Source organism: Archocentrus centrarchus, chromosome 7 (assembly GCF_007364275.1).
Source record: "Archocentrus centrarchus isolate MPI-CPG fArcCen1 chromosome 7, fArcCen1, whole genome shotgun sequence".
Taxonomy (NCBI): domain Eukaryota; kingdom Metazoa; phylum Chordata; class Actinopteri; order Cichliformes; family Cichlidae; genus Archocentrus; species Archocentrus centrarchus.
In genome coordinates, this window is record NC_044352.1 from 21,471,400 (window position 1) to 21,597,475 (window position 126,076).

Below are 126,076 nucleotides of genomic sequence, written 5' to 3' on the forward strand. Positions count from 1 at the left end.
ACGGAGAGAGTTGAAGATGGAGGCAGCCAAGCAGTAATTAGTGTTGTCTGTCATCCCAAATCTCCATGGAGACGTGTTCTGTAAGTCATCTACACCTTTGGTACATAATCATAGAGGCTCAGGGAAGCAGGAAGCACAGCTGTGTCTGCCGTTACACCACTTTGAACAAGCACAGTCTCAACCTGTATAGTCTGGTGAGTGTTCTATAAATAACTGTACAGTAGAGGTGCTGTGATGACACAAACTTTGCACTGTGTAGTGGGAAAAAATGTGCATGCATTGCAAGCTGTGAATGAAAACACTCCTTTATCTTCAACAACTGGGAAGAAATGGATTTTATTCATACTTCTGCATATAAACACGTGCCTACATGGTTAAAGATCACACACACGCTCAAACACGCACGCACACATACGCACATTACATCTTACTGGGTTAAAATCTGTTACAGTCACCTTTACAGTGCATACTGAGGAAATATTAAACCGATCTACTGTTCTCGTCTGTCACATATTAAGGACAGGAGGGAAAAAGAAAAAAAAAACAGGAAATGAGGCTTAAAAGGTGAATTATCAAAATAAGCTTTCATTGGTCAACAGCTATTTCATGGTGCATCCACATGAATAGAAGAGAAGAGTTTAATGATGATGCACTATGCTACATACATACAGCTGTGCTTCTATATTATAAACATCTGCATCAGCATTGAATATTCTAATGAAGATAAAATGAGCTTCCACGTTGCTTATTTAACATAAGGCCACTATGGTAGACCATGAGGACTATATTATAAGTCCTTGAGAAAAAATAAAGACTCCTGCCTCTCTTTCCAAACGTGTAACAAGGTTTTTACAACACAAGTAGAAGTGTTGAACAAATTGAATTACACTACTGCACACATTTAAACTCCATTACTCAACATGAGGCACAAGTGGAGCTGATGGTATTGTACTGTATGTATCTTTACTAACGTGTACTGAAAGTCTTTTACCATCTAATCTAATAGAGTCTACATTTGGTCCTCACTCAACCAGTAATGATGCATCAACTGTGTATAGCTAATGTAACAGATAGACAATACTGTTCCATTGATTTTTTTTTTTTCCTTTTGTTAATCTCTTATTGTACAAGGATTTACAAACAACGTGCTGCCCGGGCAGGATTTGTATCACACCGTGTCCTGACAAAATATCTGCATGTTTCGCTGTGGTCTGTTCTAAAAAAGCAGCACAACGGACACCGGATGATCAAAAAAAAAAAGAAACAATGTGGGTCTGACTTGTTGAGCTCAATCAATGATTTCAAGTTTTCATCTTGACCTTTTTCACAGTAATTTTGCTGTACAAACCCATATCCAGGAGTCCTCACTCCTCACATTATTTACGATGTATGAGTTATGAGTCCCAAAGCAGATACATGATAAAAGAAAAAAAAAGAAGACACTAACAAATGGAGTAACACATGAACAAAAAGGATGTTTGCAACAGACACACTAAAGCCCCTGAAAACTTTGCTTCAAATTTCATGTCTCTCTATATATATAAAATAAAATATTCACAATTTAAATAAGTTTACACAATCAAAGTTGACTAATAATATCTTTATTGAAAGTTTAAGACCTGAAAACTCAGCTTATCAGGACTGTGTGGCTTGATTATATTCAACTGATGGTGACCGAATGACCATCAGCTTCCACCAGACCGGCACTCAGAAGAATGTGATATCACATTTTTCAAATTGAGCCGTGCCCACTTCAAATCAGGCAAAGACGTGACCAAAACTTCACTTTGGAACAAAAATGTGTATTCACATAGCGCCCCACTAAAAATAAAAATATGCCAATTGTTTTCAGGACCTTGGAGTCAAGCTATGACATATGCACTAAATGAAATACATATGAATGGTAGCCAGTTTTTGTAGTATCATACAATGCTTGAGCATGCAGTACATGCAAAATGCTGCCTAACATGTAAATAAGTGTTCATATGATAAATGTGCTATGCAACTCAAAAAAAAAAAGGAGCTCTTATCCTGAATTAAAGAAATCTCTTCTGCAGTTCATTCAGGAAGGAAAACGGACACCACTGAGGAACTCGTGCTCTTTCTCCTTTTCATAGCCAATCAGCATCAGGTCAGAGTGGTGACCTCCGGCTGAGCATAGTTTCCAGTGGCAGCAAGGATGTCTTTACGGCTCTCTGTTAGGAAACGCAAAAGACAGAATCACAATGAAAAACAGTGACTTACTGTATGAGCACGATTTCTTTTGAACTAGTATGATAAAACACAGAAATCGTGACCCAAACTAGTGAACTATAACCTAAGAACAACTGTGGTTTTCAGCTTAATCTATTAATCCTAGAGAAGCAGAAGCCCTACATGTTTATAATATAATATAATTTGATAAAAACTAAAATTAATGCTTGATTATGAAACTCTTTATATTCAATAACTAATCAACTAATATTTCAACTCTACTTCAGATACAAAAAAAATTTAAAAACAATACTTTGATTTGAACTTTAGATGTCGGCCGGATGTTTCACTTTGACCATCCATATTGTTAATGGAAACCTATTAGTGGAAATCATCCTGAGGAATCACTTGGGAATATGGAGGCTCACTCGGGCTTGGAAAACCTTCCTCTTTTCATCTGTATAGCTTCCTGCTGCTTCCTCTTGCAGCACTTGAACTGTTTGCTACACCATTATGCACAAAACAATGGACTGGTGGTTATCCCGTCACAAACACAACGTGCTTCTGACTCCCTGTGACAACCTTAATCACTTCAACAGCATTTTCGTTCCGCGGGGTGGGTGACAATATCCATTCCCTGATAACCATCTGAAGATCCGAGCATCTTCAGGCCTGCATCCATCTGTCTTTTCTCTACTTCCAGCCATACTGCCCTGCTGAAATATTATGCGTACCTTATATCCTGTAGCCCAGTATTTCACCAACACCACCCCCCATGATTATATAGCTCTAAAGAGCAAAGTCATGATTTATTTCTATCTTTCCAAATGTCTGCACAGAGACAGACTTTTAAATGCTGGCTAAAAGCTAGAAAAAAAATTCTATATTTTTAATTCTGCCACAACAGGTTTGAAATTTGTCCACAAACACTGAGCACTTCTTGCAGATAATGTGCACTAAAATGTGTTGTTGTACATGTGATATAATCCACTGTAATAGACTGGGATATCATTATGTACATACTCACCAGATCCAGGGCTCAGAATTGAATTACCCCCTCCTCTTTCTCCCAGAGATTCGTTTTAAGGTGTTCTGGCTTTTCTCAGCTTTCTATTGTTTTTGTCTGTGTGACCAGAATAGCGCTTACACGGTGATCCCATGAGCAAACCCAATCATTTTCCATATTATTAGAAAGCTGTGACAGATTATTTCCTCCCCTGAGTAAAACTGTCCATAAACATCTCTTCTTCTCGTTTAGGGCATATTTAATTGAGCATGTTTTTTCTATTTCTTTTGTTTATGTGACATGCTATTAACTTAGCACCAATTTTCATTAAAATATTCAGGGATTGGCAAGGCTTTTGGGAAAATGTCCTTATAATGGGCTGTTAAAGAAGAAAAGAGAAGAAAACATGAGGGTATATACACTCCTAGGAGAAGAGCTAACATAAATGCCCCATTTATGATTTGTTTGTTTTTTTCCTTAACGTGCAATTTATCACCAAAGCACCTTCAGTAATGTTGGGCTGTTTGAACACGATTGTCAGGATGTTGACTGGATGGGATTAGTGCTCAGGATGTCAGGAATCAATCCACAGCTGCCAAATATAGAGCCTCTTCTCACAAGGGGCTTTTGGGTACTTTTGAAAGCTCAGATGTGAGATGCAGCGGTCATTCAAGCAGAGAACGATGGCAGGGTGACAGCGGAAGCCAAGTGAGAGAATTACAGGAACTTTGCCCTCCTTCCCAATCTTCTGTTTCAGACAGAAAGATAATGTTGCACGGCACAAATGTGCAGCCTAAATAGTTATTCTTTCTGCATACTGATGCAATCTAGATGTCAAAAAATAATAATAATAATAATAATCCATTCAACTTATGAACTTCATCTTATATTTTAACTGTATCAATTTTTTCTCACATGCTACTTTTGGTGCCTTGTGTTACTGCTGACCCTAACCTGAGTACTGAGCACGCACAGACAGATTGATGATGCAATTAGAGCTACAGACCTCTTCAATTGATTTTCTATTGATCTGAGTGGTAAATAATGGTTGAAACAGGCTGTAGTCAGTTGGAGGTGGAAAGACAGGTGATTGAAGGGTCCCAACAAACACTGGTTGGGCTGTATTGTTGCATCTCTGTTCTCTCTGTTACATTATCTATAAGCAGTCTTTGTGATGACTGCACTTTTTGGTTTTGCTACAACAAAGTACTAACTCTTGCATTTCTTCTTCTCCTTGTTCTTCTTCTTCTTCAAACAAGGTTTGCATTTATTTGTTTGTTTTTTTTAGGGTTTTTTTGTTTCGTTTTTATTTTATAAGTAGCCATATCTAGCTACACAATACAATACACACTGTATGTATGACGTTTAAAATAGCTTCAAAATACCACTGAACGTGTCTTAGCACTCTACATAAATAAAATCACCAACTGAATTGGATAAAAAAACAAGACACCATGTTCCTCTTACACTTAAAAGCAGCATGAAACTGTGCTGGCATTATCTGTCAATCACTCTGTCAATCAAACTGACACTTTAGGTAAGGCTAAAATATTCATCCCACAACTATCCAACAGCTTTCCAGAAAATTTGGTAAGGATATTCATGTTCCCCTCAGGGTCATATGAAGAAAAAAAGAAAACATTGCTCATTTTCTGATTTTTCCTCTTTAATTTGTAAAATATTCTAGTTTATGACCAAAAAAACATGAAATTCCTTAGGTTTCTTAGGTTTAGTTTTACTACCTTTTCCAGTATAGTTTCTGTTTGTGGTTATAGTTATATTTAAATTTTATTCCCTGAGTTTCAGTTTATCCTTCCTCTCCTGTGTCCCCTTGCATCTTGTTTTAAAGTCTTTTTAAGTCTTGTTTTTTGTGTCTATATTAGGCATTTCCCTGTTATGTTACTTCCTGTTTTATTTTGGTAGCTGTTGTCTTCTGTGTCTTGTTCCTGGTTTGGATTTCCATGTCTCCTTTTCCGTGATTAGTTTTAGCTGTGTTTAGTTCCCCACCTGTTTCCTCTTCCCTCTCTTGTGTATTTAAACCCTCAGGTCTTTAGTAATTATGCTAACCCTGACACATGCTAACATGCTAATTTATAAGGTATAATATTATTATAAGATTATCATACTTCTCTTTTGATTTATCATCTCAGTTTTTCCAATAAGTTTACTTTCTCAGTTGCTAATTTGACACATCTTAAATATAGCGTTATGTAAAGTCATTACTGTATGAGCACGCAGTGTCCCTCAGCTTTTCAGTCAGATCCATCCTTTCTTCATGGTTTCAAATCACATAGAAGGTGACAGCAAAAATGCTAAACTTGAAACTTCAAAGCCACCTTGTATATGAAATCTATAATGGTTCAAATGCAGCATGTATGTACTGATTTGCATTTTATTTACCAGTATGAATGCTGGGGTTCTCAGAGGTTAGGAGGAAGCAGGTGCCCTCTTTCTTATTCTTGTCCCGGCCTCGGGAACACCGCAGTGTCCACTTTTCACTGGGGGACAGCGGCTGGGTCAGGCTGCAGCCTTCCTCATCTGAAAGGGCGACATTTGCATCCCCGTTCTGTTTGGAGTCTGACAAGAAGACAGAAATACATGGCAACATAAATGCCAAAGCTTTTACCGACCCCTGAGGGCCCATGCAAAGGCAGACAAAGTTATCGCATAAATCTGGTATTTTTCTGTGATGAAATCCAATTTGACTGAGATGCTAGGAGAGGTAATTTAATCCTGGTATGTTACCATCATTATGACTAAGTGCAGTTCATCTGTCAGGCAAACTCTGAAAAGCCTCAAAACTACAAGACTTGAAACACAACAGCTCCTTGTACTACTACTACTACTACTACTATTACTACTATGTTGCCACATTCATACTGGTACTTAAAAAGGTCAGTTCTTACAATTTACAAAAAGAAAGAAGGTATATATATGCTGCAGATACACAGGTTTTGAGAATATCCTCCAACCCACTGCGAGTGAATGGGTATTTTCTTTTTGGTGCTGCCAAGAATGTTTTCAAGTAATAAAATAATATTTCTAGATCGAAACACTTCTTTCAGAGAGGAAACAAAAAGAACATCTGTCAGGAAGCATTTCCAATAAAGCCATGTTACTGCTTTAGGTTAAATGGTGTGTGCATCAAAAACAAAACAGCAGCAGAAAACCTGAGCAAAGGGAATACAGCCACCTGCATGGGGCCACAACAAACAGTAAGTGAGAAAATATGGTTCTGAAATTTTGGAGTGTTCAAAATTGCACTATGGCCTCACCTGAGCGGTTCCTACTGATGCTCTCCTCAGCAGCCAGTGGACACGTGTCACTCTGAGTACTGTCTCTATGTGAGTTTGTTTCTGACTTCCCAAATGAGGCTGAGTCAGTTGGAGCATCTGGGTTCCGGTTGTGCTTCTTCTTCTTTTTCGGCAGCTTCTGTTTTGCCATAGCCAGCGAGTAGTACATCCCAAAGTTATTGACGATGACAGGAACCGGCATGGCGATGGTCAGTACCCCGGCCAGTGCACACAGCGCCCCCACCATCATGCCGAGCCACGTCTGTGGATACATGTCTCCATAGCCCAGTGTGGTCATAGTGACCACTGCCCACCAAAAGCTGATGGGGATATTCTTGAAGTGTGTGTGATTGGTGCCTGTGGGGTCATCAGGCTTGATTCCAATCCGCTCAGCGTAGTAAATCATGGTGGCAAAGATGAGCACACCCAGCGCCAAGAAGATAATAAGCAAGAGGAATTCATTGACACTGGCCCTCAACGTGTGACCAAGGACACGCAGGCCTACAAAGTGACGTGTCAGCTTGAAGATCCGGAGGATTCGGACAAACCGTACCACGCGGAGGAAGCTTAGCACGTCATTGGCAGCTTTGGATGACAGACCTCTCAGGCCCATCTCCAGGTAGAATGGTAGAATGGCCACGAAGTCAATGATGTTGAGCATGTTTTTGATGAAGACTACTTTGTCTGGGCAGGAGATGATGCGCACCAGGAATTCAAATGTGAACCAAACTACACAAATACCCTCCACCAGGGTGAGAACTGGCTTGGTCACCATCTCACTCCTTAGGACTTCATCTGTGATGTTGCCCTTGACAACCAGCTCCGTTCGGTTTTGCAGTTCATTGAAGGCTTCGTGGGTCTCCAGGCAGAAAGTGGTGATTGACACCAGGATGAAGAAGAGAGAGGCGAGTGCAACTCCCTGGACGAGACAGATAATGATTGTTAATCAATACAGTGCTATGTCTACCCACAATTAGTAAACAGCCAATATAGGGTTTCTAAAGTGTGGTGGAAAATCTCTCATTAAAACTGCCGCCTGCTGCAAACCAATTTTCAATTAACAGTATATAATAAGATTTCTATTATCCTCAAACTTTAAAGTTAAAAAAAAAAAAACATGGACATGCCAATCAGCTCTCATCTGATGAGGGATTTTTTTTCTGGGGGAGGTAATGAGTGTCAGTTGATTGACAATAAGTAAACACTGTATTTATGTTTACACTGACACTGGAAAGCTTAACTCAGGCACCACAAAATATGATAAGACATGAAAGTAAATCAGTTTGTTGTGATTGATCATTCTCTGTGAAGTGAGTTTGAAATGCAGAATGAAAATGAGGCGAGTATCCCTTACTATGCTGACTGCATGCATAAAAAAAAGCAGGAAAAAAAAAAAGAAAGACCAATGTGACAAAAAAAAAGAACACAAAGATTTGTGCAATAACTTGACTAACATTAGATAAATACAGCAGCAAGAAAGCTGGGAATTAATAAATCACTGAAAAGATTTCTTACGTTAATATGTACACAACTATAATTTTGAATGCATCATCATTTTGTCACCATCATGTCTTCATGTGACACTTTGCCACACAAACTAAACCCAAATGCATGGCAATTGCAATCATTCACTGCAGCACAATTGCAGAGAGATCTGTCAGAGTGGAGGTCCTAATAAGTTCACATAAGTATTGCTGCCAAATGCTTTGATAATTGCTTATTAAATGACTGTGTTCTTTCAACCACATGCAAACAAATGTGATGAATAGCTGAGTTCACAAAATAAAAGTTATTTCCACAGTTAGTCATGCAGCCTAAGTGAAAACCCCCAAAACATCAAACACATTATTCTACCACTTTGTCTCCTCGGGGCATGCTATTTACCTGTCAGGAAATAATGGTTCAGGTTGTCTTCTACAGCTCTACTTTGAAAATTAGTGGGTGGAGTTTTCTTTTTTCTTATTTGAAAATGCACTCTGTCCACGGGAGAGTGAGGACAATGTTGTCAGAGAAAACAGACCAATTTAACACCAATTACTCCCCATGAACAGACTGAACCATGCTGCGAGAAGACGTGATTCCATTAACACCGGCTGAGACGGGCACAGGCAGCAGGGGGCGCTAATACTATGCCAACAACATTACAACAACCGTTTTTAAACGAATGTCTTACAGCCTTCACGTATGTGGTCAAGTAAAATATGGTCAAGTAGCTTTTACAATTAATGACAGGCAAACTGAACTAACCCTCCACAGCATTCACCTGGTCCAGCACAATGGCTGTGCCTGTCTGTGTTTGTGTTAACACTGTGTGCTTACTCATACATATGTCTTCATTGTTTACTGATACCTGGTCAATTTGTAGTGCCTCTCCAGCCTTTCTAAGCTTCCAGCTGGATAAATATGTAACTGGAACGTGCATGCTGTTTTCTCCCTTGAGGGACTCTCACGTATGATTCAGCTATAAAGTGTTTGGATCTGTGGTTAAAAAAACAAATATGGCACTGTAAGGGGGACATTAATTCACAGTGGAATTAGACTAAAACAATAAGAAGTGGACATCTGATGCAGCTGGAGTAATAGTTAATTCATGTTTGCGATTTAAAACAACCAAAGCAGATACTGAAGACTTAAAAAAAATAAAAAACATCAACATGTCTGTTCATATGCATACCCCAAAACGTGTAGCTTTCAGCCATAACAACCTTTTTCAGATTTGCCTCTGCAGAGCACTGAGGTTGCTCTGATTGCGCTGATCCCGTGAGAAGATGACAACTAAGATGCAGGACCAGAGGGAAGGAGGTGAAAGCAAAACCGTGCCCCAGGAGGAGCTCAGCTCAGAGTTCCCCCTGTTGCATGGGCACGGTTTCCCAGAACATCACCAACACCAACAAAGCGCAGTGTGTGAGTGTCACATGGCATATCACAACAAGACAATAAGGAAACTAAACAGGTGCAAAACTTAAGGACATGTTTGGCTTAGCAATTCATTTTTTTTTAGTGACGAAAGCTAAGGATTGTCACCATGTCAAAGTATCCTGTAATAATAAAAGCCCTTATTATTATTATTTCCCAGAGGACATTAATTAGTGCTAATTCATCTGAGTTCACTGCATCTAGCACACACCCATGCATGCACATATAAAACATCTATTGTCTCTTATGTGTTTTCCTATTGGAAATTTTTTCAGACAAAGGGCCAGATATACAGCCAGCACCAAATAATTAAGGTTCTCTCAAGGCCCGGCCATTCTTGCAGCACCTCAATTTCTAAGCTCAATTAATAAAACATAGTGCCAGCATTTCATCAACCTCCTCTAGACTTCAAAGTCCCATTGTCTCTGTCCCCTCTTCACTTGTTGTATGATGGTCTCAAATATCAGCCTGAAAAGTGGAGCTCTATGTAAACATCAGAGGGAAACTGTTGTAGAATGACCATGCAGGAACTGATCACTGGTATATGTATACCAATACAATACTTGTGTGGTAATGTCCAAAGAATATCCCAATTTCTACACATTTAGTGGAGCTAAAACTAGCTTGGCAAATGTTGCTACTTTGTTTGAGTGTAGATATGAGCTATCTCTGTGATAAAAGGCTTCCTAGTGCTCTCTCTTCATCTGCCAGTGGGCAATTATGTGAAGAGGATGTGGTAGTTGTGTTGTTTGTGGTAGCTCAACCTGCAGCCAACCAGATTTAATCCCCGGCTTCCCACCAAAGTCAGCTGTGTTTCATGGAAAGAAAAGAGAGTGGGTAATGTAGTAGAGAACTTACTCCTGCACAGCCTGCATGCTTTGTAATAATGCATTTACACAAACTGCTGTATAATAACTCTGCCTAAATACAGCACAATACTAAACTGGATAATGTCCAATCAATCAAACATTAAGTAAACAAGAGTAACAGGGCTTAAGTTAAGTAAACAAGAGTAACAGGGCTTCTGAACCATAGGGGCAAGTTGGATATTATTATTTTAACTATTCGTTTTAGGCGTAGCAGCAGAGCTACACATTAGCCACACATCCGTTTAATGACCTGTCAAGTCTACTTATGCTCTGTAGACCCATTCAGTCCAGTCCGTTTCCCATCCATCCATTCATTCATTCATCTGATCTCCTCTTATTTAATCATGTGCATGCGTCCCTTCTCTCTCTTTTTCCAGGTACTCTCTGGGGCCCATAATCAGCTCAGGTGACACAACACCTGCCACCATATTGAGCCTCCTCCTGCCATTAAATCCAACAACTTCCTCCTCCTATGTTAGTTCTCTTCCTCGCATCCATCCATCCATCCTCAACATTCAATACTTTCTCATTTCACAAAAACCTTTAATCACACATTGTTAGTATAATTGAGTGAGGAGTAGAAGGCCATTATTTGTAATGGGGAAAGAGGCTGCACTCTCCCAAGCAGCTGCAGAAGCCATAATGGAACATACTACACAGATTTTCCACCAGGTTGTGCACAAAAAGTTTAACTGAACTAAATACTGACCTCTAAAACATAATGGGGTTTTGGTACCGATTAAAGGCAGACGTTGTGACAGGGAAAATTTAAAGATCCCTTCCAAATGTGTTGGAAGGATCTGCTTTGAATAATAGTTGCTGTCTGACGGTTTCATAAAAGTTCAATTACCTGGTCATAAATTCTTAAAACTACATCTACGCCTCCTCCTTCACTGAAAAACCCAGAATATATAATTTGCGAGGCTCTCATCCTAATAAGGAGCAGACAGTAAAAGAAGAGCAACTACTTGTTCATTACTGATTACTTCAATGCTAGTTTATCTCTTATGCTACTGGAGTACTAGTACTACTATAGTACTGTACAGGAGAGGACAGCACAAAGTACAGACTTTCAGCTTTAATTCAAGGGGTTTAATAAAAGTATTGCATTAACTGTTTAGGAATTACAGCCATACACAGTCCTCCATTTTCAGAGGTTAAAAAGTAATTGGGTAGTTGACTGACAAGAAGATTCATGGCCAGGTGAGACTGGTTCCATTATTATTTCATGATAAGTTAAGCAAATAAAAGATCTGAAGCTGATTCCAACTTTGAGGCACAAAGAGATGTCGATCCAAGTGAGGGAGGCAATCATTTAGGCTGAAAAAAACAAAGTAAAGCTATAAGAGAGACAGCCAACACTTCACAAGTGGCCAACTCAACCATTTTGTCAAAGTCAACAATCAAGAGTCACCTTAATGGCTGGAAATAAAGAGGGTTTACAACAATGTGCAAACCACTGGCTACACTCAAGATCAGGAAGGTCAGATTAGAATTAGCCAGAAAATGTCTACAAGAGCCTGCACAGTTCTGAAAAAACAAAAGCACAAAACTAATGAAACCAAGATTAAGTTGCACCAGAATGATGGGAAGGAGAGAAACAGCTCATGATCTGAAGTCTACCACATCTGCCAAACATGGTGGGGACAGTGTTATGGGCATGTATGGCTGCTAGTGTGTATTGATGATGTGACTGCTGATAGAAGTAGCAGGATGAATTGTGAAGTGTACAGGGCTATCCTCTCTGCTCAGATTCAGACAAATGCTACATTACTGATCAGACGGCACTTCAATGGGCAAATGGATAATAACTCAAAGCACACCCAAAAGCAAATAAATGGGATATTCTTCAATGGCCAAGTCAGTCACCTGATCTCAACCCAACAGAGCATGTTTTTTAGGTACTGAAGACAAAACTGAATGCAGAGAGATCCACAAACAAGCAGCAACTGAAGGTGGCTGCAGTAAAGGCCTGGCAGAGCATCTCAAAGGAAGGAAACAGCATGAGGTCCATGGGTTCCAGTCATTGACTGCAAATAATTTCCATCCAAGTATTAAAAAAAAAGTCCTTAAATTTAAGCATTATATCTAAGATTTTATTTAATACACAGTATATTTAGTGTATGTAGTTTGTTCAGTTAATGCTGAGTCTTTGAAAATTGAGAAATATGTATAAATGGCTATGAATCCTAAACAGTTAATCTAATACTTTTGTTAAACCCATCACATCTTGAGTGTTTGATTTGAAATCTCAGAAATATTATAACACTTATGGACCTAACTGTAGCCACAATAACCACATTAATGGGGAAAATGCCACATTTAAATAAACCAGGCATATCTTTCAAGAGCTAATGATTAGCAAATGACTCCCTAATGTACCTCCAAGTTGATCTCTCATTGCCATTCTTTATATAATCAGAAGATAGGAAAGTAAAACAAATCAAATATCAAGTCATTCCTGACTCCTGTCACTAGATTTTATTTCCACAATTGTGTACCCTACTGTTACCAAAGACCACTGTGAATTCTGAGCACAGGTTCACGCTCAGCAGAAAAATGGAAAATCAGTCTTCAAGTGTCAAACTCTAAATACAAATTCATCAATGAAATTAACACCAATCAACACATTTTTTAAGCAAATCTTCATTTTGTGTGATTCTAAATCTATATAAGTTTGTGGATCCATTCTGTGAACAAATTACATTTAGATGACCCAAAAGTCTTTATAAATCTTTCCTGAAACTGCTGAAGAGAAAAAAAATTTTTTTTTCCTTACTTATCCTCACTTGCTACAGTGGTTTATAATGAATTCAATAATGTTTCATCATCAGTCAGATCCAAATGTTGGCCACACACACCTACTTATAATTTATTTATCCCAAGTGGCATTAATTATTTTGGTGAGTAAACGTTTTCTGACTGCTGAGGAAATGATTGCACTTTTGGCTGTGAAAAAACGAATCAAACAGAAAAGGCTCCTGTGCTGAGTTCTGGTATAACAACAGATCACCAAATAAAAGCTATAAGTCCTGTGACTGTTCAGAAGCTTAAGATGAGCTTAAAGGGTCTGACAGCGTTCAGTTTACTCAAATGCCAAACAGTTAGTCCCAGAACTAAACAGAGCTGGGCACTGCAGCCAGGAGCGGCTCTACAGGGAAGATACTATGGGGGCCTGGCACACACAAAGACATTTGCTCTACTCATAAAATACTCAATGCAACAGTAACATGACCCAGCCTGACTCTGCAGCTCTGTGCATGTGGCTAGAGCTGCAATGGTGGCCACTTCACTTGGGGTTAAACTGAAGTACTTATATTTCAGGTATTGCTACACATCCATGTCTGGGAGTATTTGTCTCAGTCAGTAAATCTTGCAGTATTTAAGTGTACATGTATAGTTTCTTTAATACCTGACACAACATCATGTTTGCAGCTCAGTAACAGGCACACTAAACACAGTCACCTTGTTGGAATGATTGGCATAAAGTCCTTTAACTGTCAGAGTGTGTTTCCATATTGGTGTGTTGAGCCTGCAGGTGTCATACAAATGAGAATCACTGTGAGGCCAAGTGAGCTGCATCCCAGAACTTTTTATTTTTCAGCTTCTACAATCTTGCTGGGATTTAAAGCTGAGACAGAAACAATATTTAAGATCATTTAAGTACACTTAATAGTTATTTGTAAATTCTGAATCTTTCCAAGTTATGTCTGTCCTTTCTCAAATACATCTACTGTCTGCTTCTTATGTTGCTGTAATGGGGATAAATTACATCCATTTGTGGTACTTTTGCTCAGTTTTAAAGTTATTTGTACTTAAGTATTTCTGCATCATGCTGTTTGTTTCTTGCATGACAGCTACAATTCCTGATGATCTTAGCTATCATTTCACTTCCATTGTTGTGTTTATATCGTTGTAACTGGTAATGACTGCAATCTGATGACAGCTGAGCCACTGTTATCCCCTAATCAAGATCATACAATCTGACTGAAAGCTCCAAGAAAAGTGGCTGCAAGAGCAAACAGCTACTTTTATATTAATGTAGTGATTTTTTTGAATTTGTAATGAAAAAGATTAGTGGAAGAGAATGGATGGATGGATGGATGGATGGATGGATGGATGGATGGATGGATAATTAGGTATATTCAAATTATTGAAAGTAAAATTTTGATGCTTAAGTTTTGTATTTTTACACATGCAATTTTTACTTTAGGGTCAAAAATTGGTGGCAAAAGAAAAAGAATCTAAAAGTGTGACTTACTGGGACTACAATAGTTCAGATTGGGGGGATTTTTTTTTTTTTTATCTACATCGCTATCCTCACCTATGGTCACAAGCTCTGGGTAACAACCGAAAGAATAAGATTGCAGATTTAAGTGTCAGAAATGAACTTTCTCCAAAGGCTGGCTGGGCTCAGCTGTACAGATAGGGTGAGAAGTTAAGGCCCCGTTTACACGATGCCGTTTCCACTGGAAATGGTGTCGTTTTGATGCGTTTCAGCTTTCCGTTTACACAATAGCATTTCAGAAACGATCTGCCCAGCTGACAAGGCAGTAAGATGTAGGGTACACCCTTTACAGGTCACCAGCCTGTTGCAGGGCTGACACAGACAACCATTCACACCTGTGGGCAATTTAGAGAGACCAATTAACCTAACCAGTGAGAGGCCTGGGCCAAGCCAGAATTGAACCCAGACCTTCTAGATGGTTTCAAGTGTTTACACGAGAATGCAAGCCGGTGCGTTTCTGAAACGCTCCACTCTGGACTCCGTTTCCGAAACACATCATTTTCACTCCGTTGTCGTGGAAACTGAAGGCCGAAACACATCAAAACGACGCTGTTTTCATTTTGAAACAGTGTCGTGTAAACGGGGCCTAAGTCATTCAGGAGGGGCTCAGAGCAGAGCCGCTACTCCTCCACATCAAAAGAAGCCAGCTGAGGTGGTTCAGACATCTGATTAGGGTGCCTCCTGGATACCTCCTGGGAAAGGTGTTCCAGGCATGTCCTACTGGGAGGAGGCCCAGCATACACAGGAGAGATTATGTCTCTCAGTTGGCCTGGGTGTTCAGTGTTCCCCAGATGAGTTAATGGATAAGCGGTAGAACATGGATGGATGGATGAATGGACGGACGGGACTTTTTTTTAACTTGTAGTCTTCATCTCAAGCTGAGATCACTTGAGGCAATTTTTTATTAGATTTTGGAGTGCCTAAAGACTTTTATGTTTAAAAATAGCGAGGTGCTTTTTTAAACCTGCATTAACTGGTTTTTGGTCACTTGAGGCCAGCTAAACAAGCCTAAACACTGAATACTGTATCATTACTTTGTGTAGCAGATGCAGAAAACTGGTTGTTAAAGACACATGCAGCAGACACATAGAACATCACATCCATATGGAGACATGTTTGGCATTGTAATATGTAGACCTTCTGTCTTAGGCTTATGTTTTGGGTTGCCACTTGATCACCAGTTTGTTTCTAATTGCGTCTGTTTGGGGCTACATTGTTATCTATTACCTATATTCTAGATATTTTTACAACAAAGCACAATAGAACTGAAAACTATGCTCAGTGATTTAATTATGTTATATATAGAATTACAACATGCAGAAAGAGTCAAATTAAGTAGACTACAGCACTAGTGTACAGACACATTTGAGGTTAGGTAATACTTAGGTATTACTTAGGTAATACTTTTGTTAAACTATTAACAAACTGTACTGTACTAAATACAGAGAAGCTGTACAGGTTAAAGGTCTGAGATTGATCATATACTTTGGGTGAATGTAATTTTCCCAACTTCTTATTCATTTTCTGCTGCAGATCATTGTAGAGATGCCTAGACCTCCTTCCAGGTGGGTTGGATTGGGTGGAGTTGAAGTTCAAATTAAAGTTAATTTGTTTTCATATGTGGTAGTCTTTGTATACCTGGGTATTACACAAATAATGCAATGACTGTTAAAACTGTTATTTCAGCTGCTGTTCTGTCTCCTGATCATCTTTAGATTTCAGCACTGATCCATCCATAGATGCATGCAAATCTACTGTGAGACTCACATTTGTTGGCTTTTGTAAACTTGAGCCAATCAAAATGTCAATATTTGGAACAGGGGACAAAGGGATAAAAATGCTGTGCAGTCCAATATAAATTGGGAGATCTGGTCACCCTCTCAATACTACTGGTGCCAAAAAGACATCAACCCAAGGTCAGTGTGTGTGAGTCTCCCGACTGAGTGGAGTTCCCCAGAAGGGACAGCAGTCTAGTCCCAGCTGGGAAAATCTGAACAAGAAGGAGCAAAACATGACACACAACAAGCAGCAGGCTGTGCATCAGTTCACAGCAGCTGGAGAGTCCCATCATAGCCGTCACCTCCAGCTGTTGAACATCACACTCTGTTACTAATATGGACAGGCTATATGCATAAACCAAAACAATGAACCTTCTGAAAAGGGAGTAGCTCCAAAGGCAATGACAGCAGACACCGCTGATGTTTTCTTAGAATTCATGTCACACTCATTCATGTCTAAAAGCCGGGACATGGATGATGGAGAATTAACCTCCACTTCTCATCCTACCAGCTGTGCTTCTCCAGGGTATCTGGAGAGAAGTGTTGCATTACCAGATATTGATATTTTATAGATTCACAGAAGCAGAAATATTTGGCAAAATGGTGGTGATTAAATATATCATGATATGCATAAAATGAAACAAACTATTCAAGGAGATGTAAGAGAGAGTTGTAACATCTATTCCCATGCCACTGATGGTTGTCATATCACTTTCAGTTTTAACTACCATTCGCCTCTGATCAGTTTGTGGCACAAATCATCTGTGACCACCGGAGACATCCCAGAGAGTGTTGTGACATCTACCAAAAACAGGATAATAATAATAATAATAATAACTTAGATTTGTATAGCCCCTTTCAAGAAACCCAAGGATTCTTTACAAAAGAGAGTAAATAAACAAAAGTATACAAATAAACAAAAAGGCTTGAGGCTGAAGAGGCTGTTGAAGAAGGTGAGTTTTGAGAAGTTCCCTAAAAGAGTCCAGTGATGGGGGACTGTGAAGCTCAGATGTGAGAGAGTACCAGAGGGTGGGGGCTGCCATACTGAAGGCTCTGTCCCTGAAGTTACGGAGGTTGGTGTGAGGGACAGAAAGCAGACCCATGGCTGAGGACCATAGTGTCCGAAACTGTCTGTATGGGTGAAGGAGATTGGACAGGCACTGAGGGGCCTGGGCATTGAGGGATTTGTAAGTAATGTGCAATTTATAAGTGTGGGGCTGATATGTTGCAAAAACTGCATGTGCATGTCGGAATCCTTGCAGTTGAGTTCTGGACATACTGCTTTCAAACAGCCTGTGAAACAAGTGTCTTTGACAGATGTATGAAATGTGCAGATGCATTAAGTTAAAAGTATTACAAAAAATTTTAAAAAAGGAATCCACATCACTAATAACAGCTCTTTAGTTTACTCTGAAGAAAGATGATATTTTCAGTAATGCGTTTTTATTGATTGATTGATTTTGTCTCCAAAACAAAGTCTGCAACTGTGTGCAGTCTTCCCGACGCTGAACTATTTTCAGCAAACAGCTTAGAACTGAGCAGAATAAACAGCCAGAATAATCACGCAGGATTATAGCCCTCTCCTCTTTCACTGAGACAGTCGACTGTTAGAAAGTCTCCTTAACAAGGCTGTGCTGCTTTGATGATGTGTGAAAGAAATCAAATCCTGTGTTCAATTCACAGAGCAGCCAGGAGAGGTGTCGGCACTGTGAAAGCTGGTCCCAGAAGGGTAAGAATTTCACTCAGAGCACACCTTCGTTATTTGTCAGCTGTGTATCACACACACACACACACTGTATGTATTTCATGATCAGTAATGTGCAAAGCTTCTTACGGTTTTAATTTGTTCAATGTAATACCAGCTATGCAAGCAGAAGTCAGGGTTTTATAAAGATGTGATAGACACTTAGCTCAATATTAATATTTAACAGAAGTGTTTATTGGTAAAGGCTCATAAGACAAGAATTACATCTGTAGAATAAAAAAATTGAAGAAAACAGCTTCTCTGAGAAACAAAGGACTTGTGGTATATAATCTAGGTATGAGATGTAAAGTCAGTCATTAAAAATATATATCAAAGATAGAAAGAAAAACTAAAAGAATTTTACACTGTCAAACAGATCAGTTCCTGGAAATCCAAAATGCATCAGACTTCAAGAGTCCCACATCCGTCTATCACATGGTTTATTGATATTAATTGATTTCTGCCTCTCTGTGAGAGAAAATGCAATGCTCTGTTCTGTGGGAAAGAGTTTAAATTGTTCACCACAGAATAAAACTTGAAGCCCATTAACACAGCGGTAATTAATTATAGGCAACAAGCCTGGGGAACTAATGAAATATCACATTAGAGAAGGAAGCACTGGTGTAAACTTAATGTTGATGTCAAGACAAATTGTCATGTGTCACAAAAGTGAGATTACAAAGCAGTGTTTCCCCATAAGGGATATAAAGTCCTATCGTGAAGCCTCAAGCTGAACTTTTTCACCACAGTTATCTTAGATTTTTGAAAACAGACGTCATGAGCTACAGACCGACTGACTGTGAAACTGAGGGACATGATGATCTGATGCAAGTTCATAGACGAACTTCTCAGTGATACAGCAATACAAATCCTGTTTCACTGTCCTTCTGGACACTGATGGGGACCATAACTTAGAAAATTTATTCCATGATGTATTCAGTAGATGTATTCACCTTCTAATGGACAGTGCAGAAGATCAGTAATCTTTAATATACATAGAGACGATGATGAAATAATTATCAAGACCTATTATGCTTTTCCCTATTTTCTGTACTTGAATCAAAAATAAAAATGTGGCACTGGAAATGAATTATTCATTAGAGGTGCTCTTTAAAGGTAGTTCAACCTATTCACACACACACAAACACACACACAAACACAGAAAGACCATGAATAAGTTAGGATAAGCCTGTAGCTAAGTGATGGACCAAACATGGACTGTATATAAAAGATGGGCGTAGCCACCATGACATGTTTTTTTTTTTTTTTGTTGTTTTTTTTAAGAGGACATGACCATTTGGAGATTCAAGGGCAAGTCTGATCAGCTAATGCTAGTACCATAGCCTTTATAAAACATGGACATAATGCAAAAGTCCCTTAAGCTACATTCTATATCAGGGCCAAGAGATGGTGATAGCTGTGTGTGCAAAAAGCCTTCTGCTCCTATACAAGTTTATTTTGGATCAATACAACCAACAGATCAACAAAAGTGATTTAGTACTGCTTTAAAAATATCTGCAATTTTTATGTGAATGTGAGGAAGATCTACGTTCCTACCCTCACCTATGGTCACGAGCTTTGGGTAGTGACCGAAAGAATAAGATCGCGAATACAAGCGGCAGAAATGAGTTTCCTTCGAAGGGTGGCTGGCCTCTCCCTTAGAGATAAGGTGAGGAGTGCGGCCATCCGGGAGGGGCTCGGAGTAGAGCCGCTGCTCCTCCACATCGAAAGGAGCCAGTTGAGGTGGCTCGGGCATCTGATTAGGATGCCTCCTGGCCGCCTCCTGGGTGAGGCCTCCCGGCATGTCCCACCGGGAGGAGGCCCCGTGGTAGACCCAGGACACGCTGGAGAGATTGTGTATCTCGGCTGGCCTGGGAACGCCTTGGGGTCCCTCCGGATGGACTGGAGGAGGTGGCTGGGGAGAGGGAAGCTTGGGCTTCTCTGCTTAGGCTTCTGCCCCCGCGACCCGGCCCCGGATAAGCGGAAGAAAATGGATGGATGGATGGATGTGAGGAAGAAGAAGCTACTTTCAGCTGCTCCCTTGTCACAGGGGAGTCACCACAGTGGGTAGCTCTACATGTTTGCATTGGCAGAGTTTTATGCCCAATACCCTTCCTCACAGAACCTCAAAGGGGATTTTTGCCTTCGGCTGGAATAGAATCAGCCACCCTTCGCTTGCCAAGCAAATATGTAATCCTCTACACTATAGAGCCACTTTAATGTGAGTGTAAACACTCTGAAAATTAGGCCTGAGTGTAAACACATTAAGGTTACAGTTGTTTAATTTCAAATCTGATGTGCTGGAATAAAGAGCCATTCCTGTTCTAATACCTTGTGCTTTGCCTGCACTGTGTGTAAGGCTGTTACACTCACTGAAGCAGCACCATAGGATCCCCTGATATCTTTGATTTGGTCGTGCCAGTATAAATAGAGCCAACATACGGAGTGCAGAGGGTCTCAAGGTTTTGATAATTCAGGGTGCCGCACATAAAATTGCATGCATTTAATTGGAGCACTGGCCTGGTGTCTGCACTTTGAAAACTCATGTGCTCACTTTAACAGAGCTGCACCTCCAATCTTGGTTGATCCCAAAGTGGATGTGGCTTAAATGATGGACAGATTAACTTCCCTCCAGCTTTCAGGAATCACATTACCTGAGATGAGCTCAGAGGCTTTCTGAAATAAAAAAGGTCATAAACGTAACATGAGCCCCTCAAAATGCACCCCTGCATCCTTTCAGAAAGCACAGAATAAACATTCATATATGAAGTGGCTGCAAAGGTAATGAACAAAGAGCATTCTGGGCGGTTCAGTATGAATTTGCTTCCCTTCAGAAAGTTTCACATCTAGATCTTTCACAAAACTTCACAAATCCCAATTGATTCATTTACAAACATTCAGTGGTGAGAGACAGACGTGATTAACTGGCAGGCACAGCGCGGGTCATCTTCAGACGACACCGACGCAGTAGCAGCTGTGACTCAGAGATGTGGGCTCTTCTACAGCAACAGCCTGCGAATGCCACCTGGACGAGAAGCTAAAATAAACGCTATTTGTAGTGTCGCTGGCGTGCAGCGGGAACATTATTCTTCGGTGACACTGCGAGAGTGTTTGAACAGACTACTCAACTGCACAAACAGACAAATAGAAATCAGAGTTAGCATGAGCTTCTGTCTTTCTGAGCTAAATGTTTTTGGTTTTTTTTTTTCCCTTTCTGCCTGATGAAAGCTCCTGGCCTTTTGCCGAAAAACTCTTGCAAATGACACTCCGTGCTTGCTTTCATTGTTTACTTCAATAAGCACCCTGCTTTTGTTGCTGAGCCATTAGGTATAACATGCTGTCAAAATGTTTACAGCAGGACGATATCCCCCATGAAAAGATGGGAACAAATTAAAATGTTATTCACAACACAGCACCATTTTTTTTATAAACCAAATGTGATAAATAACTAAGATCACATTATTTTGTGTGGGGTTTTTTTAAAAAACTGATATGATGTAGATCCTTGTATAAAACATTACTCACATTTCACTTCACATCACAAAGTGGGCAAAAGTACAATCAGGTTTCTTAATGTTGTTATAAATGAATAGTGCTAGCGCACATACAGAAGGGCCCCCTCTACTGATTAATACAGTGGGATTTACTGTACACGGATCTATGCTTCTGCAGCCTTTCAAACACTCATCTTTTGAGCACCTTTCGAGTGCAAACCTTGAACAGGATGTGTGGGAACACTTCACCAGCCCTGTATTTCTGTCATGAAACAGCATTTTCTCTATTTTCAGCATTTTGCCACTATTTCATAACATATATTTAAGAGAAACTGGGGGGAAAAAAGGCATTATCCAGATGATTGAAAGAGATGTTCAGTTTCTCAGACTGAATACAGGCCTTGAAATGCATTATAAGAAAAAAAAATTAATTTCCTGTGGAGATAAATAAATAAACATGTTATGTTTCATAGCTATTAACAACATAATAAATGTGCAGTGTGCACAGTAAAAGGTTGGATCCTGGAGAGCTCAGGTCCTTACAGAAATCCACAGTACTTAATCTAGCGTTATCAGAGTAATGCATCATGAAGCTTCCTGTTTAGTAATGTTTTAAAAACACAAATGTTTAACTCATGGATTTTCATATGTTCTGCATCTGTGACAGCTGTAGAGGTCTTAAATTTCACTACTGCACTCTGTTTGAATTAATTTTGTTGTGTTATGCAAGTTTCTTGCAGCCACCAGAAGATGGGTACACTGTGGTCATAAAGGGATGGACATGGTCAGCAGCAATACTCAGATAGGCTCTGGCAATTAAACAATGTTCAGTTGGTACTAAGGGGCCTAAAGTGTGCCAAGAAAATATCCCCTACACCATTACACCAGCAGCAGCTTGAACTGTTGATACAAGGCATGATGGATCCATGCTTTCATGTTCTGATCCTACCATCCAAATGTCGCGGCAGAAATCAAGACTCATTGGACCCATTGGAGTGGCACCTGGTGTGGTCTCCTGCTGCTGTAGCCAACCTGCTTTAAGGTTTGATATGCTGTGATTTCAGAGATGCTCTTCTGCATTCTTTGGTTGTAACAAATGGTTATTTGAGTTACTGTTGCCTTCCTATCAACTTGAAGGAGTCTGGCCACCCCCGGGATCAGCACAGCATATTCACACAGAGAATTGCTGCTCACTAGATATTTGGTCTTTTTTGGACCATTCTCTGTGGGAAAATCCCAGTAGATCAGCAGTTTCTGACATACTCAGACCAGTCTGTCTGGCTCCAGCAACCATGCCAAATTCAATGTCACTTATGCCACCTTTCTTCCCCATTCTGATGCTCAGTTTGAACTTCAGCAGGTCGTCTTGATCATGACTACATGCCTAGGCGTAACGTCAGCTTGACCTATGCAAGGTTGGAAAAACACAAATTTGTCCTTCATAAACTCCTGATTTGTTCTTTGACAGCCCAACATTCAAAACATGTATTCAAGAGTAATAACAATGCTTTCTGTTAGTTTTTATCAGATTTTGCCACTTGCATGTATTGATGTGGAAACTGTGCTTATGTCCTTTACCTACATCATATAAATTCACCATTACAAATAAAAGTCCTGCCTTTAAAATTCTCCTTAAGTTTTAAAAAAACAAAACAATGGATTATCAGCAAAAAAAAAAAAAAAAGTACATTAAACATACTGACATAACAGAAAATCAGCACCCATGACTAATATGATAAATTATATAATTAACACAGATGTAAGCAGCATTTTATTATTGTACCTCCCCGAGGTTTGATGACTTCTTATGTTTCTAGTTTCTTTTAATGGTTTCCAAACTGGGTGCAGGGCCCCTCCAAAAGGTCAGAAACTAAATCTGAGAAGTCAAGCTCATATTAGTGAAGAAAACTGAAGTTCTGATCATATATGTCATATAAATGTCATATAAAAGTATTATATATATATATATATATATATATATATATATATATATATATATATATATATATATATATATATATATATATATATATATATATATATATATATATATATATATCATATAAAGAGTGTTGGAATGGTGGAATAAAAACATTTTCTTTTGTGTATTGTAGCAGATGTATAGAGCAGCATAACAGAGAAGATGTGTACTTAAGAAAGTGCTTGAGCAGAGATGAACAAATTGGCTATCAACTATAATTTGCAATTCAGTTTATGTTTAAACCATTTTAATGCATCATTTGTAGCTTTACAGGCTCTTGATTGACATTTTGCAAACATCCGGCCACAAACTTCCTGCAAATAGATGACTGATAAACGCTCAGATTAGTATTTGCATAATTTATACAGATCTATATATTTTTTAACAGTCAGTGAAACTGATGTGAAGACATAAACTGTGGCCTGGAAGCTGGCATGTCCTAAAAACGTTTCTTGTACAGAGGGAGAGAGAGAATATCGTTTCAGAAGGCGCAGACTGAATATAAATGCAGACACTTCAGCTACGTTAGTCTACAGATCTTTATCAGCGTCAGTAGCTGTTGCAGCCTGATTGGCTGAACCCGACACCTGTTGATTTGGACAACACGTGCGTCTTTTTTCCTCGTTGAAATAGCATTGCGGCTCTGACATATGGCCGTTAAAGGGCCAGAGGAGGAAACACCTGATAAACTCACCCTGGCTGCTCTAGATGAGTAAGGGTCGTCAAACAGGGCCCAGAGCTTTGGCTGCCAAACTTCGCAGCAGCCTCTCGACCTATCGGGGACGTCTTCAATGCCGAACCTCCTCGGCATGTCTCTCTCATCGTCGGTGTCATCTGGGTCCGGCGGTTCAAATATCTCCAGGGCCTCCTCCGCGTCCCGGTGCTGCCGGTAGGTCATCCAGCAGCATGGCTCCACGTCGGTCTCGTCTATACCCCAAAACGCCAGCTCTTCCTCGAAGAGCGGCCCGCAGACGTCACCCGGGCAGTGCAGCTTGCCGGTCCGGTAATAGTTGAGCACATACGCAAAGATGCCAGGGTGTCTGTCGAAGAAGAACTCGGTGGCACTCGGGGACGTAATGTCTGAATCGGAGCTGACCTGCGACTCCGAGTCTGCCAGCCATGCCAGGCGCGTCCCCGGCAGGGTCCTGAGGGTGCTCTTGTAGGTCTCATGTCGAGTTCCCCCCACGTTAATAACAATTTTGTCCGAGTCTTCCCCTCTGGCCATGTCCTCCTTCAGACATGATTTAGACGGAGGTTTGTTGCCTGACTTGCGTCCTCGGTAAGACGAAACACAAACCGAGCTTATCATTTAGAAGCAGACCTACTGGCTGTTCGCCCCCGTTTCAAACTGTACAAAATCAATAAATAATAAAAATCAGAAAATTAAGGCGAAGTGAGCCTTCATTTCACATCCATGTGGCTCGTTTATCAATGATAATGTTTAATAATATTTGTAATAGTTAATGTGCATAGTAATGATTAGACGCGATGAAAACCACCTGTAACAAAACTCAGCCGCAAGAAACGCTGGTGGTGGGTGCTTGTAAATGTTTTTGTCGAATAGATTAGACAAGGTCTCTTGAGTTGCTGCCTCCAGATATACTTAATTCCTGTCCTCAGACGCAAAGATGATGGAGTTACTTCCCGTCCACGAAGACACGTTAATGCCAAAAAAAAAAAAAAAAGAATACTGGCTTTTACGCACGATATTTCCTATAGGAGAAAACGCTGAGTCAGAAAATATGTGATGATTCTTATCCCTTATTAAAAAAATATCATTCAAATTCTGCGGCGCCAAAGTCCAATCCACAACTATTCTTGGCAACTTTTGTCTTCCCTGCTCATGATGAGGCAACCTGAGAAGGATCCACCGGTCCTGTCCATCTAATCATGCAGTGAAAGATTTCTGTTTCTTCCTCCTAAAAGTGCTCAGCCCGCGTGCCAGATGTGGGGTTGTTCTCCAGCTGAGATCTGTTGCTTCTCCACAAGTAGCCTACATCTTCCCCTAGCGACACAGTCCGGTTGGATGGTGCGCTCAACAACAGGCTCGGCAGTTTAACCCTTTGGGTGCTGAAGCTTGGCGCATTATTGAACCACTCCCTCTAATTAGACCGAGACGATGGACTGGTGAGGTGTGTGTGTGTTTGTGCGTGTGCGTGAGAATTAAACTCAGTTTAATTAAGCCTGTTTGCGCGCTGCAGCCTTTAGTGTACAGCTCTGATTTCATCATGAGAACGACTGACCTCTCATTTGGCACCAGCTCCTCTAATTGTGAAGTGTACTGTAACGCAGACTATTTTTATTGCTTTACTGCATGAAACTGCTTTGGGCTTTATATAAGTTTATAATATAGCAACTATAAGATAACTAACTTAAGTGAGGGGAATTAGGGTGGTCAACACAAACCCACAAATATCCGAAAGATCCAGATGTGGGGTTTTTTTAATCATGAGTAGCTCAAATTGATGATTTTATTTTTATTTTTCTGTCGTTACTGTAAAGAAAGTGTACATTGTGATCCAACAGGTAGCCCTTATGTTTTTAGTAAACTAACGTCCTGAGGTTGCCACCTAGTGGATCATTCTGTGAACAACATGTTTAAATGAGCTGCTTAGTAGTCAGCAAGTGCGATTTGGGTGCTGATCTTTTGACTTAAAGCAAAAGCACTAATATTACATGGCGCTAACTACACTTGCATTATACATACAAGTCTGTTAACAGCTGTAAAAGAGTTAGTGCAGCTCTACTTGGAAATCATTCGTTTAAAGCTTTTTATGGCTGCAGATGGAGCTGCAGAAGTCTGGGGATCAAGACTAAAACTGAAAATTTAAGCAAAACTTGCTAGATTTCGGCAGCCTGCCTCTTCAGAATATCAGGAGTTCAGTTTCTATCAGAGCCTGACAAAATTTGCTGTGGTCCAAGTGAACCGTGGTCGGAACTGTTGCATTGTGGGTAATGTAGGCAAGCGAAAGAAGCATGGGTGAAAACAGAAATATCTAGTTCTGCAGAAGTCTTTTATTGCAGCAGTGAAACGGTTTTTCATGCATAGTAAACCCACATTGGCATTTTGACAGAACACACACTGACAGTGTGTGTTATGATTTTTTTTTTTTGTAGGGTGAATTCCCAGCCCAGATTCGCCACTATCAAGCATTAAAATCTTAATTTGTTATCAAAAACTGAGGCTGAAATATTCTGCAGAGTGCGTTACCCTCTGACTGGTACTTGGTTTTAAAATGGAGAACTCACTCCTTATTTAAAATCATGGCCACCTGTGAAATATGCTATCACTCGTTTATTTTTGTTATTTTTTTATGCCCTGTTAAAAAAAAATTGTATCAAAAAAACAAATGAAGAGTTGTATTTTTATTGTTTATTTTTAGAAAATCAAAAAACAGTGGAAACCTTTTTTTTTTATTAACTAAATAACTGATACATTTTCCCATAAACATTAAGTGCTGAGGTCCATGGTTTTAGTCCACTTCCTCAATGGTGGGGCCCTGGGAGGTTCCTCCTGCCTGGCTGCCGCAGCTTCCTGGCGGTGCTGCTCCCTGGTACAACTTTGTCACAATTGGTCTGCACACCTTCTCTAGTTCTTTCTGCTGGTGCTCATACTCATCTTTCTCTGCGAGCTGGTTGTTCTCCAGCCAGGAAATCGTCTGGTTGCATTTGTCAATGACCATCTTTTTATCCTCCTCGCTAATTTTACCTTTCATATTCTCGTCCTCGACGCTGCTCTTCATCTGGTAGGCATAGGACTCCAGCGAGTTCTTTGCTGCAATCTTCTCTCTCTGCAAGTCATCGTCAACTTTGTACTTTTCAGCATCCTGTACCATCCGTTCAATCTCTTCTTTGCTAAGGCGGCCCTTGTCGTTGGTGATGGTGATTTTGTTTTCTTTGCCAGTGCTTTTGTCGACGGCAGATACATTTAGAATGCCGTTGGCATCGATGTCGAAAGTTACTTCTATCTGTGGAACACCCCGGGGAGCAGGAGGGATACCTGTGAGGTCAAACTTGCCCAGAAGGTTGTTGTCTTTGGTCATGGCTCTCTCGCCTTCATATACCTGAATCAGTACACCTGGCTGGTTATCTGAGTATGTGGAGAAGATCTGAGTCTGCTTGGTGGGGATTGTGGTGTTTCGCTTAATCAGAGGTGTCATAACACCGCCTGCGGTTTCAATACCCAGAGACAGGGGAGCCACATCCAGCAGCAGCAAATCTTGGACATTCTCTGAAGTGTCACCCATGAGGATGGCAGCTTGTACTGCTGCACCATAGGCCACAGCTTCATCTGGGTTGATGCTCTTGTTCAGCTCTTTGCCATTAAAAAAGTCCTGTAAGAGCTTCTGGATTTTGGGAATTCTTGTAGAGCCACCAACCAGCACAATTTCATGAATCCTGGATTTATCCAGCTTGGCATCCTGCAAGGCTTTCTCAACTGGATCCAGTGTTCCCCTGAAAAGATCTGAATTGAGCTCCTCAAAACGCGCCCTTGTGATTGAGGTGTAAAAATCAATTCCCTCAAAGAGAGAGTCAATCTCAATGCTTGCCTGAGTGCTGGAGGACAAGGTCCTCTTTGCTCTCTCACAAGCTGTACGCAGTCTCCTCACTGCTCTCTTATTCTGGCTGATGTCCTTCTTGTGTTTTCTTTTAAATTCTTCTACAAAGTGGTTGACCATTCGGTTGTCAAAGTCCTCCCCACCAAGGTGTGTGTCTCCTGAAGTGGATTTTACCTCAAAGATGCCATCCTCAATGGTCAAGATTGACACGTCAAAGGTGCCTCCACCAAGATCAAAGATCAGTATATTGCGTTCTCCTCTTTTACCTTTATCCAGGCCGTAGGCAATGGCTGCTGCTGTGGGCTCATTGATGATCCTCAGAACATTTAGTCCAGAGATCACCCCAGCATCCTTGGTGGCTTGTCTCTGTGAGTCATTGAAATAAGCTGGCACTGTGATGACTGCATTTGACACCCTCTGCCCCAGATAGGCCTCAGCTATCTCCTTCATTTTAACCAGGACCATGGAAGAAATTTCCTCAGGATAGAACGCCTTGGTCTCCCCTTTGTACTCCACCTGGACTTTGGGCTTTCCATTATCACTGATCACCTTGAAAGGCCAGAGTTTCATGTCAGACTGGACAATTGGGTCATTAAACTTTCTTCCAATCAGCCGTTTGGCATCAAAGATTGTGTTGTTGGGGTTCATTGCAACTTGGTTCTTGGCAGCATCTCCAATGAGCCTTTCTGTGTCAGTAAAGGCCACGTAGCTGGGAGTGGTCCTATTGCCCTGATCGTTGGCAATGATCTCTACTTTGCCATGCTGGAAAACCCCAACACATGAATAGGTGGTGCCCAGATCAATGCCAATGGAAATTCCCTTTGGTGCAGACATCTTGTTTCTTTGAAATTCCTAGACAGATTTAGAAGACAGTGCATTTAAATATTTGAAGTACTGCTGCTGAAAGAGTTCAGTATTAATAAAATGTTGATGCCAGTAATATTAATTTATAGTTTGTACACTTGGTCCACCTAAGAGTCAGGGGGTTGCACTTAAAATTAAGAGAACACTAAGTGTTAAAGCTAGTTACAAGGTACTAGTTACATGGTGGTGAGGCTGAAATCCACAAGACCAGTGAATGTAAGTGCCTCACTTAAAAAATAAGTGACCTATTGATCAATATCTTATATATATATATATATCCTATTTTTAATACTGTTAATAGACCTAGAGATAATTTTAACACACCTCTATACTATCCTTCACAAGTAAAGACTTAATATTAAGGTGCACATTTTATCTTTTAGGGAACAAGTAGATTACAGTAAAGCCTGAACATACACCCTCCCACAATCAGGCATCATTACATGAAGTATTCACTATCTCTCTAGCCTAAACTTTATCTGATCAGCATTACTTACTTTCAGTGCTGCGCACTCTGGAGTTCAGAAGTTCAGGATATCCCTGAGAAGCTTCCTTCGTGTCAGCTTTTGCCTCCGTGTGTTTCTTCGGAAACTCACGCCTAGACTGGCTGGGACACCTTGCTTATATAGTTACGACCAAGTTTCCAGAACACTCCCACCCCCTCCTCCTCAGTGACTGAACTGTTAATATTAGAAACTAATGCAGCTGGCCTGGAGCTCGAAAGATGGTGAATATTCCAGAGTGAGACAGCAGTCTGACGCTCAGCCAGCACGGCTGACTCTGAGGGAATACAATGTGCAGAATGTGGCAGCACGACACATTCAGGGAGGTATGTGGAAGTGTGAGCACCCATGAATGTCAGCTTTATCCCCAAAATAATGGAAAGCATTTACCTACTGAGCCACAGACTCACAAAGGCCTCTCCTTCATTCTCTGGTCTCAGTTTTTCAGGGTAAAAAGACTTGCTTTATTGCTGATTTTAATGCAGTCATTTACATACATTGTATACACTTATGTCATTTTAATCACATGGAATATTTAAGTGATCCTATTGGATCAAATTAAGACAGCTACAATCATATGCCTGACATGAAATCTAATATATATATATATATTTTTTGTTTTTTTGCCAACACACAGCTCATACATTATAGTTACAATTACAACCAAAAGCAGTGGAAGGAAGACAATTAATGTACTGCTAATAAGTGCAGTTTTACAAAAAGTAATGATTCCTATAATTAAGGTCAATGCTAATATTCAGTTGTTCTACATCATTTAAAAGGCACATTCATACCACGACCTCAAAGGTATTATCCAGTCAGGAAACTCGGTGAGGCATTTGGAATTCAAGTGAGCAAATGGAAATCTGGTATGAAATGAGGGAAGATGAAGGAGTCAAAAAGTGTTTTCCCGGCTCTCTGTAAGCCTTCTCCAACTTCCTTTTTAGGAAAGCTTCCAGCTCCTCCATACCCAGACATAAAACATCTTAATCTATTACTAGCAAAATTACGTTGCTGTTTATAGTAGATGCTTTATAATCATTTTAATAAGCAAGACTCCATCATATTGTTTATGTAACAAGCACCATTTTATCACAGCACTGTTATAATAAAAAGGATGGCTGGATGTTACCTTTTAGGGCATGTATGCAGATACCATTCAAAGTGATTACATTTATTAAAAAAAAAACATTTTAAAATAATGCAAGCAGTAATACAGAGTTTGTGTTGGCTCAGCCTAAACTCTGGCTCATGGAATGTACTCAGCAAATCTTAATGTCACTGACAGACTAAATGGAAATGGTATCTCGGGTTTCATTCTTGCAGCCATCTTTTGGCACTGTGCGTAAATAGGGTAAACAAATCAACAACTCTGTGATCTTAGTAACATAATAAGAAGCAACTAAATACGTACACACACATCAAAGCATGCAAGCAGGCTTTTCTTTAAACACCTGACAAGACATGTAAAATGTTAGTTGGTTATATGTTCTCTACATGTCTTATTCTCTTATTTTTAGCATTTAACACTACATCTGAGGTGCTTTTAATAAGTTACATTCAGCATAAGTAAAATAATTCCTCCTTGCTATTTAGAAAATAAAATAGATATCTCTGTTTATCGCAGGGTAACTGTGCGTTGAGGATCAGGCATTCTCATTAATACCTGCAAACAAAAAGTACAGTTTAATTAAATGTCTATTTAGAAAGTGGAACTATAGATAGCAGCAGAAATAGGCAGGGGCACCTACCGGTAATAATTAGGTTTGAAAGGGCCATTCTTGTTGAGGCCCATGTATTTGGCCTGCTCGTCAGTCAGCTCTGTCAGGTGGGCATCAAAGTTTGGTAGGTGCAAACTGGCCACATACTCGTCTAGAGGAAAGAGTCCAAATGTGTGTGATGTAATTTTTTAGTAAAGCCACGAGGTGGCAACAACGAGCAACCTTTCAGAGAAGTAGTGAAAAACTAATTAGACTGCACAACTACAGTTATCAACACTTACATATTGTATATCATCATGTCTACACCAAAGTAGAACAGTTTCTGTTTAAACAAGGCTCATTCTTACCCATTTTCTTGGGAAGGAGATACACGTCCTGTTTGTAACGTCCTTCTGGAGCATTGAACAGCTCGATCAGTGCCAGGGCCTGCAAAAAACAAACCACATGACTCACAAACGGTGACACTCGGAAACTACACGTGCCTGCAGACTGCAGGTAGTTCAGTAAGAAGGGATGCTGTCATTTAGTTAGCCTTGAAGTTACTGTCACTGAAGGGGAGGGTGGAAATAACTAACCTGAGTTGTTGCAGTGATAGACAACACAAATGTCGGCACTGTGGAGCAGCTCAGATTTAAGAGGCGACCCTGAAAAATAAAAAATAAAAACATAAATAAGGCACTGATTCTACAAGAAGCTGAGTAAATACTAGATGAGGTCTGACAAAAGATAAATGTCTCGTGTTTTGTGCTAATTAAAATGTTCTGTTGCAAGCCAACTATGGGTGATACAAACAAAGATTTTGAAATAAAGGACAAAGTTTTGTGAAGGCAATTAAGGAAAAATACTTCTGCCAGCAGGACAACCCTCTTTCCATCAGGCCAGATGATGTGGTCAACCTGAGAGCGAACCCTCTCCCAGGTCAGCTCAGGGCTGCGCAGGCTCGCCTGAGGACAAAAGAGGGAAATGCTGGTGTGCTAACATTTCCATGTGGGCATTCCACGTGGGTATGTTGACATGTAAACAAAGAATAGTGGAACATACATGCACTATAAGACTCTCCTTGCATTAGCAGTCTCTTCCAGTGAATTCACAGAAAATGAGAAGTGCAGTCAAGTCCATAAATATTTGTACAATGAGAGTTTTTTTGTAATTGTGCCTCTGTACAACACCACAGAAGATCTTAAAACCAAAAAAGACTCAATATGTGATTAAAGTGAAGAGTTCCAGCTATAAGTCAAGCGGCTTAACAAAAGTACCGCATTAACTGTTTAGGAACTGCAGCCATTTTTATACAGAGTCACTCATTTTTCAGAGGCGGCAAGAGAAAACTATGGAGGAGAGAAACTGCTCATGATCAAAAGCATACCACATTAAATGAATTTTAACACATATTGGCACACTTTCATTTATTTAGGCTTCTTTCCTGTTTATGTAAGTAACTACACTTAAGAAGCCTTTTAAATCCACTGTTTTTTGGGGGTTTTTTTGTTTGTTTTTTATGTTCTCAAAGCTGACATTTACCACATCAATCTCAGTATTGGAATGCCCCATATTGCAGACGATGCAGCCGTTCTTCATTCGGTCGAGCTGTTCTCTGGTAACGACATTCTTGTTGCCTATATTTGAAGAAAAAGAAAAGTGATGTGATGTTAACAGAGTAACTGAAGAGGGAGTAAACCACGACAGCAGAAAATTAAAATGAATTTTAGAGGTGTGTTGCTGTTATAACAGTGGATATACAACTATAGCTATACTGTTATTCACATCACTGTTCCAACACACAAGACCTAAAAGCATTTGAGCATTTTGATAGAAATTTGGTTTCCACTCATACCCCTGAACTGTAATGTTTAAAAGACGCATGCAGGAAATGCTGTGATTATCAAAGCAGAAGTAATGGATGTCACTGCGTGGGGTACAGTACCAGTGCAAGTTATCACCACGTCCATCTGCCGAATGACCTCACTCAGCTTGACCACTCGGAAACCATCCATGCTGGGTGGAAACACATATACATATTTTTTATCAGCTTAACCAAGACCAAGTGGGGGAAAAAAAAACTCAAAACGACTGATAATATTCATTTGCTTATTTGACATGACAGCTAACTCAATGGTGAGTAGTGCTGAATGGTAATGTCAGCGACTCACCATGCTTGCAGAGCACAGATGGGGTCAATTTCTGTGATGCACACAATGGCTCCAAGAGCTTTGAGAGCAGTGCAGCAGCCTTTCCCCACCTAAAGACCACAAGACAGTACATTATAAAGGTCTGCTGGACTCATTAAACTCATTCCATCTAAAGGGAGATTTTATTTTTTTAAATAAAAGAATGATTCACCTCTCCATAACCACACACAACCACTTGTTTGCCTCCAAACATAATATCTGTGGTTCTCTTCAAGCTGGCAGAGACAACCAAAATGACACATGATGACCATCTTGCTCCAAATACAACAAAACTTCACACGTCAAATAAAGAGAAACAGCAGCTTGCTTGATGATTAATTTTCCTCACCCATCGAGGATAGATTCACGGCAGCAGTAAAGGTTGTCGAATTTCTGCTTGGTAACTGAGTCGTTCACGTTCATCGCAGGCACACACAGCTTGCCAGCCTTCGACAACTGGTATAATCTGAGAGGACACATGGGGAAACATGTTCAGGCAGATATGCAAGCCAAACACACATGCATCTTTCCACACTCACCTGGATGCAATTCTGTGTGACTTTACACTTTGCAGAATATCTGGCTAATGAAGTCCACTGAGAGTTTCACATGTACTGAAGAGTTGCTGTGGCCAGCATTTGAGCTCTGCCACGTTTTTCAAACAGGCTTCTGTCAAATCAGGCCAGTGACCTTTCTATCTACAGTGTCAGTAAGAATACTAATATGCAGGGTTTATCGTGATTCAGGTGTGACTACGCAACTACGCAAAAAATGATCAATAAAACTGACAGAAATGTAGTTTCTGCTGACAAAGCATAAGCCATTCATGCGGAAATGCTATAATTGAGAACTTAATTTACTTTTCGCTCCATCTCAAAGAAAAAAAATATGCCTGTGAGGAAAAAAAGAGTTTGAAAGCAGTTGAATCTCAGTTTAAAACAACTGTGCAACCTCAGAGGGCTTGACGAAGGTGGCCAGTGGTACATTATGTTTTAGTCACTCTAAAGTCGACTGGTGTTCAAAACATAAATATCAAATAATCTGCACCAAAAGTCAAATCCATGAGTGAAAAACACTGCTGCAAATTATTTAACAGTATTTGTTGGCAGCTACATACCATACACTACATCCCAGTACATCATGTTCAGGTAATTTGACCTTGTGACTGCCATTGTACTGCTAACGGTAACGCAGTGTGTGTTCAGCATATGATCTGATGATTTTTAAATTGTTGTCCACTATTAATAGAAAATTCTGATTAGAATAAAAAAATGTATTCATTAATGATAATTTAACAGCTGTTCTAACCAGCATACTTGTCTGTGGACACAGATGATTTGACCTTTTGCCTCTTTATTTATTAGTTTGGCTTTTACATTTTGTTGCCTTTAGCTTATCAAGTCAGAGGGACTGCTGTCCAGTTGGCAGTAGTTGGGATTTATTACCCCACATCACAAAACGCCCAGCATATACAGCACAGTATCTGCAAAGGGCTGATGAGTATAAAAAAACAACTCAAAAACACTGCACCACAGTTAATTATTTATAATACATAATAGACCACCATAAATATGCTGTAATCTCTGCGTGGCTTAAAAAGTACACAGCCTCAGTCTTAGTGACAAGGGTCACGGTGTGCCATACTTTATGATGAAAGCAATGCAAAGCAGAAACAGTTACCAGATAGAAATGGCAGCTCAAAAAGGTGCATGCTGCAGTTCAAACTGACTTTGAAACTCCCAAAAGTCCAAATCTAAGACCTCATCTCACCTGTGGACACCAGTGACACTCTCCTCTACGATACCCCTGACTTTTTTGAAGACGCTGGGATACTTCTTGTAAACCCAGTGGGTTAAGTCTCCACCATCATCTAGGATCTAGAGGAAAAACAAATCAACATGAAAGATCTGCACATGGAAAAGAGCAGGAGATTAAGATGGGCGTTAAATTTATCAAACGATTATCCAGGTCATACCATATTGGCCTGCCAGCCTTCAGTGTTGACACAGCGATCAATACACCACCAGAAGTCATCCTCAGATTCACCCTTCCATGCAAACACAGGTACCCCTGCAGGAAACAAAACACAAAATTAAGGCCAAAGGGAGCATGAACCACAGGTGCACTAGTGCACATCAGGTGCAAAATATTAGGTTTTCTTTGGGTTCATCTCAATTTATGGTTAAAGTATTCCTAATGAAAAAACAATACTATTTATTTTATTTTAGATAGAATTATACACATTTTAAATGTGACAACCCTTTGCTGACAGTGCTCTTCTTCCTTTTTTATTATACTTTATTTCACACGTAACACTAGCCTGTGAGAGTAGATTAAATTACCTGTCTCTGCAAGAGCAGCAGCCACCTCATTTTGAGTGGAGTAGATGTTACAAGCAGTCCAGCGACACTGGGCCCCAAGTGCTACCAGGGTTTCAATCAGGACCTGAGAGGGAGCAATAAAATATGAAGAAAAATGAAAAGGTAACAGAGGTAAGAAAAGAAAAAAAAATGTCATATTAAAAGGGATCTGTGGTGAACAGCATGATCGGACGTACTGCTGTCTGAGCAGTGATATGGGTACAGCCTACTATCTTTGCCCCAGCCAGTGGCTTCTCCCCCTGGGCTCTCTTCCTCAAGGAGATCAGGGCAGACATGTCTGTGGAGGAACAGATCAAGCAGCAGTTTATTGTTTCCTGAGAGGACATAAAGGCCAAGTTTTGTTTTGCGAGAGATAAGAATGAGGAACCCTTTTGAATGGAAAAACAAACCATTTCTAGAAGGTAGATGTGCAGTAAATGGCACTAACTAAACACCAATGTTAGCAACAGCTGTTGCAACCCAGGCTTTAAGCCTGAGCAACACTTGCCAGGCACTTACACTTACTTATTACTCACATGGGCAATGTAAATAAGAAGAAAGACAGATGAGAAAACAGAGAGTCTACAAAAAAAGCACACCCTTGTGATGAGAGTTGTGAAGAACAGAACAAAAGAGTTCAGATCATGTTTCCAAGAATAACACTGACACTGTCCCAGCTTTGGGTCATAAACCACAGACACCATGTAATAGTAGTATTAGTAGAATGAATCAAAGACGATCAATAATTAAGGAATATCTAAACATAGATATACTGTTACACAACTGTATTACTATAAAATCACTATGAAGCCAACTTTTAAAATTCAAACTACACTATGTTCCCAAAAGTATTCACTCACTCATCCAAATCATTGAATTCAGGTGTTCAATCACTTCCATGGCCACAGGTGTATAAAATCAAGGCATGCAGACTGCTTCTACAAACATTAATGAAAGAATGGGTCGCTCTCAGGAGCTCAGTATATTCCAGCATGGTACCATGATAGGATGCCACCTGTGCAACAAGTCTGGTTGTGAAAGTTCCTCACTACTAAATATTTCACAGTCAGCTGTTAGTGGTATTATAATAAAGTGGAAGCAATTGGGATTGACAGCAGCTCAGCCATGAAGTGGTAGGCCACGTAAAATCACAGAGCAGGATCAGCAGATGGTGAGGCCCACAGTGAGCAGAGGTCTTCAACTTTTTGCAGAGTCAATCGCTAAAGACCTCCAAACTTCATGTGGCCTTCAGATTAGCTCAAGAACAGTGTGCAGAGAGCTTCATGGAATGGGTTTCCATGGCTGAGCAGCTTGTATACAAGCCTTACATCACCAAGCACAATGCAAACATCAGATGCAGTGGTGTAAAGCATACCACAACTGGACTCTAGAGCAATAGAGAAGTGTTCTCTGTAATGATAAATCACGCTTCGCCAGCTAGCAATCTGATAGATGAGTTTGGGTTTGACTGTTGCCAGGAGAACAGTACTTATCTGACTGCACTGTGCCAAGTGTAAAGTTTGGTAGACGGGGGATTATGGCCCCTTAATTCCATTGAAAGGAACTCTTAATGCATCAGCATACCAAGACATTTTGGACAATTTCATGCTCCCGACTTTGTTGGAACAGTTTGGGGATGGCCACTTCCTGTTCCAAAATCACTGTGTCCCAGTGCACAAAGCAAGGACCATAAAGAGATGGATGAGCAAGTTTGGTGTGGAAGAACTTGACTGGCCTGCACAGAGTCCTGACCTCAACCCGCTAGAACACCTTTGGGATGAATTAGAGCAGAGACTGTGAGCCAGACCTTCTCATCTAACATCAGTGTCTGACCTCACAAATGTGCTTCTGGAAGAATGGTCAAAAATTCCCATAAACAAAAATTCCCTAAACCTTGTGGAAAGCCTTCCCAGAAGAGTTTAAGCTGCTATAGCTGCAAAGGGTGAGCCGCCATCATATTAAACCCTATGGATTAAGAACGGGATGTCACTCAAGTTCATATGTGTGTGAAGGCAGACGAGTGAATACTTTCAGCAATATACTGTACATCTTCCTACTTCAAAAAGGGATTTCAAAAGAAGGTGCTCCAAACTTCAGCTCACTTTGATCAAACTGCAAACAATGATTTATCAAGGAAAAAAAAATCTGTCATCTTTGAAATGTCCACAATGTGCCAGTGAGGTCCAATATAATACCTTGTTCTGCAATTTCAATTTCTCGGCGCCCAAATTCAGCTTGTTTGATGTTCTTCACACAGAAGTCGGCACTGCCATGGGTGTTGACCTGGGCTTTGTCGCGGGGAGAGGTTTCATCATCGGAGCTGTCAGTGTAGGATGCGGCTTACAAATGGAGAGCACAAAAGGTCACTTTTGTGGTAAAGCATACAAAAGAGCCAGTTATGAAATATATACCTCCAACGCAGTGTGTGAAAGTTGGAGCTACTGTGTGCATTTCTGTGCTGTATATGAATTGTATTTTCAGATGGACATGCAAACATAATTCAATCAAAAAGCTAAACGCAGGACCAAAGTGACTGTTCAGTTTGAAGAGTGGATGCGAAAGTACCTGAGCTGTAGCTGTCTGTGGAGGACTGCGAGATGGACCGTGAGAGCGAGCGGCGGCCTGCCTTGGTCGGGTACTTGCTGAATTCCTGTTTGTCCTCTGTATTTGCAAACTGGATCTAGAGAAAACCAAAGCAAAACAGCACACAATGCAAACATTAAAAACAATCCAGATATTTAGCAATTTAGCGTTTGAAAAGTTCTATCTGTATGGACTAATCAGCCGTCAACAATGAAATCGGGATAAGGGGAGGACAAAAAGGTATCATCATCATCACGTTAAAAGTGATGACAATATTATAGGCTTTACACAATACCTTTACACTCCATTTGTTTATATTTGCAGTCATTGTGCTGTTTCTGCTATTATCCTTTCTACTGAGAAATCAGCTTGTTATAGGAAATTACAGGTTGATCAAGACCAAGGGTACTGATGCCTATTTTTAGATGCTCCCTCCTGCTTTGCAATTTATGTTTTGTTCAAATACACAGGCTTCAGTTACTGTTGGTTGTGATTCATCATGTCAATCCAAGCCTTCAAAGGGCCCAAGATCAAAGATCTGGAAACACATAAACTGGATCAGCAAACAGCCAATGTGGCTATTTTCTAGCCCAGCATTTAATAAAAGTCTCAACTGTCCAATCTTTGGGGTTACTGAACCAAAGCACAGAAGAACTGATTTTAACTGACCAGCACAGTAAGTACAGAAGACTGTACGAAACACACTGCTTAGGCCAACATCACAGGGAGCTCAGTTACTCTGCGTTTTACTGAAACTGAAGGTTTGGAGATGATTCTGGTAGCTCTTTGTTTCCTTTCATTTTGGAACCTAATGATGTTAGAAAATACACTACTTCAGGTTTAGCGAGGTGACTAAGTATTATCATCACCTTCCATGAAAGGCCCAACGAAAGCAATGGTACCTAAACATTACTATGTACTCTGTCTGCCTTTCCGATAATTTCTACTGGTATTTTTGGCTTAGTGCAAAGTCTGTAACCTCATCCATCATATTGCGCCACTTGTCTTTCTCACAACACTGTTTAATGTCATAACATTGTATAATGTCATGAAAACATGCTTGGTGTCCACGCATGAAGGCTTGAAGTTTTTTTCTGAATTACTTTTTCTGTACCGTGTTGTGAATGTCTTTCTTCATCACGAATGTTGCGAGAAAATGTTTCCCGTGACCATGCCCAAAGTTCATGACACCTATTCCTGAACCGATGGTCTTTTTAATTGTGGTGTTAAAATGGTGCAGCCAGGGAGTGAGGGTCTCAGCAGGAAGGCTCTTTAAGGTCGAGAATGAAGCTGTGCAAACACTTACTTTGAGTCAGTGATAAATGCATTCATCGTGAATGCACGGAACTCCATTCTTCTCTAATGTTAAATGCCCATATCATATGTTTGGACTACAAACTAAAGTGCAGACTGACAGAGTTGACACAACACACAGATGAAGAATCCGGGAAGACATGTATCCCAGATTAACAAGAGGGAGTCGGTTCGCACTGGGTGTGCGCTGCACATCCATCCCCTGTAGATATGTCCTTCAGGTAAAGCTTAGTATTAATGACTATGATACTAAAGAGTAATGACACAATATTAAAACACATATAATTAAAAGATTTTTATTATATGGGCAAATTTAGTACTGACAGAATATTTCACGGCTGGATGAAAACACATGGCTCACACATTAACAAAATCCCCCATTCAAAAAGCTGAGGCTGATTGAATGGAGTTCACACAGATAACACCAGCACAATCACTAGGGAAAATACCCTACCATAACCATAACTTTAATTCTTTGCTTTTACCTTAATTACAATAATCTTCATTACCTTAAAATGATTGTGGCCAAAATGCCTGAAGCATCACTAACTTTATTCACTCAGTGTTTTAACCCATAATGTCTCTGTCCATGAGCAGTGACACCTGGGCTTCAGCAACCTATGAAGAAACTCAAGAAGCCTGTGAGAGAGGGTAAGCCGAGGAGATCTCTGCATGTCTCTGTTTTCACAACTGAGAGTGTGGTCCATCTAATATGCTTGCAAAATATGTCAACATGAGTATTTTTATGTTTAGTTTGTATCAGTTTGCACTCTTGAGGATTCAGCAGACATTTCGCGCAGTCTCTTGAGTTTTACTGCATTGTTCTCTCTCGATACCCAGACAAAAATCAAGAGGCTAATCTAATTAATGATAAATTACTCAGCGTTAGTGAAGACAGCATTATGTTTCTGATACGCTTACACAGGAGAGCTGTGTGAATAACCTTGGTGATTTCTAGGTCAAACTGCACTTCTCACTGCAAGTAAACTGAAATTTATGTTGCAAGGCAAAGAAAAAAACTCTGATAACTGCACAAAGAAGACAGAAAACCTGACTGCCAAATGTTATTCAGGCTCCTGTGTGTTTGAGCTATCTAATATCTTGAAGAAGTTCCCAGTGATGCATTAGTAGTAACTCACCCTTTCTCTCCCATGCCCATGCTTGTGTGCCATTGTATCTCCAGTTTTCCAGCCTATCTGCCTGTAGCTGTGTGTCCTCTGTGCAGTGGTTCTAGGTGTCCCTGATGCTATTATCCCAGAACACTCCCAGGCAGAGCCAGGGGGAGGTTCCCACCTATTATTGCAAATTCTAATAGCCAACCTGGAGAGAGAATGAGAGTGAGAAAGACCTAGAGAGAAAGGGCAGGTTGATTCCAACTGTGCCTCTCTCTCTTTAGTCTCTGGTTCTGCCCTTGACAACAGGATGCTAAGGTCTGCAGGTTATATGTTGTGGTGACTTTTTAAGTGCTGAGAGCAAATGCAAAAAGAGTCAGATATATATGTAGACTATGCATGAATGAGAACTGTGACAAAATCACGTGTACACAAACAAAGCAGCATTTACTTCCCACCTGTGCTCCTGATTTGGACTACCAAAATAAAAGGAGACTGACAGAAGAAATTAAACCCCATTTCCATCAGCCTTCTACTGCATCAATAAGCTTTTCATGCAGTCCCCATAGCTAAAAATACCCTTTCTCTCCTAGATAGCAGGCCAGGTCAAAGACTTAAGCTGCGGAGTGTGACTTTCAGTCGGTGTTGTAAGGGCTCAATGTGGGCCTGACATAAGGTGACACTAGCTACTTAGACACCACTAGTGCTCTAAATCACTGCCTTACAGAAAAGGCATATAGTCTTATCCACATGACCTGATCTGTGTGTACAGACTGCTCACAGTGGTTTAACAGGTTCAAAGACGGAAGTACAAATGATGCAATGACAGTAAATAACTGCTCAAAGAAGCCAGTTGCAGTTTTAAAATGAGGGTACTTCCTTTGGTCTGCAAAGGCACCTGTTTAGATCAACACGTGTGACAGATTACAGTGTTGTGAAAAAAAACAACACTGTACTAATCCTTTCTCCGGGACTACTTGACCTTTACATAGCAGAGAGTATACTGTAAGCCCTAAAGTCATTCAGAAACTTAATCTTACTGTCAAGCAGTTATTCTCTTTTTTATATTACTGCATTGCTTATTAAGAAATCTAAAATCCTGATAACAAAGACTGTAATTAAACTGGACAGACTGTGAATGCCAAGGGCAAAACTCAGAAATGATTAAACTATTCAGTATGAATATGCTTTATTTTTCATCTTACGATGACTTCTCAGTTCAGTGCAAATGCCTTTAACTGTCCACATGTAACACAGAATGTGCCCGAAACATTTTTATCTAAACACTTTTCAAAACTTTCTCAGAAGATTATTCTGATTCTGTCAGCAGGACAACCCAAATGATCCCTGCTTTCACTGCAGAAGCTTCACTTTTAACTTTACCGCCTGTCTCTGTACTCATTTTTCTTTTTAAGAGTTTGCTGTGCTGTTTTTCCACTGTATGTTTTCACATCTTCACTGACACTTATCTAGATGGGAGAAGCTATATTTGACCTTCATGAATCTCGTCCATAACGTTGGCAGACAAACAAAAGGAGATAGTGAAACTAAGGTATCCTCTACAAAACAGCCCCCCCCCCCCAGGGATCAGATAAATATGAGGACGCATGAACAGATTCACGGTGAGTGAGTCCCATTCCCAGGGGGGCGTATTACATAACTCCTTGATGGATTCAGAGAGAGAGGAGGCAGACTATTGGTGTTCTCTGACTCATCTGCGCTCACACTCACTCACTCATTTTTAATTTGTAGCACCACCTTTCTGCCGATCATGTGACAGTGCAGTAGCAGTAGAGTTCAAAACGACATCCAGCTCTTCTTTTTGACAGGTCTTTTTTTTTCTGGGATTTTAATCAGTTTTATGAATTTTCAAATTGTTTACAGTAGTTGCTTTGATAATTTTTTTTTTCTTTCATGCAAACAGACTGCTCAGTTTGACACTGGGCTCTCACATGTATTCATAACACAGTGCTTTGTTTTCATAAGCGCGGTGCACATTCCTACAATCCAATATGTTCTCATCAGGCACCCTGAGGCGGCTCACCGTCCACACATTATTGCATCCTCCGAGCTAGCATTTTGAAGTCTACGATGTTGGGAAAAGAGGCATTTTATTTATTCGGCTGTTTATCAGTTATAAACAGACTTTGGTTAAACATGCTTAAATCACAAATACAGCCACAAAAACAAGATGTGAGGAATGACAAATTGTACCTACTGCAATTTTTCCCACACAGCATAATGTTACGTTGCTTGTAGCTGATTTATGAGGCAGCAAAATCTACTGTTCAGTCACAGTTAGCAAGGCAAACAAGACATTTTAATGTGGACACCATTTTTGATGAGCCTCACAGATTTCTAATAAGTAAGTCTTTAATGCAACATACAAATAAACTATAAAGTTCCCAGATTACATAAAAAGAGAGGCGGAGAACACTTCTGAATTTGTGTTTTGGAGGTGATATAAAGTATGCTCACTCTTCGGTGCTGAAATATCAGTTGTGTCAGCCACTGATCTGATTTTTTGTGATAAGTTCACAGATTCTGCAGCTGCGTGACTGGCATCAAGACTGTATCACCAGCAAAAAGCACCGTGAGTTTTGTGGAGTCAACCGTACTGGAAATATAAAATATCTACTGCAACTGCAGTACATTTACCAAAACTACAGTAAATTTGTGTTAATGAAATAACAAAATATTACAGGTGTAACATATGAGCTTTTTAATGTCATAAAATCATATTTTTTTAATACAAAAATAAACTTGCATACATTCACTGGTCATTTAATTAGGTACCTCAACTGCTCTTCAACTGCTTGTTAATGCAAAAATCTAATCAGCCAATCACATGGCAGCAACTCAGTACATTTAGGCATGTAGACATGGTCAGGGCAACCAGCTGAAGTTCAAACGGAGCATCAGAATGGCAAAGAAAAAGTGACTTAAGTGACTTTGAATGTGGCATACTGTAGTTGTTGGTACCAGACAGGTTGGTCTGAGTGTTTCAGAAACTGCTGCTCTAACTGTGATTTTCCCACACAACCTATCTAGAGTTTATAGAGAATGAGAGAAAAGAGAGAACATATCCAGTGAGCAGCAGTTCTCTGAGTGAAAATCCTTGTTGATGTCAGAGGCCTGCCAAAAAGTTGACAATAGAATACTGGAAAACATTCCCTGGTCTGATGAATCTCAATTTCTGCTGCAACATTCAGGTGATAGGGTGGCGTGGGGGAATTTCTTGGCACACTTCGAACCCGTTAGTACAAAATGAGTGTCTTTAAATGCCACAGCTCACCTGAGTATTGTTGCTGACCATGTCCTTCCCTTTATGACTACAGTGTACCCATCTTCTGATGGTTTCTTCCTCCAGGATAGAGGTCACAAAGTTCAAATCATCTCAAACTGATTTCTTGAACATGACAATGAGTTCACTGTACTCAAATGGCCTCCACAGTCACCAGCTTTCAGTCCAATTGAGCACCTTTGGGATGCAGTGGAACAGGAGATTCACATCATGGATGTGCAGCTGAAAAATCTGCAGCAACTGTGTGATGCTATCATGTCAAAATGGACCAGAATGTTTCCAGCACCTCATTGAATGTAGAATTAAGACAGTTGTGAAGACAAAAGAGGGTCCAACCCAGTACTAGCAAGGTGTATCTAATGAAGTGGCTGGTGAGTATATATGCCAGTATTTAAAAGTGCAAAGCAGCTAACATCAGCCCATAATACTGATGTACACTGGTGAATGGCTCAAGCTTGATGATCCAAGAAGATGAGTCAAACGCAGGCAAAGTGACCCCCTCAAAGGTCACCTTGAGGGACTGGAATATATCTGATATTACTAACACAGACGCCAGACATTATAACACTAAAAGGTTCCAGAGAGCTTATTCACCACTGTGACACAGCCTCATATGATGGGCTGTACTGTACAGCTTCCCTGACAGTCTACAAAGATTTTAACATCTGGACAGGTTTGGTCTGAGAAACACACAAAAGCCTCTGATCAGAAGTCCCATGATTATCCACTAGCTGTTACCAGATGCTACACACAGGGATGAATCTGTAAGGACATGAAGAGCCACCTCAAGTAGGTGTTACTTTTTTCTGCGATTGTATAACAGCCAAGAAATTCAAAGCTCGCAGGTTCTTCTCACAGGTGCGTCCTGTGCTGCTATTACATGTTCATGATGCTTTTCCTGCAACTAACAGTGGTGATGCCCTCATTGTGTGAACTTATTAAAAACTGAGATCATGAACAAAGGATGAGCTCACGAAAACTTAATCAGATAAAAGTTTACACATTCAGTTCCCATGTTCTTACACATTTACAAATCTCAAGGCTCTGTAACTACAGTTTATGGTGGATTTTTTTTTTTCACAACAAAAGCGTACACCTGATTAAATACCTCCTACTCAGCTTGAGGACCCCACAGGCTCGGCTGTGTTAACCCTCACACTGTATTTCTCCATTTTGCTGAGGCCTTAAATCAGAGGTTTAAAAGCTCAGCTTGGCTTTTAGTTGTTTCCAGCGCGCTGGCATGATGTTGACATTGTGCTTTAAACAGACAGGAAGACAACTTGAAGGCATATTTTAACAATAATCCTGTCTTTAAAATTATATGTTCTTGCCCCAGTAATAACACAGTAGACGCTATTGTTAGAGAACCAGCCACATATGAGACAGTTAAGAAAGCTTTCCTTAACGGTTGGCTTCTAAGATCCTTTGATTGAATATGAGTACTTTAAGTGGTACAGATTATTTTTACAGTTCCCATCTCACCTCGAGATGGAGTGAGCCATCATCCAAGCATGCATTAAAGCTCCAATAAAATTCCTGCTGACAACTTTGGAGCAAACATTCACACTCATTAACAATTAATAAATCCACACAGTACATTGCATTGCCTACAGTTGGACTTCACTGCAGCACAGTGTGCATCAACGTGAAATCCCCCTCCTTTACATGTGCGCACTGTGTCTGTGCCCAATGGCAGTGACTGCTGGGAGCATCACGTTTCTTACCTTCTTGACGGATTTCAGTGTGGGGACTGCGGTGAACGCTGCGGACGGCATTTCTCCAACGTTCATATTCACATCACTGCTGTTTTTGCTGACAGTCAACGCGGAATATTTTTCCGCAACGTTTTCGGTCTCTTTGACATATTTCGTGCCTTGTTTGACCTCCGTTTTGCTGTCCACAACTGCGTCTGTCATCGCATCCAAGTGATATCGATCCTGTTGCTGGAAAGGCGAAAGGCCGAGGAGGAGGAGGAAGAAGCCGGTTCTGGGTTGAGTTAAAACTAACAGCGTTAGCGTCGTCAATTGCCTTCTTGCTCTCTTGGCTAAAGCTTCGCGGCTTAAAAAAAAAATAAAAAAATGACCGAACCGACGACCGAACGAAGCAAAGCAAAGCAAACAAACTTACGAGATATTACGCTTCTTTTCTCGCTTATCTACTTTTTGCTAAGAGTCACACAGCCACTTGCTTGGGTCCTTCAGGTCTGCTGTCATCTACAGACAGCAACATCTCCACGGTGAGGGAGGGAGGGGGCGGTTTGTTGAGGCTGTCAGACGAACCAGTGGGCAGTGTGTAGGCGGTGATAAGCCAGTTAGCTCCGGTGGACAGGAAAGTGACGGCTGGAAGTGTAACGGCTGAGGCCACGTTACCCTTAAGAAAAGGAATCACATCATTTATTCGTCACTTGTGTGACTTAAATGTCAGATATTCAGCATTGCAGTATTTTGTTTTTGTTAGCGCTACACTGACTGTTTGGCTAACCAGTGTAGCACTCTTAATACAAATCCCGCCCCCAGCCCTTGCTATAATTGGCTGATCTCGGAACCAGCTCCAATCTACAGCTCCTGATTGGCAGAGTTTGATAATCGCAATACTTTACCTGGGAGGTCCTGTTCGGAGAAAAGGGGAGCTCAAGTAAACCTTCACATAAATCAAAACTTGATAACCTTATCGTGACTATATTTTGTTTCAGCTGAGTAATTGAATAAGATAATTAACTGAATTATTTCTATTAAGTAAAACTGGAACATTCTCAAATTGCAATCTTTTAAAGGTAATAAGATAAGAAATATTTCAATGCTTTTGTCTCTTTGGGAGAGTTTAGAGCACTCCTACATTTCTGTAACTGAAACGTGTAATTGCTATTCCTAATCTGGACCATGTATTGTATTATTTTGGCTGTTCTTGTTTTATTCTGTTTGTGTGTTTTATTGTTATATTTAATCTTCATTTGTAACATTGTAATGGTGTGCCTTCTTGCTAGGTCTCCCTTGAAAAACAAATGTTATCTCAAGGGGACTTCCTGGTTAAATAAAGGTTAAATGAATAAATACCTGAGACAACCCACCTGCTGTCTCAGGTGGGCTGCTACTAGTCTCTCCAGCACATTCATCACATGTGATGTGAAGGTAGCTGGTCGATAGTCGTTAAGCTCTGATGGTGCAACAGCCAACCAGACAGCATGTTTTCTTCATCTTTGCCTTGTAAATGTGACTCAGGATCACAGACAGCTGGTTAGCTCTTATGTCGCCTAACCTGGCCTGATGTCAGAGTGAGAGCAGAGGGTGTTTATCAGATTTCAGGGGAATCTGATCCACAGTCTTCACTTGAGGAAAAGAAGGGTAAAATCAGCAAGACAGGGCAGGTGTGGACACCAGGATTTGTGGTGGTAGAGGCAGCAATAGTTTAGTGTGAATTAAACCTTTTTTCCACTCCACACATCACTTGTGCTGGTCTGCTAGTTTGGCCTCCAGCTTCCTCCCTTTTCAATATAATCTTTGGACCTCTTTTTGGAGGAATGTTTTTTTTTTTTTTGTTTGTTAAGCCACTTAACAATCCAAATTTAATATGTACGAAGGAGGTCAGGCAAGAGGTGTAACAGCGAGTGTCTACAGCCATCTGTAAAACACAGTGGCGACTCCGTTGTAGTTTAGGGCTGCATTTCAGTCAGCGGTGTTGGTGATCTTGTCAGAATTGATGGAATTATGAAAAGACAGATTTTGATCTATCACACAATACTATCTGGAAAGACTGGCAATAAGTATAAGCATACCTGGATAGAAGAACACAATGGAGCATCATCAGTCATCGACTGACCACCCCTGAGCCCAGACCTCAACATTATTGAAGCAGTGTGGGATCATCTTGACAGAGAAAGGAACAAAAAGCAGCCAACATCCAAAGAAGAGCTTTGAATGTCCTTAAAGAAGCCTGGAGAACTATTCCTAAAGACTACTTAAAGAAATTACAAGAAAGCTGCCTCAGAGAGTTCAGGCTGTGTTGAAGAATAAAGGTGGCCATAGCAAATATTCACTTTCAGGCTCTTTAAAATTGACTGACTTTGTCTTATACTGCACTTCCATGCATGTTCACCCATTTCCCACTTTTCTAGCAAAATATAAAGGCTGGCTCCAGTCTTTCATATAATACTGCTTATCTCACAATAAACACATTACATAGATGGAAGGGTGTGTGTGTGTGTGTGTGTGGGGGGGGGTGAAATAAGTGCCCAAATGCTTCACACACACTTGACAGAATTTTAATAATCTTTATCAAAAATTGAAATGTATGTTACTTTGTTCAAAATATCTGACAATTTGACTCATGCCACAAGAAAAAATGGTTTCTAATGAACATAGTTGTGAGAAAAAAAATTCACCCCATGTATTATAATGGAAACAAAATTACATGGCATCAGCTAAGTCTCAGGGGACACTGTAAATAAATCGAAACTCTACACGAGGGAGTTAAAAAAAAAAAAAAAAAATGCATCCACTTATAACCTTGAGTCACTTAATAAAATTTAATTGACAGAAGTTTCATGAATACAAGGTCAGAGTACTATTTAAAAAAATAACATTGCAGGACTGCATCTGACAGGTAAAAACAATTCTCAATAAAGAAAAAAAAAAAACACCAAGCTGGACTGAACAATGAAGTAACTATGTGGATAGTTTGTGTAAGGTGATGCAACACTGAAGTTTTTTCCAACACACAATAACTACTAACGTGTAAAATGCATCCACAGAACTGGGCAAATCAGTAGGTGTATCCAAACACACTGCAGAAGTAATGACTGTACAAAATCTTCGCATTAGTATTACATTTCAGTTTTTGCTCAGTGAGCACAGGGCATGCTGAGACCACCCCCACGGTACGTGGGTTTAAAAGACAAAATTTCAAAATAAGGGCGATCACAAAGATTATATAAAGGACCGCAGTGTAGCCTAAGTGAATAAGGAACATCTCTTAAAAACAAAAAACAAAACAAAACACAATTGGTACCATTTACAAAAAAATATTTAAACCAAATAGCATTCACTGGTGACAAAATCTCATATTTTTAAACAGACCAGGATCTGACAAGAGTATGGCTTCATGGTTGTCGTTTCCTGTCACAAGCTTCATTATTGTCAAAATAAATGCTTGTGGAAATTAAAAGCTGGTCCTTCACGCTCAACCAAAAAAGGTGAGCATGACAACATCCTTTTTTTTTTTTGGACGAAAATGACCAGAAAAGTCCATAGACTCAGCAGCCACACAGCCAGCTCCCTGGAAGACCAGTGTAGGAGTAGAGAGACAACAGAAAAAGCCCAGTGGCAGTCCTGTGGTTTGGTGTATGGTGGTGAGCAGGAGGGAGTACAGATGAAAGGAAAAGTGGTGGCAGGAGGTCAGCTGCAATGAAGAGTCTCAGGCAGGGCAGAGTTCAGAAAGAAGTGATGATGTCAGTGACAGTGCTATGAAACTCGGATCATCTGAGCCACTGTCTCATCTGCTCCTGTCTGGACTACGTCCTGCGGCTGCAGAATCAGAGGGGCAGAAACCATCTGGGTGGTCACAAAATTTTTGAATAATAATGGGCTCCCGATAAAATCTCACCATTTTAAGTGTTCCACAATTTGTAACACGCACTGCAGGCTTGGTATGATTTTCCTACATGCAGCTTCCTACCTGTGCTAGTCCCAGAGCCACCTCCTTGTCCTTAGGGGAAAAGAAGCGGCCTCCATCGCCCCGCTTACGCTGCATAGCATGACGATGGCGAGACTCGTGTAGATATTTCTGCCAGACAGAAAGAAAGCAAGAATATTGGTCAGTGGCATTAATAGTATTTATTACCTCCGCCAAGGAGGTTATGTTTTTGGTCACGTTGGTTTGTTTGTCTGTTTGTTTGTATGTATGTCAGCAGGATTACTCCAAAAGTTATGAACGGATTTCGATGAAATTTTGTGGAGTGGTTGGAAATGACAAGAGGAAGAAGTGATTAAATTTTGGCGGTGATCCGGATCACGATCTGGATCCAGGAATTTTTTTAAGGATTCTTATAGGGGGTTATTGTTGTCTGGGAAAGATGAAAGATTATTTCACAGTATTTAGATACACGTATTACACCGTCAGTGACCCTATGGCCTTGGCGGAAGTTTTTTTTTTTTTTGGGCAGGCATATTCAAGTTAAAATCCACTTTTAATGTGAAGGGTTGTGCTACTTGTCCCACTCACACCCCAATCTGTAGCTTTAAGCAGCTTTCAGATCATTTTGGTTCACAACAAACCCAAACCCTAAAATTCAAAGGCAGCTAAAAAAATAAACACCATACCCTCCTTTCCTTGGGAATCTTGCCCTCTGCCTCCAGCTTGGCGCGAGCCTGTCTTCTCTTCAGGATGCGATGGTACTGTTTGGCGTTGACATACAGTGGCTCTTCCTCAAGCATTTCAGCCCCCGGCAATGGGATTCGCTGCATTGTGGGAACTCCGCCACCTCCAGGCACCATCTGATTAAAGGAAAAGACACAGACAGGAACACAGTGCTTAGAACGTCTGGGATTTAAAGCAGATAACAGAACCTATCAACAAAAACAAATGGTTAAGCCAGTTCAATCAATTATCAAATCAATCAAAATACTTGTTTGGAAGTACCATAGGTTTAAACAAACCCGGCAGTGTTCATTTTAGGATTTAATAAACTGAGATATTATTAAAACTAATTTCTACAAAAATATTTTTAAGCCTGTGACCTTTACCACACACCCATGTGAGAATCTAGATTTTTTTTTTTTTTTTTTTTTAAGTAATAAGGTGCTGGGTACCTCTGCACAGGGTCTTACCATGACCATTCCACCTGCATTGACCATGTTGCCAGAGACGGGCAGGGTGACGGTCACAGTGCCTTGGCCGCTGTTGGTGGTGTTGGTGTTGGCACCCCCTGCTTGCACTATCTGGGCACCAGCCAAGCTGGCAGCTGGAATTGTGATCATTCCTGCAAACAGACAATCATCACAGAACTTTTGGATATGACAACTCAACCATGCTCCTAATTTAAAGGTCAAGAAAGCAGAAGGCAAACACTAAAAGTATAAGATAGCTTAGCTTACCCTGCTGCAAGACAGTACCATCTGCATTAACAGGCTGGTAGACGATGGTCTGTCCATCAGCTGTCTGTGCCACTTGTTGGCCCTGCACACTGATCTGCTGCCCCTTGATGGGGAGGGAAAAAAAGAAAAAAAAAAACAAAAAAACAATTTACATAACGGTGATTTAATGACTCAATAAACATAGCTTTGCAATATTAGGTGGGGTCTTTTTTTGAAATTTTTCAAAATTTAGTACTTGGTTCTGTCCAGCTGTGATGCCTGTCTGGGGCTGCTGGATGATGATCTGCTGAGGCTGACCCTGCTGGCCCTGCAGCTGCAGAGTCTGACCACCTTGCAATTGGATTTGACCTGGCTGCACCAGCTGGATCTACACACAGGCACAAAAACATCAACAGTGGGTAACTGGATTATTGATCAATACGACAGTGAATTCAATTCAATGACTAAAAACGCCTTCAAAAATTAAAAATTCTTCTTGATTCTGAAAAAAATGTACAATTTGCTACATAGCAATGAAATGATTCTTACATAAATATTAAAAAATGTCAACAGGAAATTATCATGAAAAAAAAAACACAAACTCAGTTACAAAATACTTTTCAAACTTCATTATTGTACTCCCAAATCTGTACTATATTAGTTAGTTTACTATTAACATTATTCCAGATAAAACAGTGTTAAATCAAAATAAATGTGGTAAATTTTTATTAGAAACCTTACCTGCTGTAGGCCCTGAGCTCCTGATACAGGGACCTGCATTATGGTTTGACCCTGACCCCCTGACATGGCCTGCACCATGATTGGTTGCCCCGATGATGTGATGAGCTGTCCACCACTCACCTGAACCATCAGGGGCTGCCCCTGAACCTACAGAGAGATTCACACAGCTATTATAGCAGCACTGACAGTGTTTCTCACAAAATCTCTTAGAAATGACTTGCAGAGCAGCATGCAGGTAATGTCAATTCAGAAACAACCAGGATACTACATTATGGATAAAAGCACCTGTTGATTTTCTCTCATGTTTTCTGCTTCCTAATAAACAAACATAAAAGCATCCCGTTACATAGCAGATTGTTTCTGGAGCCAATGTGTCTCAGATTTGTAGCCATTTTTCTCATGCAATTAGGCTACAGATGCAAAAAATACAAAACCTCTGTATTTAGCATTTAGGTTTTGCATTTACAGGCATACTGCTATGGAAAAAGTGCTTACAAGCACTGAATTTGCTTCAAGCACTTTTGTGGTGAAGATGGCAATAAAATTAATTTGCATTTATGTGTGCAACTTGGCAAGTATTAATGTCCCATTGTACATCTATGAAGTGACCATAGCATACAGGTGGCAGCAACAGTATCACAGAAAAAAAAAATGCCAGGGGAAAAGAACCCACTGAGAAAGGAAAAATATAGGATTATGATGAACAGTAGCAGCCAGTAATGGATGTGGATCCACGCAGACCCCAGAATGTTGTTCTGCTAGCTGCACTATTACTTTCCCCACAGCCATCGCTCGAGAACAAGAACACCTGTCTTTCTAAATTTGCTTTAAATAGCAAGAGACAAACACAACTTCAACAAACAGCAGTCTTTTGACAGCCACGAGAGCGCAAGCAAAAACCATAGGCTGACACACAACACACTGTGCTGAGGAACGTGCAGTTGCAAGACATGCTTGGAAGGGAAATGATGAACCAAACAGCACAGATGGGTCATGAAAACACAGCCCTGGCTATGGCATGCAAACTGGTAGGCAGTGAAACGGTCATGACACTGACACAGGGCGGCGGTGACACCACTACCTGGAGTGTCTGCACCTGCTGGCCTGAGGCCGTCACCACTGGTGCCTCTGTTTGCAGCTGCACAGCCGTCACTGTGCCCTGTGTCTGCAGGCAGGGCAGGGTAATACAGTAATAGTAAAGTCTCAGACAAGAAAGTATCAAGAAAATAGATCGGAACTGGGTTATTCCATCTCAAATCATCAAATTGTTTGGAACATTTTCTACTCGACCATCTCTGATTTGTATAAAAATTTTATGGTCCAAAATTTGGATATAAATAATGATTCCTGAATTATAAGACTCCTCCAGGGCAGTCAGTCTTATTATGGTAGGTAGAGTCTGTCTTGAAAATGAAAAATACGCATATATTTAACAAAATTATTTTCTCAGTTATAATCAGAGTACCATCTGGAAACTTGAGAATTTTGTTCTATTAAAGTTTATTAGTAAATGCTCAAATATGGGACTTTACAGGACAGCTTTATTTTCATGCTGGAAGGGGATCTACGGGCCACTTTTCAAAAAAAAAAAAAAAAAAAATCTCTTATAGGTAACATGAAGCTAAAAATTTCACAGCATTAATGTTATATACAAACTCTAGACCATAAAATGCTTAGGCAAATTGAAGATGGTCGAGCAGAAGGCCCACAATGAGCTGAGATAGAATGACCCAACTGGAATCCCTTCAGCTTTTTGATGTTGGCCCTGTTACTGGTAATCTTACCACATATTGGTTCATATCTGATGGTAGGGCAAACTTTTTAAAAACCATAATTAAATTGTCAACCCTAAGCTCACCTGCTGCTGGATCTGTCCATTGGCAGTCTGCACAACAATCTGCTCTCCAGTAGTAGTGGTGGCAGTGGTGTACTGCTCCATAGCTTTTTACAATGAAAAACCTAATGAGGCAAAGACAGCATACAAATTAGTCAATATTAGATGCTTATGTTTTAAAATGCCCTTTATATGCAAAGAAAACCATAATTTTCAACGAGCAATAAAGGCTATCTTTTTAACTGACATCTACGTGTTGTCACCTCATTAATCTTTAAATAAGACCTTTTAATAGTCCCTCACACCGACTTGTGCCGCACTATGCAAAATGAGATGTCTTCAAATTAGAGCTGAAGCATGAGTCCACACTGGAAAACACAGCGGTCAGCAGCTGGGCTGCTTTAAAAGGGGAATTTTATTTACCGGATATATTAGTGAGGGAGCTAACGCAGATAGCGCCAGTCCGCTAGCTAAAAGCGTGGTAAATTCTAGAAAGCGCAAAAGGATGTTTATTATGTGCTTAACTCTGAACGTCTTTATTTTCCTGTGGGCGGCTTGTTTATTACAGCTCACGGTAATGTACCAGGCAGTGTTTGCTGACGTGCGAACGGTGGTTTTATCCAGTCGCTCTTTGTTTGACAAACCATATTTTAGCTAAGGAGCTAACGCTAGCTTAAGGCTTGCGTAGCAGCGGGGATCACGTTTCCTCGCTGTGGTCAACACTAGAAGCAAGAAGCTATTTGCAAGACTTTGGGACGCAGCGGTCGAAGTCAAACTGCAATTTGAGTTTTTTGCATTAAGCAGGGTTAGTAATTTGGTTGGTCCATGACAAACCAATCCGTGCTGACAACTACCAATGCCTTCAATCGGGACTCCCTTACCGTATCTTCGCTGTCCGGTTTCCCTCTGATTGGCTCCAGTACAGCTTGCTAAAACCCAATCAACAAAGTGAGCGGACAAAATGGCGCAAATGAAACAACGGCGACTGGGAGAGAGGTGCGCAGCTGCGTGACACTTGAACAGGGGGCGAGGCAGCATGCAAAGTCCCTGTCCCCTCGACAGATGTCGCCCTTTAGTTTGATTTTATGCTTTTGCAGGATTCTCCTGGGATGTCTTGTTTTAACTGGTATAGTTATTATATTGCTGAAAATGTAACTATTATTGGTACCCGTGAAACGTGCAACACACGCCATTTAAACAGTGTTATGGTTCAGATAACGACCTTTATTACGTGAAGGGAGACTTAACTTCACCTCCGTCCCGCTAGTTGGCAGTAGAGCGCCGGTTTTATGCTATGAGTCCAGTGTTTGCGGAAGTACTTCTACAAGTGGTGTCCCTGTGTGCGTTATTATGACAGTTGAGTGACTTCTTTAGAGATAAAGACTCGGGGGTTAAAAGGAAGACTCATCGTTTATTGGCATGGCCAGGTCTTTGCAGGTCCTCTCCTTCTTCTCCAGGCTTGGTGCTCCATCCGTGATTTCTTCAGTGAATGCTCGATTTGCAAGCAGAGGTGCCAACAAGGCATGGATGGGACAGAGCCATGTGCAGGCAGACAGAGGCTCAAACAGAACAGGACACAGCGGTGAGACATCTAATGAAGAGCTTGAGCTGGAGGACGTAGAGGACAAACTGCAAGCCTTGATTCAGTAAGATATAATATAGGACTGTTCACAGATTATTTCAATGTAAAACTAGTAATCTGGTGGTATATATAAGATACATATGACTGTCTTTTTTCAGTGAAGGGAGAAAAAGACAGAGGACTGTGAAGTATCACATACTGAGGAGGCAAATGACTCCCTCAGGAGCTCCAGAGAGGAAGTTGACCTGGGGTGCTATTGAGCAGATCAGGTGAGCAAGATAGGTTAAGTTTTTCCCAGACACTAAACTAAGAAGTGCTTAAATTAAGCTTAAAGTGAAATGTCAATTCAATTTCAGATATCTGAAGCAAAATCAACCAGAGGAGTGGACAGTAGAGCGACTGGCTGAAGGCTTCTCTGTCAGCCCTGATGTCATTCTGAGAGTCCTACGAAGCAAGTTTGTCCCCTCTCCTGAAAGAAAAGCCAAGCAGAATGCTAAAGTCATGGCTAGACTGAGTCAACAGGTGCTGCCCTCGGGCACTGGGACACAGCAGGACAGGCTGAAACTGCCTGAGAGGTGCACACCAGCCATACTCCCATCTGGAAGCACAGAAGGTGCTTTGATCCCTGTGGCTAATCAGACTCGGGTGATTCAAGATCATGGCTTACATTCCCTAGCTAAGAGTCCTGCCCCTGTTACTGTTCACCCCACACACTTTACAGCTGGTATTAGTGAAGATGCCACAGTGAGAGGAATAACAGAAGACAGCACTACTGATGCTGATCTTACAGGGGAGGATGAAGAGAGCTGGGATGGACAGGTGTTGACAGAGGAAGAACTTGAAGAGTTTATGGAAATGGAAAAGCCCTCTCCTGCAGCCCAAGTTGGGAATGATTTCTTTGATGCAGAGGGAAACTTTTTATATAGAATCTGAGGACATCTTGTGTTGAACCTTTGGCTGAGCATGTACAATATTAGGGTTGGCTTTATTACAGCCCAGTTTTCACTGTGTCAGCTTTAAATGGGCAAATTACCAAGTAAAGGTTATTTTGTGTCCTTGTGCAATAGATATTTACTTATGTTTTCTTTTTCATCCAAATATTTCATGTCCAAATGTTCATGTCTCCCATATATTGACATCCCTATTCATCCCTATTTCCATTTTTATAAAAGTCAGGATTATGGACATACACACTCAGTGGTCACTTTATTAGGTACACCTTGCTACTACTGGGTTGGACCCCCTTTCCCTTCAGAGTTGCCTGAATTCTTAATGGCATGGATTCAACAAGGTGCTGGAAACATTCCTCAGAGATTTTGTTACATACTGACATGACAGCGTCACACAGCTGTTGCAGATTTGTCAGCTCCACATACATGATGCAAATGTTCTGTTACACCACATCTCAAAGTTGCTCTGTTGGATTAAGATCTGGTGACTGTGAAGGCCATTCGAGCCTCGTCATAAAGGGATGAACATGGTCAGGATGGTGAGTGTGAATGCAAACTAATTACTGTAGTTATACAACCATAATTTTTACATTATCCTTTTACCACCCCAATTCCCAAAAAGCTGATACACCATGTAAAATGTAAGAACTATGCAATAATTCACAGATCTCATGGAACTGTTTTATTCACAGACAGAAAACATTTCACATAATCAGTGTACCATTTTAAGAAAAGTATTGGCTCATTTTGAATTTGATGGCAGAACATAGAAAACAAACTTGTATAAAGTTGATTCAGGGCCATGTTTACCACAGTGTAGCAGTCCCTCTATGAGATTATGAGGTTTATGAGATTTGCAAATCATAGCAAATCCCAACTTTTTTTGGAATTGGGTTCGTATAAACCACGTGAGGGTTCATACTTGTCTCATATTACAACAGTGCTGTTTGTGAGAAATAACCATGCAACAAAAATAGAGGAACATATGAATTTATTGGAAAATCCAAAGAAAATTGCCTCAAATATACAGAAAAAGAAACACAGCAGATAAAAAGGTGTAACATTGTATATTTACAGAACCATCACAATGACTTAATTTATACAGCAGTTTTATATTGTAAGAAAAATGTTACCCTCACCTAAAGCAATAAACTGTCTTTAAATAAGAACTCGCTAGGTCTCTTCCAGTGTAAAGCAGCTACATAACCCTGTGTCTACTCTGTTTTATTCAAGATAACTCTCTTGTCAAAGTAGCTAGTATTAAATCTCATACCAACATAGAAAAAAAAAACAGGTTATTTTCTTTTCAAAGCTGTGGATATAAGTATTACTGAAAGTTTACATGCAGTTCGGTGGGAGCTCATATAAAACAGACATTTACCGCTCAAGAATTAATCTTCGGCAACAAGTGCAACTTAGGGATGTCACTGACATACAAGATGAAAGTAGTTACATGTTCAGTGATATAAATAAAAATCAGCAAATAGATGCTGGCCACACCTTAAGTCCTCACACCAGGCACTTGTATAACCACATCCAATTTACTGCACTCTGAACTCTGAGCTTGTCACAAATAAATTTTAACACAAGCCAGACAAATAATTGTGCAACAAATGTTTGCAAGGAAAAAAAAAAATACATAAGACAGATTTGTTAAGACTGACTAAAAACAAAACAGCAGTTTACTATAACTTCAAATTCAGATAACTGCTCCCCAAACAGCAAAACTCTTGCATGGTATTGCCTCTTATCGAGCCATGTCTAAAGCAGGAATTATGCTATACAACGCACACATATACATATAAATATATATATCATTTTTGTTTTCATATTGCTCCTGTGTTTCCAGACCCAAATGATATTAACTTTGTTATAGGTTTGTGTGGTTTTTAAAAAAAAAAAAAAAAAAAAGAATTTTTACACTCAAACTTTAATAATTTCTGCAGTTTCTGAACATCTTCAAACCACCATCTGTTAGTAGAAAAGCTGCTTAATTGTCTTATCACAATAGGTCACATTTAAGAAAAACCTTAAACTACAAACTCCTAACATTACAAATGGCCTTGTGCTTTAGGCAGTGAAGACTGCAGACAAAGTTTTAAACAAATTCTGTCCGGAAACAGACATACTCAACTACCCTTACCATTAACGCACAATGACATCAGTTCAACAAACAAAACTAAAAACAACATGTTCTAATAGGACTTTTTCATGTGCGTGGACAATGAATGGAATGTATCTAAAAATTATTGCTATAAAATGTTATGAAATGGAAATTTCCACATATGCCTTATTACTTTAAAGACAAAAATGTACCAAAAATTTGGAAGCTTGTGTTCCAAATACAAGATTTCACATTTCAGTGAGCCTTAAGACCCCAAATTTATATCCTCCTGGCCACCGGAGAACAAATAGTTCATTGAAAGTAGGTTGAGAGTCAAGGGGTCTGGAAGAGTTACTAACCAGACACCACCTCTGTGACTTTTTTTTTTTTAAATGTGATTTTATTTACACTTACCAAACTCATACCACATCAAAAAATAAAAGAAAAAAAGAAAAACAGGCTTATGTACAAGTGCATGAGAAAAGGAGTGTGAAGTATTTCCAGGAGCACTCCAAGGTGACAGAAGAGGCAGAACCCATAATGCAGCGGTGGTGGATTTATACAACCGGCTTCTCTTCAAAAGCATTTGCTCTGGTTTTGCTAGCAGTTTAGATTACCACATCAGTTCACCTCCTAAAAATAAATAACTTTGGGATTCAAACTCACTCAACAGAATCAATAACTGAAGCAAAACACTATAAGACCTCCTTTATAATGCACCTCAACTGTGGCATTAGTCTCAGAAAGCCCCCATACATTCATTAGATTTAACCAATGACAGCAGGACACAGATTCTACATCTGTAGCTGAGGCTGAAGTTTATACTAAAAGGTTAAAAGGAAAAGTAACTGGAGACAAGAGTCAGGAACAGCAGTAGGGCACGGGGTCCCTGGGAAACGTGTTGCTCAGCTGCTTGAGAGGTTGTGCCTGCTATTCAAGCAGATCCTGTGCAAAGAGAAGAACATACCAATGAAGTAAGAGGCAACACACGTAAGCAAACAAAGACACATGCAAACATTTACCTTTCCCTTTAACCATAACCAGATATCTATACTGCCCTAGAAAACTTCCTAATAAATAAATTTCAGTTTCTAATGAGCTGAAACATTTAAATGTTGTTTTTTTTAATGTAAACAACATAAAAATAAACAGGCAATGAACACCTCGTGTTTTTATGATCATAAATCTAACCACTAATCCTATTCCTGATGTCCATTTGTTAAATTTCCCAAAAGGGAAGAAAAGTTATCCACTGTACCTCATCGGAGTCATCATGAAACTGTATTTTGCCGTTCTGAGTGTGGTTGGTCTCCAGCGGGTCGTCCATCCCATCGGTGGCATTCTCCTCAACATGCTGCTGTAGCACAGAGTACCTGTGAACCAAGAACCTGCAGGGCACAGTTACACATTGCTCAGGTTAATCAAAGCCATTTTAAAAAATATATCCAAAGCAGACACAATGAGCATTTTTAAAAATGAGAATATAAAGTTTGTTAAGTTGGACATATTTTCCTGTAGACAGGCTTAGGTTATCCACTGGAGTAAAATCACGTGTGACAAAGTACACTAACCTGCCGCCACAGACATATTTCTTGACAAAGACAAGTCCTGCTGCAATACTCAGAAGTATGACTATGATGACTGTTATCACAATGGGTACAGGCTTGGAGATACTGTTCCCCTGTGAACGTAAGAGCAAACAAAAAAGAACATGGCAGTATAGGAAGAGATATTCTTGCATGAACAAAGAAAATTAAAATTAAAGCCGCAAGCGGCGTTTTACGGCCCTCGCTGCCTGCGCGACCGCCAAACCCAGCGCGAGCCGCAAGTGAGCCCCCGCGAACCCCCAGCGAGCCACCTACGAGCTCCGCAAATCTCCAGCCAGCCACCTGCGAGCCCCGCAAACCCCACTGCATGCCGCCCGAGAGCCGCTGCTCCTGCCACCTGCGACCTGCCTTCCCTGCGAACAACGTGCCCTGCAAACAGCCTGCAACCCACCTGCGAGCCACCTGAGATCCCCCTTCAAGCTGTCAGAGAGCCACCTGTTCTGCCAAATGTAATCCCCACTGGCAAAAGATGAAAATCTTGGCAAGGATGGACATGATAACACTGGTGAATCTATCTATTTGACTGTTGCGAAGTGTTCTACCTTTTTTCATGCATTTCAGAAAACCTAAATGTGATTCCCACCATCTAATGCTTTTGTTCCATCTGTAGGGGGCACTAGTGCACTTGTTGCTCTGAATCCACAAATCTAAATTAAGTCTTGTCCAGTACATAAGGGAAAGGAAATGGCAAGCAAAGTGCAGAAAGAGTGCGTGAGTGATTGCGCAATACGTGTGACAAGGTTGTGGTTTGTCCATAGTGACGTCATGTTGACATTGGGGTGGTGGTCACGGCTGCAGCGTGCAAAAAAGGGCATAGGTCTGATTGACTTTTCTGATCAGGAGTATCTGAAGAACATGTAAAAAAATTTTTATGCATTTCAAAGAAAGTAATGCGGTGGACCTCCATACAAAATTTCAGTTTCTTCTGTAGGGGGCGCTATTGCAGCAATCGCCTTTGTTTCTCCACTTATGGATTCAGTGTAGGTGTGTTCATAAATGATTCCATTTTGGGGCAGATCGGGCAAAGCACGTGCGATTGATGGCAGGAAAGAGGACAGAAATTTTTGGTCAAACGAACGCCAAATTCAGGGGCCTCGTGTGACAAGCCCGTTGAATTGAATACGAAGCCTTCGATAACTTTGGATGCCCCATGTCTCTAGATAATGCTGAGCCATTTTGGGTTTAGTGGGTCAAATGCCCTAGGAGAAGTTCGCGCAAATACGAGGTGTCCAACAGTGCAAAATTGGCAAAAACAGAATTTCAAGCCAAGCTAGCGGATTTCCTGTGGGAATGTGGACATGGGTCTCATTGAGTTTTTTGATCGTGCTGGGGTACAGAATGTTTGTCTCGAATTGCATGCATGTCTGAGAAAGTAAATTGTTGGCTCCCCATATAAACGCAATGCACATTTGCGGTGTGGTGGCGCGTGTGGCGTGCAAAATTGGGCATAGGTCTGATAGGCTTTTCTGACCAGGAGGATCTGAAGATTGTGTAAAAAAATTTTCATGCATACCAGAGAAACTAATTTTGTGGACCCCCATACAAATTTTCATTTTGTTCTGTAGGGGGCGCTATGGCATCAATCGACGTGGTTTCTGCACTTATGGATTCAGTGTAGGTGTGTTCATAAATGATTCCATTTTGGGGCAGATTGGGCAAAGGATGTGCGATTGATGGCAGGAAAGAGGACCGGAATTATTGGTCAAACGAAGGCCAACTTCAGGGGCCTAGTGTGACAAGACAATTGAAATGAATACGAAGCCTTCGATAACTTTAGATGCCCTATGTCTCTAAATGATGCTGAGCCATTTTGGTGTTTGTGGGTCAATGCTGTAGGAGAAGTTCGCGCAAATACAAGGTGAGCGAAATTGCTGACTCGGCGAAAGCCAAATTTCAAGTCAACCTGGTGGATTTCCTGTGGGTCATGGAGGGGTGCCTCAAGAGGATTTATTGTTTGTCCAGACATGCTCTATGTGTGACGAGAATTTCATGAATCTAGGGCAAACTTGAATTTGGCCTCTCCCATAGGGGCCCGAAAAATGAAATTTCCAGGGGGCGCAGTGTAGCCGTGTTTTTGAGTTAGTTTGTGGCGACATTAAAATACGTAATTTTTCGCCAGACCTGACCACCATGCAAAAAATGGTGACTTTTCGCGCATGTTCAGGGGGTCAAAATTGGGTTCAAAGAGAGAGAAAGTATAATAATAATTAAAGCCGCAAGCGGCGTTTTACGGCCCTCGCTGCCTGCGCGACCGCCAAACCCAGCGCGAGCCGCAAGTGAGCCCCCGCGAACCCCCAGCAAGCCACGTACGAGCTCCGCAAATCTCCAGCCAGCCACCTGCGAGCCCCGCAAACCCCACTGCATGCCGCCTGAGAGCCGCTGCTCCTGCAACCTGCGACCTGCCTTCCCTGCGAACAACGTGCCCTGCAAACAGCCTGCAACCCACCTGCGAGCCACCTGAGATCCCCCTTCAAGCTGTCAGAGAGCCACCTGTTCTGCCAAATGGAATCCCCACTGGCAAAAGATGAAAATCTTGGCAAGGATGGACATGATAACACTGTTGAATCTATCTATTTGACTGTTGCGAAGTTTTCTACCTTTTTTCATGCATTTCAGAAAACCTAAATGTGATTCCCACCATCTAATGCTTTTGTTCCATCTGTAGGGGGCACTAGTGCACTTGTTGCTCTGAATCTACAAATCTAAATTAAGTCTTGTCCAGTACATAAGGGAAAGGAAATTGCAAGCAAAGTGCAGAAAGAGTGCGTGAGTGATTGCGCAATACGTGTGACAAGGTAGTGGTTTCTCCATAGTGACGTCATCTTGCCATTGGGGTGGTGGTCACGGCTGCAGCGTGCAAAATTGGGCATAGGTCTGATTGCCTTTTCTGACCAGGAGGATCTGAAGATTGTGTAAAAAAATTTTCATGCATACCAGAGAAACTAATTTTGTGGACCCCCATACAAATTTTCATTTTGTTCTGTAGGGGGCGCTATGGCATCAATCGACGTGGTTTCTGCACTTATGGATTCAGTGTAGGTGTGTTCATAAATGATTCCATTTTGGGGCAGATCGGGCAAAGCATGTGCGATTGATGGCAGGAAAGAGGACGGGAATTTTTGGTCAAACGAAGGCCAAATTCAGGGGCCTCATGTGACAAGCCCGTTGAATTGAATACGAAGCCTTCGATAACTTTGGATGCCCTATGTCTGTAGATGATGCAGAGCCATTTTGGTGTTAGTGCGTCAAATGCCCTAGGAGAAGTTCGAGCAAATATGAGGTGTCCAACAATGCAAAATTGGCAAAAACAGAATTTCAAGCCAAGCTAGCGGATTTCCTGTGGGAATGTGGGTATGGGTCTCATTGAGTTTTTTGATCGTGCTGGGGTACAGAATGTTTGTCTCGAATTGCATGCATGTCTGAGAAAGTAAATTGTTGGCTCCCCATAGAAACGCAACGCACATTTGCGGTGTGGTGGCGCGTGTGGCGTGCAAAATTGGGCATAGGTCTGATAGGCTTTTCTGACCAGGAGGATCTGAAGATTGTGTAAAAAAATTTTCATGCATACCAGAGAAACTAATTTTGTGGACCCCCATACAAATTTTCATTTTGTTCTGTAGGGGGCGCTATGGCATCAATCGACGTGGTTTCTGCACTTATGGATTCAGTGTAGGTGTGTTCATAAATGATTCCATTTTGGGGCAGATCGGGCAAAGCATGTGCGATTGATGGCAGGAAAGAGGACCGGAATTATTGGTCAAACGAAGGCCAACTTCAGGGGCCTAGTGTGACAAGACAATTGAAATGAATACGAAGCCTTCGATAACTTTAGATGCCCTATGTCTCTAAATGATGCTGAGCCATTTTGGTGTTTGTGGGTCAAATGCTGTAGGAGAAGTTCGCGCAAATACAAGGTGAGCGAAATTGCTGACTCGGCAAAAGTCAAATTTCAAGTGAACCTGGTGGATTTCCTGTGGGTCATGCAGGGGTGCCTCAAGAGGATTTTTTGTTTGTCCTGACATGATCTATTTGTGACGAGAATTTCATGAATCTAGGGCAAACTTGAATTTGGCCTCTCCCATAGGGGCCCGAAAAATGAAATTTCCAGGGGGCGCAGTGTAGCCGTGTTTTTGAGTTAGTTTGTGGCGACATTAAAATACGTAATTTTTCGCCAGACCTGACCACCATGCAAAAAATGGTGACTTTTCGCGCGTGTTCAGGGGGTCAAAATTGGGTTCAAAGAGAGAGAAAGTATAATAATAATAAAGAAAAATAATAATAAAGAATTAAAGCCGCAAGCGGCGTTTTACGGCCCTCGCTGCCTGCGCGACCGCCAAACCCAGCGCGAGCCGCAAGTGAGCCCCCGCGAACCCCCAGCGAGCCACCTACGAGCTCCGCAAATCTCCAGCCAGCCACCTGCGAGCCCCGCAAACCCCACTGCATGCCGCCTGAGAGCCGCTGCTCCTGCAACCTGCGACCTGCCTTCCCTGCGAACAACCTGCCCTGCAAACAGCCTGCAACCCACCTGCGAGCCACCTGAGATCCCCCTTCAAGCTGTCAGAGAGCCACCTGTTCTGCCAAATGTAATCCCCACTGGCAAAAGATGAAAATCTTGGCAAGGATGGACATGATAACACTGTTGAATCTATCTATTTGACTGTTGCGAAGTTTTCTACCTTTTTTCATGCATTTCAGAAAACCTAAATGTGATTCCCACCATCTAATGCTTTTGTTCCATCTGTAGGGGGCACTAGTGCACTTGTTGCTCTGAATCCACAAATCTAAATTAAGTCTTGTCCAGTACATAAGGGAAAGGAAATGGCAAGCAAAGTGCAGAAAGAGTGCGTGAGTGATTGCGCAATACGTGTGACAAGGTTGTGGTTTGTCCATAGTGACGTCATGTTGACATTGGGGTGGTGGTCACGGCTGCAGCGTGCAAAAAGGGCATAGGTCTGATTGACTTTTCTGATCAGGAGTATCTGAAGAACATGTAAAAAAATTTTCATCAAGAATCAAGAATCAAGAATCAAGAATGCCTTTATTAGTCCCACAAATGGGGAAATTGCAGTTAACAGAACATCCATCCAAAACAAAAACATAACACAGACAGGGGGGGACAGATGTCTGAGGTCATGCAACCGTTTCACAACGGCGCTACCTTTAGCAGAGAGACAGAAAGAGATACATTGGGATAGTTAGGTTCAAAAAAATCATCTCATACTGTGTTCATAAAGAACACCTTACGAGGTTCCAAAAAACACCTCAGCAAAAGCATATTGCACATATAAAGCCGGGATAGCAGTATGGTGGGTAGGGTCAGGGTCAGGAGGGGACGCAGACGGAGACGAGAGGGTGGGGGCATTGTGGAGCCCAGATGCCAGCTCTCAGGCAAACAGTTTGCTGATAGTGATGGAAGATCATCAGCAGCCTTGGTACACCAGATCCAGCTTCACAAATCACAGAGAGGGCTGAGGGGGATAGCGGCCTTCACACATAGTTCTGGAGAGATATGATTGCCAGCCAAGGCCGGCTAGGGAGCCGAATTCTGATAATGCAGGTGTTGTTTTGGAACAGGCTGCTTGTTTTTTCAACAGCCTTCAGTCTCACTGGGAAACCATTCAATAAATCCAATAATCCAAATTCATTAGTTACCGTCCTCACTGAGCAGAACCGTACCTTATCTCCAGATCGAACCCCTCTCACCTGCTACTCCCCAAGTCTATGGCTCAGGTTCATCAGGCTTTGAGTCTGAGTCTGTACCATTCTGGTCAGCCCATCCACCTGGGTCGGCAGCCTCTGCAGATGTCGAACTGCCGTCCAGGTTTTCTTGATTTCACGGTAAATCAGGTATCCTCCAAGCCCAAACAGAAAAGATACCGCTACCAGATAGCCAAATATGTAAGCGTCTTCCACGTCTTCCACCTCTAGGGCCGAGAAGCACACAGGTCTCCACGAGCTCCAAGAGTCGATGACGTATCCAACCGGGTCTGTTCCACTCGGACACGCAGGCTCCCCTTTCCCAGATCTCATAGTGGAAAAAATTCGATCCATGGTCTTGAAGGCCCAGTTTGCCAAATCCATATTGCTCTCAATCTTATTCTTATTCGAACAGTGTGCAAGAGACGCTCTCACAGCAAGCAGCAAGCAGGAAAGATAGGGAGGGCAGGGAGAGAGATAGAATGCGACCGTCCCCGTCAGAGGCTGGAGCAAGAGTCATGCATTTCAAAGAAAGTAATGCGGTGGACCTCCATACAAAATTGCAGTTTCTTCTGTAGGGGGCGCTATTGCAGCAATCGCCATTGTTTCTCCACTTATGGATTCAGTGTAGGTGTGTTCATAAATGATTCCATTTTGGGGCAGATCGGGCAAAGCACGTGCGATTGATGGCAGGAAAGAGGACAGACATTTTTGGTCAAACGAATGCCAAATTCAGGGGCCTCGTGTGACAAGCCCGTTGAATTGAATACGAAGCCTTCGATAACTTTGGATGCCCTATGTCTCTAGATTATGCAGAGCCATTTTGGTGTTAGCGCGTCAAATGCCCTAGGAGAAGTTCGCGCAAATAGGAGGTGTCCAACAGTGCAAAATTGGCAAAAACAGAATTTCAAGCCAAGCTAGCGGATTTCCTGTGGGAATGTGGACATGGGTCTCATTGACTTTTTTGATCGTGCTGGGGTACAGAATGTTTGTCTCGAATTGCATGCATTTCTGAGAAAGTAAATTGTTGGCTCCCCATATAAACGCAACGCACATTTGCGCTGTGGTGGCGCGTGTGGCGTGCAAAATTGGGCATAGGTCTGATTGCCTTTTCTGACCAGGAGGATCTGAAGATTGTGTACAAAAATTTTCATGCATACCAGAGAAACTAATTTTGTGGACCCCCATACAAATTTTCATTTTGTTCTGTAGGGGGCGCTATGGCATCAATCGACGTGGTTTCTGCACTTATGGATTCAGTGTAGGTGTGTTCATAAATGATTCCATTTTGGGGCAGATCGGGCAAAACATGTGTGATTGATGGCAGGAAAGAGGACCGGAATTTTTGGTCAAACGAACGCCAAATTCAGGGGCCTCGTGTGACAAGCCCGTTGAATTGAATACGAAGCCTTCGATAACTTTAGATGCCCTATGTCTCTAAATGATGCTGAGCCATTTTGGTGTTTGTGGGTCAAATGCTGTAGGAGAAGTTCGCGCAAATACAAGGTGAGCGAAATTGCTGACTCGGCGAAAGCCAAATTTCAAGTCAACCTGGTGGATTTCCTGTGGGTCATGCAGGGGTGCGTCAAGAGGATTTTTTGTTTGTCCTGACATGATCTATGTGTGACGAGAATTTCATGAATCTAGGGCAAACTTGAATTTGGCCTGTCCCATAGGGGCCCGAAAAATGAAATTTCCAGGGGGCGCAGTGTAGCCGTGTTTTTGAGTTAGTTTGTGGCAACATTAAAATACGTAATTTTTCGCCAGACCTGACCACCATGCAAAAAATGGTGAGTTTTCGCGCATGTTCAGGGGCTCAAAATTGGGTTCAAAGAGAGAGAAAGTATAATAATAATAAAGAAAAATAATAATAATAATAATAATAATTAAAGCCGCAAGCGGCGTTTTACGGCCCTCGCTGCGTGCGCGACCGCCAAACCCAGCGCGAGCCGCAAGTGAGCCCCCGCGAACCCCCCGCGGGCCCCCGACGCGCTCCGCAAATCTCCAGCCAGCCACCTGCGAGCCCCGCAAACCCCACTGCATGCCGCCTGAGAGCCGCTGCTCCTGCAACCTGCGACCTGCCTTCCCTGCGAACAACGTGCCCTGCAAACAGCCTGCTACCCACCTGCGAGCCACCTGAGATCCCCCTTCAAGCTGTCAGAGAGCCACCTGTTCTGCCAAATGTAATCCCCACTGGCAAAAGATGAAAATCTTGGCAAGGATGGACATGATAACACCGTTGAATCTATCTATTTGACTGTGGCGAAGTTTTCTACCGTTTTTCATGCATTTCAGAAAACCTAAATGTGATTCCCACCATCTAATGCTTTTGTTCCATCTGTAGGGGGCACTAGTGCACTTGTTGCTCTGAATCCACAAATCTAAATGAAGTCTTGTACAGTACATAAGGGAAAGGAAAATGCAAGCAAAGTGCAGGAAGAGTGCGTGAGTGATTGCGCAATACGTGTGACAAGGTTGTGGTCTCTCCATAATGATGTCATCTTGACATTGGGGTGGTGGTCACGGCTGCAGCGTGCAAAATAGGGCATAGGTCTGATTGACTTTTCTGATCAGGAGTATCTGACGAACATGTAAAAAAATTTTCATGCATTTCAAAGAAACCAATGCGGTGGACCACCATACAAAATTTCAGTTTCTTCTGCAGGGGGCGCTATTGCAGCAATCGCCATTGTTTCTCCACTTATGGATTCAGTGTAGGTGTGTTCATAAATTATTCCATTTTGGGGCAGATCGGGCAAAGCACGTGCGATTGATGACAGGAAAGAGTACGGGAATTTTTGGTCAAACGACCGCCAAAGTCAGGGGCCTCATGTGACAAGCCCGGTGAATTGAATACGAAGCCTTCGATAACTTTGGATGCCCTATGTCTCTAGATGATGCAGAGGCATTTTGGTGTTAGCGCGTCAAATGCCCTAGGAGAAGTTCGAGCAAATATGAGGTGTCCAACAGTGCAAAATTGGCAAAAACAGAATTTCAAGCCAAGCTAGCGGATTTCCTGTGGGAATGTGGGCATGGGTCTCATTGACTTTTTTGATCGTGCTGGGGTACAGAATGTTTGTCTCGAATTGCATGCATGTCTGAGAAAGTAAATTGTTGGCTCCCCATATAAACGCAACGCACATTTGCGGTGTGGTGGCGCCTGTGGCGTGCAAAATTGGGCATAGGTCTGATTGCCTTTTCTGACCAGGAGGATCAGAAGATTGTGTAAAAAAATTGTCATGCATACCAGAGAAACTAATTTTGTGGACCCCCATACAAATTTTCATTTTGTTCTGTAGGGGGGCGCTATGGCATCAATCGACGTGGTTTCTGCACTTATGGATTCAGTGTAGGTGTGTTCATAAATGATTCCATTTTGGGGCAGATCGGGCAAAGCATGTGCGATTGATGGCAGGAAAGAAGACCGGAATTTTTGGTCAAACGAAGGCCAACTTCAGGGGCCTAGTGTGACAAGACCATTGAATTGAATACGAAGCCTTCGATAACTTTAGATGCCCTATGTCTCTAAATGATGCTGAGCCGTTTTGGTGTTTGTGGGTCAAATGCTGTAGGAGAAGTTCGCGCAAATACAAGGTGAGCGAAATTGCTGACTCGGCGAAAGCCAAATTTCAAGTCAACCTGGTGGATTTCCTGTGGGTCATGGAGGGGTGCCTCAAGAGGATTTATTGTTTGCCCAGACATGCTCTATGTGTGACGAGAATTTCATGACTCTAGGGCAAACTTGAATTTGGCCTCTCCCATAAGGGCACCGAAAAATGAAATTTCCAGGGGGCGCTGTGGAGCCGTGTTTTGGAGTTAGTTTGTGGCGACATTAAAATACGTAATTTTTCGCCAGACCTGACCACCATGCAAAAAATGGTGACTTTTCGTGCACATTCAGGGGGTCAAATTTGGGTTCAAAGAGAGAGAAAGTATAATAATAATAAAGAAAAATAATAATAAAGAATAATGGAGAATTCGAGCAAAAACAATTAGGCGTTTTCCCAGTCACCCCGACGCATACCTTTTCGGAAACGTCTCGACCTGACCCACGTCCCTATGAGGTCAGGGGTCACTGGCGACCGCGTCCCATGCGACCGTGGGGATTTTAACGCATTTTGGGGTATGTGGCATAGTGAATCCAATAGGCTCCTCGCCGAGACTTCGTCGGCTCGGGCCTAATAATAAAGAATAATGGAGAATTCGAGCAAAAACAATTAGGCGTTTTCCCAGTCACCCCGACGCATACCTTTTCGGAAACGTCTCGTCCTGACCCACGTCCCTATGAGGTCAGGGGTCACTGGCGACCGCGTCCCATGCGCCCGTGGGGATTTTAACGCATTTTGGGGTATGTGGCATAGTGAATCCAATAGGCTCCTCGCCGAGACTTCGTCGGCTCGGGCCTAATAATGGAGAATTCGAGCAAAAACAATTAGGCGTTTTCCCAGTCACCCCGACGCATACCTTTTCGGAAACGTCTCGACCTGACCCACGTCCCTATGAGGTCGGGGGTCACTGGCGACCGCGTCCCATGCGACCGTGGGGATTTTAACGCATTTTGGGGTATGTGGCATAGTGAATCCAATAGGCTCCTCGCCGAGACTTCGTCGGCTCGGGCCTAATAAAGAAAAATAATAATAAAGAATAATGGAGAATTCGAGCAAAAACAATTAGGCGTTTTCCCAGTCACCCCGACGCATACCTTTTCGGAAACGTCTCGACCTGACCCACGTCCCTATGAGGTCGGGGGTCACTGGCGACCGCGTCCCATGCGACCGTGGGGATTTTAACGCATTTTGGGGTATGTGGCATAGTGAATCCAATAGGCTCCTCGCCGAGACTTCGTCGGCTCGGGCCTAATAATAATAAAAAAAAAAAAAAAGCTTCATTGAGCTGCTCCCTTATTTACAAAGGGTCACCTCAGCAGACTGCTCTGTATATTTGATTTGGCATTTTTACACCAGATTCCCTTCTTGGTGCATCTGTGTCTCTTCCCAGTCTCAAATTGGAGATCATTTGCATGTTACACAAATGTGTAAACAACTACACTATGGAACCACTACTATGCCTGCATGAATACATGTATAATATTTACAGTAAGTAAGTATGCAGAGATACTGACCACAAATTCTTGGTTGACCAGGTCACTCACACACCTCTTGCTGAGGTCAATCTCTTCACGCTTAGGTGTCTTTCCTCCCTCACATTTATCTCCAGGGATTTTCCTGTAGCTGTGGACCAAGAGCACATTGGGGATTGCATCATCACTCTATCAAGAGTGCATGATAGTTGGGGATTTGGCCGTGGCCTCGACTGACAGAAACTGAATAAGAAGAATCTTCCTGTTAATAACCCAGTTCTGAAAGCTGTTCCCAGCAGGCCGTATTTATGCTCATTCTACAGGTTAAGAAGTTATGTTGCATAAGCAAAGCCTTGATATATTTTTCTAAAACTACATGGATGACTGAAGAAAATTAAAAAAAAAAAAAAAAAAAAAAAAAAACAACACTTTTTATAAATCAGTAGGTGCGCAGTAAGACAAACAAGACTAACCAAAAATGCACTTTGTACTTTTTGCACTCTTACTTATTAACAACATGAGTCTCACCATCACCCTCATCTACTTCCTCTGACTACTCTCTGCATGACAGTTACTTCCTGATTCTCATCTCTCGCTTGGAAAAAAAAAGTTTCACATTTTAATCTACATATTATCTGTTTAACTATTGTTAAAAAAAAAAGTCAGATGGTACTGATCAAAGCAAATGATTGTCAGCAACTGCTGTTCTCTTGCATATGGAGGCCAAAGCTGAAGCCTTACCCACTAGTCTGCAATAGCTCCTCTTTGCCCTGCAGACAGAACTCCAACACTTTGCCTTGCAGGTCCGGCTGCTCCACACACTCTGAGCTGTTCTCTTTACGGTAGTATCCAAAGTCGCTGCAAACAGTCAGTAAGGAAGGGTGGCCAAAGTAACTTACTCAGTCCTCAGTACATTTTAGTTATTCTTGAAGCTGCAATTGTATAACATTATATGCTGATATCTGACAGTAAGTGAGGATGACACTAAGTTGAGGATTTTGACAGTTTGAGCATGTGACTGAGTGAAGTCTTACCACATGAAGTCATCCAGGGTGCACAGACACGGGCTTGGCTGAGTGTTAACTTTGTAATCGCGCCCGTTCCAGCAAACTGAGTCCTTTCTGAGACGCAAGAACGTCTCTTTGTAGCCCAGCAAGCAACCGTCATTGGGATCACTGAGATCATCAGAGTGGGCCAACCACTGCACATAGTCACTGTCTCCACCTTAAAAAAAAAAAAAAAAAGTTTTATTATATTATATTTTATATTATATTATATTATATATATTATATATATAAAATTTTTTTTTTTTTTTTAAATATTACACCATGTGTAACTTCAAACAAAACACATTTAAAAAAATATCTTTAAATCATATTACTCACAGTTTCTGGTGAGAAGTTCCCTGAAATCAATGGTAAAGGAGGTCCAATATTGGCTAATGAAAGAGTCTGTGTAGCCCCAGATGCTAACATTCATAGAGCGAGCTCCTGGCTCTGACGCCAGCCCGGTAAAGTAGATTGGTTCGTTGGTGAAGGTGTACTCATTCCAGCACTGTCCTTCATCAGTAGAAAATCTGGCAGAACATCAAAAATTGTTTCTAACATCATCATAACCAACATCAGCAAATAAAAGTATCAGCATTCTATTTGTTAGACATTCACACACATTCACACTTATGGGCAATTTAGAATCACCAATTAACCTAAACCCACTAACTGCATGTGTTTGGACTGCAGGAGGAAGCTGGAGTACCCAGAGAGAACCCACACTCACTGAGCCAGACGGTGGATTTGAACCTAGAACTTTCTTGCAAGCCACCGCACCACTGTGCTGCCTCACATTATAATCTTGTGCATCCATATTGATTATTATAGCAGTTGAGACCTATTCCAAGTGATAAATAATACATAACAGGTCCAACCTAGTAAGATTACTATTCTGAGATTTATGGAAAAGTGACCAGAGTTCTGATTTTTGACATTAAACAGACGTTTTCAGATGCCATCAAATTAACGGAAAGATGTGAATTTCCATTTAATTCAGGACACATTCAGGTAGGAATGTATAAAAGTAAATACTGGTCAAACAGAAATCTGCTGTTCCCTGTAACTGTAACTCACTTTATCTTGTTGACAGGATTTGTGGTGCTGTGCTCCACAGCCACCAGCAGACCTCCTGAATCCAGAATAGCATAGTGATGGGGTCCATCAAGAGCCTTAATCCAGGTATAGCCGCCGTCGTCAGACACATACACATCCGGTCTCATCACTGAGATAGCGTCACCAACACTTCCTGATAAACCAGATACAAATATAAAAATGTTAGACAGGCCAAAAAACAAAAAAACAACTTCTCATTTTAAAGATGAATAACATCAAGTTTAAAAAAAAAAATTCTTATCAAAGCTTTGAGATTTACCGTGAGCTATGATGAGACCCACAGCATTTGGTTCAGTCAGAGGCAGCATGGGGATGTTCAGCTTCTGAGAAGTACTGTAAGCTGCATGGATGTGAAGACTGCACTGCAGACATAAACCAAACACGATTTGGTATCTGGCTATTTATAGTATTAACTAGAGCTGGGCAGTATACCAGATGTACTGGCCCTAGCTTCCAAATACCACTATATCTGTGACCACAAACACAGAGGCTTTTCAAGTGCCTTTAATGAATTATATTATTGGCTACTGATAACAGCACATACAGAGGGGCCTTTATTATCTGTAAACCCTTCTCATGTGTTTTTAATCATATGGCTCACACACACACATAATAATAATAATACAAGACAATTAATATTCCACAGATACCTCTATTCAACACGCAAACATCGTGACACACAAAAATTTGCGAAGCATAACTATTTCTAACACTAATAACCATACATTTATAAAATTAGATGAATGAAAGAAATGCTGATTAATGCTAGCTGAGTAGGTAGCAGCTGGGAGGAGCTCTGTCGCTACAGCAGTAAAGGCCAGTGGCACAGTGTGGGGCAAATTATGAGGAAGCTATGTGAAACAATAACCCTAAACCACTGGGTTACATTCCAAATCCTCCATCATACAAGATGTGGACACCTTACCTCACTTTTTAAACACACACACAAAAATTCCTAAAAAATAAGCCACTGTAAATGTATATAAAGGCTCAGTTTTACAGAAATAATAATAATAATAATAATAATAATAATAATAATAATAATACCACCATGATATACTCATGATATACTGAAACTGCCAGTATAAAAATCTTTGGTCATACAACCCAGCGTTAGCATTAACAATGAAATCACAATCTGTACTTGAAAACTGATTTATCAGAGCTCAGTTTGATACTATAGCTTAGAGACATACACAAAAGTTTTCATTAGGACAGATCAATTTTGTTGTTTTCCTCTAGACACAACTTCCTATATTTTCTCCTTTTATTTATTTATTTTTTTACCTTGTCTGGGTCCTTGGCTGTAGCATCACACTTGCTGTTGGCAGGTTTCTGGAGGGGTATCCACTCCCCTCCCTGATCAAAGGACACCACAGACTGCACAGAGTTATCTGGAACAACAAAATAAAACTTTTACAGTTGCAGAAATTTTCTTTTGGAAGTTCCTGTCTAGAAACAGCATGTGGGGAAAAAACTGAAATTTAATACATTAAAAATAAGTAATGGGAAGCAATGCGATGGTCAGAGTTATACTGTGTGCGAGGCTTAGCTGGTGCTCAGATGCACTGAGCAGCTAATTAAATATTTACCCAACACCCTCCCTCTGGTATACAAGGGAGAAGTCACACGTGTGTGTTTCTAGGGGAATTTCAGTACACGCATGTGTTATTTCTTTATCCGAGAACATCGAGTAGAGCTACCTTCAGCCAGGACACTGGTGATGAAAACTCCTCTTAGGGAAGTGACATTGGTGAAGTCTGTATCGCCCCCCGTGGTGGTATAAAGGTGGCGCTCCAGTGACTTGGAGTACACAGTGCCGCGATCGTCTGAGACATAGACTGTACCAAATCCTGTATCTGTAGGCGGAAAAAAAATGTATTAAAATATAATGTAAGGTAATAAAACTAGATTGTGTTTCAGGGCTGGTAATAAGATACGCTGAGATGCACTGTCTCAGTCAAGGGTGTGGCATAATAAGCTCTAGGGCCTTTTTAACAAAAGTGATTTGGAAGTGCTGCTTATGCTACCGCTCCAAAGTTTGAGTCACTCCGAAAAGTTTTTCGGAGTGACGGTTTTTGAATGAAGCACATTTTCACTAATAATTTCCTTCCTGTGGTTTTTTCTGGCACACTGTTACCCAACAAGGTTATTATGTTGAAGGTCTAGTTGCTCATGTGAGCACAGATAAAAGAATTAAAGGAGTGCCTGGTGTTCATTGTCTGTATTAGGTCAGCTCAACAATATCATAAATAATTTAATATATTATTAATATTACTTAATAACAATATTATTAACATTACAAAGTTTTACATGTTTAAAAACTGTAATGCAAGTCACAAAGATGCAGCATTATAACTACCGCAGTTTGCATTCAATTCCCCACATGGACAAACGCTAAAAGCTACAACACCACATGCAAACGGATGGAGTTTGTGTATCTGCTGACCTCCTGGCTCATCAACATGCATGAAGACCATTTCATCATTCGCTGCCAGGATAGAGTAGAACTGCTCATGACCAACAGGAGGCAGCTGGGCCATGTTCCAGCTATCACCCTGATCCACGGATACGTGGATCACCCGCAGAGTGCCCTATGGAAAAGGTTTGAAAGGATGAAATGGATGGAGGGAGGTGAGGACAGGAACAGCTTACATATTATTAATATTATTTGCCTGTACATAGGCAAATTAGAAGAACATTTAGCAAGCTATTCTCATATTGCTTTGCATTTGTTTGTGCATGTAAAAGCCTGACAAGTGTTGGAAATTAGTGATAGCTATAAATTCTATGTGCAGTACATCAGTTTCATGCTTTGTGTTGGAACTGTTTTACACTGTCCCATTTAAATAAAAAAATGTAGGCTGCAACAGTAAAATTCAGTAAATACGGCTTATAAGAACAGAGGAACATGAATATCTTTAACAAACATATTGCTTTCAGCCAATTTCTTCATCACTTGTGATGTTAGTTTTAAACTTCCCCATGTGTGTGTAGTTACATAAACTCACTAACGTCTCTTTTACCCAACACAGGGACAAGAACAGCTATTCTGAATATGCCTATACTACAAAATAATAATGTCCTGATAGCCTGATCTTGTTTGCATATTGCCTAGAACTCAACTCACTGTATACTGACCTTGCCCGTCATTATAGATGCAAAGAGGAAGCGTCCGCCGAGGCCAAAAGAGTAGATCTTACTGGCAACAGTCTTGATGGTTTCACCATAGTCCGTCGTCCTCCTCAGATCCAACATTCCTCGATCACCTGAAATAAAATTTGCAACAAGTGCATGCAGATATATAAGTGCAGCTAACAGTTACAAATAGTGTTCAAGAGGAATAACAGGCTAAATCCTGAAAGGATGAAGATATGAATACATCTGAGCAGAAGTGTGCATCAATTTGCTTTCGTTTTTAGTGAAATAATTTACACTACATTTACATCTACAAAAAATAAAAATAGACCAAAGTACATCTCAATTGAGTTTGCATATGTCACATTTTATTGCAGCTTTGGATAGATAAGGGATCACTTACTGCAGGAACCATTGAGGCTGGCTGTAAAGTAGATGGTATTTTTTCTTCCCCTAGAAGCAGAGTGCAGATCATAGAGTGATTACACAGTCAGTGGCATATTTAGCAAAACAGATGTAGGCTGCTTTATTGATAAATATGTCAACAGTATCATAAGAAACAACAATGCACACAGAAGCATTTTTGCAACAAGGAAGAAATCAGGCCTCATGTAAGACTCCACTGTAAGACTTCAGGTCACATGACACTGCTTATCAAATACACCCAACCCTTTATAAATATGTACTTTCTGTTGAGTGTTGTGTTCAGAAAACTCCTGACCCAGATGAAAATGACCCATTTTCCAGCAGCCTGTTAAGCTCAGCGTAATGAAAGGTTATGTTTCAGGAAGACCGCTTTGTACAAGCAGTTCCTCTGGACAGAGTGACCTAGACAATACAGCCTGAAAGGTCAAACTAAAAAGACAGAGAAATGCCAAGATTAGTAAGTGACACATACCAGTAAGAGCCCTGAAAAACAGTTGTGCTGTAAGGGCTTGGCCACAACACAGTTAATTAAATAGTCACTGACTGCAATGCAGTTTTAGTTCCTTTAAAGCCTGAAAGAAAACCACTGAACATGCATGTCTTATAAGCGCAAAAATCTTATGTCTTCCTTTGCTTATCTTAAAAATCAGAAAATGAGCAGGTTGGCATAACTTAGATAAGCAATGAAGCACTATATAGAGAGGTGGAAATTCACTGCCCTCCTCTGCCTGCAATAATTAGGCTGCTGGAGAACCTGAAACTAAAAGTCATTCTGCCTGGCAGGTTGTACAATCGCTTCTTGAAATCTGTGCTGCATGCCATAGCAGTTAGAAAGCATTTTGTTTTCATTCCTCCTTAAAGTCACTAAAAACATTTCCACAAAGCTTGTAGATATTGAATTAAGCTGGTACTTGTTCACAGAGCACCTGAAGAAAATTCTGGTGCAATTGGTTTGTCTTGTTTCTTACCATTTCACCAGACACACCATGTTGTGGATCTTCTTCCAGTTTGAGCCAAAGTCTTCAGACAGCCACAGATCATACTGAGGAAGGAAACAACAAAACTCAAAGTATATCTGCAACAGCCCCGAGTTAGTATGGATGACACTTAACTCTATGCACTAAGCTGGCACACAGACTCCAAAGCAAAGTTTACAAATGTACAAAACAAATAATAAGGTTGTTTACTGAATTATGGGATTAATATGCACAACACAAACTACCTTGAATCCAAACTGGTTCTTTTTCAGACAAAGTACAGACCTTTCATATTTACGACTTACAGTGCTGCTGAGGACAACCAGCACTTTGGAATCCTCAGGGTTGTATGTGATCTGAGTCAAGGGGGTGAAAGGCAAGTTTTGATCGGTGAAGCTCTTTCCAAAGTCATCGGAGACAAAAATGCGAGTCTCAAGGTCTCCAGACACTTCCGCTGTCAGGATCACCTACAAACCAGAGTTCGACAGGATCGTCACAGCAAAGCATTTATAATAGAGGCGGTTCACTTCTGAAATACTCTTTTTGAGTACATGACATAAAAGTGAAGCGAGAGGAGGGCTTGATCAGGATATGGCTTACTTTGCCTGAGTTACTGGGGCTGATTGCGATGCCAAACTCTGATCTGATGAAGGTGTTGTTGATGAGGTTCGTTACATCCTCAAATGACTTTCCGTAGTTCTCACTGGCAGAAAAATTGTTTCAGTCAAATTAAATACAAATAAAATGCATACCACGTCCTTTTGTTCTAACAAGTAAATTCCAAAGAATTACCTTCGATAGAGCTTGGACTGCCCGAGTCTTACCATGAAAAAAGGAACCTGAAAGGTCGTCAAGGCCAGGATAACCTGCCAAGAGTGAAGGGTCAGCTTGAGGAAAGTGGAGCATGCACTATTTATTAACTGTCATTTAGATTCAGTTCACTGAGCCAAGTTTGCTTTAACGACTCCCTAGAGGAACAAAACTGAAGTAAAACATGTTGGGTGCAAATGGCAATAAGTCCACTCACCCCTGTTCCATCTCCAACCCAAGCCAGCGACACCGAGCCACTCAGGTCATGGAATTCAAACTGAGAAAAACAGCAAAAACATGTTCATATGTGTGTAAAATGTATAAAAAGCAAACAGCGAAGGTTGATCAGCATGCCTTAACAGCTGTGTGAACCACATTAAGAAACAGAACAACTACTTCAGCTGAGCTCACAAAAAGGGACAACCTGACACTGTAATAAACTGCAGCTACAGCCCATTTGGGATTTTGCTTCCAGTGTATTTTTGCTTTGACTGGCAGCATGATTCCCCTCATCGTGTGTTCTGGCACAGACGGCATCGTGTACAAAGTGTCTGTTCTGTTATCAGAACAAGCCAGATCTAGCAGCAGATCTAAGGCTTCAAGCAGTTAATTGAAAGACTTCTGAATGCAACTACAGCATACCACAAATCATTTAATTTTGGGGCTATAATTTGGAGGAAATCAAGCCTATTTAGCTGTGGGGCTATAGGAAAAAAAAGTTTTTGTTATCAGAGACCATCCTGGAAGGCTTAAATCTTGAATACTATTTTGTGTCCCGTTATTTTTCAACTGTCACAAAGTGCCTTTTTCAGCATAAGTAAGGGCCAGAAGGAGACTGAGCCTCAGGGAATTCTATCAACCCCAGATTACCTGGACCAAGTACACAAAGACTGCAATGCAAAGTTGATCACATGGCAGTGAAGCCAGGGAAATAAGCAGCACAGGACTCTCGTTTGCATTGTGGAAATTATTGCATTCTTGTGCAGATATTTTATAAACTATGTTAATTCAGATGCTCTCGCTTTCTGCCTTTCTGTGCTGTAAACAAAGAAAAAAAAAGAGTCTCTGAATCTTAACAGACTCTCTATTTTCAGTACCACAGGAACACAGTTTTAATTGCAAAATAACTGCCACACAGTAAGTCACATGGATTCCCACTGCGCCAATTTTCCTGAAGACATTCAGGCATGTTCACCCAGCGAAGGCAGAGAACAGTGGGATCATTTAATACCAGAATACAGCTCCATGCTTAAGACAGTTAACATACAGGTCACAGCCTTTAGTGCGACCTTTGGAGAGGTTAATCGGTCCGGTTGTCATTCTGTGGCACCAACGCAAGTCTAAAGCACGAGGAAGATTCAACAGTGCACCTCACTGCACCAAATATTAAAGAAAAGAAATCATTGTAGCCCAGAGGTGTTAGGCAACAAGGTAATATGATACCTTACATGACTGCCTGAGTCTGGGAAAAGTACAGAGAACACTGCAAAACATTTTTATGGTAATACATAAGGTGTTTTGTTTAAAATCTATTTATGGTTACAAAGTACTGTTTTATATATTCTGGGCTGCAAGGTACGCAGATAAAACAAAGACCGGGGAGCCCACTGGTGAGTACGAGCGCAACGAATAGCCTATTAGGCCTAGTCGTGCACCTGCACCTGCGCATCATCTTCTCTGGGCTCGCGTAATTGTCAGACACGCGAAGTGTAGCAGGACCTCAGCTGGTAACTTACATCGTGGGTGTTGGCTGCCAACTTGGTGGTATATCCTTGTAGAGCTTTACACGAGTCCTCCTCCTCGGTGCTTCTCCTTTTTAGCTTAAGATTTGCTGTTGGAGCCAGCCATGCAGGCAGAGACCTCTTGACGATTTTCGCAGCTTTCTCTTCAATGTTTGAACGCTTTACAAAAACCGACTGTCTGAAAGGGTTGGATCCCAGCTGAAAATCTACACCTGCTGTCAAAGTGCAAGCCGATAACAGCAGGATACCGCGTAGCAATAGTCCCATCCTCGTTACTAGTGTCACCGACATACAAAACAAAGAGGAGGGGGTAAAAAAAAAAAAACACAAAAAAACCCCAAAACGCGTCTTTGTTTTCGTGCCTAGAAATTGAAGGTCGCTACAGCTCTACCGCGGATGACATCAACAAAACAGTAGTCCTCCTGACAGCGACTATTTTGGTCTTTGGAAAACACGGAGCGCCCTCAAAGCTCCGACTGTCTCACTGCGCGGCAGCGAAAATTAAAAAAATAAAAATAAAATTGTAATATTGCAAATCAAATTTTGCTAACACCAATTATTCACAGAGCAACTCCTCAACCAACACGATGCACTGTGACAAACACATATTGTGTCTGCAGGTCGTAATGCAAAGGGAGCCTGCAAAGAGTGACACTATGATTGGCTGGTTTTCCACCATGGCCCACCTATCCGCTCTCCCAATTGGTTCAAAGGCGGTGCCAAAAGAATGGAACGAGTGGAGGAATGGTCTAACGTTTATATACAAGCCAAATTTAACCATATATTTATTCAGAACGATACATATCACACCAATTAACCAATTAACCTAACATACGTGCCTTTGGATTGCGGGAGGACGCCTGCGCGCCTGGAGGAAACCCACGCAGGCACCGGGAAATTTACGCAAACTCCACACAAAAGACCCCAGACCATCAGAAGATGCAGCTTTATCGATCCAGAAATATGACACAGTATATTATATATTATTTGTTCGTGTGTGTGTGTGTGTGTGTTTGAGTACCTGATTGTGTAAAGTCACAAACGTATTTTCCCAGATCTCTAAAAAGATGGAGCCTCTTTCCCCTTTTATCTGATATTATTCCTATTTCCCAAATAATAATAATAATACTTGGTCCATGTAAGCAAACACTCTAATCACCTGTGAAAATGTAACTGGGAAAGGACCAATCCAAATTAAAATTTGTCCTGATGTAGGATGGTTTTTATGGAAGGTAATGGGGGAAATCCCAGATTACTTGAAAAGAAAACTTTATTAAATACTGTAAGGTATTTAAATAATGTGTCTGCTATCCATTCTCAGTTCTCAGATTCACTTTTGAGATAGCAGACTTTCAGCGTCATCAGAGCTGTCAGAATCAGTGGTAGATTAACATTGCTATCATGTAATCTTAAAAAGAACTAGATGTTTTTGTATAGCCTGACACCCTCTCAATTAGATTTATAAATTCTGTTTATTGCACTGAGTCATATTGTACTGATTAGATTTGTGCATGTGATAGGACAGTGGGTTATAACTTTCCCATGACTACTAGTCATGTGTTTAAAAATAAATTTACTCTTAGCTGCAATAGGCCTGCCTGGATATACAAAATTCCAAACCAGTAACTGTGGCCATGTTATGACTGTATGATGTTTTAAGCTTTACTTCTTCAATAAACCTTTGTGATGGATGAAATGAATGTCTTCTCACATGAATCTAAATGGATGGACCAGATCAGAATTCATGCTATTTGAGGATTGTCATGTGGTGTGGTACAAACCAGTCCAACAACTCTGCAAGCAGCAAAAATGTTGACATTGCATTACAGCACAAAATAAAAAACCTGTTGAACAAGTTTCAGTGACCTTAATTTCCCTGAATTCTTGAAGTTGTAGCAACAATTTAGCTACACCTAAATGTTCCCTGGGTCATCAAGGATATCCTACAAGTTTTGTTTATGTGAGGGTCTGTTCCTTTATTCCAGATACATTCAGGAAACCAAACAATCAGATCTGTAGAGCAGGATTCCTCCACAAAGGGGCCTTACAATGGACCTGAAGTCCCTCCCCCTTCCTACTCAGCTAATAAAAGGTGGGAACAAAGCGGTCTTATTCATTCAAGATGTGCCCTGCAAAAATGACCTGTGCTTTTCTACAAGAACCAGAATCTTCCAGCCCTGCTGTACATTGTGCTGAGGAACATTAGTCAAATTAAGCGATGGCACAGTGTACTTTCATTTGCCTGTGCACCAAACCCATAAACAGGCATTTTCATTCACTCAAGCTGTGGGAATGGAGAGTCTGTGTGTGAATGAGTTCAACCCACACTGATGAGAGTCATAGGAACCACATGTCTTGCTTTCTGTTGAAAAGGATCAATTCAATAATGCTTATCTAACATCTGCAGAAATCTCAATATCTTGTTATTTTGCAACCATTTAACATATAGCAGTTTTTTATGAAGTCAGAGATCACTGGAAAAAATACATTCTGCTGTCATTAAAGTGAATTAACCTGTTTAGTGGACGGTTTAGAGACAACTGTAATTAGTGTCTGAATAATTGTTTGAAATAAAGGTAAGAAGCATGAAAAAACATGAAATACCACACCCAGATTAATAGTGGCCCTGGAGTTTCTTTTAAAAAAGACTTGGATCAGGAAGAATCTGTTCTCACACCCACACCCCGTGCATGTGCATGTACAGTGTTCAACAAATTTATTAGGTCACCACCAAATGTAAGGTTTATGCCACTTTACAGTTACTTACTTTCATGCCTGAAGAGAAAAGAACTCTTTGTAACTTTGGCATAATTAAAGCACTCTTTGGTTATGCCAGATTTTATTGTGGGATATGCACCATATATCCACAGTATAAACCAGTATAAACTAAAATAAGTATGGTCCCCACTAAAATAAAGAGAATCATAAGTAGGGAAGTAAGGAAGAATATTTTTTTTTTTTTTTTTTTTTTTTAAGCCTGTCATGTCTGGTAGATCTTGCAAGCAGAACTGTGATCTGAATGCGTTGTTGTGCCAAACATATTTGCTATTTCAAGATGAGCTCTATAGGTTCTCAATAGGCTCTTCTTGTTGTTGTTTTAACCCTTTATTTTATTTATCTGAGTTATTTTTCCACATACTATGTAACAGCCAGAGCTGACAGGCTGAAGAAGAGGAAAATAAAGAGAAGAAAAAGGGAGAGAGAAAGGGAGCAAAAAAAAAAAAAAAAAAAAAAAAAAAAAAAAAAAAGGGGAAAGAGCACAAGTCTATTAATCAGATACTTCATCACTTTAACATATAAAAAATACTATCAATACTTGCAAAATAAATTTGTGTGTGAAAAACAAAACTAACAAAGCATGTTACGCACACCAACAATTTTGTTGAGTTGTGATTGAGTGGGCGTTTGTGTCTGTGTCATGTTTGTGTCTGTGTCATGGAACGTACTTACCAATGAGGGCAAAACGCTGCAGCTCCACCCATCAGAAGCCAGAGGCAGGTACGGAAAGCCCCCGGAACCCCAGGCCACCAGCAGCCCACCAAGAGCCAGGAAGACCCCCGGCCACTCAGTCCAAAGACAACCGCACACCTACCCCAGCAGACGGGAGAGGGTGGTCTCAGACGGAGCCCCCCCAGTCGAGGAGCGAGGGCTCCAGGGAACCCAAGGCGATGAGAAGCCAGCCCCCCCCCAGCGGCCAGCCCCCTGCACTGGCCGGCGGCAGGGCTCCCGGGCCCACGGCACCCAAGGACCGCCCGACCCTCCACAGAGCCCCCCCCCACGCCGAAGAAGCCAACGCAGCCCCGCACCGCACCCCCAAGGGGGGCAGGCCAGTACCCACGCCAGAACACCCAGCCCCACCCAGGAACCCCGAGGCACCCCCATCCCAGGGGGGTAGGGGGGAGGAGGCAACCAGCAAGGAGTGGCCAGGAGGCAAGGCACAAGGCCCAGACCCAGGTCCAGCCATACATACAAACACACCCAGACACCCGTGTACACATTTATACACAGATACTCATACATGCCCATACATACTTACCCACACACAGATATGCCATACATACACATTCACTCACCCACCCATACTCACGGAGACGGTGACAAATACACAAAGACACACATTCATCCATAGCTACCCACCCTCTGAAGGCGGGGCAAGTGGAAACCACCCCAGGGCCAACAGCGACCCCAGGACGCCACCAGCCCGGTCCCCAAGGAACCACCCGACCCCTACCCCGGGCGAGACGCAAGAAATCGGGGTGTAAGGTGACCCATCCACCCCTCCTCCTCCCCAACTTGTAGGTCTATGTGTTAATGTTTGTGAGTGAATGAGGTGTATAGGGTGCAGTTAAAATTGAGGGGACAGTTATGCCACAAGCGCCAACTGTTGGTCGTCAGCGCTTGCCCACACTGCCCCCCCAAAACCCTCCATGTCTAAAGTGCAAATAAAATTTGGAGACAGACAGTGACGAGGATCCGAGTGGGGCCACCTCAGCGGCCCATCTCATCAACCTCTGAGTAACATGCCTGCCCCAAAGGTCCTATGTGTATCAGGGTGTAAGTGTGTATGTGTTGTGAGTTATAATGACTAAAGTGCAATTAAAACGGAGAGGCAAGTGGTGGTGCAGCTCTCCACGTGGCCTCTCCATCCTACATCTGTGAGTGATGTGTATTCTGTGTGTGTGTGTGTGTGTGTGTGTGTGTGTATGGGGAGGGGGAGGGGGGGGGGGGGGGGGGGGCATATGACCAGGAAAAATCCTGGAAGAAGAGAGCCAGCTGGCCGCTGGCTCAATAGGCACCCCGACCTCCCACACCCCAGCACAGGGCAGGGGGAGGTGAGCCCGGGGCCGCGGTGACAGCATCCCGGAGCACTGCAGCACCCGAGGTTGGCGCCCTCGCCCCCACCGCAGAGGGCGGCCCGCTCCTCCTAGATGCCCATTCACTCAACAATAGACACAAACAGGCGACAGGACATACTGGCCTGGGCATGGAAATGCAGTGCCCAGTCCCCCCCAACCACCCCACCGCGGCCCCATCCCCCACCCCACCCCCCTGCAATGCAGGCACCCCAGGGCCCCAAAGCGTAGACCGGACATCCCGACGTCAGGCCAACCCACCCCACCCGGCGGCGCGGCCGGGACAGCAGAGGCCCCCCCCGCGCCGGGGGGGGCCCACCGGGAGCCGGCGTGGCCCCAGTGCCGGGGCCCCAGACCCCAGCCCCCAAGCCATACAGGGAAGACCAGCCAACCGACCGAGGGCCGGCACCACCCCCCCCAAGCACCCCGCCCACACCCCAGGACCGAAGGCAGCACCATCCAAGCCCCCACCACCATCAACCAGGACAGGCACACAGACATCACCAGAAGGTCGCCCCAGGACCCCAGCCTCAGGAGGCTACCAGCTACCCAGGCCCCCGGAGTCCCCCCCCACCCCCCCACAAAGCACATCAGGAGCAGAGCCCGCAGCCCACCACCCCCACTAAGTAATGGAGCTGAGCAGTGGGAACCAAAGAGAGTCAAATTCCTCCAATTTGTTTTTAGAAGAAGCAGACATTCTCTCTAAACTAACATGATCTACTAATAAATTTCTGTACTGAGTAATACATAGTTTATTTTTGTCTTCCAGTTCATGAGGATCATCTTCTTAGCGATGCACAAGGCAGTAAGAACTATGTGTGATATATTTAACTCCATAATTAATTCACTGACATCACCTAAGATGCATAGTCTGGGGGAAGTTGGGATATGACAGCTAAACCATGTGGATAGATCTTCACAAATCCTCTGCCAAAATCTCTGAACTGGTACACAAGACCACAGAGCGTGTAGATGATTATCCTCTGAATTGCTTGTACAGTGGGTGCATATGTTTGAGTGTGTAAGGCCCATTTGGAACATCCTTTGTCCAGTGTAGTATGTTCTATGGAGAATCTTATATTGTACAAGTTGTATTTGGGGTCTTTTAGTCATTTTGAAGATATTTAAACATATTTCTGTCCATAAATTTTGATCCAGGTTGACAGAAAGATCACGCTCCCATTTTGCAATTGGGAGGGAAACTGAATCATCAGTTTTTATTAATAATTTATATAATTTGATAACAATTTTGGGGTACAGAGGTTAAGAAATTCTGTTACCCAAGTAGGCATTTCTAGATTCAATTGATTAAGGTTAAATCTTCCCTGTAGGACGGACTTAACTTGTTGATATTCCAGAAATCTACCGTTGCCAATTCTATATTTTGATATAAGTTCTTGGAACGTGATAAAATTTCCATCTTGGATAATATGTTCTAAGTTATTTATACCCTTATCACGCCATAACGGAAAATTCAGCATTTTCTTTTTCTGACAAATATCTGGATTGTTCCAAATGGGTGTTAGTTTACAGGGGATGAGTGAAGACTTAGTTATCTTTAAAAATTCCCACCAGGCTGTCAGAGAGGTATTTATACTAAGGACTTTATAGCAGTTATGATGTTTAATACTGGAACTAATGAAAGGTAAATCTGAGATTTTTATTTTTCCACAAAACGCCTGTTCTAGATCCAGCCATGGGTTGTCTAATGAATTGGATTTGATCCACTTTGAAATATACTGCAATCTACTGCTTAAGAAATAGTAATAAAAGTTTGGTAATTCTAGACCTCCACTGTGTTTTGGCTTTTGTAAAGTTTTAAGCTTATTCTTGACGGTTTTGTTTTTTCCATAAAAATTTTGAGATGTTTGAATCTAGTGACTTGAACCAAGGAATAGAAGGTTTATTAGGGATCAATGAAAATAGATAATTAATTTTTGGTAAAACCATCATTTTAATGGCAGCAACTCTCCCCATGAGTGATATAGGTAAACTGTTCCAACGTGTGAGATCATCCTCTATTGTTTTTAATAAGGGGATATGATTTAATCGTACCAAGTCTGAGAGCCTGGCGGAAAAATTTATGCCTAAATATCTAATATTTCCTGACTTTAGTGGGGTCCTAGAGGTTCTCTGGAAATTACAATTCAGAGGCAAAACTGTTGATTTACTCCAATTGATAGAGTAATCAGATATAGATGAGAACTTATCTATCAGTGTGATAGTCTTCAAAAGAGAGCCTTGTGAATTCCCAAGGAAAAGTAATACATCATCAGCATAAAGGCTAAGTTTATGGTCCATATTTTCAGTTTGAATCCCTTTAATATTTGCATTTTGACGGATTGCTGCTGCTAGCGGCTCAATGAAAATTACAAAAAGAGAGGGAGAGAGTGGGCAGCCCTGCCTAGTGCCCCTCTGCAGACTGAAACTTTGTGAAATGAGATCATTTGTCCTAACACGCGCATTCGGAGAGTTGTGTAGTGTTCTGATCCAGTTTATAAAGGATGAACCAAATCCAAATTTTTGCAGAACTGCTAGTAAGAATTTCCAATTTACCCGATCAAATGCCTTCTCTGCATCTAAAGACACGATTGTCGTCTCTAATTTGTTAATAGAACAATAGTCTATTATATTTATCAGTCGACGTGTATTATTGGCTGAGTGCCGACCCTTGATAAAGCCTGTTTGATCTGGATGTACAATAAATGGAGTAATACTTTCTAATCTTTTGGCAAGGGCTTTGCAAATTATTTTAAGATCTACATTAATGAGAGAGATTGGCCTGTAGCTGGATGGGAGTGTGGGGTCTTTGCCTGGTTTAAGAAGCAGGCTAATGTTAGCAGAGTTTAAGGTTGGAGATAAGATGTGGTCATTCTGAATCTGAGTTACCATTCTGAAAAAAATGGGAGCTAGCTCAGACCAAAATTCTTTATAAAACTCGGCTGGAAAACCATCTGGGCCTGGGGCTTTATTATTTGGGAGATGCTGTAGGGCTTCACTAAGTTCAGACAATGAAAGAGGTAAATCCAGAGCTGCAGCCTGGCTGTCAGTAAGGAAGAATATTTAATAATGCATGAGCCCATATTCTGTACCTTCTTGTCACAAATTCCTTTGAGAAAATAATAAAATTAGTAAAATGATCATATATGCAACTAACTAATCTGTATGTGAATCTGGGCTTTTGGAGCTGTTGAGTGTCATAGGTGTCTGCTCAGTCCAGTAATCCATTCTGATGTAGTACACATCAAAATCTGGGATTTTATTGACATTATTTTTTCCACAAGGAAACAAACAGACAGGAAAAATGCAGCCGAGTCACATCAGAGCTTGTGAGAGTAATGCACCAGTATAGCAATTAAGGTTCTGTAGCAAACTAGGTAGATACTGTACCTATAATAAAAAAATGTTATTTGAAATTGCAGCAAGTAGACATAGAAATAAATCAGTCATTTTAAAAAGGGGGTCATATTCTTAAAGTTGCGGGGAATGTGGTCATTGCTTGCAGTGTTAAGCGGTCCCTCCTTAAGTCAAGAAAAGAAAATGTAGCACAGCACACATATTACTTCCTGGGTTTTGGTCATCATGTGCAATAAACACTGCACAGCGCCATCAGATGATTCATTTATAGGAGTCACCGTGACAATCTAACTTATTTGCTGAACATGTTGACACATGTAAAAGAACTTGACTCCAGTTTTTCAGAAGAATTAAATACATTTGAACACAGTGGACACACATACAGGCCTACAGCTCATACTGCATACACACAGAATACATCTGGCTTAACAAGCATGTGAAGCTAAATAAATATGAGCAAACTTTAAGACATGATATAGAGAAGAAACAGGTGAGATTATTACCACGTACGCAGGCTCATGATGTATCAGGATTGATTAATGCTGCGTGTTACTTAAAGCTCACAGAAGTGAGTTAATCAATGAATCAGTCAATCTTTATTTCGAACATGAACATTAATACACATAAAAAAAATCAAGTCCACATGCAATCAGTGATTTTTTTTGTTCGAAAAGGAGTAGGAGGAAGCACATGCTTATTAATTCCTACCCTTAACACACACACACACATATGTGTGTGTGTATATATATATATATATATTATACACATATATATACATACACACATATACACATACATACACATACACACATATATACATACATACATACATACACACACACATATGCATATACACATACATACATACATATATACACATATACATACACACATATATATACATATACATATATATACATACACACATCCATATAGATACACACACCTACATGTGTACATACATACACCTAATTACACATACATACACATAGTTAGTGTGTATTGAGAATACTAGTTCACATGAAAACTATAAAGGGTAACTTATCAAATGGGGAGACAACACAGTGTATTTAGTCATGTAGCCTATATATTTATGTACACTCTGCGAATAGCACCTTTACTTTTGGCACTTGGACACTCAGTGTCTTTAGGCCGACTAGTAACATTTCATTTTACATGTTTGATGCTTTCTTAAAAAGCCCTGAAAAACTCTTCCTTAACGTGCAGTTTAACCTACTAAATCAGATGCAGGCCTGGTGGCGTAAAAAGGCATGCAAAAATGAGTTGGCATTTTCTCTCCACTTTAAGCGCTCTGTAAAGCAGCGCCCCCCTTCGTCGGTGATCACATGTTGTCAGCTGCAAATCGGCCGAAGTTGTTGAAAAGTTTTGACAAGACCAAGAAGCTTCGAAACAGCTGCAAAGGGACCGGGAAGGCGACTGATAATCGCTACTAAACTCTGATTTTCAGTCCGGAGAAACGACGGAATCCACCGCGCAGGTAAAGCCGCTAGCAGGAAGAGTTTGACGGTTAATGGCGTATATCTGATGAATGGACACTTTTGAGCAAACACACCTATTTACGCACGACCTCCTCGGCAGTGTAATACCGTCTTTCTCGTGTTGTGTTTTTATTTTCACTTAGAAAGTGATGACTTCGGGATTCAATCTCGACTTGGGACCCCTAAAAGAGCCTTTGGCATTCATCCGTTTGCTAGAATGGGTAAGTTGTTTCATATCTTTCTTTTTTCGCCTTCTTGTTTGCCATATGGCCTGTATGGCGGGGTGTAGGAAGTCGGTCCGTGGCTGCAAAAACCTTATAACTTGATTGGATTGTTTGTCTTGTGACCCACAGCACGAGAAGCCATCCAGCTCATCATTTTAGCGGTAGCACTGTTACAAATTTGGTATGCTGTTGCACACAAGTCGAGATACCTTCCTATAACGGGCCTTTATATGATGGCTCAAACCGAAAACTAATGTGGGGCACGGTGCTCGATCTGATACACCCTAAAAGCTTTATAGGCTCCGATTAGCATGTATGATCACATTAAAAAAACATGATATTTTCTATGTGCAGGTTGGTAATCGTCTGTGCCCTTCCAGCTATTGGATAAAGCATTCTGACTGTGGCTATATTGTATGATTTTTTTTTCACTGGGTTTTTCTACTGTGTGCAGCTTTCACCCTGATATTTTTGTGTAAGACTTCCTGTCAAAAGTGAATTGCATAAAATCTAAAAGGAAGTGTGGGTACACGTCTGACGGTTTGTCCCAGAACATCCTCATTTGTATATTTATCCCCTTATCGTGTGTGTGTGTGTGTGTGTGTGTGTGTGTGTGTGTGTGTGTGTGTGTGTGTGTGTGTGTGTGGCTTCAGGTCTTCTCCATATTTGCCTTTGCAACAACCGGAGGTTACAGCGGCTCATCCAGCATCAATGTCCGGTGCAACGGAACTGACAATCAGGAAATACAAGCAAACTTCAACTACCCATTCAGGTTTCAAAACAAATAGTACCACACCTCAGAGTCCAGCTTACTGGAAAGCATGTTTCTTGAAGGACTGTCATAATTTCTGATGTTTGTGTGCACACAGGTTGATGGATCATCCCTATAAGGTCCCTAACTGTAATGGGTCTGACACTACTTACTACCTGACTGGAGACCACTCGTCCTCTGCGCAGTTTTTTGTCTGCATTGGTGTGTTTGCGTTCCTCTACAGCACTGCCACACTAATCCTCTATTTGGGCTACCAGCACTTGTACAGAGAATCTAGTCGTGGCCCCATTGTGGTAGGTTTGTCTGGATTCACTGTTTATATTTCTCTCTTGTTTTCTCTCTCTCTTTCTTGCTTAGCTAGGTCGTCCTCCAGATGGCTCATGGATCAAGGTGACATTACGCAGAGAGCATTTCAAAGTGAATTTTAAGCAAAGAAGTGTTTTGTGATTGGAATGATTCACTTTATTCGCACAGGTGGGGGTGTGTGGGTGGGTGTGTGGGGGTTTACAAAATGTTCACTCCAAGTTGGAGTGTTTAACAGACACGTGTAAATGAAAAACTGGGAAGGGTGTGGTTTCCAAGCAGCTAAGGGACATCGTGTGCTCTTCAATGCTGAAAAATTTTCCAGTTTCCACTGTGGTCTGTTTGTAGGTTTTGTACTGATACATTTTTTTTTGCTGCTCAATAAGGACCTGTTGATGACCGCGGCGTTCGCCTTCCTGTGGTTGGTATCAGCTTCTGCTTGGGGTAAAGGCTTGTCTGATGTCAAGAGTGCTACCAGTCCTCTGTTCATTGTGACTCTTAGCAATTGTGATGCTAACCTACGCAAGTGCGCTGCGGGGGCTTTCCCTCATGTTGGTCGACTGAATGCGTCTGTGGTAAGTTTTATGCAAATTTATTATTATTTTTTTTTAAAGTAATCAACTTTAAATAAATAATGATCTTTAAAAAAAATACGCACACTCAGGTTTGATCTCTTTTATTCTTTGGCAGATATTTGGTTTTCTGAACCTCATCCTGTGGGGAGGCAACTGCTGGTTTATTTACAAGGAAACACCTTTTCACAAATCAACCAACCAGCCTGCAAATGTGGAAGGGGGGAACTAGACCACTGCAAACACAGCCACTTCATTTCTAAATCGTCTAACATGTAGTATTGCTACATTAATACTTTTGATAATAACTCCAAAAGCAAGATACTGTTCAAAGGTTTGGCAAACGTGTTTAAAACTGACTGCTTTTTTTTTTTTTTTTTTTTTTTTTTTTTTTGCAGTATTAATTTTAGATCTCAGTTTTATTTCAAACACATTTAACAAGGTTCACACAGGAATTTGTATTTTTGAACATTTTTATATCTATGCATCAAATATGAAGTGTTGTATTTCGTAACCATACGTTCTGTAATCAGAAACTTTGTTTAAGACTCAGGGCTGTTGAGTGTATGAATTAAGATATACTTTAAGTGCATTGATTCTTACCACAAACGTGGACACAAATTTCAGCCCAATTTGAATTCAAAAGGCCTGAAAATGTGGAGTTATGCCAAGTTAATTTTATGTAATAGCCAGTGTGAGATTGTCTCAAGTGGAGCCATTTCGTTTAATCGATTTTGTGTCATGTTACGCCTCATCATCTCTTTATGCCAGGATCATTTTACTTGTTTAAACCGACACCGAATAATTTGGTGAATGTGGTGCTTCTATCCATCAAGAGCATGCCCACTCTTATTACTTATTTGGTATATTTAGGTATTTTCTCCAATAGGATATTCATTTTTCTTTTTCTACAACTTTCTAAACCAAGGAGTCTGTTTAAATTGAGGAGTTTGTAATAAAATGACACGGTCCAATACACTATTTGAATAATATTGGTATGCTTGCTATATAACTTTAGCTGCTTGTTGGTTCTATTAATTTTTTTTTTTTTTTTTGTTAAACAACTGGCTAATCTCATATCTGTTTTCAGTAAATGTATCTTTCTTTTGCAAGGCTTCTACCTCTTCTTTTTTATAAGGGAATGCAAGCCATTTGTTTTCATTTCCATCACCGTTATGGTTTCCTACTTTTTGTGGACTTGCTTGATTCCCAGTTTCTAGCTTTATCCATCACTGTGTTGTTAGAAATGCTATGGAGGAGACTTGAGTCTGTGGTAGAGTACAGAAAGAAGTTGTGTGGAAATTGTATGAAATGCTACGCTTGATTAAAAGAAAGAACTGCATTTGTTGTCAGATCTGTTTTTACGCTGGGGTGTTTGAGTGGCTGGGCATATTGCATAACATGTTTGTCAGACGGGTGCACCAGAGTTCATGTGTTACACACACACTGAGCATTACAAATTGACTGTAATCCGTCATCCCATACTTAAAGTTTTTTGGGCTTTGTAGAGTTGATGTCTGACCTTTGCTGACCTTCATCATAACAGCCTAAGTTTTTATACCTACTCAAAACTGTTAGTGAAGACATTCTGCAGCTTCAGTCAGTTGTTGAATATTTTTTTTAAACACAAAACACGCAGTGTACATATGTTTAATTCCGTTTATTGTAATAGCTTTGTGGCTTGTATGGTTGCTCAAATTAAAAAAAAAAAAAAAAAAAAAGCACCTTCACTTTTGTCACATTGCAATGATTGTGTACATGTTCACTGTTTAAATAAAAAACACTAATTGCAATTCTACAGGGTACTGCAAAATAAATAAATACAAATACTAAGTGTGGAGCCATTTTACTTATTGTACCTACCACCCTGATCTACCCTGCAGGGAAGCTGCAACAGAACTACAGTCTACTGCAGAAAAGGTTATGGTGCAGTAATTTTTTTGCAATAATATAAAACAATAAATAAAAAATACTAAACACTTAAAACATTTATCGATTTAAAAGTCATAATGTGAAGCAATTCTCATATTTTGTACTTTCATTAAAGCTATCTAGCAGTACATGGATAAACATGGTTAAGCGCGGCCACGAGTTTCGTGAACTGTCAAATGCGCGTGAACTGGCGAATCGTGTACGCGCAAGAGCTGCAATGGCCGCTTTGGATCGGCGAAATCCTAATCTCGACGATTTTGTCGGATTAAACTGGAGCTTTTGGGCAGACAGGGTGAATGTTTTATCATCTGACGGTGAGTCGAGCACCCCTGCCCCAGACCTGATTTCCATCATGTCATAATGTCAGTATCCAAAGATTTATTTCATTTTTTTTTGGTACTTTAAACACACAGAGCAACACAAGGCACGACCCAAACAAAGGACGCGCTGGGTCCTAGTGCAGGCAGGGTTTTCTTTCGTTTATTTCTATCGTTTATTGGCAACATGAAAACAAATGGGAGGATTTGTTTCTTAGACCGTAATGTATCGGAAACGCCGCGAGATAAACCCGGTGTTAAAGGTTTACTGGAAGGCCACCGTTTGTTTTGAAAAAGACACAAGAACAGTAATTTAGTTGAACATTTCACAAGCTTGAAAAAAATAACAGCAAAATTGACTTTGGTAGTGGTTGTGGATGAACAATTTAATTTAAACGGATGCGCAAAATCCTCTCATATGTGACATGCATGTATTACTCAACAAGAGTAGATAAGCAAACAAACCCGTTTCTTGCAAGGAAATACTGGAATTGATGTCCCATCCCAATATTTCATGCTCCTGGGTTTTGCCTTGCCTACAGCTGGGTCTAAAGTTGAAGATGACAATTATGGGATGAACTGCTCAGAGACCATGACCCTGGGAAAAGAAGGTGAGGACTTGTGACTGGGTGCATTCACTTGTTGGTATACAGTTGTAGTCAGAAGTTTATATCCATTTATGATGAGCCTGAATGTCATGGTAATTTTGGGGCTTTTAATAATTTCTTTGAAATGTTCTGTTCATCGGGTGGAATGATTGTACAGCATACATCTTTAATGACTTTAAAAAAACAAGAACTGGGTGCACAAGCTTGAATTTATTTAGGATTTTTCTCTAATCCACACAGGGTCAAAATTACACATACACTAGAATCTTTTATTAAATGGTGCTGAAGGTTCTGCAGTATCATTTAACTTGACAAGGCTAAGGGCTATTAATTTCTCCTCCGTGATCATGATAAACAACTGCAAATTCCAAGATGATAAGTTCAGATAAGTACGAATTATTCAGATGTATGACCACTTTCCCAAGGTCTGAAAGAAGACCCAAAATGTCACCCATAGATGAGAGGATATTGGCTCGGATGTTTGGGAACAAACCGGGAACCACCAAGCCGCAAGCCTGCCATGAACTGGAAACTGCTGGAAAACCACAGTGAAGCCAGTTTTATGTTGCCATGGACTGAGGGGGTGCTGACCAAGAAAGAAGCTCCCCCTCCAAAATCAGCAGCTTCAAACTGGACTGAAATTTACACCTGCCCACATGGACAAGCCACATATCTTCTGGAGAAGAGTTTGATGGTCAGATGAGACAAAGGTTGAGCTATTTGACCACAAAGACAAGAAGTGTGTTTGGAGGAATAAAGGTGAGGCTTTCAAACCTAAGAACACTGTCAAGCATGATGGCAGCATCATGCTCTGGGGCTGTTTTGCTGCTAGTGGTATTGTTACATTGCACAAAGTGGATTGAATAAAAAAAGGAGGACTAGCTCCAAATTCTTCAACTTCACCTCAAATCAACAGGAAGAAGGTTGAAAACTTGGACACAGTTGGGTGTTTCAACAGGACAAAGATCCTGAACACACATCAAAACTGGTTTTGGGATGGATAAAGCAGGCTAACATTAAGCTTCTGGAATGGGCTTCCCAAAGCCCCAACCTCAACCCTACCAACTCTGCCAAGAAGAGTGCTCAAATATCCAGCCAGAATTATACTAGAAGATCGTTGATGGATACCAAAAGCATCTGGTTGAGGTGCAACTTGCTAAGAGAAATCTAACCAAATATTAGTGGGGATGTATGCATGCTGTATGTATACTTTTGTGTGGATTATAGACAATCCAACATAAATTTAAATGTGCACCCAGTTATTGTTCTCTTTTTTTTTTTTTAAATCATTAAAGATGTATGCTGTACAGCCATTCCACCCAGGAAGAAGAACAGTTAATTATTCATGCCCATGATGAGTGTATGTAAACATCTGACCACAACTGTATCTAATTTGATGTCTTCTTTTTATTCTTCTCTACAGATATGCACATATATGGCCACTGCCCAGCACATGATGATTTTTATTTGGTGGTGTGCAGCCAGTGTGGTCAGGTGGTGAAACCTCAAGCCTTTGAGAGGCACTGTGAAAGGTGGCACGGCCCTGTTATGAAGATGCGTGACTCGTCATCTACTCTGGCTCCTCAGCAGCTTATTTGTTCCAGCCTTGCTCTTTCTAATGTTTCTTCCTGTATGGAAAGGCAGAAGGAAGGCAGATGCCAAAAGGGCAGCGTCTCATCTGCAGCCTCGCCTGCCCACCAGCACAGGTCTACGAAGACCCACAAGAAGACAGTGAGGTACTGTTTACGAGTTTTCACTCAGCAATTAGACAAGAAAAGTAATAAATGCTGATTGTAGTCAATGCTAAATTTAACTGATTGATTTGTGTTGTAGAACTATTCCATATTTCTGTTGGAGATGCAGGTAGGACGGCATCAAGTGCTTTAGAGTTAACACTAAATGGAGTAGGTTTTGTGAAGTGTGGCCCTATTTACCCATTCAATATCCTGATGACTGAGCTGGCAAAGTGGCAACGACACATTCACATGTTCAATTTTGTGCAGTCAGATCTAAAAAATATCTTCTAGTTTTTAATCTTGCACGTGCAAGTCTGAATTTCATGAATCTAATTCTAAATCTCTGTTTCTGTAGTTTCTCTTGTGTGAGGTTTCCTGGGGAAGACCCTCACTTCCTGCACCACTCCTCCTCCATGCCTTGCCTTCCTTCATTGAACTCAGCACCCCTGCCCGTTGACAACTGTTCCTCCTCCAGTCTGTCAGAGAGACCCTCTGTTCAGAAGTTTACAGCTGGACAGTCCACTGAGTCTCATTGTCCTCTGCGAGGAATAAGAACCTACAGCCGGATTAACAAAAACATCCAAAGTAAGTCAGCTTTATTTCTCAGCTTCTGTCTGCTTCTTCCCCTGCTGCTGTTCTGCCCACTCAGTGTGTTAACTTGGGCTCAATATGTTGTACACCAGTATTTGCATTATAAAGTAACTGTATGTGATCTCCTACCATTTAGCTTGGATCCTGCTGACTGTCCTGCTGTTGCTGACTGACTTTTGTGTTTACATTTTTTTCACATAGAAAAAGAATGTGAGCTGAATAAACAAGTTTTGGATCCCGAAAGGAAGAAGCTGTGCAGCAGGGAGCTAATGTACAATGTAAACTCTCAGTACACTGTCATGGCATGTTGCCCAGAGTTGTTATCCATTTATTTACTGTAGTTTATTATATACAATCTTGAAGATTGCACTTGTTGTTATTTTATACAAGACCAAATGATGTAAACTTCTCCTTTTCGCTACTCTTTCTTCGAAGACTGATTCAGTCAAGCATCAGCAGGAAGTGTTGGGACAAACTAAGACCACTGATCAGTTTTCAGTGGAGCAGAGAACCACCTCAGCCACAGATCAAGATACGGAGAAGCTTCATGACAAATCGAAACACAAAAAGAAACACGTGGAAGCTTTTGGAGAGAAAATGAAAAATAAATACACCAACAACTGCCACATTCTAAGGTATTAGTCTCAGTGTAATACCACAGTTAACCGATTCAACAAATACCTCTGCAGATTATTCTCATGTGTGCGTTACTTTGCCTTCACACAGGTCCAGGAATCCATCAGAAAGCTCTTCCAAGGAGGAGGGTAATGGCACAGTGGAAGTGGAAGTACAGCTGCCGTACCCTTTCAACCAGAACCTGCCGTCAAGTGACGATAGTGAAGAGGATGAGCAGGATGAAGCCACAGACCTGCCTGCTACACCCTGGCACCCTAAACCTCTCGGGGTGAGGGCAAGATACACAAAAAAAATAATGATTAAGCTGTTATAATGTTTCAAATATATATAGTGAAATGCACATGCTACATTTAGTTTTCTTTTCTCTAGAACAAAAAAAGAGAGGGGTGGATACTGGATATATTTTAAATTCTTTTTAAAGTTTTTAGGAGTGAAAATTTACACATTGATAAAAACACCGTGCCGGGTCTGTACTTACTCAGCCATTGCTTTCATGCAGCTATGCACTTTTGGATGTCGCACGCTGGGTTGCAGCATCTTCACATTCGATCGGCGTTTGCACCACCTGCAGTTTGCACTCAGTGCCATGTTGGAGCGCCACGTCAGCACGCACTTGTGGAAGTGGGTATTACTGCTTTATAAATGTCACCTGTTTGCCCATAGCAAGTTGAAGAAAAGAGCTTTAAAGACAGTTATCCAGAATGTGGGATTGTCTCCCCCTTGACGTAGACGCTGAATTCACTGCAGGGAACAGGTGTACTGCAAAATCTGGTTGCTTCCTGTGTGGATGGTCTTAGCTACTCGTAATTGTCTGGAAACAGAAACATCAGCTTTTTGAAGAACATCTGTTTGCACTGCGTGTCTTCAGCCTGCTTTGATCCTCATTTGCAGCCTCAACACTACTTTTTAAGCTGAGCAGTTAGTTTCATTTATAAATAACATTCCTCTTAGAGCCAGTAGCTGCTGAAAAAACTCAGAGAATTGAAGCACAGAATCGTACTGAACAAGAATCTATCAGCATTACAGCAGTGTTGCATTGTTCTGGCATAAGGGCATGTGATCAAAGCTAACAATGTTCACCACAACACAAACACATTGGCGCTTCTAACTAACCCTATGTGTGACTATTTTATATGTAGCTATAAATGAAATTGTGGATCAGCTGTTCTTTTTACCGTGTGTGTGTGTGTGTGTGTGTGTGTGTGTGTGTGTGTGTGTGTGTGTGTGTGTGTGTGTGTGTGTGTGTGTGTGTGTGTGTTCAGATTTTTGTGCAGATATGCCAACGTTATCACACAATGCTGGCTAACATTTGGAGGCCACTGTTTAATTTGTGTTATAACAAAATGAGGCTTCAGCTAATACAGCAGAAGAATTGTGGTACATGAATCTACACTGGAGTTTTGTTTTCATTTTCTTTGCATGAAATGCAGGAATTTAAGTACCTTCATATTTTTTCCTTTAACTTCCAGGAAAATGCCTCAAGTATCATCGGGTCTCAGATCGCACTCCCTCAGCCTTGAATCTACCTCAGTGGTACAGTTTGAAACCAATCCAAACTCTTACAGTGTTAAACCGCCTTATCCTGCCATCTCTGCAAGTGTTGGGTCTGGGCGATTGTGTTTTCCCAGAAAGGCTCAGCTCACAGAGGTGGAACCTATGCAACATGCTAGTACAGCACAGAAAGCTAGCAAGAAGTTACAAAGCCGTGAGGACAAAGCCTCCAGATACATCAGGGATCCCTCCTTTAATGAGAAGGGCCAGCCTCAACAACCAGACAGTGCTACCTCCTCAAATGGAAAGAAGCCAGGAGAGTCTACAGAGACACAATTGTCAGATTTGAAGAAATGTCGCCCTTTCCCTGTACCAAATCACCGCTCTCCCCGCAGCAGAGGGAAACTCCCAGGGGATCAGCAGAAAGTAGTGGGCTATGACCACATGAGTGTTGCTCAGAAACGCAAAAGTAGCAGCGAGTTGCTGTCCTGAACCTCCTCACTTTCAATAACCTCTAAGTATAAATGTTTGTCCTCCTCTTCCAGCTCCAGCGTCACGGAAGGGAGAGAATATCAAGGACGTGCTTATTTGAAATACAGTATTGCTTTTTTCTCATGTCAATCCATTCCTTAAAAAAAACAAACAAAAAAGTCATGAATGGACAGTGAGTCTTCTTGATTTTAATTTTGAATGTGATTTAACAACAGTAAGTGTGTTTGTAAGTGACAGTTGTTGTTTACATCTCAGCTTTGCAGCCAAACAAGAGGCCAGTCTTAAAACGACCAACTGGAGAAGAGGTGCAGGCGACAGTTGGTACAAGCGTAGTATGAGTGTGTGAATGTGTCCTTTGTCTGTTTATCTTCAGGTTTTTGTGCAAAGATTTCAGGAACAAGTATTTGTATCAATATCTGTATTTGTTATTGCCGAATTTATAAAACTGATTTAAGATCGTAAACATACCTCAGTCTGCTCATAATGCTGCTAAAGTTACAAAACATTTTATTGCAGAATAATTAAAAAAGTCTTGAATCATTCTGGTCCTCTGATTTTCATTATTTCACAGTGGTTCTGTACTGGGTCATTAAAGGCTAATGACTAAAACTTATTTTGATATGTTGAAATCTACTCGATTTATAAAATTTGTATCTGCCTGTCTGCGTTGGGATAATTTTTGGTCTTTAAACACCAGATGGTGCTATACTACATCTGGAAAAAGCACTGCTTTTCCTCCAACCATGTAAACAGCATTACACTTGAGCCAGCCCTCATTTTTTTTTATAATTTGCTTCAAAGGAGTGAGATTTTCTTATAATTTTGTAAAGTGTTCTTCATCAATACTTCTCCAAGGTTTCTGAAGGTCTTTCAAACAGGATTTTGTTTGTTTTGTTAAGCCATTTAACACTGAGCTGTGAAGTTTTCAAGCATCAAAAAAGGCACCGAACTCAAGGGATGAAACGCAACAGACAACCGAGCAGAGAACCCGTTTTAAATTGTATCTTTAGTCACTTTGTGGTTTTTGCAACAGGCTGCTAGTAACATTTGTTCCCATTTCTTTAATTGAATCTGAAAAATGCCAATGATAACAGTTTGACAGGCATAAAATTGTATTGTTTTTCACCAACAAGGTGATTTGCAAAGAGCTATTAGCTGAAAACTTGGCATATCTTGACGTGTGCAGTCATAAATTAATTGGTTCAAATAACCAATTTATATGGAGATCAGCCATCTGTAAAACACAGATTTCCCATTTTCCTAGCAAAAAAAGTTTTTTTAAATGAGCGGGGACTCAAGACTTCTGCACAGTGCTTTAGATATATTTATATATATATATATATATATATATATATATATATATATATATATATATATATATATATATATATATATATATATATATATATTGCACAGCTTCTTGCTAGCTCCTGTTTTGGAACATTTTGGGTAAGTTTGCAGTCATTGAATCCATTTGTAATACACTGAGGTGCCATTGAATAGATAACATACCCACTATCATCTATATGATCCAAGTTTAGATTCCAGCACCAAACATAGACTCATAGGGACATTATGAAAAGGCATAATGACCTATGAGACAACTCTATGTCCTTAAAAACAACTGACCCTATTTTCCTACATGCCATATAGTTTCATAAACAGGAAACATTCTTTGTATGAAATTATAATTTCCTCCAAAAAGAAATAGTGAATTGAAAATGTCAATATTTACAGACTATTACTTTACATAATGTTACCACTAGATGGTGTCAAGGCATCAGTGATGCATTTCATATATAACCAACAGGATCTTATGATCCATATGATACAAGTAAAAATTTACTCTCACCAAATTTACTGATAGCAGTCATAATTATTTGTAGTTTTGGAAACATTGCTCTGTACTCATTAAGGCAACAGCCACTAAGATTTATATGTAAAGAACTGCAAGAATAAGTTTCACTAAAAGATTATTTTTGGTTAAAGTAAAAAAAAATAAAAAAATAAAAACAGAGGCGGCAAAAAGTATAAATCTCGATCTTTTATTAAGCCAAAAGATATATCAGTATTGTTTTTAACGCCTACTGGTTTATACTTATGAAGTCAGAGAAGCTCCTAAGCATACCATGCAAAGCCATTCACCTTTAGCTGCAAGACCATTCAGTTCTTAGGGCAGTAACCAATCATCTCATCTTCCAAGTAGTGGTCAATAAATTTAGTACTTTGTATGCTGTTAAAAGCTCCCTTCATGTCCTTTGGAGACTAGCAGCACTCTTAAAGCACCACGCTTTTAGCCTCACCAAATCATAAATGTTCCCTTAACTGCTACTTCATAGCTAGATGAGTGGAGATGTGTGCTGCGCAGTGAGACATGACTCACTTCCCTAATTTGTGAGTTAATGTATCATTAGTGTAAATAGCAAAGGGCCTGTAAAATGCACAGATCTTCAGACCCAAAGACTTTTGTCTCACTGATATTACAAATATGAAGTCTTTAAAATGTGATCCCTAAGTTTCACATCATGTGACATTAGAACTGAGATAGTCCTGAGATTTGCTCGCCCATTATGTTTAAAGCCATTTAGAACCCATTATGTTCCAGGAATTCACCGTGTGAGTGGAGATCACTCCTGATTTCCCACATCTCAGGTTTTTTTTTTTTTTTTTTAAATCATTTAAACATACAGAAAACTTGTTGCTTTGTCACAACACACCTGCTGCAAAATGCACCTACCTGGAGCTCCCTTCATCGTCTGACATATCATCAATGTGATAAAGCACTGCGTTGCTTATGGCTTTATTAGCAAAGTCAAATACTGACTGAATATGACTTGAGGCTACATACTCACTGCCCATTAGGATGTATCATATACAATTATTCAGTTATTTCAAAACTTCCCCCTTTTCCTGTGCATGTTTTGTTCAGATACATTTTCTGTTTAGTCATATTCATCACCAGATGACTGTAAACTACATCCTCTTTCAATAATAAAAAAAACAAAACAAATAAACCCCCACCTGGCTTAAAAAAATAAACATATATCAAGACTTGAATGTTAAAACAACTAACAAGATCACAGTGACAGACAAAATGCAAAATGAACATCATCAGATTATACAAGGATACAGTCATTACACTGGCAGAACATAGCAGTCCACAACTAATCAATACTGAACACAGAAAGTGAGTCTCACTACGTATATATACTGTATATATAGTTATTATATATAGGAAGGCAGATTTGCTTTGAAGAGAACAAAGACACTCTTTCTTTCTATTTTAGGATCCTTGGAAAAGCACTAATTTATACAGAATTGCAACCTGTACTTTAAATGACAACACAGGCGAGTGGACCACCCATTAGCCACAGCAGATCTAACTGGACTGACATCGGGTTCATGCAGGGAAAACATAACCATTTCCCACTGATCTGGTAATTTAGCGTGCTCAGTGGCGGGAATATCTGTGTATTGTGTCATCTTTTTTGTTTCTCAGCTTATCTCCACAGCTCGAAAGGTGAGGAGTCTGAGCAGGGACCAGGAGAAAACCTTAAAATGGGATTCCTTGAAATGTGAGCATCTTGGCCAAATGGAATCCGTCTGCGGTCATACTAAATGTGGCTTTATTTAAGCATGTTGTTGTATTTTTTTTTTTTTTTTACATTTTTGCTCTTCTTCATTTCTCCACCTGGTATTCCAATGTGTGAGAGAGTGGAATGATTCACACACACCACCTCTCAGATAAATGTGACTTCCTTTTCTCGCCCACGCAGGAGACGTTTAGTGGAGCGCATGGCGTCTGTGACTATTCCACCTATTTTGCGTACAAACCTATTGCACCCACGAATGCACACGTCTTTGTGTGTTTAGTTGCAAGATACTGTATATGTGATTTAGTGACTATCAATTCTAATAGATGGCATTTTTGAAGCAGAACTCAAAAGCATGATAAATTACCATATTTTACAGTACTTTTCACCCGTATGACTAAGTTGGAGCGTAAATGTGTAAAGAAAGGTGCAGGCGTTTCCCTCATTAACAAACTGCAGACTACCTAAAGGGCATCGTGTTCATTGCCTAGTTGAATGATTGCTTTTGAACTAAGTAAGGGCAGCCTCAACGACAGACGTACACAAACAAAGCAAACACATCTGGGCTGAATTGAGGCTGTCCGTATACGCAGAGCCAGGGTGAATGGTTTTGTGTTGCTGTGACTCATGATAACACACTGATCCCCTCCAGCTCAAAGAGACAAAGACACAGAAGGCAGAGGGATGCTACATCCCATCAAAAGAAGCAATTAGCATTTACGCCAGGCTGGCCTTGTTGTATTATGACATGAACGCTGCACAGTTAAATTAAATCTATCATGTTTATGCTAAGAGACAGTCTCCTGTTTTAAAATTGTTAAAGAATTATGTGCTGCATGCCAGATGTCCCGCACATGAAATTAGTTTTACAGTTAATTTGATAATATATGCTGGCAGAGGGATCTTTTCAAAAGATCTTGGGTCCCCCCGTGCTAACAGATACTTTCTGTCAGCAGCTATTATGTACAGCCTCATCAATATTACTTATAAGCTTAATTTTCTGGAGTAGCCAGGAGGGTTTTACTGTTATTCAGCCTTTAATCTTTACCTGCTGATACAACCCAGAACTACCATAACAAACAGCTACATGTTCAATGACAGTAGGAACTGCCCATCTGAGCAAAATGCAAGATCAAATGCAAAAAAATTAAGCTGTATGGATTCAAATTTGTGCTGAACCATTAAAATTTATTTCAGGATTTTGTGTGAGATGCAAAAATAAAATAAACTCTTCAGCTTTTTTCTTTATCTTGTTGTTTAAATTTGTGAAGTTGTGGCTGACAGGAACTGATGCTGTAACTTGACCAGGAGAAGGAGTCAAACTTGACAGCGAGTGGCACCTCAGCGGGACAACAAACAGAAGCCTTGTCATCCTTGTAAGGACTGTGGCACCTTTCTGTGTATACAATTGAGACAGTATGTTGATAATCAGTCATAACAAAATACTTCCCTGCAGCTAATGTGTGTCTGTTGGAGGTGTTCCATGTTTCTAATTGCGTAAGGCTGCATGTTTCTTTCGGGTTATACTGTGCAGCAGCTAAGAGGCAACTATTTTGATGAACAGTTCATTTGTAAAGAATAATTAGCCTAGAGATAGTTAAAAGTTTTGCAACTTACATCTACTGTATATTAACTGATTCCCTAACATATAGCGGCTGGAGCATGACGTAGGATGAAAATGACCTGTGGTGGTTTGTGCTACTTCAGTGAATGACTAAACATCTGAAAAATCTGTATTTTCTTTTTCTTACTCATACAGTTCAGGCTGGGATCTTGTATAATGCTGTTTTATAGCGTATTGTTTTACTATAGAGGACTCAAGGTTAAGGTCAATATATTCATAGCCTAGTGACGTAGTCAGTCTAAATCTCTTTCTCCTTGATAGAGGAGGGGTACATAAACCTGTGCTCTAATGTTTACTTGAGATGCAATCTATTCTAATGCTTAATAATGAATACAATTATGAGCTACCCATGGATTAAATATATACTATGCATGAACTATTATGTTTCTTAAATCTAATTTCAGCCTATGCATTTTTTTCCCCAACTTTTTCAGTTTAATTGATCACTTCCTGAGTGCTGACAACAACATAACATCTACGTTGTACTCTCATAAGACTCTTAGTTTTCCCTTTCCGTGTACACTGATATTCCTTCACAGTATGAATATTAAGTGCTACAGATCAAAATGCTGGAAAAGTCTTGCCTATTGTCCTTTTCGACAACAAGACAGTTTGAGTTTTACTCCCTTTGAAATCCTACTTTCCACTTGCCAGCAACTGCAGAAGAGCATTTCTCTGCAGTTCCCTCCCACAACGTCACAGTTCACATGAACTAAAACATGGCTCACATTGTATCATATACATCCAGTTACGTGGCATCCAATGTCTTTGCCAGTCTCATCTCAGACCACCATGGGAGTGTCTGAAAAGACGGAGCTAATGGACTCTGCTACGGACTTCTTCCTTTTGCCTTTCATTAGAGAGCCAGCCTCTGCATCCAGATCATCATCATCCTCATCCCCATTGGGGTTCAGCTTACCATTTTGTCCCTGCAAGTCCTTGGAGTCTATGAAAGCCACATGCCTGTTCAGTTCGGCCTTGAGTGCTGGGTCCTCGTGGGTCGGTGTCACGCTGAGCATTGAGGAGTGGATGCTGTCCTCACCCCGGGCTTTACCCTTGTTAGGGCAGCAAAAACAGCGGCATGGTGTCAGGTAAAGATACATAAGCACCAGCACCACGCTGGCTAGGCAACCTACCAAGGTGGTGTATGCTGTGTTCAGGGTCTCCCCAACCCCCTGCATGGTGAAATTGTGAACCTTGAGCACCACATAGATAGTCTCATTAAATCCCTCACTCATGGCAAAACAAGTGTAGGTCCCGGAGTCCTCAGACCTCACTGGACTAATCTGCAGGTTCCCATCTGACAGCACTTTAGCTGTCTGGTTGCTTTCAGGTGTCACCAGCACATTACCGGGCAATGTCCAGGTCTTTAACATATTTCTGTGTTTGGTGTCGCAGCTAAGAGTCAGTGTTTGATCCAGAAAAGCCTCTTCATCTGCCTCCTTGAATGTGCTGCAGTTCATACTATCACCACTGAGGTCAAAAACTCGTACTTGGGTTTTTTGTGGTCCAGGTAAAACACACGTGTAGTCGTCTTTGAAGTCCATAGCAGAATTGAGCTTTCGCAGGTACCAGTGTACCAGGAGGGTGTAGAGGTCACAGTGACAGAGAAGAGGGTTATTGTGGAAGTAGAGGCCATTTTTAATCCAGGCAGGCAACATCTGGAGCTCGTCAATGGGCAAAATCTTGATCCTGTTGGAGGATACATCCAGGAGGCTGAGTTTCTCTAGGCGGGTCTTTTCCTTGACCAGCTCCACAGGGAAGCGGGAAATTTGGTTTTGGCTAAGGTATAGCTTCTGAAGGTTAATCATGCTCATAAAGGCTGTGCGGTCAATCTGTGAAATCTTGTTATTGTACAGCAGGAGGACCTCCAGCCTGGACAAAGGCTCAAATATGAACTCATCCAGCTGCTTTAATTCATTAGAGGACAGGTCCAAGTAGCGCAGGTGCTTCACATTTGTGAACGCCTCTGAAGACAGGAACTGGAGACCATTGTGGCTAAGCAGGAGGTTGTGCAGATTTGGGAGCTTGACTGGGGTCCACTCAGATTGCAGCCGGATTATCTCATTATAGCTGACATCCAGCACAGAAGTGTAGACAGGTAGAGCAGTCGGGACGATGGTCAAATTCATTTTGGAGCAGCTCACGATGTTTGCGGCGCAGATGCACATCTTATGGCAGTTTAGTGTAGATCCTGCTGCCTCTGGAAGCCAGAGAGTTGTGCAGAGGGTGAGGAATAAGGCCCATCTCTGGGACTTACTCCAGTGAGGTAATGTTTCCAACAGGCTGTCACCTGTTCTGGTGGAAGGCTGCAACATGCTCGCAGTTGTTCTAAATCCCAGAGAGTTTCACTATGATTCCATTCTCAAAAAAAAAAAGCACGGAAGAGCAGCTGGAGAATTCTCAGGCACATTGCTAACTGAAGGCTGAAAGAAGCAGAAAGATAATGCTTTTAGATAAGACTGTTTGTAAACACAAAAAGACCCATTCATGAAGTGGAGGAAAGTGATTCAAGTCATAAAAATATCACAATGGAAAATCCTGCATAAAAAAAGGGCAACCCCACCAACACAATTTAAAACACTCTCTCCCTTGTTGAATGATCTTTTAACTCAGGGACTAACAGACAACTGATTCATGTTTCATTTAACTCGGTAACGTTTAGAAACACTCACAAAATATGCCCGTTATAAATTATTCGTGAAAATATCTTTTACTGTTTCATCTGTTACATATTAACTGCATTATTACAACCACTCTACCTGCCTACCTACCGCAGGGCACCAGAGTAAATGATCGCACACATTTTCCCCTCTGAACCAGTTTGAACATACAGTACTACATGCACAGTAGCGACTGTCTTTCACGCTCACATCTTCCAAGCGCCCGAATAAAGAGAACAAACTTTCCTTTGCAGCTTTGCACCGTGCGCGTTTTTCTTTAAAACAAGTATACGAGCACGCCGCACACGGTTACTCACGCTAACCCATGTGCATTCACACTTTCTGGAAGACAAGCATTGATTTTTTTTTTTTTCCCCTCTTCCCATTTCCATCGCTTATATTATTTCTCTGGCGCACATAAAAAGCACACCATGACACAAAATAAAAAATAACAAAACAAACAAAAACCCTAAAATATACAATTGTGTATTAGTGCAAATGTTTACATCTTGCGATTTTCTGAAATGCCCTTGCCCATTTGTGGATGAGCAGTTCAATCGTTGCATTGCACCATTCTGCTGGAAAACAAACAAGCATCAAACACCGTGAGCCGAGAGATGGGGAGGGAAACAGAGAGCGACACGTACCTTCAACCGGGATGCAGCGACGCTTGATTTCATTAAAACGGCTCCTTGTTTGTTTACAGTGTTGCTGCATACAGATATCCGCCGTCTGAGTCTCCGTGTCTGCTGTTGAGGACAGCAACGGATGCAGGGAGGAGGGAGAGCACTAGAGAGCTCCTGGCCAAAACAATCCCCGTCCACGAGGCATCCAACTCTCGTTGCCAAATTACGCGGAAAAAAAAAGAAAGATTATGTAGAAAAAAGACAACCACACGTTCTTCTAACAACCATCAATAAATAAGCGATCACGTTTTAACCGGACGTCTTTGATTTCATTAAAATGTATTGCTCGGAATACGCACGACCGCACGTCCGTCTGTTGCGGATAATTGGCGCATTTTGTGTTCGGATCTCGTCGGATCTCAGCAGCTGCCACGGAGACAATTAAGAGTGAGCAGTCTGTAGCTGACAAGCTTCCTCTAGCTCCTTACAGGCCTGCTGCTTTCTCCGTGCAGTGCTGGTCTGCAGTGGTTGACGTGTTTTTCGGCTGAGGCAGCGCGCTAAAAACCCAGAAGGCGGTGTTTACTGAAATTAGCTTTACCAAAGAAACCCAGGAGAGGAAACGAACAACCAAGAAAACTGGGCTAAATATTTTAAACCAGAGGTATTCTTGCAGGTTTATATCTACGTGGTTTTGACTGCAGAGTATATTTGGTAGGTTTACATGTCCAAAGTTATCACTATCTTATCCAATATATATATATATATATATATATATATATATATATATATATATATATATATATATATATATATATATATATATATATATATATATACACACTCACACACACACACACACACACACACACACACACACGGGCCTATATCTAAATAAATGATACAATTATTTATCTAAATTATTTATCTAAAACAGTTTCTGGCGCAAGCAGCAGGGATGTATTTGGTGGCTGGATGTCACAATCTGGTAAATAAGAGGCAGATTTCACTCACATGTGTGTCAGCTTGGCCGCACAAAGCTGTTGCACATTTTTCTCTCCTTGTTCGGGTCCATCATCACTTCCTCATCTGACAGATGAGTGTGTTAACAGTGACTACATGTCCTAAATAGGGCTGCTATTTTTATTTTGTCATCATGTAGGTTACCATTTATAACCCCAGTTCCAAAAAAGTTGGGATGCTGGGTAAAACAGAATGTACTGATTTGCAAATGGAACATAAAAAATATGTCAAATGTTTGATGGCAGCAATCCATTTTCAACAAAATTGAGATGGAGGCAGCAAAAGGTAAGTGGTACTAAAAGGAAACGTGTGGAGGAACATTTTAGGTTGATTAGCAACAGGTCAATAACATGATTGGGTGTAAAAAGAGCATTGTAGAGAGGAAGAGTTTCTCAGAAGTAAAGATGGGCAGGGGTTCACCAATCTGCAAAAAAAAACTGTTTACAAATTGTGGAACAATTTCAGAATAATGTTCCTCAACACAAAATTGCTAAGAATTTGAATTTCTCCTCATCTACAGTACATAATATCATCAAAAGATTTGAAGAATCTGGAGAAATCTTTGGGCAAGGGACAAGAGTCCGAAAATCAATTCAGCATGTCTGTGATCTTCAGGCCCTCAGGCCTGATTCTGTCATGGAAATCACTACATGGGCTCAGGAACCCTTCCAAAAATCACTGTCTGTGAACACAGTTCCACAAATGCAGTTTAAAGCTCTACCAGCATTTCTTTTTCAGTCACCTCTTTTCATGCTCTGATATTGTTAATATCCGGCTCTCTTCCACAGTGTGTCTTTTATCCTGTCTCCCTCCCCTCTCACCCAGCCGGTGGTGGCAGATGACTGCACCTCCCTGAGCCTGGTTCTGCTGGAGGTTTCTTCCTGTTAAAAGTGAGTTTTTCCTTCCCACTGTCACAAAGTGCTGTTGTCATCTGATTGTCTGGGGTTTCTCTGTATTACTGTAGGGTCTTACAATATAAAGTGCCTTCTGATTTGGTGCTTTATAAATAAAACTGAATTGAATTGAAAATGATCACGTAAAGAATAAGCCATATGTGAACAATATCCAGAAACACTGCTATTTTCTCTGGTATGGAGGTGCCTCAGTGTCTATGAAATTGGCAGCTTGCACATCAGGAAAGGCACCATCAATCCTGAAAGGTATATACAGGAGCAGCATGCGCTCCTACTCATATGATGTCTTTTTAGGGAAGACCTTTCATATTTCACCAAGACAATGCTAAGCTGCATACTGCATCTATTACAACAGCATGGCTTCACAGTAGAAGAGTCCAGGTGTTGAACTGGCCCGCATGCCGCCCAGACCTCTCACCAACTAAAATCATTTGGTGTATCATGAAATGAAAAATATAGACTATATAATCCTGTATCAGACAAGAATGGGACAACATTCCTCTCCCAAAAGTCCAGAAATTGGTCCCAGAAATTAAATGAGTAAGGATTCTAATCCTACAATGACTAATCTATGGTATAGATTTGTTGGCAGTTTATCTCATCGATAAATTGGTTATTCAATGTTGATTAAAGGGAATTTCACATCAAAATCATATCAGATGTTTTTACTCTGGGCTTTATTACTGTTCAGAAGGTTGTTGCCAGGTCTGGAGATATCCACTGCAGAGATATGTGACTTGTCTTGAATGTAAGGCAAATGCTATGCATTTGCCTTACATTCCTCAAAGCCCAAATAAAAAAATATGAAAAACTCAGCTTCAAAGTCTCTTTCCAGAAATCATGACCCACTTACTCAACAAATGCACAAACCTTGTTGTGAGCACTTTCATGCAGCAAGTATTTCCCTCTATTCTACACCCAACAATGTATCACTCCACTGCAGAAGAAGCTGCAGAAAAATCTAAGAAGAGGCTCATACTACTGACACTGTGATAGTCTCACAGACCAGTAGAAAAATACATACATTTGACTCTGGGTTTAACTGTCCTTTTAGGACATGTTTCTTTTCTGAAAACACATAACTTACCCCTTAAATTATATTTTTTAGATACTTAGTTGGTGATTCAGTTGACATTTTCAATGTGTACCTTAGTGCACTTTCAGGTGGCCAATCGACCAGCCCAGCTTTACAAAGATTCCCTCACAGAGCCCACGATAGTCTTGTTCACTATGCACACTCTGTTTATATATTTGATTAGGTCTGTTTCAGTGTGCTGACTGAGCGGGAAAAACCTTGTCATTTTTTACTCAAGTGAATCCACCCACATGCTGCTTTTTGAGATATTTTATTTTGGGTTTTCCTCAATTCACAGATCTGCTGCAGCGATTCTTAGCTTTGGCAAAGCTGTGAGAGCCTGTGCATTGCCAATAAGCTGCTACACCAATGTAGCCTCCCACTCAGAATGCCACCAAGAATGATTTAATAAATGAAGGTCACAGCAACAAGGGAAATGTGATCATTTTAATGGCCTATTTTATTTAATTTATTTATTTATTAATTTGGGGGAGCACAGTGCCGCGGCAGTTAGCACTGTTGCCAGAAGAATCCATCTGGATTCGAATCCACCATCTGGCCGGGGCCTTTCTGTGTGGAATTTGGATGTTCTCTCCATGTCTGCTTGGGTTTTCTCTGGGTACTCTGGCTTTCTCCCACAGTACAAAGACATGCAGTTATTGGGGTTAGGTTAATTGGTGATTCTAAAATTGCCCATAGATGCAAATGTGAGTGTGAATGGTTGTCTCTCTGTCCTAGCCCTGCGACAATCTGGTGACCTGTCCAAGGTGGACAGATCGATGGATTTTAAAAATTTGTATCATAATGGATCTGAGATTTATAAAACACCAGGTGATTGGCCCTGTAATTAATATCAAATGGTAAGATGGACCCTGGATTTTGTGTCACCCTGAATGGCACGCCTGCCATGTAACAACCCCCTTTTCTTTAGTGTTGTCCCGTACATCAAATTAAATCATACATACATTCATTCACTTCTGCTTATCCTGTACAGGGTCACGGGGGGGCTGGAGCCTAGCCCAGCTGACATAGGGCAAGAGGCAGGGTACACCCTGTACAGGTCACCAGCCTGTCGCAGGGCCAACACAGAGAGACAGACAACATCCACACTCACATTCATACCTATGGGCAATTTAGAGTTTCCAGTTAACCTAACCCCAGTAAGTGCATGTCTTTGGACTGTGGGAGGAAACCGGAGTACCCGGAGAAAACCCACGCAGACACAGGGAGAACATGCAAACTTCACACAGAGAGAGAAAGAGGGGCCTGGGCCAAGGTGGAATCAAACACAGTATAAATGGCAGCTCAGATTTCTCAAAAAAAGCACAAATTCTGACCTTCTGAGACTTTCTGTTCCTCGAACGTTACCTGGATTTCACACCTTAGCAGACAAGTTTCTGTCTTGGTGCAAGGCTGGATCCCACCTATCTGAGACATCAAACAGAGCAAAAAAGGCAGAAGCTCTGCTGGAAACTGGAATTGCCTTGAAAAGATGTGCTTTGAAGCAAACAGCTCTAAAGCAGAGTTCTGTAGATGGATATCCCTCATTATAATGCTTTGATGATATTCAGTGCCAAATAAATTCTCTAAGCACAAGATAAATCCTCTGAAACAGATTTAAATAGGTTCTTAAGTAAAAGCAGACAGTGTTTAGACTATATCACACAGACACCTTAGCACGAACCCCATTAATTCTCTAAATATACACTCTTGAGGAATCTCTCTTACTACACATTAAGTAAAAAATCTAGGAAATACAGGTACGAATCAGCATGGCTAAACATGGTGTGAAACCTCTGTCTGACCGAAGCTTTGTAGCACCGTGACTCTGGTGAGATGGAGCTGAAAGTGATTAATGTTCTGTTCGACTCCTCTTCCTGCTGTGATAGGGATAGTGTTGCCAGGCAACTGCCGGCGGCCTTTCGTTGACTGTTTTGGCTCTGTGTTAAATCTGAGGTGGCCTTGCCTTCTCTTGCTCTTGCACGTACCTGCTCAGATGGGATTTCTTGCACAGATCGATGTCTTGATGTCTGCAAAAGAAAAGACTTCCAGAAAATCAGTGTTGCTCCATGAGCTCAGAGAGACAAACGTGAGGTACAAAATGTTCTCTCCTGTACAATAATTCATCAGCGTGTATTAAAATATTCAAGGGATACAAGTGTGGCAGAGCATCTGTCTTTCTCCGCAGGGCAGTCAAAGCAAGCAGAAACCTCTTAACTCCATTAATCATTAAGCGATTAAGTGACTCTTGCAACTATCTTGTTAGAAGCCATGAGATCATATTTTCCACCTGAGATGCTGCTGTGAAATCTCTAGAACATAAATAACTAGAACCTAATTCTATACCTGACAGTGTGGGGTGATCAGCTTTTTTTTTTTTTAGATTGCACTAATCTGAATGTGTAAATATTTACATAAAGCAGTGTCTCTATGTGCTCCACCTGGCTTCTCTGCTGACATGGTAAACACATGCGCTTGTCACCAAGCTGAACTGGTTTGCACGAAACAGAACTGCATGTCAGCTGCAGTCATCACAGCTACAACATGGCACAGATCAGATTTATTTATTTTTGCCTGCACTTGAGGATACCCTCATTATCTCCCCTGCATTTGTTAAGATAGTTTGTGAATTTGCACTAACATATTTTTTTTCTATGTGAACAGCAGAGTTAATAATAGCAAATTTATTCAACAAACATGGCACACCATGGTTTATGTACACATCCAGTATAATTATAGATCACGATCACCATTTAGCTCGAGTTATGTTTGTGTCTATATCAGTGGCACTTCCTCTTTTTAGTTGCTAAATGGTGCAGTATTTTTTACTAACCAATCACTAACTAGTCTATAGTCCCACCTCAGATCAAATTAAGGCCCATGAACTAAAACGAGTTTTACACACCTGAATTAAAATCTCTATAAATGTCAGTAATGCTGACATTTCACAGTGTCATATTACCTTTACATCACCATTTAATACATTCTCATAATTAAAAAAAATGATTAAAGCTGCATTGAAATAACAGAAATCTACAACCCTCATGGGAAGCACACATGATGCTTGCTTCACATGAAAAAAGAGATGCTTCCTGGTGAACTAATGGTTCATTATTTTCTCACTTCAAAGGGTTAATGGGCTAAAGTGTCATTTTTTAACATCTGGTTTTGCTTGCGCAGGTAAACAGAAAAGCAGCTTGCACCACAAACACCATTAAAGTGCTGCTCCTTACATAAACTGGTCATTAGAGGTGTTTCTGGTACAGGTAACTGGAGGTAAGTGAGGTGTTTAGCTTAGTTGTCCTTGGAGTAACATTTGCTACTGAGAAATGGTCTCGTGAGGTAAGGGGAAAAATAAAATGTAACAGTAAATCTTTGTTTAGCCTAAGTCGGGACTGCTCTTGGTTTCCATGGCAACACTTTTGGTTTTGTATTTGAGTGGAAGAGCAGGGATGAGACAAGGTCACTCGGCAATCATGTCTTAGAGAAAAAGCCCACATGGACGGCACATGCTTCAATAAAAGCCAAGCTGTTTGTAATCCTGGCACATCTTATTTTCCCATCGCTTAGCAACAGGCCGTGCTTTAGCCATGTGCAGATGGATGGCAGAGACCAGTTACTCTAAATCATGGAGAAAGGGCTTCAGGTGTCAGCCTACAAGCGGCACTATGAAGCACTAACAATGGATACAATCAGGAGGCAGAGCCCACATTGTTTCCACAAGAACTGTGCATAATAAATTATGTCAGGAAAAGCTGACATGATTCCCGGCAGAGCTTGGGCTAAAAAAAAAAATCAAGCACTGCATAAGCACCAAAAACCACAATTCCTCATTTAGCCACTTGAGGCTGGCTCCAAAAGTGAGTCGATCCCCACAGAATTCTCACATTAAAATGCCCAACTTTACAGCTGAAACAACTGTACAACTATAGAGAGGGCGGAGGATTTAAAAAAAAAAAAAGTCACCCATTTAAACTGTTTAAATGTGTAAAGTTGTCATTATTAGGGATGCTTTGACAGGCGGATGCTGTGACAGACTGCTGTAGCCTCTACCTATTTGCTGGACTTCACCTCAGCTAATTTGAGTTACTGAAGTTGACTGAAGAGCTTTCAACTCTGTTTATCGTGTGGTGCCGTTTGGAGCATTTTTAATGGACTTATATGACAAATAACATGGCCTGCTTTGTCTCACTGAAGTCTGGGCTCCAGTTTCGCCTGATTCTGCTTGATGCACCTCGGCAGGTCCCTATTCAACCAGCTGCAGGGTCCTCGCATCCTTCGCTGGTGTTTCACCCATTTTATCACCAGAACACTTCAGGATGGTGGGGCAGTGATCAGGGACATCTCCCTGCCACTTCCTGGAGCCGGTGCTCAATAATCAGGTACGTATTTGTGCAATGCACCCATAAATTCTATGGATGTACTTTGCTAACCAAGCTTGCTAGCATCAGTTGATACTCAAAGCAGCCTGCAAATCATACTATTGGTAGCTGATAAATTATCCTTCCAGCCTGTTGACTGCTCCAGACTCTAGAAGCCAAAATGCTATAATCGAGGCTTCACACTGGGACTCCATAAACCAGTGGGTCACAGCAATATCCATGTCATTGGTGCTGTCCATCTTTTACATATAGATTATTATTTAATGTTGCATCAGTAAAACAAAGAATATAATTGTTTGTCGATACTGATATATTCTGAATAAAGAGAGAAGGAGCAAGAGACAAGGCATTTCCCAGGTTGTATCTTTAATACCTGTTAATCCACTCCTCAGGGCAAAGGTATGGGAAGTGATGCATGTCAGCTGTTCCCCAATGAGACGTATGATTCTCAGTTAATTAACTATGTTGGAAAACAAAGATAATCCTCTGTCTTTGCAATAAGAGCCATACCCGTGCACTAAGTCAAAAAGATGTGGTCCCCTGGAAATGCCAAGAATGACCCCTTGCCTTAAAAATGTTTTTCTTCCTTCCCTGTCCACCAGAAGAAAAAAAACATCTTAGACATCACAGTATAAGTATCTGTATACAGATACACAGATAAACGTATATACAGGTATATACAGATTCAGGTACCTGTATATACATGAATTCAGGTATATACAGGTATGCAGGTATATGTTCACTATTTGAGTGTCTTTTGTGACTCTCTGCTCTGGTGTCATTATGGGAGTCAGAGTTTTGGTTGTTATCTTTGCTAAGAGCCCATTAAACCAGGGTGGACAGGTTACAACACTGACCCGCAGGGCTTGTTTACAGAGCACTGGGCTTTTTCCCCTCACTTTACAATTCTCAGTGTCTGTCTCTGTCGCCACTAGTGGCACATCAATCCCAAATGAAGAAGTCTACTCTCCAACTCTCCAGTCTAACAGCAACAATTGTGTACCAGGGGAGACAGAAAACTACTCAGTGTTTTGGAGTGCAGTGCTGTGTAATGAGGGTAAGGGGAATGTGTGCAGACCTGAATGTCTTTTTATACTTGGAAATGATGGCTTCAAGCTAAGATTAATATTTTTCTCAAATTTCAAAAGAGAAGCATAGTAATTATTGATCAAATATAACACAGTAACACACTTACAATGCAACATTATAATGGACACTTCTTTTGAAAATTGAAGCTTTTCCCAGGGATTGAAACTGGATATGACTTTTTTTTTTTTTTTTTCCTTAAAAGCTTCAGACTGCTAAATATGGAAATAGTACACTATAATGGGATTGGTGCTATACAATACAGGAAGGGAGTGTAACTGAGAAGTTGAGTGGATCTACCTCTGGAGTCATAACAGAGAGAAGATTAAAAAGCATGAATAAATCTTCTGCACCTTCGCATAAAATAAAAAAGTCCACCAAGCCATAAATCAAGTATGTGGATCACGAGTAAGATGTAGAGACACAGGGCTGAAAAAGGAGATCCTCGAGGGGAGGAGAAGGAAGGCAGACTGAGCAAAAAAGAGTTGGACAGAATGTCCCTTGGCCTTGAAGACAAGTGTCCCATTGCACCATCAGATCGGGGTGTTTACTGTGGGCCTTTACTTATTCATCTCTGACCTGTGAATAATGGAACACACATGAGGAGGATCCTTGTCAGTGCACTTGAAGACACAGACAGCTAAGAAGAAGCAATTCTCTGTTTTTACTGGCACGTGTATTTCAACATGTCTGTAATTTACTGTACACCTATTCAATCAATGGATACATCAGTGCTCTCTGATGCTTCTAAAATTGGCCGTCATGCTCAAAGCACCCTTCTCATATCACATCATTAGCTGTTTATTATTATCAGACACTGGAACAAAGTCTCCCCTGGGTATTGCTTCTTCTTATTTCCCGTGAACTCTGGCATTCACAGTGCCAGCCTAAACAAAAACCTGACTGCCCTGATTGCATAAGACAAATGCCTCATGCATGACTGCACTGCAGTGACTCCAATATGAGTAAGAGGATTTCATAAACAGGTTTTAGACTTTCCCCCGTCTAATCAATCCTCTGTCTTTGCTCTGTCCCGCCAGCATGTGGCTTGCTCCATCCCACAATGCACCACTGGCAGCAGTCAGCACAAAATGCCAATTCAGCTTCAGCTCTGGCGAACAGGCTCAGCCCCATGTTAAGCTGGGACTGGCCATTGCAGTTATTATATAATGCTGCTGATGCCCATGGCAGAGCATGATTAGGGAGCGAATGACTCAGTTACTTTGGTGCTGCAGGATGTATCTATTATTCAGATATGGGTTCGTCCTCAGCTGCTCTCCCTTGAGCCCGTCTTCTAGCCAAGGCTGGACAGTTGCTCAGGAGTTACTGAGATACGGGCTGTAAAGAAGCATCAGAGGTGAAGAGCTCACTGCAGCACGCCTCCAGCAGTGAACAGTTCAGTTACAAGAAACAGAAATAATTTCTGCAGACAGGAAAATTCACAAAACACAATTTCATTCTGCCAAATTTACTGGGAAATTTGGACGTAAGCTATGAAGGGGTGACAGTGGCGCTACATGAAAGTGACGGGTCAAAATGTCTTCTGTATTAGTTACTTCTCTATTTAGAAAGCCTTAGGATGTCAGAGAGGAGTCATGTTTCTCCCCACCTGACTAATGTAAGTCCAGTATTTATTCTCCATTAAGCTCTCCCTCATTAAGCTTCCTAATGTTGCACTATTTCACTTTGTCTGTGTGCCATTTGGTGCTGTGCATGTAACACACGGTGGATGTTTGAATTTTCCACAGCGTTTGAAAAAACACTGAAGGTTCCAGTGAGAATCAATCAAACCAGCCTGTAAAAACAAAACAATTAGTCCAAAAAGTGCTACAGGTCACTGTAGAGCTGACACAAACTGCAGAGTCTGAAGACAGAAACTGCAGTTTGATAGCATTTTATTACTGCAGTCAAAACCATTCACATACTGTACATGAGCACCCCCCCCCCCCCCCCCCCCCCCCCCCCCTCCCATTCATGGTATCAGTTAGTGCAGCTTTATTTAAATTTTTTAATGCAGGACCTTCAGTTGCAGCTTTTATTGTGCGGTGTTCCTTAAATAATCTAAATGCATCGTTTCTTTCACGGCTTTCTGTTCCTTCTGTTCTTTTTTCTGTTCTTCAGCTGTGAAATTCACTGGATGTCACACTGGTACCATCAGACTGATAGAGGTTATCTATGGCCCAGTGGTATCTTAGCCACTCCACCCAAAACAATGAAAATCAAAATAAAAACCGTGGCGCTACAGGAAGTGCAAGAGGAGGAACGTTACTGTAAATCAGACAGATGTGTTTCAGGCTTGTGTCACTCTGTAATAATCTTTTTCTTTTGGAACAGCCTTGTGTTGCGCTTTAAGGGATTTTGCTTGCTGTTGCCTATTAATCACAGGCTTCTACTGTCTGTAATGTGTTGACTTTTTCTGGGAAATGGGGGTTTAATCCTGGGTCATTATTACAATTGCATCCGGAGTCTGCTGTCATTATCACAGAGCTGTGTTTAAAGTTATAGCTCCATTGAGTACATAACTTCTTACTGTAGATGGATTTTGACTTGCACTGAGTTTATGTTTACATCTGGTTTGACACTAATGACAGAAATAAAGACCTTTTAGTTTCCTTGTTTTGCCAAATATAGAAATCTGGTAGTTAGTCCTTCTTCCTAAAATGCCTTTTGCCTAAATTAACCCACAGACTTACACACACAAATGTAATATTAAGTTTCCTGTCCCTAATACTGTATTATTGTGTTATTATTTTGTAATCTGTAGCCAGACTGGGAGCTTATTCGAAAGGCTTTGAGTTAATCTCCTTATTTTTTTTATTATCTGGAATAAAAAGGAAATAACACATAAGTTTACAACAGTCATAAAGAAATTTTGTCTTTACAAAAATGTACTTAAAAGAGAGGCAGATGAGAAGCTTTATACTACTCTCAAGTCTTTAAAATGAAAACTAAAGTCAGCAGGCAGTTAGCTTAGCTCAGCACAAAGACTGCAAAGAGAAAGAAACACTAAGTAGTCCTGCTCCTTATTTCCTACAAAACTGTAGAAAGTGTAAAAACAGCAGTTAAAAAAAAAAGGTAGTGTTGTTTAGGTGCTTTTCTTACAGATGCCAAAGTGTGTCTGAGTGGACGAGTAGCTTGAAGGCTGCTTGGCTGATTTTCAGTTTATCACCCTTCTGAAAGCTGACAGCTGGCTTGCATTATTAACTATGCAGCATCTGTCTGGATTTCACAACATCACCCCTCACCTCCCCTCCTCCAAATCCTGCCTGCAGGACTCAGCTCTCAGTGGCTCTAATGAGGATAGAAGACGTGTGAGATTGCAGTGAAGCCTGAAATAAGGCCTGATGACAAAAAAAAAAATAAAAAAATACTATAATCCATATAGTGTGCTGTCTCTGACTGCACTCAGTCCTCCTAGTTTAATTTTCACTTATCTATCAGGATCTGGTTTAGGTACGTCAGGCCACAGGCACCACACTGGGTCCCAACCCACTAACAGAATCACTAAAATAAAACCTCAAAGATAAATTATTCTAAAATATGGCAAGTTGTCGTGTCAAAGTTTCACTTGTGCAGACCCTGACATTTTTAATGTTCTCATAAATATGTATGCCATGACTATTTCTGTCACCTAGTGTTCAGTTAAAGTGAGTAATACCCTTTCATCGGATGTCAAACCAGAGAGAATGGGTTGTGCAGTGGGATAGTCACACATTAACAATCACTCCAGCCATTTTAAAACTAACCTCAATTAACAGTGTTGCATGAAAAGGAGCGAACATTTCAAATTAAAATTTAATATGTCATCAGTCTCATTAGTTAAAATGATTTATTAAAAACAAGGACAAAGTGCCTCGCTGAGAAGCGCATGCAACCAAAAGTAGACGCATTTTTTAATTAGACTGGTTTTTGTTTTTTTTTAGCAGAAAAAAGAAATGCACTGGTACCACTTTTCAAGAACAAGGCTGATATGCAAAGCTGTAGTAACTACAGAGGGATAAAGCTGATGAGCCATACCATGAAGATATGGGAAAGAGCTGCTGAAGCTGGGTGAAGAAGAGGGATGACGATCAGTGAGCAGCAGTGTGCATCTAGAGAAAATATGTGATAGGCTGCCAAGAGAGGAACTGTGGTGCTGCATGAGGAAGTCAGGAGTGGCAGAGAAGTATGTGAGGGTGGTGCAGGACATGGATGGGGACAGCGAGGCAGTGGTGAGGTGTGCAGTAGGAGTGACAGCGGGGTTCGAGGTGGGTGTGGGGTTACATCAGGGACTGGCTCTGAGCGTCTTCTTGTATGTGATGGTGATGGACAGGCTAACAGATGAGGTCAGACAGGAGTCTGGACTATGATGTTTGCAGATGACACTGTGATCTATAATCAAAGTAAGGAGCAGGTGGAAGAGAGCCTGGAGAGGTGGAGGTATGCTCTGGAGAGAAGAGGAATGAAAGTAAGTAGAAGCAAGACAGAATACATGTGTGTGAATGAGAAGGAGACAGATGTAACAGTGACTTTGCAAGGAGTAGAGATAGTGAAGGTAGAATAGACAGAGCACAGAGAGAGTGCAGGCAGGGTGGAGTGGGAGGAGACGAGTGTCAGAAGAGTAGGAGAAAGGGGAGGTTTACAAGATGGTAGTGAGACCTGCTATGATGTGTGTTTTGGAGACAGTGGCACTGACAGGATTTTCTTTGGGGGTCACCAGGATGAACAGGATTAGAAATCAGTATATGAGAAGGACAGCTCAGGTTAAACAGTTTGGAGACAAAGTTAGAGAGGCAAGGCTGAGATGGTTTGGACATATGCAGAGGAGGGATACTGGATATATTGGACAAAGGATGTTGAAGATGGCCGGTCTGCCGGGCAGAAGGAAAAGAGGAAGACCACAGAGGAGGTTCGTGGATGTAGTGAAAGAGGTCATGCAGAGGGTTGGTGTGACAGAGGAGGATGCTGGGGTTAAGGGGAGATGGGGGCAGATCATCTGCTGTGATGATTAATATGGCCATTCACCCCTGTAACAGTATGTTTGAGAGAATAATAATAAGGAACTGTAACAGTAGGTACTGTAGTGATATGTTTTCCATGACATAAATAATGTTGCAGGAGGGCTCATTTGTAAACACTGCAGCAACACAAGCCTACAAGCCTCCATATTCACCACTCCCCCGTCTCTGTAGGTTGACCCTTGATGGTTGATAAATGTTAGACAATAAATTGCTCCCTGAATTAGCTGACTGAAAATAATTCATTTTTTGTCCTTAAAAGTTTCATTTGATTATTCTCAGTATGCACATGACAAGGATATCCTAAAAATCAAGGGTTTAGATTTTTTTTTTAATGATTGAGCTCAGTTGTTATGTAATGTATTTTGTCTGAAGAGGGAGACAGAATAATCCTCTTTATGAACAATAAAAATTTACAGATTACATCCCATGTTCTGAAGAATGGGAAAGCCAAAAAACTGAGAGGTGGGCTAAGTGGTGATATGCTGGCGTCAGCTGTGCCGTCATTTACGGCAGATGCTCGCTCAGAGGAAATGCATTTGAGTGCTCATATTTGTGTTGGCTGCTGATGTTACATCTAAAACTCTTGAGCTCCTTGTGTCAGCAAGCGAGGGGAAGAGGGTTTTATAGTGTATTTAATTTTTGTTCATACCATCAGTTATGAAAGTTGTAATATATGAAAGGTAATCCAGGGAGGGGATGTGATGGATTCAACCATGCATGATAATAAAGGTATTAATCAACTCACTGACTGCACTGATTGCACTGCAGCTGTGGGAGTTTTTATTTTGAATCACAGTTCAGTATATAAGTGCTGTCCTCTCACAGTGGTTCACAGTAAAAGCCTAGCAATATACAGCACTTTTATTATTATTATTATTTTAAATTTGTGTTAATATGCTGCTTCAGTCTGAGTGAGAAAAAAATGTGATGCACCAGGTTTTGGCCTTAAAGAGAGAGTTATACATTGAAGCATATATTCCCGTTCTCCTTGTTACAGTACTGTGCAGAAGTCTCGAGCCACCCCTCATTTATTTTGCAGGAAAATGGGAAACAAGTGCAGAGATTTATTGAAACATGTGTAAACATACATGGAAATACAGAATATAAAGCAAAAACAGAGTTTGTATACTCCTGAAATAGTCTTCAGGAATCATTCTCCGGCCTTTTCTCTCTGTTTCTCTTGAATGGATGAAGAATGGCTTCCACTGAGACCATTTCTAATGAGCAGCTGAAGGGTCAAATGCATCGCTCAGGTCCCATGTCAGATCTTTGCTGGATTTTACCTGTTTCCTAAGGACATGACTTACAGATAGTGTTCATCTGTTGTAATAATGATGAAAAATTTGGCTCAGTTGAAGCAAAATATACAGAAATGAAGGGTAGCTCAAGACTTTTGCACAATACTGTATACTCCTCTTATTTATATTAACTTAGCTTTACACAAAGACTGCAAATAGGGGGAAACCACAAACACAGCTTGTTCAAAGACCTCAAAACCACCTATTTATCCCTGCCTCTAGATTTCACAAATAAAAAGGTAATACCTGATTAATTTAATCAATATAATATGGTTTGAAGGTGTATAGCACACCACAAATAGTCTAATGCCACCATTTGTGATTTTTTTAATCAATATTAGATCTTTAAAACCACAGAACATAAACCAAACAGAATGCCAACTGTGACAAATGAACTGAAGGTGGCCGCCATATTGGCTCGCTCCCACAGCATAGTGACTGAATGAAAACCTACATTTATATATGAAGCTATTTTTCCTGCCTAAAAGTGATTTATTCAAGTCAAAAACCGCTGCATCTTTTGAACACTTTCTCTTATAAAAGCCTTGGGTTTTAATACAGTGAATGATTGAGTATAAAGTTATAAACCAATGAGTGATCAGTCTTAGTGTATGCATGTTTTGCACACATGCCACAAAATTAGGATGCTTTTATGACATAGATTAGATTACAATTCTAATGTCTGTATTGAGTATCTAGCATTTTCATTATTTTGCTATTATTCATGTTCCACTGTAAGAGAAGAATAATTTAATATAATAAAATAACACTATATAATAATATAATAAATAATATAATATATAAATATAATATGGCTTAATATAATGGCTAATGGCTTGATATAATAAAAGCTTAATATAATCTCTTGTTATCTGAGTCCCTGGTGGAAACTCTGGATGAATGTGAAGTATGCACAACTGACTGACAGCACAATCAGATGATGATGATGACTCAGTTACTTATTTATTTATTGTTTATTTATTTTGTTTACACGAGAATGCTTTCAGGTGAAAACGGTAAACTTCTGTTACGTTTTTAGCCGTTCGTTTACACGACAATGGCGTTTTGAGTCCCTGCAACATTTTCACGTTTTGTTGGTTCATATTCTGTGCTTAAAACTGTGAAGATGATTTTAGGGACACTTATTTAGAGGCAAAGTCTTTACAGGCTGAAAAGTCAGTTATTTGTAATCACCCAATGTACATGTAAGGGACGGCCCAAAAAAAATCACAGAATTACAGCTCTCAGATGCTGTTGTGGCAAAAATAAAGGCAGAGTTGGTGGCACAGCTTGAATTATATTGCACCAGTGTTTGTGAGACTGTGTCCACCTCTCCATTTGAGTGGTTTTGAACTGTGTCCTCTTAACAGACTAAGGTTGTGTCTTACCACACTAAAAGCAGCTAAGCTCCTGTAGGCCATTTGTGACGCAGTCAAGGACATTTTTCCTCATTGCACCACCAGTCAGATGCTACATAATCAGCTGAATGCCCTATTCATGGACACGGTCACCTCCAGAAAGTCCAAAAGTATTATCAAAGAGAAGAAGAGCGAAAGAGGAGAAAAAGTTTGCTTTCACTCATGAGCTGATGTCAGTATGTAAACTTGTAAGTAATTTACTGAAAAGACACATTTTACAACTAGAAATTAGCAAATGAGTCATTCAAATGACATCATATTTCTCACAGTCAGTAAGAGAATGAAAAACAATAACTTGTATGGGAGTCATGATGTTCTCACAACAATAAGTGTGACAAGAAAAGAGGCAGTGAGCATCTGGTAGCTTGAGGCCGTGTGTTGTTTTGTTCTAGAGAGTAAATCTAAAAATGAACATTTTACTTGAATTACTTACAAAAGAGAAAATACAATATGGTGTAACACAAAACAGCATGAAAATGAAAATACAGAATCAGCAGTAAGAATTCAGACTCAAAAGCCTGAAAGTTTTTTTTTTTTTTTTTTTAGTTTTTATTACTTGGCTCCTTTTTTGAGTTTCAGTGTTATTATATATCCCTAGACAGACAGCAGCATGGGACATCGGTACTCATCAGTGACTCAGACTTTGTGGGATAACTGTGCCAACTCGGAGCCAACAGAGAGTTCTAATTGTGTCTGTTTGGACTCCGATGCATGACTGGGAAATGAAACAGCACAAACCAGTTACTGTCACTGATTAGTATATTCTTTGGCTGCCTACACGGGACAGTTTGTCACAGGATTCCCAGTAAGTGAGCATAAAAGATATTTATGATCTTCAGTTAGTTCAGGACTGAAAATAGTATATATATATATAAAAATAGAATTTTGGGTATTTAACGTGTCTGATACAGTGTTGTATGCTCAGTGCTGCAGAACGAATGTTTAAGAACAGGAGGGATAAGATACAGTATACTATGATCTACATGCTCTAATAAATCGAAAGGAATCAGTAGAGCATGTAGATCCACATTTGGTGTCTGCAGAGTTACATAAACTATGAAACATAACATGGCCTAAATAAACCATTTTGGGTCATTCTACATGCCTCTACACTTATTTGATTAGAATTTAGATTTTTTTTAATTTTTTTTTTATTAGAAGTACAGCTAAAACACTTTATGTCAGATACCAAATCAGTCTGATGTGACAGGCTGAGGTGGTTCTCTGGGATTCTGTGGGAGGATAAAACTTCAGTAAAGCTGATTTACCTTTGGCCAGATAGTGTTTCTTATATTTATTACAATTCTTTATACTCACTGGACACTTTGTTAGGTACACCTTGCTAGTACCAGTTTGGACCCCCTTTTACCTTCAGATCGGCCTTAGTTCTTTGTGGCACAGATTCAGTGCGGTGCTTGAAACATGCCTCAGAGATTTTGGTCCATATTGACATGATAGCATCACACAGTTGCTGCAGATTTGTCAGCAGCATTGGATTGAGATTTGGTGACTGTGGAGGCCATTTGACTACAGTGAACTCACTCTAATGTTCAAGGAACCAGTTTGAGATGATTTGAGTTTTGTGACATGACGTTCTATCCTGCTGGAAGCAGCCATCAGAAGATCGGTACTCAGTGGTCATAAAGACATGTCAGCCACAATACTCTCATACTTTAAATGCTGTGGCATTTAAATATTGCTCAATTAATACTAAGGGACCCGCAGTGTGACAAGAAGCTATCCCCCACACCATTACACCACCAGTTTGAGCTGTTAATACAAAGCAAGGTGGCTCCATGCTTTCGTTTTGTTCTCTGACTGGAATGACAGCCACTGTGGTCTCCTGCTGCTGTATCCCATCTGCTTCAATGTTTGATGCATTGTGCATTCAGAGATGCTTTTCTGTATACCTTGGTTGTAACACATTACTGTTGCCTTCCTATCGGCTTGATACGTCTAGCCGTTCTCCTCTGATCTCTGACATCAACAACACATTTTCACAGAGCTGCTGCTCACGGGATATTTTT

General features: G+C 40.9%; 9 protein-coding genes across 18 annotated transcripts; 3 read left to right on the plus strand and 6 right to left on the minus strand.

Moving 5' to 3' along the window:
• Window positions 1–1,703: 1,703 nt before the first annotated feature.
• On the minus strand, window positions 1,704–24,871 carry kcnc4 (potassium voltage-gated channel, Shaw-related subfamily, member 4). Its single transcript, XM_030732745.1, has 4 exons — window positions 24,257–24,871; window positions 6,475–7,411; window positions 5,600–5,776; window positions 1,704–2,195 (listed from the first exon to the last, which is right to left on the minus strand). The coding sequence occupies exons 1-4, from the start codon at window positions 24,869–24,871 to the stop codon at window positions 2,128–2,130; spliced, it is 1,797 nt and encodes a 598-aa protein (XP_030588605.1). The 3' UTR covers window positions 1,704–2,127.
• Window positions 24,872–26,920: 2,049 nt separating this feature from the next.
• Window positions 26,921–29,616, minus strand: hspa1b (heat shock protein family A (Hsp70) member 1B). The gene is made up of 2 exons (XM_030732744.1): window positions 29,483–29,616; window positions 26,921–28,973 (listed from the first exon to the last, which is right to left on the minus strand). The coding sequence occupies exon 2, from the start codon at window positions 28,953–28,955 to the stop codon at window positions 27,036–27,038; it is 1,920 nt and encodes a 639-aa protein (XP_030588604.1). The 5' UTR covers window positions 28,956–28,973; window positions 29,483–29,616; the 3' UTR covers window positions 26,921–27,035.
• Window positions 29,617–29,943: 327 nt separating this feature from the next.
• On the minus strand, window positions 29,944–46,445 carry ahcyl1 (adenosylhomocysteinase-like 1). 3 transcript variants are annotated; one of them, XM_030733405.1, is made up of 17 exons: window positions 40,774–40,895; window positions 38,303–38,417; window positions 37,933–38,076; window positions 35,935–36,035; window positions 35,720–35,822; window positions 35,353–35,447; window positions 35,148–35,254; window positions 33,727–33,843; window positions 33,550–33,613; window positions 33,360–33,448; window positions 33,134–33,204; window positions 32,731–32,825; window positions 32,055–32,153; window positions 31,785–31,853; window positions 31,557–31,635; window positions 31,240–31,360; window positions 29,944–31,154 (listed from the first exon to the last, which is right to left on the minus strand). In XM_030733405.1, the coding sequence occupies exons 1-17, from the start codon at window positions 40,804–40,806 to the stop codon at window positions 31,148–31,150; spliced, it is 1,509 nt and encodes a 502-aa protein (XP_030589265.1). In that variant the 5' UTR covers window positions 40,807–40,895; the 3' UTR covers window positions 29,944–31,147. The 3 variants fall into 3 exon arrangements, with proteins under 3 accessions (XP_030589265.1, XP_030589263.1, XP_030589264.1); XM_030733403.1 differs by lacking the exon at window positions 40,774–40,895 and adding an exon at window positions 45,775–46,443 and having other exon boundaries at window positions 29,945–31,154; XM_030733404.1 differs by lacking the exons at window positions 29,944–31,154; window positions 40,774–40,895 and adding an exon at window positions 45,775–46,445 and having other exon boundaries at window positions 31,236–31,360.
• Window positions 46,446–48,294: 1,849 nt separating this feature from the next.
• On the minus strand, window positions 48,295–54,718 carry nfyal (nuclear transcription factor Y, alpha, like). Of its 6 annotated transcripts, none has more exons than XM_030734688.1 (10): window positions 54,574–54,718; window positions 53,717–53,817; window positions 52,940–53,023; window positions 51,859–52,005; window positions 51,374–51,505; window positions 51,139–51,241; window positions 50,854–51,023; window positions 50,365–50,538; window positions 49,721–49,828; window positions 48,295–49,569 (listed from the first exon to the last, which is right to left on the minus strand). In XM_030734688.1, the coding sequence occupies exons 2-10, from the start codon at window positions 53,795–53,797 to the stop codon at window positions 49,507–49,509; spliced, it is 1,062 nt and encodes a 353-aa protein (XP_030590548.1). In that variant the 5' UTR covers window positions 53,798–53,817; window positions 54,574–54,718; the 3' UTR covers window positions 48,295–49,506. The 6 variants fall into 6 exon arrangements, with proteins under 6 accessions (XP_030590548.1, XP_030590549.1, XP_030590552.1 ...); XM_030734689.1 differs by having other exon boundaries at window positions 50,872–51,023; window positions 52,937–53,023; XM_030734687.1 differs by having other exon boundaries at window positions 49,507–49,569; window positions 52,937–53,023.
• A 294-nt stretch (window positions 54,719–55,012) lies between these two features.
• ngrn (neugrin, neurite outgrowth associated) lies at window positions 55,013–57,208 on the plus strand. Its single transcript, XM_030733554.1, has 3 exons — window positions 55,013–55,338; window positions 55,433–55,543; window positions 55,631–57,208. The coding sequence occupies exons 1-3, from the start codon at window positions 55,112–55,114 to the stop codon at window positions 56,205–56,207; spliced, it is 915 nt and encodes a 304-aa protein (XP_030589414.1). The 5' UTR covers window positions 55,013–55,111; the 3' UTR covers window positions 56,208–57,208.
• A 911-nt stretch (window positions 57,209–58,119) lies between these two features.
• On the minus strand, window positions 58,120–80,541 carry sort1b (sortilin 1b). The gene is made up of 20 exons (XM_030733553.1): window positions 79,962–80,541; window positions 78,443–78,502; window positions 78,208–78,281; window positions 78,016–78,118; window positions 77,721–77,882; window positions 77,407–77,480; window positions 76,416–76,465; window positions 76,016–76,143; window positions 75,324–75,468; window positions 74,578–74,733; window positions 74,162–74,268; window positions 73,134–73,236; window positions 72,836–73,007; window positions 72,098–72,288; window positions 71,747–71,936; window positions 71,454–71,570; window positions 70,755–70,863; window positions 59,900–60,009; window positions 59,587–59,716; window positions 58,120–59,273 (listed from the first exon to the last, which is right to left on the minus strand). The coding sequence occupies exons 1-20, from the start codon at window positions 80,256–80,258 to the stop codon at window positions 59,259–59,261; spliced, it is 2,493 nt and encodes an 830-aa protein (XP_030589413.1). The 5' UTR covers window positions 80,259–80,541; the 3' UTR covers window positions 58,120–59,258.
• Window positions 80,542–89,480: 8,939 nt separating this feature from the next.
• On the plus strand, window positions 89,481–92,889 carry sypl2b (synaptophysin-like 2b). 2 transcript variants are annotated; one of them, XM_030733504.1, is made up of 6 exons: window positions 89,481–89,675; window positions 89,824–89,897; window positions 90,554–90,672; window positions 90,770–90,965; window positions 91,362–91,550; window positions 91,666–92,889. In XM_030733504.1, exons 2-6 carry the CDS (start codon window positions 89,826–89,828, stop codon window positions 91,777–91,779), a joined length of 690 nt encoding a protein of 229 aa, XP_030589364.1. In that variant the 5' UTR covers window positions 89,481–89,675; window positions 89,824–89,825; the 3' UTR covers window positions 91,780–92,889. The 2 variants fall into 2 exon arrangements, with proteins under 2 accessions (XP_030589364.1, XP_030589363.1); XM_030733503.1 differs by having other exon boundaries at window positions 89,484–89,675; window positions 89,820–89,897.
• A 780-nt stretch (window positions 92,890–93,669) lies between these two features.
• atxn7l2b (ataxin 7-like 2b) lies at window positions 93,670–99,963 on the plus strand. Of its 2 annotated transcripts, XM_030734047.1 has the most exons (9): window positions 93,670–93,793; window positions 94,339–94,407; window positions 95,828–96,140; window positions 96,496–96,725; window positions 96,933–97,009; window positions 97,167–97,366; window positions 97,458–97,635; window positions 97,867–97,988; window positions 98,837–99,963. In XM_030734047.1, exons 1-9 carry the CDS (start codon window positions 93,697–93,699, stop codon window positions 99,348–99,350), a joined length of 1,800 nt encoding a protein of 599 aa, XP_030589907.1. In that variant the 5' UTR covers window positions 93,670–93,696; the 3' UTR covers window positions 99,351–99,963. The 2 variants fall into 2 exon arrangements, with proteins under 2 accessions (XP_030589907.1, XP_030589908.1); XM_030734048.1 differs by lacking the exon at window positions 94,339–94,407 and having other exon boundaries at window positions 93,689–93,793.
• A 1,435-nt stretch (window positions 99,964–101,398) lies between these two features.
• On the minus strand, window positions 101,399–108,368 carry amigo1 (adhesion molecule with Ig-like domain 1). The gene is made up of 2 exons (XM_030733550.1): window positions 107,878–108,368; window positions 101,399–106,993 (listed from the first exon to the last, which is right to left on the minus strand). The coding sequence occupies exon 2, from the start codon at window positions 106,883–106,885 to the stop codon at window positions 105,350–105,352; it is 1,536 nt and encodes a 511-aa protein (XP_030589410.1). The 5' UTR covers window positions 106,886–106,993; window positions 107,878–108,368; the 3' UTR covers window positions 101,399–105,349.
• Between the last annotated feature and the right edge of the window lie 17,708 nt (window positions 108,369–126,076).

Bases quoted from the DNA above. Each gene is read 5' to 3' on its own strand.
- atxn7l2b (XM_030734047.1), top strand. From the start codon at position 93,697: ATGGCCGCTTTGGATCGGCGAAATCCTAATCTCGACGATTTTGTCGGA. The intron at 93,794-94,338 runs GTGAGTCGAGCA...CCTTGCCTACAG, and splicing joins GAATGTTTTATCATCTGACG to CTGGGTCTAAAGTTGAAGAT. The intron at 97,636-97,866 runs GTGAGGGCAAGA...GCTTTCATGCAG, and splicing joins GGCACCCTAAACCTCTCGGG to CTATGCACTTTTGGATGTCG.
- hspa1b (XM_030732744.1), bottom strand. From the start codon at position 28,955: ATGTCTGCACCAAAGGGAATTTCCATTGGCATTGATCTGGGCACCACC.
- nfyal (XM_030734686.1), bottom strand. From the start codon at position 53,797: ATGGAGCAGTACACCACTGCCACCACTACTACTGGAGAGCAGATTGTT. The intron at 51,024-51,138 runs GTAAGCTAAGCT...GTCTGTTTGCAG, and splicing joins TGGTACTGTCTTGCAGCAGG to GAATGATCACAATTCCAGCT. The intron at 50,539-50,853 runs GTACCCAGCACC...TCCTTTAATCAG, and splicing joins TGGTAAGACCCTGTGCAGAG to ATGGTGCCTGGAGGTGGCGG.
- sypl2b (XM_030733504.1), top strand. From the start codon at position 89,826: ATGACTTCGGGATTCAATCTCGACTTGGGACCCCTAAAAGAGCCTTTG. The intron at 90,673-90,769 runs GTTTCAAAACAA...GTGTGCACACAG, and splicing joins AACTTCAACTACCCATTCAG to GTTGATGGATCATCCCTATA. The intron at 90,966-91,361 runs GTAGGTTTGTCT...CTGCTCAATAAG, and splicing joins CTAGTCGTGGCCCCATTGTG to GACCTGTTGATGACCGCGGC.
- ahcyl1 (XM_030733403.1), bottom strand. From the start codon at position 45,966: ATGACAGACGCAGTTGTGGACAGCAAAACGGAGGTCAAACAAGGCACG. The intron at 33,844-35,147 runs GTGAGATGAGGT...GTGTCCTCTCAG, and splicing joins AGTGTCACTGGTGTCCACAG to ATTATACCAGTTGTCGAAGG. The intron at 31,636-31,784 runs GTTAGTTATTTC...TGTTTTTTGCAG, and splicing joins CTATCACTGCAACAACTCAG to GCCCTGGCACTGATCGAGCT.
- kcnc4 (XM_030732745.1), bottom strand. From the start codon at position 24,871: ATGATAAGCTCGGTTTGTGTTTCGTCTTACCGAGGACGCAAGTCAGGC. The intron at 7,412-24,256 runs GTGAGTTTATCA...TGTCTCGTCCAG, and splicing joins ACTCATCTAGAGCAGCCAGG to GGAGTTGCACTCGCCTCTCT. The intron at 5,777-6,474 runs GTGAGGCCATAG...TCTTCTTGTCAG, and splicing joins CATCAGTAGGAACCGCTCAG to ACTCCAAACAGAACGGGGAT.
- ngrn (XM_030733554.1), top strand. From the start codon at position 55,112: ATGGCCAGGTCTTTGCAGGTCCTCTCCTTCTTCTCCAGGCTTGGTGCT. The intron at 55,339-55,432 runs GTAAGATATAAT...GTCTTTTTTCAG, and splicing joins AAACTGCAAGCCTTGATTCA to TGAAGGGAGAAAAAGACAGA. The intron at 55,544-55,630 runs GTGAGCAAGATA...ATTCAATTTCAG, and splicing joins GGTGCTATTGAGCAGATCAG to ATATCTGAAGCAAAATCAAC.
- sort1b (XM_030733553.1), bottom strand. From the start codon at position 80,258: ATGTCGGTGACACTAGTAACGAGGATGGGACTATTGCTACGCGGTATC. The intron at 74,734-75,323 runs GTCAGCAGATAC...TTCCGCCTACAG, and splicing joins GCATGTTGATGAGCCAGGAG to ATACAGGATTTGGTACAGTC. The intron at 73,008-73,133 runs GTAAATCTCAAA...CTGGTTTATCAG, and splicing joins GGGTCTCATCATAGCTCACG to GAAGTGTTGGTGACGCTATC.
- amigo1 (XM_030733550.1), bottom strand. From the start codon at position 106,885: ATGTTGCAGCCTTCCACCAGAACAGGTGACAGCCTGTTGGAAACATTA.